At 38.4% G+C, this 144,179-nt stretch overlaps 1 protein-coding gene and 1 pseudogene across 1 annotated transcript; one reads left to right on the forward strand and one right to left on the reverse strand.

Annotated features, from left to right (window-relative positions):
• Positions 1–3,727: 3,727 nt before the first annotated feature.
• LOC149174133 (indole-3-acetic acid-amido synthetase GH3.5-like) lies at positions 3,728–92,778 on the forward strand (annotated as a pseudogene).
• An 8,060-nt stretch (positions 92,779–100,838) lies between these two features.
• On the reverse strand, positions 100,839–102,511 carry LOC149174134 (transcription factor WER-like). The gene is made up of 3 exons (XM_089422541.1): positions 102,376–102,511; positions 101,680–101,809; positions 100,839–101,600 (listed from the first exon to the last, which is right to left on the reverse strand). Exons 1-3 carry the CDS (start codon positions 102,509–102,511, stop codon positions 100,991–100,993), a joined length of 876 nt encoding a protein of 291 aa, XP_089278667.1. The 3' UTR covers positions 100,839–100,990.
• Between the last annotated feature and the right edge of the window lie 41,668 nt (positions 102,512–144,179).

Here is a 144,179-nt window from a genome sequence, read left to right on the forward strand (position 1 = left end):
GAACAATAATCCTTCCTGTAAATTATAGTCCAACCATGGGCTTGCATTCCTCAACACAAGATTTTGGCAGGATTCAAAGGCTTCCTTGAAATCTGTGTCAGTTTGGTACAAATCTTTCAAATGTTCGAATCCCAATACCTGTATGCTACTCTCCTGTAAGAGCAAGGCTCTTCTGCTCAAGGCATCCACCACTTTGTTGGCTTGTCCACCTATGTGTTTTAACAAGAAAGTGAAACTCTGCAAGTATTCTACCCATTTGGCGTGCTTATGGTTTAACTTATGCTACTGCATTACATATTGTAATGCCGAATTATCAGAAAATAAGACGAACTCATTGCCCAGCAGGTAGTGCCTCCAATGTTTTAAAGCTTGGACCACAGCATAAAATTCCTTGTCATACGAGGAATATTTCTGCCGGCTCTCGTTTAGTTTTTCACTAAAAAATGCCACTGGTCTGTCTTCCTGACTGAGCACGGAGCCAATAGCTGTTCCACTCGCGTCATACCGAACTTGAAAAAGTTTATTGAAATCGGGCAGCCTCAAGATTGGCCTCTCCGTGATCTTCCACTTCAAAAGCTGAAAACTGTCTTCTGCCATCTTGGTCCAACAAAAAGGCTGACTGGCCTTTTTGATGGTCTCTAACATTGGTGCGCAGATTTCACTGAAATTTCTAATAAATTTTCGATAAAAACTTGCCAATCCGTGGAAACTACGTACCTCAAATAAGCCCTTCGATGACGGCCAACTTATAATTGCTGCAATCTTCTCGAGGTTCATTTTCAATTCATTTTCTGCAACTACAAACCCCAGATAGACCAGCTCCTTCTGCAGGAAAGTGCATTTCTTTATTATCAGCAGTTTGTTCTGCTGTAACTTCTCTAACACCCTTCGAACATGTTGAAGATGTTCTCCTTTCGTTCTGCTGAAAATTAAGATATCATCAAGATAAACTATCACAAACTTGCCAATAAATTCCTTTAACATCTCATTCATCAATCTCATAAAGGTACTAGGAGCGTTGCTTAATCCAAATGGCATGACCAGCCATTCGTACAGCCCTTCATTAGTCTTGAAAGTTGTTTTCCACTCATCTCCTTCCCTAATCCTGATCTGATGATAACCACTCTTCAAATCAATCTTTGTAAAATAAGCTGCTCTGCTAAGACAATCCATCATGTCGTCCATCCTGGGTAAGGGAAATCTATATCGAATAGTAATTTTATTAATAGCCCGCGAATCTGTACACATTCGCCATTCTCCACCCTTCTTAGGTGCGAGTACTGTTGGTACTGCACAAGGGCTCAAACTTTCTCTGATCAGTCCCTTATCCAGCAACTCCTGCACTTGTTTACGAATTTCTTCATTGTCTTTCGGACTCATCCTATACGCTGCCTTGTTCGGCAAGCTTGCTCCAGGTATAAAATCAATATGATGGCTAATACTCCTCTTGGGAGGCAACTTATCTGGCAGATCGTCAACTACAATGTCTTGAAATTCTTTTAACAACTCCTGAATTTCTACAGGCAGTTCTAATTTTTCTATGTTTAGCAACATCGGTTTTGTCCTCCTTACAATCGCATAATTGACCTCATTTTCCTCAATCTGCTTCACAAAATGTTTTCCTCCAATTAACAATGTTTTTGTTCCACTCTGTTCTTCTGCATCCTCCTCTTTGATGGGTACAAGCGTATGTTTGATCCCATCTTTCACAAATTTATAACAATTTGTCTTCCCATCATGCATCACCTTCCGATCAAATTGCCACGGTCTCCCTAGCAGTATATGGCACACGTCCATTTGCATAATATCGCAGACCACCGTGTCTTGGTATTTGCCAATGTGGAATTCAACCTCACACTGTTCATCAACTAATAGCTGGTGGCCTTTCTGTAGCCACGACACCTTGTAAGGTGTGGGTTGCTTAAGCCGCTTCAATCCCAGCTTTTCCACCATTTCGGTGGCAACTAAATTGTCTGTACTCCCGCTGTCTATAATCAATTTACAGCACTTTCCATGTGATTTGCAAACTGTTCGAAACAATGCCTTTTGCTAGGTCTGTTCAACCATCTCTTTGGTTGGCTTCAACAGCACTTTGTTCAAAATTAGGGCCTCCCCTGTTTCTGCCACGTTTTCTATCTCCCGGGGCTGTGCTTCAGCTTCCTCAGGCTGCGCAAAAAATGCTCCCCTCTGGCCAGTGTGCTCAGCTTCCGGGCATTCGAAGGATCTGTGCCCCCACTTATGGCACCTGTAGCACTGGACATTAGTCCCCCTTCCGCGACCATTTCCTCTTCCCCGCTGATATGGCCGACCTCCTCTAGTGTTATCTCCCTTCTCTGCTACCCCTGAAGCTCTGGAACTGCTGCCTTCTTCGCTGTTAGTGGCAGTTCTCCCTCTGCCGTAGGACTATCCTCGTCCTCTGCCATTTCCTCTCCCTCTCCTATTGTTCTGTTTCCTGTTAATTTTCTCTTCAGCCTTTACAGCACTCTGAAAGGCCTCTTCTATACTTCGGGGAGAGAGAATACTTATCTCGTCCAATATTTCCAACCTTAAGCCATTCACATACCTCGCTATTTTTTCTGGAGTATCATCCATATAACCAGCACGTAAATTTACACGGTAAAACTCTTCTGTGTACTCCTTTACAGTCATACCTTTCTACCTTAAATTTTGCACTCGTCGATAAAGCTCAACCTGGTAGTCTTTAGGCAAAAATCTGCCCTTCAATTTTGCCACCATCCTTGGCCACTTTCTTATTGGCAACTTGTTCATTCATTTCCTGTCCGCTTGGACACTATCCCACCATAAGGCAGCGTGTCCTTTTAATTTAGTCGCAAAAAATCTAACTCTTTTGTCCTCACTGATTTCCTCATTTTCAAAATACTTGTCTAATTCACTTACCCAATCCAGCAAGACATCTGCGGACAGACTGCCATCATAGTTAGGGATCTCAGGTTTGGGTTTGCTGCTGGCTAACAATACCAATCGTAACAGTCTTAACTCTGGGGCTTCTTCCTCTGATCCATCTGTAACAGTTGCTGCCTCATCTTCACTATCATCCCCAAGTTCCAGGTCTCTTCGCCTACCTGCCTCTACTACTTCCAAGCGAGCTGTAAGGATTCTCAACTGTTCTCTCAATCCCTCGTCTGCTACTCTGCATGAACCTCTCCCACGTCCTCGTCTTTGTACTTCCATCGTCCTCTACTTCCTCAAAATGCTGCTCTAATACCACTTGATGGGGCGAGCCCACGTGGTCCCGTCGTCTATATGTTGATGTGTTATGTACTCACAATATATATAATAATGAAATTGATTTTGGATATAAGTGTCGTTTGATTTTTAATCTGCGCGGTATTTATTTGGGTTACGGTGTGTGTACCTTGATTTTCTGTCTATTGGACAACTGTCCCTCCTCGGGATTTTGCAAAACCCGCCTTGGTTTGGGGTTTTACACCATTCGCGCTCATTTATTTTTCATTGTTACCTCCGGTCTTTGGCTCTGCGAGCTCCTGGCGATTCCTTGCGACTTCTGTGTTTTCCGTTGTGAGTTTATGAGTTTTGTCTGCCTGGTCGACTGAGTGATGTGCTCCTGGTTGTGTTCGTGGTCTCGGTCGTTCTAGGACTCGGCCTGTATGCTATTGTTCACTCAGCGAAACCCTGGTAAGGTTTGCGTTATGGAATTTGTTTGCATTGTACATTCTCTGTCACTGTGTGTATGTATTCTGCCCTAATGTCTGCCTCTGTGCGTTTTTGTCAATTTCTGCCTGTAACTCACAAGGGTTTACAGATAGTCGAGAGCTGCAAGGTTCATGGTGACATTCGCTTCGGCTCTGGTTCGTTGGCTCCCAAATTCGACAGGGTTATGGTGGCATTCTCTGTTCGTTCCTCCGTCAGCTTTGCCTGGTAAGTTCCTGTTTCATGCTAGACTTTCCCTTCGCTGTTCTTCCTGAGTCTAATGGCCTGGCTCCTTTGTGAGCAGGAGGTTCGTCCGGGGTGAGAAATGCAGCTATGGCTTGCCTGTCAGGTAACGACACACTTTCCTTTTGTTCAATCTTTTCGTTCCAGTTCTCTGTTTTTTTGTGGGTGGAACCTAACCCTTGTTCTGTTTGTCTTTGTGCAGGTGGAGTCGTTCGTTGGTCTTGATGCCTGGACTTTCGGCTGCCCCGAACAGTATACGGGTAGAATCGTTCTGTTGTTGTAGTTTGCTTGTCTGGGTTTTCCGACTTGTAGGGTCTGTTTGTTTTTCGTTGGCCTTGTGCCGCTGTCTGTTCCCGGTTCCTTGGCTATTAGGATTGGTGGTAGATTTAGGAAATGAATTAGGACTCTATGCGGTTGGCTTCTGTTTGTAGTTGTGTCATTTCCCACGTCTACGAACTGGGTTGGTCTTGTAATTTTTTTTTGAGCAGAGAATGTGAATATATATATGGACTTTGGATGACTGTATTTGTAACCCTATGAATTTGTGCTGAAATAAATTTTGAATCGCTCTCGTAGTTTTTACATACCTGCTATGATTGTATATGCCTGAACGTTTTGGTTGTGCGGCTTGTACTGGTCGTTGTTACTCTTCGTCCGATTTAAATATCTTTTCATTCTGGTTCAGAACCTGTAGTGGTATATTAACAATGTTCACACCATAAAAAAATTACACAGCATTAAGTTACACAGCATTGAGGACGCTGTAGGATTGTATGTGCACTGAATAATGAATATATTCTTTTACTGTTAATTTCTTTTACACAGTCGAACCCGTATTGGGCTTGTTTTCCTCCTTTTGTAGCACTGTTCTCAAACAGTTGGATAACTGCTGTTAGTTTGTGTTGTCGGTTATAGTAGTTATTTCATATATGGAACTTCTTCATAACTAGCTAGCACATTTTCCTTTACATGCATTTACAACAGTAATATAACTGTTTGGAAACAAACGATTCTAACTAATTACTACTGTTCCTAATTAAAAGTCATTACATTATTCTTAGGCATTTTAAACAGAAAAGTAAAATAAAAACAAAAAATAAAAATAAAGACAGATATACTATCCATCCAGTGAGTTGTGTTCTCTGTCCTTTTCAGAAACCATGTCAACCTTCCTTTTGTCTTTGCCCTGTTAGCCAGATGCTCCTGCATCAAAGGAGCTCCTACCCCGCTTTAAGAATTTCTAATTCATAATGCATTTCTTGATATCAAAAATTAAATATTTTATCAGGTTCAACTTCTCTGAGATAAAATCCTCCACTACCAATAAAAATTGATCCTTAAAAGAACATTTTTTCCAAAGCTAAATAGGTAGCAGAAGCAAAGTTCAAATATCTCAGAAGCAACCTCTAGAAGAAGATGTTTCTCCCCATTGTTGCTTTCCTTATGAATGGTATTGCTTTCTTTCTTGTGACACTGCAACTTAACCAAATTGTCAGTATCTAGTGAAAATAGGAACTCATTGGTAGTCATAACTACATCGTTCCTTATCTCCTTTCGCACAATTCAAAAATTATACCACTAATGTGAATATATGAATATTGACCACAGGGTGAGTGCATGGAGTTGGGTTACACTTTTTTGCAAGAGAGGGCACATTTTAGGTGAAAAACAATAGCTCGATCAGCCATTTTAAGCGCTCAATCAAGCAATCTATGAGCCCTCTATCGTGTTGTTCTAGGGATTCAAGATACTAGCTTGATCGACAGTTAAAACAAAAACTCAATTGAGCTTCTGTGTAACTCGAGGTTATCTAGGAGCTTGATCGAGTTAATGGTTCGATCTCACCATGTTTTTTAAATTTATGGCCAGTGCAACCTGGGTGTGGAATTAAAAAAAGTGGCTTGATTGATTCCTAAAGCTCGATCAAGCTATGGGCTCGATCAATCCTTAAAGCTAGAACAAGCCTTAAAGCTAGATCTAGCCTTAAAGCTAAATCGATCCTTAAAGCTAGATCGAGCTATAGGCTAGATCAATCCTTAAAGCTAGATCGAGCCTCTATTTAACCATGTTAAGGGTTCGATTGAGGAATTCTTAAACTCTCGATCAAGTTATTTTAAATTTGATCTCAAGCACTTGATCAAGCGTTTTAAGCACTCGATTGAGCTGCTGAGGGGAAAAAGAACAAATTTAGCTCCCCTTCTGTAGATTTCTCTGCAACACCATTTTGTACCCTAGTGGATTGAGGGGCAGAATTTGTCCTTAAGTGGCAGAGTGAAAGAATCCTCTATCTAATGGCATATGAGTTTGACACTTTCAAATTCATATGATATTTTTCATCTAATTTCTTTTAAACATAATGCTTGAAATTTTTTTGGACGTTAAAAGGGGTGAATAAAAAATCAATAACATAAAATATGCACAACGAAAAAAATAAAAAATTACCACTATTTTCATTTACAAGTCCTCTTCAAAAAGGTACTCTTGGTTTTTCAATTTATTTAAACAGTTGAAATTTATTTTACATGAACACGTGTCTGCAAAATGCAATTGAAATATTACTTTGTCAACTTTGAAATATAATAAAAAAATATAATTTTGCATAAAAAAATAAAAATTTTAATATGAAAAATTTAGTTATTTCCATGTAGATCATGCTTATATATAATTTATGCTACATGAACACACACATACCTCGTAAGATGTGCAAAAATCTGCAAGGACAAGCATTTAATTTAATGGAAAATTAATAGATTATACGACACTAAAATTTTTGCAAAAGATATCATTAGGACGGCAACATAATTCTACACAAAATGTTATTTTACTCTAAATCAAAATTCACAATGCTTAAATGAATTTTGAGGGTTTCAATTTGATAAAAGAGGAAAATTTTGAAATATCACCACATTTGGCCCAAAAGTGTAACCCATCTTCATGCATTCACCCCACACATATCATTTTGTTGATTGCCCGATAAACATTGCATAAATACTAGGACAAGCACCATAATGATTTGTATATACCGTCAAATGCCAACTCCCAAGTAGTTGTTGAACCTTTGCAGATAACCTTTAAGGAGAGAGTTCACAAGTTGAAGCTGTGAGATAGTGATTTGTGAGTTATGCATATTGGTGAATGCATCAACAATATTTCATGCCTCATGTATAATGGTAATGTTTTCCTTTAAGTTAACTCTAAGAGATTCATGAGAAAACTTGAGGAGCAAAGACTGGTAAGGCAGTACCACAAAACCTATGTCTTTTCTCTGGAGTATCAGATATTTTTTTCCTATGTTGTACATCCGAAAAGTTGGTAACTCCAACAATTGTTGATCTTGTCAATGGCTTTTGTAGTCTTGATGTAGAAGTTACTAGACAAATAACAAACTTTTCTGCATTTCCTCCCTTATGTGGAAATAAGTTGTTAGTCCAATCCTTTGGCCGATCGCATCAACTCCCATGAAGGCAATATTGTTTTCCTTAGTTACTTTTTTTAATATAATACACTCCTGTAAAAGAATAGTAGCCAAATTAGCTACATGAACAATTATTGCAAGTCACTGCTTGGAATTAATTTTATCATATATATTAGATACGCAGATGAATCAAGAAAGAAGTTCATTGCATTTGGGCAATCTGGTAGCCCTACATCTGACCTCAAGATCATTTTGACCATTAGTTAAAACAAGAGTCTCAACAATCATATTTCGAAAGGGTATATGATTTCCATCTTCAACAAATCCTTTATCATGCAAATTTGGTTTTGGTGATGGAGTTATTGTGGAAGTAAGTCATGAAAATGAATCATTCATGGACTGCATTTGATGATGAATAAGAAATTTGAAAGGTCTTATCTAAGCAATGCAACAGGCATGACAATTAGAACCTTAGAAAAGAAAGGGGGCACCAAAAAATTTAGATATACAGGGTGAAATTTTTAAGTATATTGGTTGTAAGGGCTTCTTGTGCTGTGCAACAATCTTCCATTTATTTGTCTTAATCCTTACGTAATTATTGTACAAATAAATAGGGACCCTTAAAAAAAATTAAAACATAAGAATATAAGTTTAAATTAAATATTTTCTTAGGAATAAGTTTGATTTTCCCTTTTAATAAAACCTCACTAAAGCTTGAATGACCAAATAAGGCCACTTTAAAAGCAAGTCCGACCATATCGCAAATCGCAAATTCTTAAGAGTATATGTTTATCCATCGGGTCAAGACTTGAGATTGTGATAAAGGATAATCCCCGAGGAACCCAAACATATTCATTTTTTATAAAGGCTTAAAATATTGATGAGAATTCTTTAACGCAGAAACATCCCACACCGCAATTCATATATCTGAAAAGTGTCCTTCTCGCAGAACGTGATATCATCGGACCTAATGGAACATTAAACCATATCATTAAAATACAATTGCATCCAATGTATCACAAGAATGCCAACTAGCTCTGCCCATAACATTCCAAATGGTTTCGATAGCAATTAAGTTATTTATTAAAGGAAAGTGCCCAAGGAAATTATAAAGCTTAAATGAAAGTCCTTCTTAAATATAAAGCTAGGGCTTGCTATACTACCACATCATTTATCACAATTGAAATCGTTAAAAGATATTTGGGCATCATCTATTCTCTATTGTCCCGACATCGCCGATTGCAATATTACGTTAATGCGATTATCACAATCGCAAATCTCCCATCCTTAACACGCCGATACGGAGGTATTGCTATCGCATATCGACTCAAGACTTAAATAATGAACTTATTTTACCATCCGAGCAAATATTTCTATGCGATATATTAATGAGTAATAAATAAGACATGCGGAGCCATGATTTCAGTTAATTAATGGGTTTTAACGATATTAATGGTTTCATAGCAGAGAGAGATTCAGTGACCTGTTTAGATTGATTTGCATTAAAACCTCTATTTCTATCATTTCAAAAGCTTTATGTGTTTGCACACGTTTACGTTTAACTCCTATTTGCTCTTCATTTGCTCTGTATTCTCTGTATTGCAAGATTTCTCCTGAAAGAGAATTATGGGGAAAAATGACTAAATGTAAGAAGGGAAAGAAGTCTAGTGAGGCTGCTCAATCCTCTACGTCTTATGTCACTGAAAGGCTTCCATTATTTTTAGACACCAAATGCACCATTGATAGTGGGACCTCCTCATGGGAAGCTATGTACAATCTGCTAGAAAATGAGGGTCCAAAACTAATTCAAGCCAAAGCAACATCAGATGATACCACTTCTTCTGAGGCTTCTTATTTTGAAGCTACAAGTTCTTTCCTACATTGAATTGTTGCAAGACTGAATATTTTACCATACACTGACATGGTAAAATGGATTAAAGACAACACCAACGTTTCGAACCGTGCATTCCTGACTTCAAGAAAAGAAGTTATTAGTTCATTCATGGCAGAAGATCTGAAAAGAATGTATCATATACCAGGCCTACAGAAGGTATATGATAAATCCTTCCTTGAGCATTTCACAAAGGAGAATGAGGACTCATTAGATCCAAGTCAACAATGGAAGTCCAATTCTAGCAAGTTCAAACAAGAGAAAATAGGTATGTATCCTATATCATCTCTTATTGCTCCCTACTCTTGTGTCGCAGCTATGATGTGTAGACTATTTGGGCATGCCGATACCACCAAGTTTTATGTTGAGTGGGTTCCCCTATTAGATGCAGCAGTGAACTCTTTTGTAATTGATTGGGGAACCATTTTTTCTAATAACCTGGCTATGCAAATTTGGGAATATAGGAAAAAACGATTTGTCTCTACTCGAACAATCCCTCAATTTTTTATGAGTGCTTATATTATGGATGTAGTATTTTTCACCACCAGTTTTCCAACTATGGGGTGGAAATGGACTATTCAAGGCCCTAGCCCCATTCATATATGTCATAAGATTATGTGGAAGTCCAATTACCAAGCCCATTTTTACAAGATCTTCCAGGGAGTTATGTTACCCATCCACCAAGTGGTTTTTGATAAGAGTCCCCAAGGTTATCCAATGATGCCAAGATCGATATTTTTCTAGTAGATAGGTGGTTTGTGGAAGAGTTGTTTACCTATGTCAGGGTTTTCAAAAGCATAACACCCCCTCATTTCCTTCCCTGGTATGTATCAGATAAGCTTCTTGCCAGGGAAATTGCTTACCAAACTGTAGGGGATGGGATAACCAAAACCTTGAAAGAATCCAAAAAATCCCTTTGGCCTTCTTTTCCCCTCCAATGTGGTGTTTATGTGTTGCATGATTTTAGGCATGCTGCACTTGAAACCAAGCACATTTTATGTTTGAAGCTCGCTACAGTTCCCGGAGGGCAGTATGACCCCAATAAAGTTGTACAAAACTTCATTGCACCGGTTAAAATAAGGCAGTTCAGCCATGAAGAGGACGATTTTGATAATTTGTTTGAGTCATCTGAGCTCTTCTCACAAGTCCAACATCTGGCTACTTTGAGACTCAATCCACAAGATTTGGCATGTTTCCACCAATACAAGAAGAAAAGGTTACTAAAGATCCCTTTGGACCTACTAGAAATACCTAAGCCAAATACTAAAATAGAAAACATTTCAAGCCAGAGCTCAGAAAAGTGCTGAGAGAACGAATCAGAGCATGATTCAGAGAAAGCCTTAGAACACGATTTTGAGCATAACTCAGAAGAAAAATCAGAACAGGGGTCTAAACAGACATCAGAGTAGAGATCAGGCTAGAATTCAGAACAAGGTTTAGAGCATGACTCACAAAAAAGTTCGTAGAAAATCCCTGAGAAGAGTCATGTAAAGGACACTGAAAGGGAACCCGAGAAGGCCTCAGAAGAGAAAGAAGTGGAAGATATTTCCACTAAATAACACACAGAGGAGAACCCCTTAAAAAACCAACTAGATGAGGCATGGCAATAGTTTGACCGACAACTCAAAGGACCACAAGGGGAGGAGAATGTTGAAACAAAAAACATATTCAACGAACATCAAAATATTGGACAAAGCTCGCTTACTGACAGAGCTACTGACAAGAATGTTTCCATAGAAGAAATTGAAATCATCCCAGCCTTCCCCTCAACCAAAATTGTTCTCAGAGTAGAGGAGATTCCCCCTCTTGATGTCTTTTACAATCCAAAACATCGGGTTGTAGTAAAACGACAGAGGAAAAAAAAGAAAATAGATCAGACCTCGGTGATAACTCCCAACAATGAGCCAATGGATGTCGTTTGGAAGGATACTCCTATGGATCCTTAAGATAATTTGACCAAACTATCACAGTTTGCAGGTGCTTACGCATATGCTACTATTAATAAGATAGCAAAGGTCAAACAATTAATAAAGGACAAAGATGAGAGGATACATTAGTTGGAACAATAGTTGGCCGAAGAAAAGCAGGATATAGACCATCAGATGAAGGTACAAGTAGCACAACTACAACATCGCTTTGATCGGTTAAAGCTCCAATTTCAAGCAAAGACAAGTGCCAAAGATGCTCAAATACAACAATTGCGATTTCATGTGGAACAATTGAAAGACAATAATAAAGTTGAGCAGTTTGTAAAAGAAACACTTGAACTGAATTCTTTGTTATCCATGCAACAAACAACATTTTGTTAGAAGCTACCAGTCATCAATCAAGGAAAGTGATTCACTGATGAATCGAGTATCTGATATGAGGGTCACTTTCAATGAGATTGATGAAAAGATTTTAGGACACATTGCATGGTAGGACACCCCATAAGGAAGGATAGCAGATCTACCTAGGATAGAAGAGACTCACAAAGATATCCTTTTCATTGAATGGGATATATAGCTAAAACAGGCATAAAGGACAATGACAAGAGAAATTGATGCTGCAAGGAAGATCATTGAGACCATCAATGACAATTTATACAATGGCAGCTTGATACAAGAGTGCCCACAAGGGATTCTTCCCAATATCAAAGACTTAGAAGAAAAATGGTAAGAAACTTCTACAACAAAAGAAGAAGTCATTAAACAACTTACAAAACTAGACTGGGAAGTGTATTAGGGGTATTTGGTAAAGCCACACATTCAATGGTTAGTGCTACATTGTCTTGCTGACTCAACTATGCAGATGCTTCCTTCCCTCTCAGATGAAGTGTATACCATCCAAATGCGTACAAGGATGAAACAACCTCCTGAACTCAAGCCGATGATGGATATATATCATCTTAGACAACAAATGAAAGAGTAGACATCATCGCATGCTACAGCTAACCATTTCCATAATTTATCTTTTATGTAATTCTGTCACTTATTTCTAGGAGGTTTGTTTAAACCTCCTCAGAACTTCATGGATTGCCTATTTTTGTACTTATATTTTATTATAAAAACCCTTTCATGTCTTTTAAGAAAGGGTCCATAATTTTATAAAGGAACTCTTTATTAGCTTGCACTTTTGTACTTTAAAGTTTCTCTTGTTAGAATCCTTGGATCAGAGTCTAGAACTTTTGTTGGAGAAGGCTTACAGAAGCTTGCACTTTTGTACTTTTGCAAACCATCTTAATAAGACAGACTGGAATTGAGCTACTTATTTTATGAGCAGACTGATATGCATTGGGTAATTTTATCTTTGAGTATTTATCTGTTCATGAATTAACAACCATTTCTATATATTGTTTATCATATGTATCTTTTTCCATACAGTGATGTATCCATTCACTTTTGAACATACTAGGACTGTTATTTTTTTAATACATTGATGAGAAATTGGTCAAATGATATTTGATGTGATATATGCTTTATAAATTATTTTGATTAACTATTTAATCAAAATAATTACTTCAAAGGTTTTTCATTTCTGTTAATATATGTTTAATCTTCATTATCAAGTACTAAGGATCATCGTTTTAGATTGCACAAATATAAGTAAAAATTCCCGGGTAATATATATAGATAGGTTACATATATATATGTGTGTGTGTGTGTGTTGTGTTTTAAATTGAAAACCACCCCATCTATCACTTAGTTTTATCAATAAAACACCCTATCCATCCTATCACATTTTGATTGGGAAACTAGTCCCATTATATCCAGTTAACCCAAACGGAAAAGGGACGGTATTCAAGTCCCCGACCGGGTGGTTTTCCCCCATGTTGTTGCAGCGATTTTCGAGACTTCAACGGGGCTACAAGAGGAAAAAAGCATCAACAAGTACATATCACTACCATTAATTGCTAACAACTATTCAATTATGTTTCTATCAAGCATATTTATTTTTCCACAATAACATATTAAAACATTCTTTTTTATTGTCTTTTATATCAACTAGAATAGGAGAATTAGTAAGTGGGAAAAATCTCACCCACTCAACAAAGGGGGAAATTTTGTAGGTTGCTACTATAATCCCTAGCTTTTACACACAAAACCCATAATCATCTCCCATGGTTAGACATTATTCAAACTAAATTTGGTGACCTTAACACCATTAATCCCAGCTACTTAGTCTAGCCTTGAAGAGAAATAGATTAACACTTGAGTCAAATGAAATCTAGATAATATTGGCATCCTTCCTTCATTTCCTACAACCTCCTCTTAATTTGGATTTATTACTCACATGGATATTGAAGGCCATTTTTCTAATACTCTTCCCCAACAACAAAAACCAATTTATATGGATATTAGCTTTGATTGAGAATACATACAATTACAGGCAATATATATATATATATATATATATATATATATCTTTTTTACTTTTAATAATGACATAGACTCTATCTAAACTATATACACAAAACTAAATATTATAAACTTAGTAATAAAAAGTTAAGCATTGGTACACATATTTTCCCTTTCTGCTTGAGATTATGCATACAAATTTAAGTTTAAAAGGATTACAACAATTAAGAATACAAACTTCAGGCACGTATATGACCTAGTGGTGGTATGATATTCTCTTTATGCACATGTATATGACCTAGTGGAGGTATGGCATTCTCTTTATGCAAATGTTGTTGTTGTAGCTTTTCTTTATATAGCACATCTTTCCATGCATTTTGTAACACCCTCCTCCCACATCTACCCAAGTAACCAACCAACCGAGATAAACATGTGATGAGAGGCTACTATGATTGGATTCAATCTCCTATGTGACCTTAAGAGAGTGGAATCGATGGAAACACAACTTATAGACCTTCCACATCAGCTACAGAACTCTTAGGAACCATCCCAACCACTCAGGTAGTTAGTCCCTGGGTCCCACTGAATATTTTGACCACTTGACCTCTCAACGTTCCCATGGTATAGGTTGTCAACATCGAGTAGGCTCTAGACACTCTCACGACAAGGCATGCCAGCGTCCAGGGACTATTTTGCTCAGTGTTGTGCCAACTTTCTTGGTATTTGAGCCACTTTTTCAGGATCAGAGCCTAGGTCACTACCTAAAATTGAATGACACCTTCAGAACAATAATGTAACGGGGAAACAATGATGCAAAAGTAAATACTTGAACAAGCCCTTAACCAGACCCCTACCAGCCATGATAGGAATTTTGTCAAACATATCACAAATATGTAATCTATAGGTGTAAACAACATATTTAAGCATAGGAATCTCATACTTATTTGAGAATCGCTAAGAACCATTTTTCCCTCATACCATTTGCTATATTATCATCTATTAGTTCATAGATACCATTGTCCATTAATTTAGAAGTAAAAACATGATGAGATCCATACATAGCCATTGTCATAAAACACATACATAACCATCATAATAGCAACATAAATACCAATGAATTCACAACCATATGATACACATATAAACTAGTATAATACTCATAGAAATACAAGGAGAAATAACCTCACATTGATGATGAAAAATCAAAACCCGGGATGGGACTACCACATTCCACCCGACCATAGAATGGCTGAGCCAAATCTCTCTTCAATCATTCACCCTCGTGCCATATTCCAAGCAGGAATGTGGGACTAAAACCAAAAGAACCAACTAGGGCATCGCAAGGATAAACCACCTCACCCTTATCAATAGAAACTAGGCTTTACCATAATCCATTCTGGATCACTAGGCCAACACAATGAACATGTAATAACGTACCATGATCTCCACCAGATCACTAGGCCAAACAAGCACGGATGCCACCGGATTTCTCCACCTACACCGTGAGGAATTTTCTTGTCTCTTAGTCTCTCAAGCTTTACTGCAATCCATAGTCTGATCCAGTGATCACTAGGCCCTAAACCGAGACACCACCCTCTAGGCTTTACTATATATCCCACCATTCACTAGCAAGTATTCCTAGGCATAATCAAGGGAAACCACCTCTAGGATTTACTGTATATCCCGCCATTCACCGAAAAGGATTCCTAGGCCCACTAAGGCAACATAATCCTGGTTGTACCGCAACCCACAGTCTGGCACAGGGGTCGCTAGGCCAGTGGCTTTACCATGATCCACAGTCTGGTTCAGGGACCACTAGGCCATGTGATCTATCATTCAGAGATCCACCTCACTTAGCTTCGAATCCATCCAACAATCCAGCTCAACCAAACATGAGAACCCCATCACACCATGCTTATTCGGAAATGGTAAGGCTAGGCTAAAAACATTGTCACATCTAGCAAAACCCATGTCATAACATCAAAAAGAACCACATGCACTACCATGCATTCCAAATCTAGCAAGGAAAATACACATGAAAATCGATACCTGCAAAGAATATTTTGTAGCTTCTTGATCCATCTCTTCCTTTCTTGATCTTTGCTTCCTCTTTCCTTCTTTTCCTTTCTTGATCCAATGCCAAAGTTCTCTAATAAAACTCTAAGTGTCCAAGAGTGAGAGAGAGAGAGAATAATGAGAGAGCTCCAAAAATAAACTGACAAAACGTTACAAACTGATCCTCCTAAGACTTTTGATCCATGAGGCATCTATTTTCTTCATTTTTTATTATTTTCCTTCATTTTCCTCCTCACATGCAACATGTGACCTTTCACCTTCCTTTTCTACTAATTTCCATTATTTTCATAAATAAATGTGCCAAAAATGCCATTTTTCCTTTCCAAATCCTTAGCGATTGCCTTTGCCAATTTCCCTAGCCATAATAAACCAAATGAACACCCACACTAGGATGTTTTTCCAAAAATTCAACTTGGAATAAGTGTCCCATCAACCGTGGTTATTATTTTTCCTTTATTATCTTTTATTATATGGAAGTTTCACCAGGGATGTTACAGAACCCTCCCCCTTGGGGGACACTGTCCTCAGTGTTAAACCACACCTATACCTCAGCAAAACCACTGAAAAATAATCATACTGCTCATGGAACTTTATAACATAGCTCGATGGAGTGTTGACAACAATCACCCTGCTGAAAAAAAAAAAAAACAACATGACAACATAACAAAATGACAACATAATGACATGACATCCATACCGCTTATTGGAGCTTTATAACATAGCTCATGGTGGTATTTACATCCATATACATATGTACATATACCAAAACATCACCAAACATGTACCATAACATATACCAAAACTACTTTTCCTCAACATGTAAACAATGAAGGATACATAACTCGCATATGATCTGTCATCTCCCATGTAGATTCATCGGGCTTGAAGTGCTTCCACTACACTTTAACCTGCTCGATTGCTCAGTTCCAAAGCATGAGAACCTTTTTCTACAATATACATTAAGGCTTCGCCTGGAATTCTCCATCTGGTTCCGCTTGCAATATAGACCAGTCAATCACATGATCACCATCTTTAACATACTTCTTAAGTAATGGCACATTGGAAACATCATGGACTTTCACTATCGGAGGCAGTTCAAGTCGATAGGCTACTGGCCCAATTCTCTCAATAATACTAAAGGGTCCACAAAACCATAGTGCCAACTTGGAACATGCTCCAATTCATAAGGAGCTCTTCTTTGGTTTGATGTGTAAGTACACATGTTCCCCAAGCTAGAACTCCTTGAACAACCTGTTCCAATCTGCATAGCTCTTATGCCTATCCTTTTCTGCCTTTAGATTCTTCTTTATAACCTTCATCTCTTGTTCCATGTCCACCAACATATCTGGTCCAATCAACACCATGTTAATTGGATCACTCCAACTAATGGGAGTATTGCAACTCTTCCCATACAATGCCTCATACAAACTCATCTTCAAATATTCTTGATACCCATTGTTGTAAGCGAACTCTACCAGTGGGAGATACCAAGAGGCAAGATGACATATAACCAAGTAGTGATAGTTGTACAAGCCTTCTTGTACTTCACCTAGCTTTCGTCAAGAGTCATACATGGTTTCATGCAAGACTAACCTACGAACGAAACAAACGAACTAACAAACATCAAAGCAAAGAAAAAGCATAAGCGAAAGTGAAAGCAAATCAAGTAAGCAAAAAAGCAAGCAAACAAAGCATGTAAGCAAACAAGCATGCAAGAAAACAACTGAAAGAAAACACTACCCCTACTCCTACACTATTAGTGCATGGGCCTGATCATGTGAAGTGATATTTCCAATGCAGCCACTAGCGCATTGGTAGACCCATGTTGGTGAAGGCTTGGTCCGTGAGCAACCCAATTGTACAAACCAACAAGCAAGAAAGATATAACAATGAAGACAACCACACTTTGTGATTCAAAGTTCCCACGAGAGATAAGTGAGTGCATGTGCATGATGGGTAGTCCGCGGACTTATCATGGTGCTGTGTGATAGTATGTGCAACTTTGAAGCATAAGCACACTCTTGACTGTGCCATGTAAGCAAATGAAAGAAACAAAGATAACTTGCATCGCACACGAGTGCTTGCAATGTAAGACTCCTCCGATATATGAGCAATGGGATCGTGTAGTTCGAGTGGAGGACTTAAAATCTGAGTGTTAGATTGATCTTGAGTGCATACAGATGAGTGATGAGGAGCCTTGAGTGTTTGAAAAATTTCTTGATTGGAAGCGAAACCAACCTCACGACAGTGAGGGCCTGACATAACCATTAGCTTGGGTTGAAGTGCCTTGACGGTCTCTGGGGTTTCGACTTCATTGACAGATAGATCTTCGTAGACCAGTGATTTAGATGGATTAACAACAAGTGAATCAACATCATGATCAGATGATGAGGTGAAGAGATCATGACAACCAAGATCAGAAAATTTAGGATGTTGATCGACATCCTCATGGTTTGATGAATCACACAGAGGGGTAGATGAGGAGGAAGGGTGTTCACCCTCTGCGTTTTCGGAAAATGCAGATGAAAGATCGAGTGGATTTCCAATGAATGGTTGGTCCTCTCCGTTGGTTGATGATGGGCTAACATATGATGTGTCCTATGAAAGATCAACAATGGGTGCATCTGTGGATGAAGACACACATGAAAAATTATGGATGGCAGGTTCACCAACGATATTAGGAAAGAACAGAGGGGGCTCAGACAGAAGGGAGTCATCCTTCGCCAAGTGTTGATGCTCAAGCTCCCACTCATACTCTTCATGAATGACAACGCATGTTGGTTGTGCAACACCAACTCCTTCATTGGGTTGTTCCTCATTCACAACAAGTGAAGAGTCCTCGTAGAAAAGAATTCATATGAGGACTTGAAGGACTCACAACCAAAGTTGTGCAAAAATTGAGTGGAGTGATGTTGGGAGGGTGTGAAGGATGAACAAGTGTGTGAGCATGATCCTCAACATCACTGAGCAGTGGTGGAGCTGTTGAATAATAGGAAGGTAGATAGTCAGTTGAGATAGTGCCCGCTTCCACATGAGATTGCGCAGATCCATCAACGAAGAATGTTGAGCGAGGCTTGATCTCAAACTTTCTCTTGGGACATGCAGATTTCTTAAGGCAGTACTTGAACCGGTCCCAAAGATAAGCAAATTTCATCTAGCTCCTCGAAGCTTGAAACTACAAGTCATGGAAGCATTGCCAAAAACTAATAACGGATTCATGCAAAGCCCTCTGTTGCTGTAAAAATTTTTGGTCAAGATGGTCTGGATCAAAATGATAGAACGTGTCTTCAATAAGATCACATAAATGCTCAAATGGAGATTCGCGAAGTGTGTATGCAAGCAGCAAACCGGCCTGTTCGTCAGAAAAATCATCTTCCTCATAAATCATGGAAATAAAGTTATGTAAATTCTCAGGTCAGGCCACTTCGCCTTCACCACCATACCTGTGAGTGGAAAAGAGATCAAAAATCTTCCCCAAGATGGAGACATCTTCACGATTTGAAAAACACCTCGAGGGAAGAATAATGCAATACTCCATGAAATATATGAAAAGGTTCCAAATTGGATAAGAGGACACATCTTGTCATCAAGCCATCTTTCTAGCTCCATAAATGTTGACGGTGCTAGACCCTTCAACATGTCAAGGGGATCTCCTTGGTAAGAAGCCCCAATTAGACCTCATACCATTTGGTGTAGGAGTCCCAGTAGTGGGTCATAAGGTAATGCCTTGACCACGATGTTGGACAGAGGCAAGTAGGATAACTCTGTCAGTAGCAAGGGTGTCACTGATGCAGTGATTCAAGGAAGGTGCATGAGAGGTTCTAACACTTCGAAGGGATAAGAAGGTGAAGGTGAGTTCGAGGTTGAAAGGGATCAATCCCAACTCGGCTAGGAACACACAACACAAAAGGACATGCACAGCTTTCGGCGGAGCAGTCCACTCAGATGCGGAAGTCACATCATACAAGGTAAGATAACACGTACAACACTCACGGATCAGTCCAAGATGAGTGCGACGGTTGTTATAGAAAGGTTCAAGTGAAAGGTCTGTCTGATGTTTGGCAGAGAAGTCGATACGGACGATGACAACATTAACAACACATGCAACACGTTAACAAAAAGATTCATATAATTGCATGTGAATGAGTTCATACACAATAACGTAAGTTAAACAACACATATCATTAAAGGAACCGGAGCAGTCCAACTACAATAACAACATATGCATGAAAATGTGCTAACTCTTATTATATAAAGAAGTGTAAGTCCCAATCATACAATACATCCATGTAAACCTGCTAGCCCCAACAGTAGAACGTTACAGCCACATCCGCTTGCTCCTCCAAAGAGATGAACTAGCTCCGTGTAGTGGAGAAGCCAAGGTGCATTACAATACTGTCCAAGCCTTCTTCAAAATAGTCTTAGTAGAAGCTTCGCTGACCAAAATCCTATACAATGAGTTATGAGGGGCTATTTATAGCAAAGGGTGGGGTGACCCTTGACATTCCCCTTTGTGATAGTTCAACTACCCTCATTACTCTTCACCTACTCTATGACTGTTACATCCAACTGTTGACACTTGACTTACACTTGACATGAATCAACATTACAATGCACATGTACTCATGTGAGACAACATGGCTTGAGCAAGCCTTGCAAGACATCACTGGCACTCGTCCGCTATGGTGAGACCAACTCTTTGACATGCTTGTGATGGTAAAGCTGGTGAGTCGATGCCAAGCTTGGTTGTCTGTGATGGTGTGCATGCACCTCATGGTGACATCTTGCTGAAGCGAACTCTTGCTTCTGTTGCAACCGGTGCATTGGTTTGGCCACTTCATCCAACTCATCTGCTAACATGCACATGGTATTCTTGCGTGCAGATGAACCGACATCACATTGATGCATAGTGTTCATGTTGATCTTCAAGTATGTGTTCGTGGTCATGTGCATCAACTTGCTAAAGTACCTGTTCGGCTCCAGTTGGACTTGCTTCTTGTCTTTGCCTTGGTGAGTGTGTTGAATGGGTTGGATTGCATGTGTGCACACAATGACATGCATGCTGCTGAATCCCTTGCATGCGATCAACGACACTGCTCACTATGTATGCTCCGTGTTAGCTGCTAGGATGGATCTTTCACCTGTCTGGGTGGAGTTTCATTCGTGAGTGCACGTTCCACCCACTGCTATTCCTAATCTTGCTGCAATTCATTCGTCTGTCTGCGCAGCTTCATGTTCTTCCTGAGTTGCTGCTTCAGCACATGCAACTCCTTCTTTGTTATATATTCTGCCTTTGCACGATCTTCATGTCACACCGTCACTCCATAGCTGGAGTCTCCAAAGTTTCTTTCATCATCAATGGACCTGCTTGAGCTTGCAACCTTGTTCCCCCTCCGTGTTTTCAACAACCCTCCTCTTGCGTTCGTTGCATTTGGTATTCTGTCTTCAGCTATTGTTCATGATGTTGTTCATTTTGATGTTGTCACTTGATGTCCTTGTCTACGAACAACTTTATGTCTTCATGAGTAGGAAAGCTCATAGACACTTGATCGACTACATCCCCAAGCATGCTCTGAATGGTGTCCTCGTCTCTGCTCTCCTGGAAACCATTGTACCTATACTACTGAGAGGCAGATGAACACCTACGACACCTAGAGACATGGAAACACTCATAGCAAGCAATATGTCAGCCAAAAACCAAAATGAACGTGAGAAATGACTTTCAACATACCTGGGTGAATGATCATGAAGGTTGTGCAATTTCCGCCGGGAGGACGGGAGACCGACTGCCAAGACTACTCAAGGCACAATTTGGGCTACTAGGAGATTGGCTGACTGCCGGAACTGTGCAATGCATGGCGCAGTCTAGCTTCTGACTGCTGGGATTGCGCAATTCGTAATTCCAGCTTGGAAGGACTACTGACCTAGGGACATATCTGTGCAATTTCTTGGGCCAAGCAGCCACTGTCCTCCATCAATGTGCAAAACAGTCCTGGAGGCCAGTGCCGGGCAAGAATGCACAAATCTGGAGAGGAAGGTGAGCCTTCCTTTCCTAGATTGCCAATGCAGCCTTGGTGAAGGGAGAGCTCGAGCCATGGTTGGCCTGACTCGCCGATGGGTGACTAAAAGCAAGTAAGTCAGTGAATGCATGGAGACATTAAGTGATAGCAGAAGTGATTGACAGTGCATGAAAAACATGAATGAAAGACTCAGTAAACAGATCAACATGCATGTGGGTGAGGCAGTTCGCCGGTTGGGAAAATGTCCGTGCAAAATGGTTTCATGCATGCGTCAACAGTGAGATAGCAACGAAAACTAAAACAGAGCGAGGACAAGCTAGTATATATGTAAACGACAACAAGCGTTCAAGTAAATCAAGCAAACAATACTCTTACAAGCGAAAACAAAAAAAGTGATAGAAATGCAGCACAAGGCATGGGAAGCGGGCTTACCCCAAAACAGCTGAGTTGAATGTGCCGATTACTCCTAATTGTGGTGTGGGATGTCAGAGCTGCAAGGTTGATGTGAGTAATGAGCTCTGCAGCGTCCGGTTGATGAGTTTTGATAACACCAAGGTTGTGACATGCATGCCATGAATCTAGGTGAAGCGACACTTGGTGGGAGGTTTTGAAATTGCTCCTTGCATGTAACCTCCAACTGCTAAACATACATCCCTGAAATAAGGGATGCCTTTGCATGCTTCCTTGGGAGAAGAAGCCCATGTGTCAAAGTCTGTTTTGCTCAATCCTGGAGGGAACCAGTTAACTAAGCTGCACATGCAAGAGACTGCTCGATTGCTGGAGAAAAATATGCATTTTTGGCTGGGAGCTGGGTTGGCTACCTAGGAGATTTGCACAATTTCTAGGCAGAGCAGCTGACTGCTACCCAACTTTGCACAAATCCTGGGCTGAATAGTCTACTACTGGGAAAATTTGCACAAATCCTACTAGGAGGGTTGGCTGGAAGGATTGCGTAATCCTGGAGCCTAGCAGGCTGTTAGAGAGGATTGCGCAATTCCTGGAGGGAAGGTTGGTTGCCCTCTAGAAATGTGTAATTTTCAAGGGGAAACTCCTGAGCCTGCAACTGGACCAAGTCCGGGTGAGCAGCATGTGAGGGAAATGGATCAACTGTGATCGACAGGCTGCCTTTGTGCGAGGAAAACACTTGAAGCTTGAGTACTTGACGAAGCAAGACAAAGTGTTGTGTAAGGTTGGTAGGGAGGCTCCAAAACAGGCTAAGGAAAAATTTTGGAGGGTGGTTTTAGCCATTACAACAAATCCATTTGTTGGATATTCTACCCCATCTGTACAACCAGTGCAAGAATTGATCTAATGGATGAATACCTTGCTACAGGAACAAAGGTTTCCTCATAGCCAATTACCTCTACTTGAGAGAATCCTTTGGCCACAAATATGGCCTTATACTTCTCTATGATTTTGTTTTCTTCATGCTTAACCTTGAAGATCCATCTCAAACCCACAAATGATTTATCTATATTTCTTGGGACCACTTCCCAAACATTGTTCTCCATGATGGATTCATTTTCTTCCACCATTGCATCAATCCAAACTGGTTTCTCAACTGCTTCCTCAAAAGAGGATGGCTCAGTCTCTACAAGCTCAGTCATTAGAGCCATGTAGCCAATGTACCTCTCAGTGTAGAGGCATGATTAAGGTTGTGGAAATATACGCACAAGCATATTTCCGTAGACTGCTTTATCACAGGGACTAAATTCGATACCCATGTTGAATGTCACACTTTAAAGATGATCTGAGCATCCAACGGCTTCCGTAAATATTTTGAATCAGAGGCTCAAGCATCGGATGAAATTTCTGAAACTTTTGTTGAAAAGGCTTGGTCCCTTCCTTGATTGGAATCACATGCTGGATTATCTATGTGCCATAAGTTTTGAGATCATCATATGCTCACGTGAAAATATCCCGGTATTGATTAAAAATGCAGATGAAAGCTTGTCACTCCTGGGGTGTGCAACAAGTACCTAGATTGACATACTTCAGATCTTGTTTTGTACTGAGATTAATATGCTCATGCGGCAAAGTTTAACTGTGAGTCTTCATGTTCACTAGTCCCTTGAAGCAATTTTGCAAGTCATACAACTTTTTGAGTGACACCACACCTTTAGGCATGGGGTTTTCTTTGCTTGCTTATGTTGCATCCTGCAATGTTTTATCGTTCTTGTCCTCATCAATGGCGACCTCCTTAAATGCATTAGTGTTCGCCATAAAGTCCAGTATATGTTGGTTGTCATTGAAAATGTGAAATTTAGTGAGATTATCATGAATAGATGGCTTATAAATAATTTCAATAAAAAAGCCATTCCTTAGCAGTGACAACCTAGCAACAGAATTTTCTAATGTATTAGCAGTGGCATTACGAATCCTAAGAACATAAATAATGTTGAAAGCTTGGAATTGCAAAATTAAATGCCATACCTCTTGTTGATAACCTTTAAGATTAGGTGACACACAATGTATTGTATTATGTACCTGTCGTATGACAATTTCAGAGTCACCTATCACTTTGAGTACCTCAACTTTGAGGTCGATGGCTTTCTTCAAACCCAAGATGAGTGCTTCATATTCTGTGATATTGTTGGTGCACTCAAATTCCAAGCAACAAGAGATCAGATATTTTCTCTATTGCAGGTCTACTAAAACACAACTAGCTCCAGAGCCCTCCTACATTTTCGAACCATCAAAATATAAAGTCCAAAAACTAGAAATATTAGAGCTATGTCCTACACTAGTACTACCTATGTCTACTATACAAAGGTCATTATCACGAGTTGGATTTCTAGGAAGGAGTTACAACGGTTCATCTAGTGGGATTGGCGAAGGCTGAGCTAGATAGCATCCGTGATCGACCTCCAAAAAATAGTTTCTGAAAATGACTTCTACAAAGCCCATTAGTTCATTTTTCTCTTCAAGTTGTGTCACGATGCCCTTCATGTAGGGCTCACTATCAACTCGAATTTGATTATTTCTTCCCTTGTACGGAAGCCATAAGTGAGACCAGTTTTTCGTAAAGTACCCTTGAAGTTTTTTTGACCAATGTCTGCTTAACAGTAAACCATATGCTTCAGGAATGTCCGCAACCACAATATTGATACACTCATGAACTATGTGATCAGATGAAAGACAAATAAGAACATTCCTAAGTTCACCTATAGCCTGGACAAATGATTTGTCCCGCTGTATAATCTGTGCATCAGTCTTATCCCATTTTGCATTGGTTTTCTTAGCAACTGATAATGGCATCACATTCGCGGATTCACCAGAATCGACTAAACAATTGTGAACATTATAATTGAAAATTTCGAAAGTTAACAGAAAAGGCGGGCATAGAGTGTTATAATTTAAATTTATAGCATTTACAACAGATACAAGGATATCGCAAGAGTTATCAGGTGTTACCTACGATGCAAAACCCTCTTTACCTGCTAAAGTGTGCGATGAGAACACTTGGAGAATCATGTCATGTTGGCTCATTATCCTTGTGAGCTCGAAGAGTGAAATGTTCACACAAGCTCTTTTCATATCTTCCAGAATATTGTAATATGTGCTAACCATCGCAACAAGTTGTGTTAATGACTCAGGCAGTGTAGCTTTATCTGTACCATCAGGAGTGTTGGACTTGTTTTGTTGTTGTTGGAAGTGTTCGTTGAAGCAAGAGCACCTCTAGACTTGTTCTGTGAATTCTGAGTGGGATTTAAAGATGACAGAATTTTGCGTAACAACTGTTTCTTGATATCATGCTTAGAAACAAGTCCTTTTCTCCTTAGATTGTAATGGTCAGTTGACTTGTTAGGGGGAGCTTCACTCGTTGTTGGTTGGCCAACACTCTGTTTGTCAGTTTTGTATATAATATTGAACATGTTAACTGAATGTATAGCACTTAGATTGTCTTCAGTCGTGGCATGTTCACTTGCCTCTTCATTCTGCTCAGATTGTTCCTCTCTCAAAGAGTATCAATAGTGTTGGCCACCATAGTGTTCATATTATGATTCCACTACAGGCATGTATTCTCAAAATGTTTCTCTTGATGAAAAGTGTAGAAGTTATCCATGCCCAAACTTTTTATGTTGAACACTGCGTTGGAACTCTGAGCATATTTGGCCTATTGTGAGTTGTTTTTTCTTTTGAAGAACGGTGGCATATAATACTTTTTGTTGGTAATTCATGCCTCACTTGACCTTCTCTTCAATTATTAAAATTCATTCGTAAGTAACTTCAAAGACTTGGTCAAGCTTTCCATGTTGAAAGGGTCATTATCTTTTGTTCTATCGAAAGAGGCATGATTCTTCTTACCAACTTCCTTGGAGTCTTTAGAATCGTCATCATCTACGATGACTCCAATGGATTGAAAGTATTTTTCTACAATGAGAGCTTTTGCAAATTTCAAGGTCAATGTTTCTTCCGTATCTCTCCTCACGAAAATGGAAATGTTAGTTGACAAGGCAGATGTGTAATAATCTTTAGTGATATCATCGTGATCTTGCACATATGTGGGGAACTTATTTAACAATCACATGAATATTTGATTAAAATATTTGATTTGTTCTTTTTCCCCACTTTCAAATTCCCAATTTCTTTTAGCAACATGGAGGAAGTCTTATCACCAGCAAATTTCTCAAGAAACGACTTCTTAAATTCCCTCCAGTTTTAGATTGAATTGGTTGGAAGGCTATTATACCATACAAACACTCTACCTTCTAAGGTATATTGAAATATTCTGCAAGCGACATCGTCAAAACGTACCTCAAACATCTGTACATGCATGTAGAACTCATCTATATGATATTTGGATTTAGTCTTCTTGTCCAGATCGAACTTTGACAGAAGATTTTCTGGATGTTTGGGCATTTTATGAAGATTTTCTGGAAGAGTGAGTGGCCCTTGGGACATCGAATCCAAATCTACATCAACCATGTTTTTGTCTTCATCCTCCTCCTCTTCTTCTGAATCTGAAGAACCTTCTCCATCACCATTAGGATCTGTGGTGTGGTTAGGGTGCTCGTCATCGAAAATTGAAAATCTTCCTCTTCACTGTCTAGATTATCCTCAACAGGTAGAAGTTCCCCTTGATTCTTTGTCAGCTCTACCAACTATTCAAGGGTCGCAATGACCAAATCTTCGACCGACGAAACTAGTACGCCACTGGGGTTTTTTTTTATTTCTCTACATGATTATGAGGCAGAAGCACACTGACAAGGAGCAAATCAAGATCTTTTGCAAACTAATGAGTGACGAGTCATATAGTTCACAGTTGTTCATAGGTAACTTCAAAGGCTTGTCTTGGACTAGTCTGAACAATTTCTTCATTTTCAGGAGTGCTAGTGGGGGTGGTAGCAGGAATATTACAGCCTTATGCGGAGTTTTGTCTGTTAGGATGAAAAGAATTTTCAGCCATAAAAAGGTGGCTTCCCTCTAGTTGTAGCAGCTCCAACCACCCTCCAAAATTTTGGCTTGCACCAATTTCAGAGCCTCCCTTGGAGAGCTTCACTTGATGACTGAACACACTCGGGTTCACTCTGTGAGCTCGTGTGGGTCTTTACATTCGCCTTGCTTGTTTATTGCAATCAAGTCTCTGCATGTTGATGCCTAAGTCATCCTTGCGACCGTGTTTTGGTTATGCTCAAAGTCTTTGCTTCGTATGTGTTTGTTATGTTTGCCATGAAAGCATCTGTCACACTCACACACGGAGTCACATTCATTGTCACGCAAGTGTCGTCTTGATCATGAACTATCAATCACAAGTGTCGCACTTGTCGCTTCCACCGTCAATCAGTCATGTTAAACATGTGTGTCTAGATGGTTTGGTCATTTCGTCGTCAAGTAATTTGAGTGTGTGTTCGTATGATCACCTATGCATCTTTCTACTATTCACACACTTAGTCATTTTTGCTGAAGTTTTGATGACCAAACTCCTCACTAACAACCGGATCATCACCCTGCTTTCAACTTGATGGATTGTCAACCAGAGCAGCACAGAAGCACCAAGCTAGTTCTTTCAAGCTGCGTTGCCCACAAGCAACTCAAACATCACTCATGTTGGCCACCCGGACAGTCGACTGACTATTCATCTCAGAAATTGCACAGTGCTCATGAGAAGGCCTCCCACTTCCCATCAGTCAGCTCAACTCATAAATTGCGCAGAGATGATCAGGAGGCCAACCTCCCAGCCTTAAAGTAATTTTTCCAGCTAGCAGGTCCCAGCTGCAGACTACCTGTTCCCTCCAGGAATTACGTAGTTTCTACTGTGATTGACTGAGAAATAAACTAGAAGTTCCCTCTAGGAATTGAAAATATCTGTCTACCAGTGACCCCAGCAGCCAACTGGCAGTTCCCTCTGGGAATTGTGCAGATCTGGCTGCCAGTGACCCCAGCAACCAACTGGCAGTTTCCTTTGGGAATTACGCAGATCTGGCTGCTAGTGACCCCAGCATTCAACTGGTAGTTCCCTCTAGCAATTGCATAGATCTCATTGCCAGTGACCCCAGTAGCCAACTAGAAGTTCCCTCTGGGAATTCCACAGTTTTGGCTGCCAGTCTCCCCGGCAGTTCCCCAGAAAAAATTGCGCAATCCCTTCCTGCTGACCCTTCATGTAGCCCGACCCGTTCCTTTCGAAAATTGTGCAAATTTGGATGTCCAACCCCTGCTGACTGTGCATTCAAGAAAATGCGCAGAGCATGCCTGCCCTGCCTTCATGCAGCCCTGACTGTCCACCCCAAAATTTCTGCAATTTTGCCTCCCAGCTAAGCTAGACCTTGCAAATAGTCACTGTCGACTCAGAATGTCTGTCTCCATCCCTTAGTGACTCTTGCACATATTTCATCAACAGTTTCCTGAAGCCATCATCCCGCATCTCAACTCTGTTGTCTCTCCCTGTTATGAAACCAGCTCAAGAAAAGATAGAAAAGATAGATCAACGCCTTAGAATTCAGCCTCTTCGAGGGGGCAACCTCCTTTACATTACATAAATGAACAATTCTTTGATGATTCAAATGACAAAACCTCCTTTCTATATATAGGAGTCTAAGGAGTCACAATATAATCCAGCCGACCTAACAATAATAATATAAAGCCACAAAAATAACAATAGAGGGATTCTATGGGGCACAGTAATAATAATATGGGGGAAATAGGGGCACAACAATATTAATAAGGGGTATAACTACAATAGTAATGGGGTAATCACTAGTATTATAGGGACCCAACATGCCCCTCTCCTTCCAAAAAGTGTTGTCCTCAACGCTTGAGTAGTTTTGGATACTTCTGCATAAAATTCTCATCCTCCCATGTGGAATCTTCAGCAGATAAGTTCTTCCAATTGATAAGATACTCTGAAATTGATCGATTCGTAGTTGTCGAGTTCTTGTTTCTGTGACTGCTTCCGGTTCCAATATAATTTTTCCTTCCTCATCAAGTTCTGGCAATATTGTTTGAACTGGGAGGTTGTCGCCTATAACCTTCTTTAGACATCAAACATGGAAAACTGGGTGCAATCGAGAAGCTGCAAGAAGCTCCAATTTGTATGCCATAGTACCAATCTTTTGCAACACCTTGTACAGACCATAATAATTTGGTGATAATTTATTATCCTTCTTAGCTTGCTTGAGGGACATTTTCTTATATTGTTGTAGCCGTAGGAATACCCAATCACCTACATCAAAACTTCTTTCACTGCGACGTTGATCTGCCTGTTGTTTCATTCTATTCTATGCCAACACGAGGTTATCCTTTAAGAGTTGGAGGACTTGTTGTTGATGTTCGATGTGATGTTCCACTGCCTGAACCTTAGAATTTTCTCTTAAATATGATGTGATGGATGGTGGTTGATACCCATAAAGTGCCATAAATGGGGTCATTTTTGTTGTTGTATGGAAGGAAGTGTTATACCACCATTCAGCCAGAGGCAACCATTTGACCCATTGTGTCCATTTATCAGATACAAACCAACGAAGATATCCTTCCAAACATTTGTTTACTATCTCAGTTTGCCCATCATATTGAGGATGATAAGATGAGCTATGAGCTAATTGAGTACCAAGACAAGAAAATAATTTTGTCCAAAAATTTCCAGTGAAAATGGGATCTCTGTCACTTACAATAATCTTTGGGTTTCCATGTAGCTTTTGAATTGTTTCCATAAATGCAGTAGAAACTGTACTGGCTTTAAATGGATGTGATAATGCACAAAAGTGTGCATACTTGGTAAGTCTGTCAACTACCACCATGATGACACTCTTTCCCTTAGACTTGGGTAAACCTGTGATAAAATCCATTGAAACCTCCTCCCAACGTTGGATTGGAATGGATAAAGGTTGTAATAGACCCGGTGTCTTAATTGTTTCAACTTTATTTTGTTGGAAAACCAAACATTCCGCCACAAACTTTTGAATATCTGATTTAAGGCCATCCCAAAAAAATTCCTTCTTAACCCTGTGGTAAGTTTTTAAAAATCCTGAGTGCCCTCCTAAGGGAGAAGTGTGCAATTCCATAAGAATATTTTGTTTTAGCTGGGAATTCTTACAGAGGTATAAGCGATCTTTGTACCATAACGAATCATTTTTCCAGCTAAATGTATCAGACGTACTGGAATCTTGTTGTAACTTTCGAATAAGTGCCCACACTTCTTCGTCATTCTTCCATTCCTCCCTTGCTTCGTTTATCCAATCTGGTTGGATAATAGAAATGGCACACAACAATGCTTCCACATCCTCATCCTTTCTTGAGAGTGCATCTGCCACCACATTTTGCTTCCCTTTTTTGTAGATGATTTCAAAGTCATAACCCAACATCTTTGTGACCCACTTTTGTTGCTCTTCAGAGGATAATCTTTGTTCTAAAAAGTATTTAAGGCTATCATGATCCGTTTTTACCTTGAAGTGTCTTCCCATTAGGTAGGGTCACCATTTCTTAAGTGCATGGAGTATTGCCAACATTTCCTTCTCATAAATAGCTTTGCTTAAAAACTTTCCCTTGATTGGACGACTTTCAAAAGCAATGGGTCTTTCATCTTGCATTAGAACAGCACCAATTCCATTTCCTGAAGCATCACATTCCACAATAAAGGTTTTTGTGAAGTCCGGTGTAGCTAAGACCGGTGCTTGGCACATTGCCTCTTTAAGATGTTAAAAGGCCTTTGTTGCTTCCGGAGTCCATGAAAATGCATCTTTCTTCAATAATGTTGTTAGAGGTGCTGCTATTCTCCCATAATTCTTAACAAACTTGCGATAATACCCTGTCAACCCGAGAAATCCTCGCAGATGCTTTATGGATGTGGGGATTTTCCATTCCTTAATGGCTTTAATTTTTCTAGGGTCTACCTTAACTCCTTCATGAGATACAATATGACCCAGATATTCCACCTCCTGGACTCCAAAGAAACATTTGGATCTTTTTGCATATAATTGTTTCTCCTCCAATAGTTGTAGCACCCTGTCAACATGTTCAACATGATCTTTCCAAGACTTGTTGTAGATTAGTATATCATCAAAAAATACTAACACAAATTTTCTAAGGAATGGTTTGAAAATTGAATTCATCAAACCTTGAAATGTTGAAGGTGCATTGGTAAGGCCAAAAGGCATGACCAAAAATTCATAATGACCCTCATGAGTTCTAAATGTTGTTTTCAGAATGTCTTCATTCTTCATTCTGATTTGATGATATCCTGAACGAAGATCCAACTTGGTGAAGTAAATTGATCCATGCAATTCATCCAGTAATTCATCAATGACAGGAATGGAGAACTTATCTTTAATAGTGAGCTTGTTGAGCTCCCTATAATCCGGACACATGCGCCATGATCCATCCTTCTTGTGCACCAATACTACTGGAGTAGAGAAAGAACTTTGACTCGGTTGAATTATACCAGCCTCTAGCATTTCTGCAACCATATGTTCAATTTCACTCTTTTGGACATAGGGATATCTGTACGGCCTGATGTTTGGAGGAACACTTCCTGGAATCAGATGAATAGCATGATCATGATCACGCATAGGTGGGAGACCTTTGGGAGTCTCAAATACCTTGGAATGATTGTCCAGGACTTTTTGGAGATCTGGAGAAATAGATGATTTCGATGTGGAAACATCTAGCGAACATAATTGTGCAATTACACCTCTTTGCTCCTTTTTTAGAAGCTTTGTCATACCATTAGAGCTGATTATCTTTCCTGGTTTCCCTGCAATACCCCTTAATTCAACTTCCTTTCCTTCCGTAGAAAATTTGATGAAAATTTCTTGAAAATTAAAAGCTATTGTACCCAAGGATTGTAGCCATTGGACTCCTAGTACAACATCAGCCCCTCCCATTGGAATGGAAAGCATTGGGCTAGTCAATACATATTCTCCCATGGATAGCTTGATATTATGGCACTTTCCAGAGCAATTTATTGTTCCTCCATTTGCAATCATCACTTGACACTCTGGTGCTGGATATAGGAAGCAATTCAATTCTTTTGCTACCTTACAATGAATAAAATTGTGGGTGCTTCCTGAATCAATCAACACTATTACCTTTTTCTTCTTGATTTGTCCTTCTATCTTGATGGTTTGAGGAGTGGTAATTCCTACCAATGCATTACAAGATATGGTCGGATTTATTTGTTCTTCATCTAGGCTTTGTTCCTGGAGTATATCCTCTTCTTTTGACCTTTCTTTCTCTTTTTCTTCTTCTTCTTCACAATCTATGTAGAATAATTTCTTCTCAGCACACTTATGACCTTTAGTGTATTTGCTATCACAACTGTAACAAAGCCCTTTTGCTCTTTTTTCTTCCAATTTTTGTGGTGTCAACCTTATAGGTTGTGGAAGACTAGGGGCAACAACACTTCCATCTTTATAGTTGTGAGTGGTATGCTTCCTGGTTGCCATAATTTTGCTTTCCATTTTTCTTGCTAACCTGAATGCCTTCTCTAATGAATCAGGTTCCCAAAGGCGAACATCATGTTGGATATTATCCTTTAAAGACCCTATGAACAAATCAATCCTATGCTCCTCTGGAATATCTTTTACCCTTATGTTCAATTTTTGGAACTCCTCAATGTGCTCCATTATTGAACCCTTTTGTTTGAGACTTATCAATTGGCTAAAAAAAGTGTTGCTTTTTGTATCCTCATAATGTGCTATCAATTCTTCCGTAAAAATTGCCCAAGTGATAAATTGTTTACGAGAGCAAAGCCATTGATACCATACAAACTGATTTGGTTCCAAATATAAAGTTGCCATACGTACCTTTTGTGTGTTTTGCACATTATTGAGATCGAAGAATTGCTCCATCTGTAATATCCATGTGGCGGGATCCTTGCCATCAAACTTCCTCATATCGATTTTTGGAACATGGTGAGTCTTTGATCCAACATTAGAGTCTATGGAATCATGATTAACATTTCTTTTGTTCTCATCATGAGTTTCCTTTAGTACCCTTTCACCCTTAGTGACCATTTCTTGTAGCAACTTATTCATATTTATCTTCAATTCTTCCATCTTATCATCCATGCCATGAATTTTAGCATCCATGCCATTCACCTTAGCTTCCATGCCATCCATCTTAGCTTCTATGCCTTTCTTTAAACAATCCATCTTAGCTTCTACATCTTTCTTTAAACCATCCATCTTAGATTCTGTTGCTTTTTGTGCAAGTGACACTCATTGCACTTGTTCTTGTAATTTTGATATATCATATAGCATTTCTTCTTCTTCTTCATGAGTCATGCTAGAGCTTTCAGGTTCCTTACTAGGTGTTTGCATTTTCTTTCCTCGGGGCATCAGTTACCGATAATAATGCTCTATTATGCCCTTTGAATTCCTTCAAAATAAATTTTCAAACCAAGCTTAAGCAAAAATTTAAGAAAATCTACACACCTTTTTTCACTTTGTAGGAGCTCGATATTGCCTCTGATGTATCTCTGTACTTTTCAATCATCTAGTTCTGAATTTGTGACTTGCAGTAGCCCTCTGTGTCCTCTTTCCAATGCCACAAGTCTGACCCAAATTGGATTCTCCAAGGAAGAGTTATGCGAAATCTCCCACAGTGACTTGATTATAGACTAGTTCAGTAGAGCGAACTTGTACGACGTGCCACGCGTCACTGTTTCGACCTTTGGATCTAAAAAATGCATACAAGAAACTACAGTCCGTCCTCTTTCTGTACCTTCTTACAAAATTTCAATCCGATCCCCAGAGAGAAAGTTATGACGATTTTCCCCAGGTCACCTGTTTGGAATGTAATTCAGGAGTCTGCAAAATGACCAACTTCCTCAGATCATATCTCCGCAAATATAGCGCGAAAAGCTCTGAAATTGGGTTTTTTTTGCAACTTCTGAAACATCGCAGAAAAAAAGTTATAGCAAAAATGCCACGATGACTTGTTTGGAGCAGCGAAACCCTAGAATCCAAAGCTCTGATACCAAATGTTATGAAACCAGCTCAAGAAAAGATAGATCAACGCCTTAGAATTTAGCCTCTTCGAGGGGGAAACCTCCTTTACATTACATAAATGAACAATTCTTTGATGATTCAAATGAAAAAACCTCCTTTCTATATATAGGAGTCTAAGGAGTCACAATATAATCTAGCCGACCTAACAATAATAATATAAAGCCACAAAAATAACAATAGAGGGATTCTATGGGGCACAGTAATAATAATATGGGGGCAATAGGGGCACAAAATATTAATAAGGGGTATAACTACAATAGTAATGGGGTAATCACTAGTATTATAGGGACCCAACACTCCCGGTCACCCGCATTCGAATGATCATGTGTCATGATAGAGTATGAGGTTTTGGATTTGATGTCTTCTCGTCGTGAGTGACTGTAGGTATAGGTACGCCAAAAAAATAATTCAAGATGATGAATGGGATGAATGAAGGGAGCACATGCAGATGGACAAGTTCACAAATGGACAAACGAACGAAGCATGCGAAGCTAATGAACGAATGAAGCATGCGACGCAGATGAATGCGACGAACATGCACCTTCACGAGCAAGTGAGCCTGTCAAGCCTTCCAGTATGAAAGCAAGGAACGACATGCTTAAGCTTCATCAAATTAATGAAGGACCATCGAAGACTTCGCGCACTTCGCCATGTGGAGGTGAAGGAATGATACACCATGAAGACATCCATCACTCAGCAGCACTGTAGCTCGACATGCACTCCAATATCAACACGAATGTACCAGCATTGTCATGTCAAGTCAAGTCATGAGTCATGTTGCCCACATCTCCACTATGGGCTTATTGTCAATCAATGTGATTTAACATGGAAGTCCAAGAGACCCACTTGTTGAAAATAGAGTCATGTAAGTCGAAAAGTCATGGAAGTCGAACGGTCATGAGGGTAGTCGAATAGCCACAAGGGTCAGTTTCACCCTTGGCTATAAATACCCCCCCATTTGTACATGAAAGGAATTTTGACCTCAGCTCCTCCAACATAGCCAAGAGATTTTGTAATCCTTTTCTTTGAGGAGTAAGTAGTGGCTCCAACGCCCCGCTGACGGGGTTAGTGATGTATGATGTAAAGATGTGTCTTGGAACTTTCACTTAATTCAGAAGCCTGTCAATAGGCGAGCACATTTTCACACATGTATTATATTTGTTGTAAGACTGATATTTAACACTTGTAATGCATGTTGCTTTAACCATGTGTTCTACATCTGAACTGATTCATTTGTTGTAATGCATAATATATTAATGGAAATGTGTTGTATATGTTGTTAATGTCGTTCTGTCTGTGTCAACTGCTCTGTCGGATATCAGACAAACCTTTCACATGAACCTTGCTATAACAACCATTGCACTCGCCTCGGACTAATTCGTGAGTGTTGTACATGTTATCTTACCTTGTATGTTTTGACTGCCGCATTCGAATGGACTGCTCCGTCGAAAGTTGTGTATGTCCTTTGTGTTGTGTGTTCCTAGCTGAGTTGGGACTGATCCCTGTCAACATGGAACTCACCTTCACCTTTTCCCCCTCATAGTGAAAGAACCATTGACACAAGTACACTTAAACTCACTAGGCATGTGAACCTCACTTCTCGAAGACAAAGCAAACCACTCTCCTGTGCTGACAAGCAAGAGTTGAGGAAAATCCTTAAGACGATGGCAACCAGACCATCATACCGGATGGGACTCCCACACCAAATGGTGTGAGGTCTAGTTGGGACTTCATACTGGGGTGATCCCCTGAATGTTGGCGGGTCTAGCATTGTCAACACCTCCTTCTAGCACGAGAATGTTGACGGTGATGAATACTGGCAACATGTAAGGGGGTCTCCCCAATCAAAAGTCCCAATTAGACTTTTCATTGTTTGGCATGGGAACCCTTCTAGAAATAATGCTTGCCTGCCATATTCTTAAAGATATGCCTTGGCTTCAATGTTCAACCTGAGAGAGTAATACACAAGTAATTTCATATCAGCAGGTGAGTATTCCTTGTGGTTTTTAAGCTACAGAATGTATCAAGGTTATTCTATCAAAGGAAAAGATAAAAGTGAGCCTTTTAAAGACAAGTAAACATACTAATGTAGAAAAGACACACTAGCATGACATATAAATGAATCGTTGGACAACTAGCGAAATAGTTCACTTAGAAGCAACGACTATTAAAACACATACAACACACCTTCAACAAGATGAGTACCAAATCCACTGAAATAGTTCAATTTCCTTAGTACAGATGAAGAAAACATACATAACAAACATTCAAAAAATAGTCTTTCAATATTTAAGACACACGCATGAAAGTGTGTTGGCTCAGTGAGCTTCTAAATTAAGTAAAAGTTCCACGATACATCAAGACAGTGAACACCACTAGCCCCAATAGTGGAGTGTTAAGCAAATACTTTCTCCTCCAAAAGAACTATCTTCCTCTCTATCGCCTGGTAAGAGGAGCCAAGGTGAAAAGTACTTTACTTGGGAAACGAGGGTGTATATATAAAAAATGGGGTGATCCATCACTTCCCTTGTGACTGTTAGATTACCCTCATGATTGTTTGACTTCTCAGTGACCTTTAAACTTCCTACATGACTTTTCACATTACATAGATGACTCTTGGATTTCCACTTCACATTACATTACTCGAATATTGAGTTTACATAATCCACAAAATGATGTGGCACATTATTATTCATGACATGACATGACATGAAATTGCTGACATGGACTTCATGTTTACATGGTAGTGTCAAGACATTCTTTGTTGTTGCTTTCTTTGTGTCTTCTTGAAAGATGCACACGGTCTTCTTCTTCCTCCTTATGGCTTGAAGATAGGAGTCTTCAATGTAAAATTGATCGCCAACTATTATCGCAGTTGATGTCCCTTTGTATTCTATTGATTGATCAACTTGTTCTTGCAGCTTTGAAGGTGTCTTCTAGAAAGGTATCCTTATTCATTCCCTTCATCATCATCCTGTCATAACATGATAGAATACCTACAACTGGAATCCACTCATGACAAGACGACATTAGTCCAAAAAAAACCTTAGTCTAATATGATGCATAAAAATCCATTAACTAAGCTAAAACTAGGAGATGGGCTAGGAGTAAGGCTCATGGATTATGTAGATGTGCATCTCAGGATGTCAAGGTCAAGGACCAAGCCTTGAGACTGCGTAGTGTGCAGTTCAGGAAGGACAAGGCTTGTCATCTATGTAGTTGAGGGGCTGAAGAGGTCAAGTTGAGGGCTTAACGCTTAAGGTTTTCCACTGCGTAGTTTTGGAGGGACAAAGGCTGAGGGATTGCGCAATTACACAGTTCAAGGGCTCAAGGTTGAGGCTTGATGCTTGATTCTTGATATTGTGCAGTGCAGAGAGGAGGCTTGATGAGGGCAAGGACTGCGTAGTTTTGGAGCTCAAGGTTCGGGACTGAGCACTGTGACTACACAGTGCGCAGTTTTGGGAGGCAAGGACTGCACATTGTGTAGTTCCAAGATCCAAGTATGAGGCTTGAGGACTAAGAGTGCGCAATTCATAGTTAAATAGGGTTGGGCAATGCTAAGTTTCTCAGTCGAGAAATTCTCCAGATCTAACTAATTGTGGGATCAGTTAAACCAAAGTGAACAATGATAAGACTTGAGTATGATCACACACTTAGAATACTTTATGATACAACATAGATCACCTATAACACATGAACAACATACTTTCCTCAATGAGATGACATTGTGATGCCTTACCCCAAGTGCAACACCAAAGATACACTTTGCGACAACTGTGACAACACTTGTGCGACACTGCTTAAAACTTTGGAAATGTGTGTGATACATGTCTACATACTAAGAACAACCCATTAACACAAATACCATCCCTTGAAACAAACCAAAACCACATTTATGTGATGTGCGACACTTGCCTATACTAAAAGAAAACACTTTGATTTCCTTCAAAATGGAACAAGAATTCTTAGAGAAAACATGTGTGATGACTCTCAATTTTTGCGACAACAGTATGCAAAGACAAAGTAGGCTCTGAAATTGGATGTAAGCCAAAATTTTGGATGGTGTTGTAGCAGCGACAACACCAGGCAATAGTAAAACTTAATATCAACATAGAGAAGACATTGGATCATGGAGTTACACTTAGCACAGTTCTTAATAATTTGCCAACATATTTAGCATTTACATGTAACCGAATAAAGACTCAATAAATGATAACCTATGAATAGTGCTCCTGATAAGTGACTCAACCTCAAGTAAATTATGCCCACGATAATCAAGTTACATGCGAGAAAAAGCTTCATGCTCATCTATTGTGGGAGGAGAGACAATGGTTTAGAGAAGGAAAGAAAGCACAGATGGAATCCCCCAATGTTGTTGAATATTTACAAAGAATTCTTAATAAAGTGTAACAAAAATTACCAGTTGATCAATGACTATGAAGCAAACATCATTAGCTGACAAAGTATAATATTTAGAAAAACTAAAAGCATTGAATGCCAAGGAAAGGATAGATGTACGAGAATAGTTTATATTCGATTAACATCTCCGACTATTTGCAATCATTTATCAAACAACATTCCCTGAGACCCCAACACTAGCACCTACATTAGCGCAATCATCTTCATCGCGACCTAAATTCAATTTCTTTGAGCCAAGTTCTTCATGATGTGTTCTAGCCTCTGAACATCACTCTCGCACTCAGAAAATCAAAGTCAAAGGTTCTAATTGGTCCCCCAAGGAAAGGAAAAGAAGAGGAATTCACAATTTAAATCTGGTAGAATTATTTCAGGAAGCACCAGTCGACGAGGCAATCAGATTCACTTATCAACCAACCACCTATCTAGGAAAACATGAATTTATTTCTAAGCATTTATTTCTTTTCTTTATGATGTATCAAATTTTGTACAAATTTTGTAAGACTCCAAATCTCCCCTTCTTCGGGACAAAGAAGGCATTGAGGGTGGGGGAGATGTTAATGGAGGGGCAGTGGAGTTAGAATCCACATTATAAAGTCGATCAACTCTCTATTCAAGTCGACCATCTAAGTTGTATAGGTTGAGTCAATTTTGGCAGTGAAATTGTTGTAATTCTTCGAAAGAGTATATATATGACTTGTTTTGATTGGATTCTTAAGAGAATATAATATAGAGTATTGCTTTGTTGGTTCTTTGCTACATTGTTTCTCTTCTTCTATTCTTATGTTACATATGCTTATGTGAGTTCCTTTTGTCCTTTCTACTGGTAACCAATGTGCACTATCTGCTAGAATACAACAACAGATGTGGAGAAGAAGGTGGTAGAAATATATAGTGTTATATCATACGACCAAATTTTAGATGAAGCATTGAGCCCCATCTACTTAAGAACTCAAGATACAAATTTCTACAAGGTTGGAGAGACATTTTGGATGACCAAAATTATTGTATAATAAGCAATTCAAAGAGCCCTAGTTCTCCATGATGACACACTACATGCACTTAGAATTTTTGAAGGGAATTTTGAGTTGATGAGCATAGGAGTATATGGTATTGGTTTTTCAGTACCACCAACTACAAATGGAGATAAAGAGAAAAGTCAAAATAGACAATTAGGGTACTCCTGCCAATCCCATCATCCTAGAATAAGATGAGTAGCTCCTTGACCCAAATATTAATCATTTTTCACTTGCTTGCAAAAACTTTATGAGTCACAGGATTATATAACTTGTATGCCTTATACTTTGTGCCATATCCTACAAATATACATTTCAAGGCTTTGGGGTCTAACTTCTTTCTATCTACTTTTGGTATATGAGCATAAGCTTTAGATCCAAATATTATTAGATGACTAACTACTGGTTTGAGTCCAAACAATGCTTCAAAGGGGGTTTTGAAGCCTAGACATCTAGTAGGACTCCTATTCTTTAAATAAACAACAGTATTAATGGCTTCTGCCCAAAGACCATTTGATATACCTTTACCTTGAAGCATACTTCTCGCGCACTCCACAAGAGTTCTATTCTTGCATTCTGCTACTCCATTCTGCTTTGGAGTGTGTGGCACTATAAATTGCTACATAATCCCATGCTACTTTCAGAAGTTCATGAACTCTCCTAACCTGTATTCCCCCCTTGGTCCAAGCAGAGAATCTTTATCCTCTTTCTAGTTTGGTTCTCTATCATAGATTTTAATTCTTTAAAGTACCGAAAGGCTTGACTCTTTTTACTTAAAAAATACACCCATGAAAACCTAGTACAGTCATCTATAAACAACAGAAAATAATATGCACCTCCTAGGGACCTAGTTTGCATAGGTCCACAAATATCTGTATGCACTAGTTCTAGGATGTCTCTTTCCTTTCTGTTGACATGCAAAGGGAACTCTTCTCTATGCATTTTCCTTAATGCACATCCATCACATTCCAACTTGAAATTATGAAAAACAGGGAGTCCTTCGACCATACCTTTCTTCTAAAGTAAGATGAGGTCTTGCAAATTGAGATGTCCAAATCTCTGATGCCAGAGATTTTTGACTGTTGATCCAGCTGCAACCATTGCTTGTCATGGCATACTCTTTGCATCCAATCTGTACAAATTCCCCACACGCACTCTTGTTGCAACTGTTTCCATCTGGCTATCCTTAATGACACAACCATTCTTAAATAATTGCACCTGCATGTCCTGGTCTGTAATCATTGAGACAAAGATCAAGTTTTTCTTAATTCCTGGAACATATAATACATTTTTAAGATGTTTAATGTCACCACTAGGTAGCTTCATAGGAATATCTCCACATCCTTTGATCTCACACCCACTGTCATCTCCTAGATAAATTTTTGATCCACATGCAGATTCTTCAAGAAATTCAAAACAGTCCTTCTTACTGGTCATGTGTGAGGATGCGCCAGAGTCGACATACCATATGTCGTCCTCATCTCCCTTTGATGTTGAAATAGCACAATCGACTGTGAATAGTCGAAGATCATGGCTTTGCTCCTCCTCTTCTCCAGCAAAACAACCCTGATGTTTCCTCTGTTTGCCTTTTCTTTCATCCGCCTGCCTCTTATAACATTCTTTAATCTGATGACTAGGTTTCCCACAATAAAAACATCTCTTAACATAATTATCAGTCATACCTCTGAATAGTCTCTTTTGAAAAGAGCTGGCCCCCTTCTGCTGTTGCTGCGGTTGCTGGTGCTGATGTTGGTGCCGGTGCTGCTTTCCTCTGAACTGTCGCCTCTTCGCCATCAGAGCTAGGTCATTGCTCTGAGTTTTCAGATTCTGTCTTCGCTCCTCCTCCTGGAGCAGAATCGCTGTCAGCTCATCAAATGAAGGGGCTTTCTCCCTCGCTGACATTCCTGTGATGAATGTCTGGTATTCATCAGTCATTCTGTTCAATGTGAGTGTAACTAGATCTGAGTTGGACACCTTTTCTCCAATAGCTCCCAGTTTTTCTTTTAGATCCTTGACTCTGGCCATGAATCCACCAATGGACTCATTCTTGTCCATCTTCAATGCAAACAACTTTCCCTTAAGTGCCAAAACACGATTTGTATTCTAAGTCTCATACAGGCTCTTGATCGTTGTCCATATATCAGCGACTGACTTGGAATCTCTAATATGTGGGATAATATTGTCCTTAATGGACATCTTCAGTATAACTTTTTCTTTCGTTTCCCTTTTATCCCAGTCTTGTTCTTGGGTTGTTGTTCCATATTTCGGCTCATTTCCCTCAACGACCACCCATGCATTTACGCTCTCCAACAAAGTTTTCATTTTGAATTTCCAGTTGGAGAAATTCGTTCCATCGAGTTTGCCAGACTCGTGGAGGTATGATTCTATACTGTTTTTCATTTCGCCCAACTGAACACCCTAATCGGCCACCACCGGGCAAGTCCGATCTGCTACCACCAAACAGATCAGGAACTTCACTGTGCCACCACCGGGCAAAACCGATCTGCTACCACCGAACAGATCAACAAGTAAGCTCCAACATGCCACCACCGGGGAAAGGCGATCTGCTTCCACCGAACATATCAAGGAGCTACACTGCGCCACCACCAGGCAAAAAAAAACCGATTTTCTCCCACCGAGCAGATCACAGAGCTCTGATTCGCCACCACCAGGCAGGTCCGATCTGCTACCTCCGAGTGGATCACGGAACCCCAATTCGCCACCACCGGGTAGGTCCGATCCAAGTGGATCAAGGAACCTCAATTCGCCACCACTGGGCAAATCAAATCTATTGCCACTGAGCAGAAATCTCCATGTGCCACCACCGGGCAACTCCGATCTGCAAAAAATTGCAGATTTCCAGAGAGAAAGAGGTTGGCTCTATGGCGCTCTGAACAGCTACAAATCCGCGCCAATTGCAGAAAAGAAAAATTTACGGTGTCCACGGAAATTGGCGCGCTTAACAGCCACGGATCCATGCCAATTCAGTTATAATTTTGTTGGCGCGCTTATCAGCCCCAAACCCGCGCCAATGGGCGCTTCTGTTCTTTAAAAAATCGCGCCTTTCTGTTTTGTTCTGGATTGGCGCGACTGTCTTCAAAAAAACCGCGCCAATTGCTCAACCCTTTCTTCGGCTCAGAGATGATCAGTCATCTGAGACCCTTCGCTCCAGGTGTTACTGCAGTTCCACCTGATCACACAGACACATTTACATGCACTCCTACCACTACAGAAATGTAACTAATGATACATCCCTAAAAAAAAATGAGGCTATCTCTACCCTAAGCTCTGATACCAAGATAAAAATCACACTTTGAATTAAATGAAGGAGTTGCAGCTCACAGGTGTGTACGACACCTGGGAGACTGCACTCAAACAAAGCGGAGACTCCCACTCTCGTTCACTCTGCATTCCATCAAATGAATATTACAATATTAAATACATCACTGAAAAATAGGTAGTTGTAAACAACCTCCTAAACTCTAGGAACTAATCATAAACTAAGGAGATACGTTACAACCATATAACCATTTCTCCATTATTTTTAACTTAGGGATCACCAATACATTTACTATATATATATTGTTTCGTATCGTTTATGATCAAAGGAATTGGTAATTGGCTCTGGCAATGCTATTGGGTCAATTCCTATAATCGACTCAATGGTAATTTTTTATTTACACTCTCTATCCAATTACAGGTAAAGAGAAGGTTTTTAATTAGGCTAATACCGTTAAATAGAGTACATAACATTTCAAGTAAATAAAGAGATTTTAACCTAGAATCTCTTAGATTATAAGTATATAACATTTTAATTAGAGATTTTAACCTAGAATCTCTTAATATATGACATTTTTTAACCGGAAATCTCTTCATATCTAACCTTTCATTATCCAAACAATTGTCAATTAAATTAATCTAAAAAATTCATTCATTGTATATTATTATAATTGTTAGAATTAATGGAGAATAGGCTCTTATTGTTACGTAGTTGTGATTTTCTTTTTCTTAGTTGTTCAGTTCTTATTGTTCAGGGATATGATTTGTTGTCCCTAAAAAATTGTATCTATTTAATATTGGAGATTAATGTGAATCCTCTGTGGCCTTTTGTTTGAGGTAACTCCAGGTGATCCGCACCTATGAGCTCCTCTTATGTTGGTTTGTCATTTCATGTCTTCCCTATGCTACTCTTGACATGGTATCAGAGCTGCAGAGCTGTTAATCCTATATGCCGAGTGAAGGGAGTGACTAAGGTAAAATCATCGCGTAGTTTGAGTGGAAAAATGCGATAATCACATTATAGCACTTCACTCACAGTTCAGTTTGAAAATTTGGCGCGACGTCGGGACTCCGTCCTGAATATCTGTGAAGAGCTTCACGACTCCCTGGTGGATAAGGGCGTCGATCGTCGTAGAAACAAAAAAAAAGTTGTGTATATATTTTTTGCGGTTAGCTGCGTGTGCATGCCGCCGAGGATGAGTCGGTGGTGTTGTGGCTATTGGATGTCAAGGTAACATGAAGGAGGTCCAGATCGCGAAGCAAAACTGCTGAGGAGGTGAGGAGGCCAAGATTGCGGAAGAAGTCGGCTGCGTGTGGTTGCGTGTCAGACTGGTGAACACTGCCACAGAGGCCGCGTGGAGGAGTCGCCCGCCAAGGGATTATGTGAATCGCTGTTGGGCTGAGTGTTTGGCGTGGACGGTAGGATTCGAACTAGAGCGGGCCGACAGAATAAAGGAGGATGGACTTGCCCGGAAGCCGTAAGGAGGAGGCCGGTTTCTGTTCTTTGCTTGCCAACTATGAGGAGATTACCATCCTTGAAGCAGCATGAGAACCGCACAACAAAAATACAATCAAGGCCTGCACAATCTAAGGAAATTCGTGGAGTGCTGCTGCTGCCTCCGCGTGGAGGAGAATTGTGTGAGAAGGATTGTGTTTTTTTGGATTTGGTGTGGATCTGTGAACCTTCTAATTTGCTCCCTATCGCGGGAAGGGAAGAAACAACAATGAAATTCGGTGATATCTGAAGGCAGCGGATTCAGTGAGCATAAATTCTGTGGAGGCATGCAGAGGATATGAGATCCTGAATGTTCATTGCTGGTGAGAGGATGTGAGAACAAGATCCTAAATGTTTGTTGCTGGTGAACCTGCGTTGAATTAAAGTGATCTGCTGTTTTAATATATGTTGAGGTGGCCCCTTGCAACAAGAAAGTTTGAATAATTATCGCTCAGATAATTAAGTTTTTTTTTAATTAAAGTTTTTTTTCAAAGCTTTAATTAAAAATTTTGGAGTTCTTTTAATTGAAGGGTTCTCATTATTTGAAGGGATTATTATATGATATTAAGGGGGTGTTTAAAAAAAAATATGAATTTTTGTCAACATTTTTTTTTAAAAAGATCTGGGGTTTCTTTAAATTATTGAAGGTTTTATTCATTCAAGATGAATAATTAAATTGGAGAAGCTTATCTCAATGAGAGTAATAAGCTTGACGGTTCCAATTACACTAATTGGAAGTTTAAGCTCCAAACTTTGCTTGAGGGACAAAATGCCTATGGAATTGCCATGGGTGATGAGGTCAAGCTGACTACTGCAACTGGTGGATCGAATACAAAAATTCAAGACTAGGAGAAAAGGGAGATGAAGGCAAAGGTTCTCCTCAAGTTATCAGTCAAAGATTGCATCATCCCTCACATTCAGGAGTGCAAGACAATGAATGATATATGGACGATTCTCAAAGAAATGTACGAGATCAAGAACACCAGTCGAACTTTGTACCTGAGGAAAAATATTCTCTCCATCAAGATGGAGGAGAATGAGTCTGTTTCTTCATTCATATCCTGGATAAAGGAGGTTAAAGATAAACTAACTGATATCGGTCAGATTGTGGAAAATGATGATCTGGTGACAATTACCATGAACGGCATGATGAATGATTATTAGATGTTTATAACAAGATTGAATGCAATAGAAAAGCCTCCAGGCTTTGAAGAGCTTACCGGGATCTTGCTACAAGAAGAAGAAAGGAGGTTGTCCCTCAAACCTCAAAATCCAGATCTTGCATTGATGACCAAGTTCAAGCCGAAGGGGAAAGCAGTGGTTGATCACAAGAAGGGCAGCATATCACGAAAAAGGACACCACAAGGTATGACCTCGCATAAACATGACTCTGCTCCTAAATGTTTTTATTGTGGTAAGATAGGCCATATTGCTAAATTTTGCATAAGAAAAAGGCAGATGGGGAGAGGTACAAGCAGAGAAGACATGCAGGTCATCTGGATGATTCAGATCAGAACCAGGATGTCAGATTATTTATGGCTAAGACTACACTAGTCACTGAGGAGGATGAATCAGATATTTGGTTTGTAGATTCTGAAGCCTCCGCACATATGACAGGTAAAAAGAAATGGCTAAATTTTTTTAGAGAATCCAACACTGGAGTGAAAGTATACTTGGAGATAGTAGAGGGTACAAGATCAAGGGACATGGAGATGTCCTTGTCACTCTGCCTGATGGAAAGATCAGGAATATGTATGATGTGTGGTATGTTCCTGGTATTAAGAAGAACCTGATTTCTATATCAAAGATTACAGATCAGGATCTCAAGGTAGAATTCTTTAAATCTTACTTTATCATTAAAGACTTGTTGGACTAGATGAAGCCTATTGCTACAGGTATTCGTATAGGAGGACTCTACAAACTGGATGTGAAGAGTACACCACAACAAGCATTGATGTCATCGGATAAGTCTGCTGAAAATTTGTGGCATCAGCGACTTGGGCACATCAATTTCAGTGACCTTCTTCTGTTGTAGAACAAAGGTATGGTAGATGGTCTTCCTGTTTTGAAAAAGTTGCATATTGATTGTGAAGCATGTGCATTCGGTAAACAGCATAGAGATGAATTTCCTGTTGTTAAAGATAGGAAACAAAGGGATACACTCGAACTTGTACACATTGATTTATGTGGGCCTATGCAGACAAGATCGTTAGGTGGGGCCTACTATTTTCTAATCTTTGTTGATGATTGTACAAGATTCACATGGGTGTATTTTCTTAGACAGAAGAGTCATGCCTTTGAGTATTTCAAGCAGTTCAGGAACATGATCGAAAAGCAGACAAGAAAGTTCATCAGGTTTCTTCGATCAGATCAAGGAAGAGAATTCAAGAAAGGGGATTTCATCAAATATTGCAAAGAGCATGGGATACAGTAGTAGTTTACAACACCTTACACTCCTCAGCAAAATGGAGTAGCTGTAGAAATTTTGAATAATAAACACTTATTCATAGAGATTATCCCGATTATACACTATTGCGGAATACATGCACAATACATAATCTCCTCTATGTTGATCATCAATTTAGCAGCATCAAAAACAATGAAACATCAATCGCATGCACACATTAACACAGTATGTAATCCGGGGAAAGATTACAGCTGAAAACCCCACACTATCTGTATATTAATGATTGAAAACATGTAACAATACATAGTACAATACTCCTCTCAAGTATCCAGCACTATCTCCACCTGTTACACACAAAACTAGCTCAGATCCAAACAAGTAATAGGTTCAAATATTCTCCACTACTTTGCCTGCCTCCTCTGCACAATCCCCTGGTGAAAATCACGTGAGAACAAGCTACAATTGCCTTGATATTGGCCCACACTGTGCAATCTTCATTGGCATTACTCAATCCATGCATGTGCAAAATCTCATGCACAACTGATAGTCACAACTCACCCTTTCACTTACCTCTAACACCTATCTCCATTGAACTTTCCATGCACTGAGTTAAGTGATGTATTATTTAGTTGCTTTATGAGTTAATAATTAGTGAATTAATTAATATTTAATTCACACAACTCATCACTAGTGTATTCTTTAGTTAGACTAAATACAACTAGTTCAACTAAGTCAAACTGAACACAACTCCATCAATTCCACATCCAACTCCACAGAAGTCACATGCATGATTTCCAATTGAAGTCCTCCATGCAATAGCTCAACTAACACATAAGAAACTACGTGATTCCTTTTTTCAGCTACATGTGCCACATCCGTAGCTCGAACTGAAGTGCTCCAAGTGAATAACATAATGTTTAGAGTCCAAATATTACTAAGGGCTAATAATATTTGACTGTTTCTATTTTTAGCTTGGTAGTCTAAAAATAGACTCTGATCACTCCACCGTGAACCAAAAATAGAAGTCCATCTATTTTTCCCAACATGACCAATCATCCATAAACAACATCCTGCAACTCATAGACCATGATCCATGTTGGGCTAATTTATTGACTAAATTAACACAAGTATTTAATTATCAATCCGGGTTTGTAAAACTTGGAGGCAAATCCACTGTATATGGACATCAGATATAATCAAGTTTAGAAGATAAAATTTGAAGAATTAATGAATTACATATTACAAATATAAACCTATTTTAACAATTTCTACTTCATTTATGTAATATATGAGGGAAGAAGCTCCTAACTTAGGAGAACCAGGTTGTCCTTCCCTCCAATACTACTTTCATGAAGATAAATCTAAGAGCACTAATTAACAATGGCTTATGATGCAGAAGATGTAAAAGAAGAGGCTCCTAACTAAGGAGGTCCAGATTGTCCTTCTTCACAATCCTACTATATCACAATCACCATTGCTTCAACCCAGAAATGCAGAAATAACTTCAAATGAGAAATGGAGAATGAAATTCAGTTTTAGTTCAAGATCAAATAAAAGGATAATTTAACTTAAATTCCTTTGTGTCCCTTCATATGTAGATTAGAATTAAACCAATATTCATTCAGCAATCATCACACATCTAAATACATTTTAAACAAAAACTAGTCTATGAAAACTATGAAAATTGAACCAAGAAGTGTACTTAGCTTGGTGTGGGGGCCCTCCACCCTTGCCTTGCACACTTGAAGAAATCTCAGTTACAGCAACTTTAGTAAATCAACCAAGCATGAACAACAAATTGGAATGAAACAAGTTCTTCAAATTAGCTCCCAACTCCAATTATACAAAAGTTACATACAACTTCCATTTCCATTCCAAAAGCCATCAAAGTCTTGGCTTTAAATAGAGGTTTAATCAAACAAACTGATCTATATTATCTCTAACACTCATATCTACTCATATCCACCTATCTAAGTCGAATTAATCCAATTCATCCCAAGAAATATGGTCAATCCCATAAAATCTCAAAACTGCCCTATTTTCTAGGGATTTTCTGGTGACTAGTCATGTTTGACCAGCCTTGACCGGGCCTAATAAAGCTTGTTCTGGCCGAACCAAGTGGAGTTAGCTTAGTCCTAGTTCCCAAGCTTTCCATCCATGCATCAAACTTGAGCCCAAGTGTCCTGCAAACATTTCATCCACATAGATATTACGGGAATTTTTTATTTAGTCCAAAATTGCACTTGAAACTCAATTTTCATAAAAACTTCTAGAAATTGCAAAATTAAAATTAAACACCTGAATATGCATAAAATACATCAAAATGAGATGGATGTGATGGAAAATGGATGTAAAATATAAGGATCAAGTAGGTTTCCCTAAGCAAAAATAGACCAAAACTGAGGGCCAACAATCCATATGTCTAAAAATAGACTTTGCGCCAAAAATACCCCGCGGGCCCACTTAGTGACGGCAAATTATTTCCACTAAGCTCCATCATCTTGTTGCATTTTCAACACTCCCTCTCAACAAGATATGGATTATCTGCAACCCCTATCCTGCAACTCTGGAATGTTCTGCATGAAACACATTTGCCCAGTCCACTTGCTCCAACAACACTTGGAACAAAAACACTCCCAATTGACCACTCCGTTGGGCTAGGAACATACTCTGATGTTGAAGCTCTACCTGTTGCTAACAAGTGCTCCCTCTCTGACATCTGCGCTACTGCAACATCTCCATGCATCTCGCACCATTGCACACCTCTCTGTGCCACCTAGCACTGTGCAAAACACTTGTGCCTCTCGCATTGTTGCAGCCTGCTAGCTATGCGTTGTCCTGGGATTCCCTACACTGTCGCTCTCTCTTCTGCTCCATCCGCATCTATCTCTACCCAATCAATCAGTTCCTGCTACTCCACATCAGGGCTCCCGTAGCAAGGTCCCATCCAAGAGGTTGGGTGCCTCAAGGATCTTGCCCCTCCTCCTTGGGAGAATCAATCCACATCACCCCACCTCCTACTTGGAGGTATGGCTGCATGCGATCCCTTTGCCCACTTGGCTCGAAGTTTCCCCCTGCTGGAGGTCTCTGCATGAGTAGATGTCTCTACTCGATCTCCTCTCAACTTCCCTTGTTGTGGCCGCTCCACAACCTCCTGAAGCTGCTGCACCAATCGTGACTCCTCCACAATTGTCTGAGACTTCTTCTGGCTCTGCATGTTGAGAGGTAATATACGCTCCCTCTCAACCACCAAGTCTCCATTAGTTGCCTCGTTGCTCAAGGCTTTGCATGCATCTTGAACCTCAAGGGCATATAAGTTCTTGACCCGTGAACCAATCTACTTCACCTGTCTAGTGATGATGTGTCTAGGGAAAACCTTTCCCTTACTGAAGACTACATCACAGCCTCTGTCTTCCAGCATCATGATCAACACCAAGTTTCTCTTCAATCTTGGTACATACTTGACATCGGTCAAGGTAAGGCGAGCTCCATGCTCCCTCTGAAAAATAACCGTGCCTACACCTGAGACACTATACTTCTCATCATTACCCATCCCTATGAGTATCTGGAGATCTTTCTCCTCCAAAGTACTGAACAAACTCTTGTCACCGATCATGTGGAAAGAAGCTCCACTGTCAAGAAACCAACCACTTCCCACCATGGATGAAAGCATGCATGCGAAGAGTGTGAAATCCAACTTAAACTGTGAAGCAAGTGCCTCACCTTCATATCCTTCCCCGGATCCCTTCTTGGATTTCTTCTTTAGGAAATTAGTAGCATAATGGCCCAACTCATGACAACGAAAGCATCTCACCTTCGACTTGTCAACCTTCTTCCCATTATTGGAAGAACTAGATTTGGAAAGAGAACCCTTCTCCTTCCCCTTCTTCACCTTACTCGCTAAGGCACAGTTCTCCTCATCATGCATGGATGAAGAACTGTCTCTGGTGCTTCGTCTGATCTCCTCTTGCAAAAGATCCGACCAAAGTCTCTCCCATCCTGGCAATTTCTCTCGACCATTGACAGAGTCCTGATAGGAATGCCAGCTCTTCGGAAGACCAAGGAGAGCCAAGCTCATCAAGTCCTCATCATAAACAGTAACCCCCACACTTCCCAGCTCATCCCGACATTGGGTGAACTTCGTGAGATACTGGGGCATATGTCTACATTCTCACACTTAGATGTTTCTGAGTTTATCCTTGAGTGCCATTCCACCAGCTCAAAACTCAACTGCTTCTGATCTAAAATTTGTGAGAACAAAGTATTTCTTGTACAAAGATCGACTGTATGGGAATTCACCGGATATCTCACGTTCCAAAAGAAGGATGAATCCAGAGGCTACCTGGCCCAATTACAGACTCTGCCTGAAGAAATAAAATGTAAACACTTTCTGAATAATAGATCTAATGATCAATCCCGCTTTGATATCCTGTAGAACTTTTTCTACAAATCAACCAGCTCTGATACCATGTATAAACTTTTTCTACAAATCATCTAGCTCTAATACCATGTAGAAATTTTGAATAGTAAACACTTATTCACAGAGATTATACTGATTATACACTATTGCAGAATACATGCACAATACATAATCTCCTCTACGTTGATCATCAATTTAGCAGCATCAAAAACAATGAAACATCAATCGCATGCACACATTAACACAGTATGTAAACCGGGGAAAGCTTACAGCTGAAAAACCCATACTATCTGTATATTAATGATTGAGAACATGTAACAATACATAGTACAATACTCCTCTCAAGTATCCAACACTATCTCCACTTGTTACACACAAAACTAGCTTAGATCCGAACAAGTCACAGGTTCAAATCTTCTCCACTTCTTTGCATGCCTCCTCTGCAAAATACCCTGGTGAAAATCACGTGAGAACAAGCTACAATTGCCTTGATATTGGTCCACACTACGCAATCCTCATTGGCATTACTCAATCCATGCATGTGCAAAATATCATGCACAACTGATAGTCACAACTCACCCTTTCACTTACCTCTAACACATGTCTCCACTGAACTATCCATGCACTGAGTTAACTGATGTATTCTTCAGTTGCTTTATGAGTTAGTAATTAGTGAATTAATTAATATTTAATTCACACAACTCATCACTAGTGTATTCTTTAGTTAGACTAAATACAACTAGTTCAACTAAGTCAAACTGAACACAACTCCATCAACTCCACATCCAACTCCACAGAACTCACATGCATGAGTTCTAACTGAAGTCCTCCATGCAATAGCTCAACTAACACATAAGAAACCATGTGATTCCTTTTGTCAGCTGCATGTGCCACATCCGTAGCTCGAACTGAAGTGCTCCAAGAGAATAAGATAATGTTTAGAGTCTAAATATTACTAAGGGCTAATAATATTTGACTATTTCTATTTTTAGCCTGGCAGTCTAAAAATAGACTCTGATCACTCTGCTGTGAACCAAAAATTGAAGTCCATCTATTTTTCCCAACATGACCAATCATCCATAAACAACATCCTGCAACTCATAGACCATGATCCATATGTCTGAAAATAGACATAGTCTAAAAATAGACTTTGCGCCAAAAATACCCTGTGGGCCCACTTAGTGAAGGTGACTTCTTTCCACTAAGCTCCATCGTCTTGTTGCATTTTCAATAGTAGCTGAGAGGAAAAATAGAACACTAGTGGAGTGTGCTCGCAGTATGTTGAAAGGTAAGAATCTAACTAATGGTTTTTGGGCAGAAGCTGTCAATACTGGAAGAATAGGAGTCCCACTAAAAGTTTTGATTATAAAACTCCTTTTGAAGCATTGTTTGGCTTCAAGTCTGCAATAAGTCATCTTAGAGTATTTGGTTGTAAAGCTTTTGCTCATGTTCCCAAAGAAAACAGGAAGAATTTAGTTTCAAAGGCCATTAAATGTACCTTCATTGGATATTGTAGTGAGTATAAGGCTTACAAATTGTTTGATTATTCTACTCACAAGGTGTTTGTTAGTAGAGATGTAGTATTCCACGAACCATTTGATGATGGAAATCCTATTCAAGATAATGAAGAATGACATGTACCCTTACTTTCAGAAGAGGATGTTGAAACAGGGATAAGTCAGAAACAACAACAACAACAACAACAGTAGCAGGATAGAGAGGAGGAAATTGAGTTCAGTCCACAAAGAGAAGAACAAAGCAAAATAGTTGACACACCACCTATTAGGAGATCTAGCAAGCCGAAATAGTTACCAACTCGGTACAGGGATTGTGCGCTCATCACTGGTTATTAAACATTGCAGAACCTTCTAATTTTCATGAAGCTAGTAAGAGTTCTGAATGGAAGGAAGCAATGAAAGAGGACTATGAATCTATTATTAAGAATAATACTTGGGATCTAGTAAAGCTTCCTCATGGTAAACAACCCATAGGTTGCAAATGGTTATTTAAGTTGAAATTTAAAGCAGATGGGTCTATTGATAAGTATAAAGCAAGGTTGGTTGCAAAGGGGTATTCCCAGAAAGAAGGTATTGACTTTGAGGAAACATTTGCCCCTGTTGCAAAATTAAATACTATTAGAATGATTATTGCTTTAGCCACTAAGCATCATTGGAAAATACATCAATTATATGTTAAATCTGCTTTCTTAAATGGTGATTTAAAAGAAGAAGTATACTTAGTGCAACCTAAGGGGTTTGTTAAGAATGGAGAAGAGTATTTAGTCTGTAGACTAAAGAAAGCTTTATATGGTTTAAAACAGGCTCCTAGATCCTAGTACGACAAAATTAATTCATTTTTCCTCATGCTTGGTTATAAACAGAGCAAAAATGATCCTAATTTGTTTACTGTGTTTAATGATGAGGGGCAGATAGTGTTGATTTCTTTATATGTAGATGATCTGATCATGGTAGGAAGTGCAACAAACTCATTGAAGAAATCAAGTAGCAATTATCACAGAAATTTGAGATGAAGGACCTTGGAGAAAAGCATTACTGTTTGGGTCTAGAAGTTTGGAGAGATTCAAGCCAGACTTTCTTGTCCCAGGGTAAGTATGATAATGGTTTGTTGACTAAATTTAAAATGGATGAGTGCAAGGCTACATTTGTGCCTTTACAGCAGAACAACAAACTTCAGGTGAATGATGGTTCGAAATATGCAGATGCAACATTGTACAGACAGTTGGTTGGTAGTCTTATCTATTTGACTACAACGAGACTAAATCTAGCTTATGCAGTGAGTGTTTTGAGTCAGTTCATGACTCAACCTCATGAGAACCATTGGCTTGCAGCGAAAGGAGTACTGAGGTATCTGCAAGGAACTTCAGACTTTGGTATTTTGTATTCTGACTCATTTGATGTTAGCTTGACAGGTTATACAGACTCTGATTGGGCGGGAAATTTAGATGATAGAAGATCAATTACAGGTTACACCTTTAGCATTGGATCCAGGGTCATCTCTTGGTGTAGCAAGAAGCAACATACTGTAGCCTTATCCTCAGCAGAAGCATAATATCAAGCTATGTGTGGTGCAGCATGTGAGGTAGTTTGGTTGCACAGACTTCTCTAAGATGTAGGGGAAGAACAGACAGAAGCTACGGTTATCAATTGCAATAATCGAAGTTCCATCAAATTGGATTACAATCTTGTGTTTCATAAAAACACTAAGCACATAGACACTCAATTTCATTTTGTTAGGGAAAAGGTACAGTCCAAAGATATTTGTGTTGAATATTGTAATTATCGTGATAATATGGCTGATATATTTACTAAGCCTCTGGGAAGATTGAAGTTTGAGTTGTTTAGGGACATATTAGGTTTGTTTAAGAACCCTTTATCCATTAAGGGGGAGTGTTAGAATAATGGATAATAGGCTCTTATTGTTACGTAGTTATGATTTTCCTTTTCATAGTTATTCAGTTCTATTCTTGAGGGATATGATTTGCTGTCCCTAACAAATTGTATCTATTTAATATTGGAGATTAATGTGAAGCCTATGTGGTGTTTTGCTTGAGGTAGCTCTTGGTGATCCGCACCTGTGAGCTCCTCTTGTGTTGGTTTGTCATTTCATGTATTCCCTGTGCCACTCTTAACAATAATAACTAGGAAATTAACTACTCCCTTAAGACCCATGCACGCACTATATATTGTGTGTTATAATAGGTAAGAGATGATGATTTATTTCATTAGATCTACGATAATATAGATATACTATAAAATCCAAATTTATTAATATTTCTTACCTGCATTTTTGGCTAGAGCAGGCTAGCTTCCTTCATCATGAGCTTCTATAGATTGGATCAAGCGAAGATCTTAGTCTTCTGTCCAAGGGCCTTTATTTAGTCCATCTTTTGCATTATTATTACACGACTTGCTTCCCATTATGGCCAAGCTAGAACCAGGTGTGCTAGCATATGTCTACTTCTGCTGAATTCCAACATATGAATTCATAGTAGAAAATGGAGCCGAAATAAAGAAACAATTAAATGATATTAATGTTCAGTGTGCTCAGATCAATGAGCACTGTAAACGTACAAAAAATTGGAAAATAGTGATTTTCCACTGAATCTGACGAAGGATAGGTGAAATGGGATCCAATGCTCAGTATGAGAAATATTGATAAAAAATTAGACAATGCCAACTTGTCTGTCTCGTGTGGATCATCGAGTCAGGAAACAGTATTGGATCATAAAATTATGATGCGACAGAGCACGAATAGATTTATAAACCCCAAAAATTCTACCAGTCAAGTAATAGATTTCAGTCTTGATTCACTTGTTGGCGAAGTAGAACAGATCGGAAATCATACTTGTTGGCCAACCATCATAAATCGAAAATCATTGAACAGATTATGTGGAGCCGTAGTGTCAAAAGTATGTTATTTTGTAGAGACTTTTTCGTGTGATTTTCTTAATTGAGGAGGACACACCGTAGTTAGGACTATGTTAGGTTATTGTGGTGTTGTTAAATCGTATTCTATTAAGTTACTTTTGAGCTCTAAGTGAGAATTTATGATTTTACTTATGGTATTCATGTGGAATATAGTCTATTTTAAAAAAACGGACTTCAACTATGTCTTTAGGGACCACCACTTGGTATGGTTACCAGCAAGTGGAATTCAGGCAACTATGTCTTTAGAAACCATCACTTAGTATGGATGACCAATAGAATTTAAGCAATGATGTATTTAGACACCACCACTTATGTACGCAATGCTGCATTTACATATCATTTACACATCACCGCTTTTTTTTCAGCAGAAAAAAACATAACAGCTTTATTAATCAAGTGTATGATACAATAGATGGAATATATCAATCCTCTACAGCTTGCATACATAGCCATACAACTTGCAATAACAGGCAGTAAAATTCTCAATACCCTACAGATAGATATATCATATTCAAGCACAAAACCAAAAAAAAACCCTCACAAAACCAAAAAACAAAAACCTCGAACATCTATAAGCAGATAGGAAAAAGAAGGCCAAAATATATCCCAAATCAAAATTCAAAGGATCCTCCAGCACAGATAGATCCATCAATCAGCATTTCAAATGACAAATTGCCAAAACAAAGGAGTAGTTCACTTTTAGACATGGGATCAACCATCCTATTTTGTTCCCTATACACATGAACAAAGGAGATGTCATTGAAAGAAGGAATGATTTTCTTGATGTGCGTCATCCAATGGTGAAGGGGGGGATCTGGAGGGAATTTTTTCCCAACACCCACTCGATGATAGATTTCGAATCCTCAACGATCTTGATAGATCCAATCTCCAACCATTTCACACATTTAAGGAGCCCCCAAAGAGCCACAATTTCAACCCTGAAGTTTGTACCCTCCCCCCCATGCCAGTAAAAATAATATTCCACTTCAGGACTGAGTTTGATGAGTGCCCCACACCCAGAGTTGTCACCTTTCTCTGCACCATAAAAAACCCAATGGGAAAGAATCACCCAGATCTTTGTAGGAGGAAGCTCGCCTAGAGAGTCGAGGCATCCATGGACCAATCTCCGAAAAATATCCAATAATGTTAAGACATGTGGCAGCAATGAGAGGGACTTTATCCTAAAAAATAACAACATTTCGAGAGGTCCAAATGCCCCAGATCACATATAGTAGGATTCTCCTCAAGGAGCTGTGCCTGCTTGACCAATAATAGAGGCATGGATAGATAGACTTCCAAGTGGAATCCATTGTTAAACCTAATATCTCAGCAACGCGCCTCCAAACTTCTTTAGCAAAAGAGCATCCAAGAAATAAGTGGAGGCAATCCTCAACAACATTTCCCCATAATTGACATCTACCAGGACTAAAATAACCTATTTGCATCAAATTATCCCATGTGAGAATTCAGTTGAACAGATTCAACCAAGAGAATCATTTGAGCTTCATAGGGGCCTCCCACTTCCACATTGAAATAGTCCAATCCTCAAAGGGAGATGTCGTAGGAGAACCAGAGATATATAGGTAAAATTCTTTAAGTACTATCTTTCCGTTGAAATTCTTGCCACCCCAAGTAAGAGAGTCATCCCTGTTGGTGATTGAAATCCATACAATACTAAATTATATCTCTATGTTTCCAATTCAAGTTCCAAACCAGCCGGTAGACCCACATCCCACGAGTGGGGCCATATATGATCAAGAGATCCTTGAAGACCAATCATTTGTAAAACTGCTAGGAAACATATAACCCTTTGGTGTAGATATTAGATGATTTGTTGAGAAAGGGAGTGGTTCCCGGGAAATCCCTTAATGGAATCCAATCCAATGTGGATTTGTCTCCCATCTCCAACTTGCCATAGCAAGGTTCCACATAGCCCGGCTTTCGTCAATGTCATGCTCCTCCAAATGTATGATTGTCTGCTGATTTTTGGAGCCCCAGCTTCAACCCAATCTCTTAGTCTACGGAGTCTCAAATATTTTCCTTATAAAACCACCTGCCACATGCCATGAGAGTTAAAATGTAATATTCTGTTTTCTCGATATGGTGAAATAGATGGAATCTACCCATGGTATTCGTCCATGGTATTCCCCTTCATTTTTGAAGGGAAAATAATAATCCTAGGGATGAAAACCCCGTGGGTGTTATTTTGTCTGGTGGATCCATCAAAGGTCCACGATTGTGCTTCAATGCATTCCCGTGGGTGTTATTTTGCCTGGTAGATCCAAAGGTCCATGATTGTGCTTCAATGCATTTGTCTTCTCTTTGATAAGCAGTCGTGCGTGCCATTGTAGGGGCTTGAAATTTATTGTATGGCATGTACTATTTCTTCAGTTATTAATATAAATAAAGGCTGCATTTTCAGATTTGGTTTGTGTTCAACATTTTTAATGCAAAATTCTTAGAACATCAAGAATGTCCCAGATTTGTTAGCAAGTTTGGTGTTTCAGATATTATGTAAAAGCCTTCCATAGGTTTGTAGAAAAAAGTGCTAAGTTGAAGCACTTGGTGTCTCTCATGCCCCAACCACCCATCTCATAGGACTGAGAAAGTGTCTCTAGTTGGCTTAGGTGAAACTTAGTCCAAACCAAAGGAAGCATGCAATAATGACATCAATTTTCTTAATGACCGGCGGGGGATGAGGAACAAATGCATCCAGATTTCACCTGAAGCACAGCTTTGATCATAATGACTTTGTGGCCAATAAAAAGCCATTTGTAGTCCCACATACATAACTTACTTTTGACTTTAAGGATCAACCAGTCCCAATCCAATATTAGGTAGCTAATTGGATTGAGAAAACAACCCAAATACTTAAAACCGAAAGACATAAATGTTGATTTAACGCCAAAGAGGACCGCTATTTGTGAAATGTGTGGCAGAATTCTTCTCATCTAATATAATCTCTGATTTAGGTGGGTTAATAATCAGGCCTGACGCCCTCTCAAATGAAGAGAAAATTTAATAGAAAGATTCCCATTCATAAATCACCGCAACCCCACAACAGAGTACATAATCAACAAAACAGAGGTGTGTGGATGAATAAGTCGCTGATACCCTACACCAAGAAATAGGCCCTGTATCTTTTGCTTTTCTAATCTGTGTGCTGAGCGAATGCATGACAAAAATAAATAAAAAGGGAGAAAGTGCACACCCCTGCCTCAGACCCCTGGAGATTTTGAAAAAATCAGTAAAGAATCCATCGATTAAGACTGCCACCGAGGCTGAAATCACACAAGCCACCACCACTTGTCTAGATGTAAGCATAAACAAATCCTGTACGCAGTCTCATGGAAAACAAGCTGCATGTGCACGTGGAATCGGTGCAGACATATACGATTCGCAGTACGCAGTCGCACGGGAAAGAAGCTGCATGTGCACGTGGACGCTATTTTGAGAGAGCAGCCATTAGGAAGCTATGTTTTGTCACCGTGGTTCTTTCACCAAATGTTCATTTCCAACCTTCTAGTCTTTTCATTTTAATCTCGATGAAAAAAAAGAAGAAGAAGAGTTGTTGTGACTGTGAGTGGTTGAAGCAAAACGATCTCTGATTGTGAGAAAGCAATACCGTCTAATGATATCGCCACAATGATTTTGAGAAAGTAATATTGTCAAATCATATGGTCAGTCATTCCAACTTGTCAAACATTACTTACCATCCACGTTCTTAATTATCGCTGGAAATTTATTCCGTACAAAGTGTAATTGGATTGATATTGGAGTATATTTTTTAGAAGAAAAAAACGCTATTTTTTATATATTCAGATAATACATGTACTCAGAATCTCTATTTTCGTTGTGTTTCTTCTATTTCTGAGATTAGATTATATAAACAGTTATAATTTTGAAAATTTTAGAAATATAAAAAAATTGTAATTTTTAAAATTTTGATTAATTTTGAAAGATTAAGAAGGATTCAATGATGTAGTTTATGGAATTTAAACTTTTTATATTTTTATTTTATTTAGGTTAAATATAAAATTACTTTTTCATATAATTTTATTTATCATATTTTTTATAAAACTTTAGTCATAATATTATTATTATTAAATTAGATTATATTTTATATTTATACTAAATTTATATTATTATTTTTTTAAATAAATGAAAAAAGGGTTATTAATTTTGGGGTAAAAAGAATTTATCTTTACTAGTTTAGATACATTTTAATTCTAGATCTATAAGTATTTAGGGATCAAATCTCTTCTGGCTTTAAAATAGGTTTGCATATCAAGAGATTTGATCTCTCTTAGAGTCGAGGGGTTGGGTAGATCCAGAGTTAATATAGATCTGGATCGGTTTAATTTCCCCCTTTAAATATGCTATATATTCCACATGAATACCATGGATCATTTTTATTTTTATATGTTTATTTTTATTTTTTATTTATTTTGACAGAGTTAAAATGTTTACTTTACATTACATTAATCTTTTTATTTAATTTAATTTGTTTTTATTTTTATTTACTCTACATTACATGAAATTAAGTTACAACATTTCTACACACTCGCAGCCTCAAAGCAATCAATGGAATTTTGACACCATCAAAGTTGAAGTCTATATTCTTTAGCAAGGATTCAACATGGTCAATAACATTTAAATAAAAAAATTCATTGTGCTAAGCTTATGTAGCAATCATAAAGCACATGGTCTAGGACACTAATCTAAGAGACTCAAGTCTCCCTTCCATTATGGAAAGGACAAGGAAGTATTGCTTCTACTATGAAGTGGTGAACTAATATTATACTTTTTGAGAAACACTAAACTAAGACACCCATGTCTCTCTTCCATTTTGGAAAGGATAAGGTAGTATTACTTTGAAGTGATGAATTGGTGCCATATTTTTTTGAAGGTGGACTAAAATTCAATAGTTCCTAGCGGAGAAACTGGGAACATACAAGACCTAACCATCTTTGTTACATGCTTCTATTAACTCACATGGCATATAGCATGATCGATCTCTCCAATTTAGCCACAAAAAGGGACTAAGACCAAACCATTCCCATTACACACTTCTATCAACTCACACAATATATAATGAATGCTCAACATCAAATATCAAGTGTGGAGGTGGGATTATGGAATTCTCACTCCAAGAGAAATTCATTCTTATTCTTTACTTTCAAGGAAAGGGGTGCAATGTTTGGTTTGAATGAGCTCTAGCACTTTGGTTTAGTCTTTTCTCAGCACATGTGGTAAGGTCCATTGTCATTCCCATGTCAAAGGTATTATTCTTGTTGGCTCCCTGTATCAAATTTGACTTTGATTCTTATATTTTAGAAGTTGTTTGTGCATCCAAATTGAGTAATAGTACAAGCATGAATAAGTTTTAACTAGGTCAATTAGTATTATCTCAATTAATATTATCTCTCTGCTCAAAGTTCTCTTCCTTATAGTCTCTTAACTTATAACTTCGACATTCACACATAAAGCAAATGGATTTCAAGGAATTAAAGGAAACGTGCCTTGCTGTACAGAGGCATGAGGATGTGATCAATGATTTGAAATCTCAATTCAGATCCTTCCTTAACACCTTTAACAAACAAGAGTGCACCATGAATCTCAAGATTGAAATTAAATACAAAAAAGACACTTAAATACTTTGAAATTAGTTGTTTGGGAATTTAGTTGTCAAAAAATAGTTACTCCACTCAAATAATAGAATGAATAGTCAATGAACCCACAATGAATGCAATGGGCACTAGCATTGAAATTAGTGGTTTGGGAATTTAGTTGCCAAAAGGAATTACTTCAACAAAACAATAAAATGAATCATCAATGAACCTAAAATTAATTCAATTGGCACTAGCAATGAACACACAAGATGGATAAAAACACAATAGTCTTTATTATGTAACCAAATACATAAAAAATTGGCAATCAAGAAAAAACAACTCCTTAAACTCTTCTCAATCTATAATCTCTTATTAAATATATCATGTTTGATTTTGTCCAGAAAATATATAAATATTTCTTTCATTTCAACATTTTTCTTTCCTTTCATAAAATATATAAATATTTTATTTCCTTTCAACTCTTTTAACTTAAGGTTTAAATAAAGTTTATCTTATTTTTTTTATGGTTTTCTTAATTGATTATACTCGAAAAAAAAACATTTCCATCATGAGGACTATTTTTTATAATTTTGTAAGCCCTACTTCTCCTTAAATAACATATCTATAATGAATCATTTTAGTAATTTTTTAAATCTTGTCTTTAATTTTTCTCTTATTTAAATTTCCTCACATCTCTATCAATTTTATATTTTTATTAAATTCATATCAAATTCTTTTTCTTTTTCCTCAATATAAATTTCCCCACATCCATATTAATTTTATATTTTAATTAAATTCATATCAAATTCATCTTTCAAAAGAAAATTGTTATACAATTAACCTCAAATATGGTTAAACGTTATCCTTTTTATAGTTTAATCATTTATATATATGTTCAAATCATAAATGAAGTTCAGAACGAAGTGAGGAAGTTATACAATTAACTTCAAATATGGATCTATTTTATACCTTCATTGGGAATTTGGCAAACGTTATCCTTTTTATAGTTTAATCATTTATTTATTTATATTCAAATCATAAATCATAAATGAAGTTCAGAACGAATTGAGGAGGCTAAAATCTGTATAGTACTTCAATTTGCTGATATTTAAAACTGATATATATTGGATGTGATGTGTGATTGTGGATTGCAATAATGAAAATAAAGAATAAAATGTAGGAGCGTACTGGACGATGTAACGACCTTCAGGGAAGAAGTACAGTTCATGAGAAACACATATCCTTTTTAAAACATATCCTTTATTGAGGTTAAAGAAGCATTAACACATAATATTAATTAATGATTATGTCTATATTGATCTAGACCTGCAAGGCACTAATCATTAGGTACCTTACTGAAAGCGCATGGACGTTGGACGACTACGATCTACAGAACCAAGATTCTACAATGTCTGTTAATAAAACTTTGTCGAAAGAGTTGTAAAAGTTCAACTACAGACGCAACTTCGTGGAAAGAGTCGTAAAAGTTCAACTACAGATCCTGCACTACCTGTAAAAGTTTGTGGGAAAATTTGTAAAAGTTGATGCATGGGGTAAGCGGCCCTTTATCGCAATAATCACCCACAGTTGCTACTTTAGCTTTTGCCACCTTCACTTTAAATGTTTTCGTTGTCCTTGACATGTCCCCGCATGTACACTCGTCAAATATAACGGCAAGAGCTAACGGGCTTGCCATTGGGTATAATTGTTTGGTTATATGCGATAGCTGTTTAACACGTGCGCAGTGATAAATAAATAAAAAAAATAACGTGTGTGTTAAACAGCTATTGAGAACGCATATAACCGAACATTTAAGGCTCAATGGCAGACCCGTTAACTCTTACCATAACAAAGCTCTTGCCATAACAAATATACACGGGGTCTCTCTTTTTCATCAAAGATTTTATGCTTTTAAGATTTTCATCAAAGTAAATATGTTTTTAAAATTTTCATTACTTCCGTTTTTAATCAAAATATGAAATATTTAATGCTACCAATGCTTTAGAAGCTAAACACTTCACAAAACTACAGCTAGGTAATGACCGCATCGAGTCTACAGTTTGGTTCAAGTCTAAACCGCATCCAATCTCCATTTGGGTGTAAGTGTAAATTCATTTTAAGTTTAGTTTTAACTAGTTCCTTTTATTTTAAGGATGGTATTGTAATTTTTTTATTTTAAGGATGGTATTGTAACTTTAGAATGGTTAGAGTACAATTAATTCAAGAATTCTTAGAGTATAATGATATTTAATAAGGAGTATAATTATTATAACAATATATCTAATGTGAGTTTAATATATTATAATAATTGATAGAATATATTTTATAGTTAATTTTGTTATTTTATATGGATGTGTAGTTTGGGGTTGTAATGTTTTTAAAAAATTGTGGAAGAAGATATAATGGATCCAAAAGTGGTTTACAATTTATAATCTTAAGATTAAAGGAAATACTTCCTATCTTGTCCTCCAACTTGAAGCAAGCATTTCCCCCATTGAAAGCATGGCTATGACTAGGTATCTTATGCATAAGAAGAAGAAGTTAAACAACATGGAAGCAAAGAGGTTTCCTAAAATTGCTTCTAACTCTAGCCTAAACCCCCACTTTAAGCTCAAGCAATGATGGCATAAGGATCACAAGTCTTGGCTAGATCATTGGGGGTTAAGGGGGACGTCATTTTGTAGAATAAAGATAATATTAAAAATATTTTACTTCCAAATTTAAGGAGAAATTGTCGCGTGATAAAGAGTTATAAGGAAAAAATCAACCCCAATCTCAAAAATCAAAAGTATATATCTGCCTTGACTAATGTTAAGAAGAGAATGAACATTGGTAAAATAAGAATAAATTCTCATAAGCTTCATAGTGAAAATCAAAAGTATCTATCTGTCTTGACTAATGTTAAGAAGAGAATGAACATTGGTAAAATAAAAATAAATTCTCATAAGCTTCATAGTGAAATTGGGTATTGATCAATTCCCAAAACACCCTAAGATGAAATAGTTTGTCACTTTTGCAGTGCTAAAAGATTGAAGATGAAAAGCAGGTTATCTTATATTGTCTTAGTTCAGTATACTCACATTCAATCTGATTTTCAAAATATTTATCACACTACTAACCTTTTTGACGTTTTAAGTCAACAAAACTAAGGTGATCTTGGAACGCTTCTCTTAATGTTTTTTAGCATATAAATAAAATGTTAAAGAATTTTGAGTAATCTCTTACAAGGTTAGATAGACCATATTGGTCTTAATGGACATTAATTATCACTAGCATAGATCCTTCTTAAGCATGTATCTAGCATGCGCCAAGATGAATCAAATATATTCAAGTGCAAACCACTCTTAGAGTGCAAAATTTGAAAAAATATCTCTCTCTCTCGTTATGTACTTTATATAGCATTCAAAAATAAAATTTAAACAATGAATATATATATATATATAGATATATATATATATATATATTCATTGTTTAAATTTTATTTTTGAATGCTATATAAAGTACATACCTTAAACTTGTAAGTCAAATCTTTGTTGGATTTCAGGGAAAATTGGCAAATTTTTTACCTAAAAAGTAGTGAGACTACTTCAAAGGTTTTAACCATAAAGACTTAATTTTTCAAATGATATTTGATAAAAACTCAATATATTAACTAAATGACTCTTTAGGTGAGGTACCTGGAGAGTGTGAGAGCCTATATGTACTAGGTTCTCCTGATTGAATAGAAGTGTATTATGTGTAGTGCTTGGTCACTCTCCAGGTATCCCACTTGGAGAGCCATTTAATTAATAGAATATTCATTTTTTATCAATATTAAGCACAGATCTAGCTTGTGTCGAGAGGGTTCAAATCTCTTTAGGTGCAAACCTCTTTTAGAGTGCAAAATTTGAAAGAAAATTTCACCCCTCTTAATAGATCCTAATGAATATGTAGTGGCGCTCTCTCTCTCTCTATCCAAAATATCTTTGTTAGATTTCAGGAAAAATCAACAAAACATAAAATACCTAAAAAATATCAAAATATAAAAGAGTAATATTATTTCAAACATTGTAACCATAAACTTTTATTTTTTTCAATTGCTTTGTATGATATATACACTATTTTTTTAAACAATATATAATATATATGCATAGTTGACATAAAAATGTTTTACATAATATATGCCTATTTTTAATGTTATATAGAGTACATAACATCAACTTGTAAGTTCAAAAAATCTTTGTCAAATTAAAGGGAAATTTGATCTCTCTCTCTCTCTCTCTCTCTCTCTCTCTCTCTCTCTCTCTCTCTCTCTCTCTATATATATATATATATATATATATATATATATAACCAAAATGTTAAATAGTGAGACTACTTCAAATGTTTTAACCATAAAAAATTCATTTTTGGATTGTTTTATATGACATATGCATAATCTTTTTTAAACAGTACATAATATATACATAGTCGACATTAAATTATATTTATGGACTACATTGTCCACATTAAAAAAATTTTATGTTATTAACATATTTTTAAGTATACATCACTATTTTCCACCGATCGGGGTGCGTGCCTGAGCCAGGCGAGGATGCTGGTCAGACATGGTAGTTATGTTATGTAAGGGAAGGGTACCACCCACCGCCCCCCACACGTTCATGGTGATGGGTAAGGTGGCTCCCGCATGCTACCTGACAGAAGACATGGGAGAAGTGGTAGGCAGGACCAGGGCGGAGAAGGAGGTGAGGCGGTTAAGGCAGGATGGGTGATGCGACAAAGCAAGGTGGAATGGGATTATGAAAGAAGTCAGGACAAAGAGAGGAGTATAGTCGAGATTACAGGAGGAGGAAGGAGCGAGGGCGCAAGACTGTGGAGCTACCAACAACGACCTCTACGAACCGTTTATGGGTATGTTTGTTGGCCTTATAAGCCCATTACTATGGTTACTATGTTAATTCATGGCTGGGGGGTGCGGGAGATGACAGGGGAGGGAAATTGAGGGGAAGGCCGGGGAGACCAGCGTAAGCTAGGGGGATGGTGATCGCGTTTGGGCCAGAGGCTAGAGTCGAGAAAGAAAACTGGGGCTGGAACCTTGAGAAACCTCCTGTGAGTGAACGAGATAGTTGGTATACCAAAGAGGGTGGGGAGACTGCGACTAAGCATGCGCGATGGCCACGGGAAGAGAAGAGAAGAGAGGTAACTCTTCTTGGAAGAGATGTGAGGCAGCAACATTGGCTAGAGGGGCGAGGGAAGGCAATGCAAGTGGGAGTGACGGTAACCTAGCTTGATGGACTGGTGGTGAGAGCCGTAAGCATAAATTGGGTCTGCCACCGAGACATCACCCCTGTGAGTAGGCGAGAGTATTGGCATAACCAGGGGGGTGGTGAGACTATCACAAGGCATGTGAGAAAGGAAAACGAGAGGCAGAAGAGAGGCACAACCACATCAGGTAGAGGAGAGGCACTGCATCTTGGGGCAGAGGGGCACCTGGGCAGAGGCAATTGTGATGGGAAGCGTGAGGGGAGGGGAACCTGCATCAATCCGAAGAGGCATGAGACCACATCCCGAGAGCTAATGCATCTCGTGTGTGAATAGGCACGGAAAAGAGAAGAGATGGTCCGACTTGAAGGGGAGGGATTCGACTCAAGCAGCAGACCCGAGCACTTCGGAACCTAGGCATGGGAGGAAGCCTGTAGAATGCCTCATTAGCGAAGCGACAACAACTTATAGGGAAGGAATGGATGCAGGCATCCGTAATATTTTGGACGAATGGGAGGAGAAGATAAAACAGGAGAAGGACTTCGAAGAGGAAATGGAGAATTGGTGGGTTGTAATCTCGGATCCTGAGAGTACTAGGGGCAGACTCACCCAATTTAAATAGATGCTATATCTGTACTGGCTCATGAAGAGCCTCATGGGGAAGGAAATGGAGCAAATGTCAGTGGGGATGGCTATGACCCTCCAGGACATGCCAAATTACAAAAAAGACTTGCAAACAATCCAATTTCAGCTGTGTAAGTAGGACATCCGCCTTGATCGAATCCAAAGCCACATCCCTTGCATTATTGAGCTTGCTAACATGTCTGGAGACTTAGCCAAAGACCCGGCTCCGGTGGAGTCTTCCTCAGAAGAACAACATGATTAGTCAATTTCTTGGATGTTTTTTTGTTTCTTGCGGATAGCATTTACTTTTACTGATGCATGCTTATGATAGATAGACACATAGACTCTTATCATGATACTGATACATATATAGCTTGGTTAGATCGACTAAAACTATATTATTTTTGGATGGTTTATAACGAGGATAGGTGGCCAACAGACTTGGTTTCCCACTGGGCAAGTTGAGGCCACCTATCTCACATATGTGGTGTAAACTTGTGTTCTATAAATAGAAAAAGAAGGTCCCACCAAGGTTAACAAAAAAAAAGTATACGTCAATATTTTTGAAAAGTATAAGGTTTAAACATCTTTCACTTTACTTCTAATTAGTTTATCTACGTTTAAAGTTGATATGAAATTGTATTACATCATGTGGACATTGCAATATTTTATTTATGACTGCAAGTGAGTGAACTTTTTTACCACATTGGGTTGCAATATCAACAACAAATCAAGTGACCATAATGAGCTTGGGATTATTGATGTTTTATAATGATTTTAATTAAAACCCATGAGGTGTAGACCAATTGGTTTGCTTGGGGTTGAGTCCCCACCAGGTCATAGGTTCAAATCTCATGGGGAGTGGGAGGGATGGAAGCCACTTTTGGGAGAAAATAATTAAAACTTTCCCCACATTGGGTTGTAATATTAACAACAAATAGAATGACCATAATAAGGTTGGAAATATTGAAATTTATAATGTTTTAAAACAAAACAAACAAGTAACGATGATACACAATTTCTTGTATCTATATCTTATAAAGGACATCTTTTGTAATATTTTGAAATACATTTTGCTTATGAAATGGGGAAGTATAGAAAAATAATATGGAATTGTCTTTTACAATCCTGAAAAAGAGGATATATTATTAACATGTGAAAAATATAAAAATATTTATTTAAAGATGCATGAAAAATATAACTTTATTTTTAATTATAAATATAAATCAGAATATTTTTCCTCCTCTAAAAAATATAAAAGGAAATTATTTACTTTCAACATCTTTTCTCTTTGTCTTTGACTACAATAAACACATGCAAAGTACAAAATGAAACCGTCACATTCTCTCAACCTTTGAGATGTTCTCCATGTATGCTTCATTTATGCATCAACTAAGTCATAATCACGTAGTGAATTAGTTGACACAATTAACCAAATTAAATGTTATATTATTAATTTGATTAATTTGTGTTAGAAATAATATCCAATCTCTACATTTAATGTGTGCCAACGGAAATTTTTCCCTATCAAATTGAATTGAAATGAACATTTTAGACTCATAGGGGACATGTCTTTCTATTGTAAGATGTGTAATAAGTTTAAAATGTATGAAATTTTATAACTTGAATCTAATTTTTCTGGCTGATAATAAACATTGTTGTGAGTGGAGATTTTATAGTCATAAAACAATTCTAAGTTAGGTTAAGTGTTAGAAAAATCTATATATTTTGAGTAATTTATGTATGTTTTTTTTAACTTTTTAATGTTTTGTACATGGTATCAATGCTATATGGTGTGATTTTAATGTTATAGTTGTTGCTATAAGGTTTTGCCTAAAATGTTGTTAGTGGATATTGTGAATGAGACTATTTAATCCAAGAGATAAGTCCAATGAGAATGGTGATCAATCAAAGAGTAACCAATTATGAGTATATAAATATTGTTAGATCTGAGAATTTTGTGATCCATATTGTAGATAGAAGTCTTTCGGATTAATCACATCATTAGGATTTGGTCAACGTTTCGAACCAACTAATGTAGTTCATTTTCAAGACAAGGTGAGAGAAATCATAGAATCTTCATGAATAAATAGTAAAGATGCATCATTGCCCAAGGTTAGGTTGGAGACTAGTCAAACAAGTAAATAAACTTTTTGAAAAGTTAGATTTAATATTTAATATTTTTAAATTCATAAAAAAGGGGGTTTAATATTTTAAATTTATAAAATATTTGATATTCTAAAATTAGTTATAAAATAGATGTTAGGAGCACAGATTAAATTAATAAAGGGCGGGGGCGGGGGCGGAGGTGGTGGGGCGGTGGTTAAGAATTAATAGTTGTTATAATAATAATGTTAAAAATAGTTGTTATTTAATATTAAATAATAAATAAATTAATAAGATGGGTTAAGAATAAGTAATTAATAGTTGTTATAATAATAAAGTTATAAGATAAAAATAGTTGTTGTTTAATATTAAATAATAATTAGGTTATAATCACTAATGAAACGAATAAAGAGAGGTTAAGAGTAGGTTAATCACTTTAGTTATACATTGGATTTTGGGAATAATATATCATAAGGAATACTCATAAATTAACAACAAAGAATAAGCTATAAAACTAAATAAAAAGGGGTTCAAGGAGATTAAAAATAAAAAGTTTAGATCTAAATAATATCTATTGAAAAGTAAAGAGAGGAAATGTATTATGAGGAAATTAGGAGAATGATAATTGATTTTAATTAAGTTAAAAAGGGTCAAAAAAGGATAAAATTTTATGGGAAAAGAGGAACTTAGGAGCAGGAGGGTTTATTATAATTATATACATATATACCGAAAAAGAGAAAATATATATATATAAAGGAAAAAAGGGGGGTAAGAGGATCATAAGGAGAGGGCTGGAATCCAACTCTTACTTATCTTCCAACCATCATCTCTGTTGAGATTCCTAGCATGCCTTCAATCTCAATAGCCTCCCTAAGCTTCCTATGGTGGAAATGGTCAACCCTAACAATGACACTCGAATCCTCAATATAGACATGGTGCTTGGATTTCTCCGCATATTCGGCAAGAGCCAATGAGCGGGAACGATTGTGCCTTATGTTTGTAACGTGCTCATGGATCCTTTGGTTAATCGACCGACCTGTTTCTCCAATATATGGAGTACCGCAGGAACATGGAATCAGGTAAACGCCTTTCATGTCTTTCGGATCAATAGGGTATTTAACTGAACTAAGAGAATTTCTAATGGTCCTTAGAGGCTTGAACGAAGAGGAAACATTATTTCGTCTAAGGATATGGGCAATCCTATCTGTGGTCCCTTGAATAAATGGGAGATGAACCTTGGATATAGGATCAACACGAGCAGTTTTAACTCTAGATTCTTTACAGGCTCTTTGAAAGGCCTTGAGGCTCTGAGTTCTGTTGTACCTATTATTCTTAAAGACTTCAAGGAGATGAGACTTCTCTTGCTCAAGGTTGTTATCATCAGATATTCTCAGCGCACGGGTAACAAGGGTGCTGAGAACACCAAATTTCTGAGCGGGAAAATGATGAGAACTAGCATGAAGATATTGCTCCGTGTGAGTTTTTTTGCAAAAAACATTGTGAGAAATGGAACCATCATCCATTCTAGAGAGGAGAATGTCAAGGAAAGGAAGGCATCCATCCACCTCTACTTCCATCATGAACTTAATGGATTTAGATTGGGAGTTAAGGTGGTTTAGAAATAGATCCAACTTTTCACGACCATGAGGCCAAACGATGCAAGTGTCATCAACAAACCTCTTCCACTTCTTAGGGTGAAATTTGGCTGAGGCTAAGGCCTTGGTTTCAAAATACTCCATAAAAAAGGTTAGCAACAATAGGGGAAAGAGGGGAACCCATTGCAACACCGCAAGTTTGCTCATAGAATTCACCTTGGAAACTGAGAAAAGTCGAGGTGAGGCAGAGGCAAACTAATTTGGCAGTGTCCTGGTCAGTGATTCGAGTAATGACATCAATGGCCTCTTGAATGGGGATTTTGGTATAAAGGGAAACAACGTTGAAACTAAGAAGCAGATCCCCAGGAAATAAATTGTTAGGTTGAAACAAAAAAGAGTTTGGGTCAAAATCCTATGTTTAAATATGATTGAATGAGACTAAAATTTAGAGTTGTCAAAGAAGGGAAGAGAAATAAGGATTCTATTGTACCCATGAGTCAATATAAGAAGTCAAAGAGAAAGATGGCATGTCTAAGGAAACAATCGATTAATAGAGGTACCAAATACATTATTAGAAAAAATAGCAATGAAGAGGCGCACTTCATTGATAACATTATTGATAAGGTCAATGATGAAGTTGTCATGCTATTTTAATAGTTGTTATATGCATTAGGATTATCAAACACCATTAAAATATGATTGTGGGAAATATAGCTTCAATGACATGCCTCCAAGTTGGGTGTTAGAGGATGTATGCATTTGAGGTTTCATAAGGGTAGAGGTGTGCCCATTTTTTAACTTCGTGTATACTTAGTTGTAGACAAGGTGTTGGAAATAATCTCCAATATCCACATATCATTTGGTTTACTAATTGTTTATTGTGATTTAGCAAGTGTTGGTTGAAAAGGTGTGGGTTGTCATACTTAAATGAATAAATGTTGGAGGAAAATAGGATTGAGGTCTAATAAGGGAAAATTTGTGTCCCTTTATCAAGTGAGTTGATCATTAGTTTTTGGGAGCTGTTAGAATAACATCCAACATCCATATTTCTTGTGTCTAAACATGTGTTAATTGCAAAAGTGTGGAAATTGAAATGAACGTGTTAGTAGGCATAAGACAAGTGTTTATTAGTTATAATATATGTAATATGGGGGGAGAATTCATAGTGTGTTTAAGAGGAACACTAACTTGTATATATTTTAATTAAAAAATAATTATTCATCCAACCCTACTACTGAAAAGAGAGTGAAATAATTCTCATGACTCATAGCCTCAGCAACAATCAGCTTATAAAGAGTGAAACATACATAATTGCATATAAAAGAGCATGTAAGGAAGTAACTTAAACACATAAAAAGAAGTAGAAATCATAAAGAAACCATGAAATCAAAGTCACACAAATGATTTGATTATGGAGTTCACCCAATGTGGGTTATGTCTCCGGGCCTTGCTCAAAGTGGGGAATCATTCTTTCATTAAATGTAAGCAAAAATGAATTACGATCAACTTTACATAAATTACCCTTATACCTCCAATTTCTGTTATGGATGAAAAATGCAAAGCTCAGATGCAAAAACGAACATCACCATTGGATTCATGGCATAAAATCGAGTCAAATGACTATAAAATCGACCATATTCTGACAATGGAACTTCTAGACCCCAAAGGAATCTTCTCAGCATCAAAAGTTACCCCTCTTCAAGGTTCCGCTCTAGACTCCGCTCCATTCCTCCGCTGATGGGTCCAATGGAAAATGTGAAGGGTTCAAATGATAAGTGGGTGGGGACCTTCCAACAAGGGCTTAACAGCTTGTTGGTTGGTGGTGTAAAAATAAGGCATTGTCTGTTGGGAGGTCATGGGTTCCAAACCGCGACACTCCCATTTTGGTTCCTCCGTGTTACATTTGGCATGTAGTGAGGACTTTGTTGGTTCCACCGTTATGAATGGATATGAGGCCACACTTTTTGGTGGGTCGACCTACCGGGTCGGACAGGTACGAATCTCGCCGGCCTCATGGTTGGTATATATATATTCGTTAGTGGTTGCGGATAGACCGTGCTAATGCCATACTTGACTTACAGTTAGTCCATGCTGGTTGGAGGGGTTTTACCACCCACCAACTGGTCAGTTTTTTTTCAAACTTTAATATAATATATTTGTGGAGGGGTGGTGGGGTTGGTGGCCTGGCCCCTTATATTTTTTTTAATACCAACCTTATGAACAAAATATCAGATTTTTAGGGGTCATTAGGAAAATTAAAGAGGTGACAAATTCACCCTTTCCGACTGCCATTTTCCGTGCACTGTCCGTTCACCAAATTTCCGCCTCGTTAGTGACTGCAACTTGGCCTAGTTTGACCAAATCTTTGAACGGCTATATCTTGAGCATATGAACTTGGATTTGAGTGTCGTTCACACCGTTGGAATCGGGGCGATGAGAACTATGATCTAGTCCTAGTTTCACTTCCATATAATGACTTTGATTTTTGATATTTTTCAAGGCCACTTCTATTTCTAGAGCCACCTGGATCATTCCTCCCCATTAATGATTTTTTGGGATTCCAAAATCTTTATCAGTCAATTGGAAAGTGAGAGAATCACTCCCTCACTTTCTCCTTTTCAATCCATCGAGCCTTACTTGGATTAATTCCTTTGAAACCAATACGAAGGTACTCCACATCTCCCCATCGTAAACTCCTGTTCTTTCTGTCAAGAATGATGCCCTACAGTAGCTTGTCCAAGTATTCTGGTGCAAAGTCGTCCACTATAGGAACTTGTCCAACCTCTCTGGTGTCCATGATCAAAGGAGGCTCATAAATCTTCAAGTTTTCAACGTTCACCACTAATTACATCTGCATGTATGTTGAAAAATCGAGATGAAAAGCATTGTTTCCAGTCTTCTCTAATATGGTGAATGGGCCATATTGGATTGGTCTCAACTTATTTCCTTCCCCTTCCATTTTGTTTTTGCTGATGTGGAGCCACAATTTGTCTCCAACCTGGAATTGGTGATCGAATCAGTGATTGGCATGTCGAGCTTTGTATTGAGCTTGACTTTTCTCCAACTACTCATGCACTGCCTAGTGAATCATCTGAATTCGTTGAATGAACTTTAGCGCTTTGTCCCTATCATCATTCCCACTGGAATATTCATCTTTCCCAAAGACCATGTCTAAGGGATCCCTTGGAAAATAGCCAAGGCATGTCTTGAACATTGAGCTCTAAGTGGATGAATGCACAACCTAGTGTATGCATGTTGTACATAGTGAAGTTACTCATCCCACAACTTGGGATGCTTGCCACAATAGCCTTGAAGTAAGTGTATCACTATGTGGTTGACAACCTCTATTTGTCTATCAGTATGCAGATGAAATTCCATGCTCCTCTTCAACTTGGTGTCCATCATTCTCCACAAACTTGTCCAAAACTCTCCAAGAAAGTGAGAGTCTCGATCAAACACAATGGATGTGAGCAACCCAAAGTGGACCCATACAAATTGGAAGAAGAGATGAGAAGTCTGCCCTATAGTGACCTTCTTTTTACAAGGCATTAAGACACACATTTTTCTAAATCAATCCACAACATCATACAAATAGTCATGACCTCTCCTAGACAAAGGAAAACCACCTACAAAATCCATTGACACACTTTCCCATGGACGACTCGGAATAGGAGGTGGTGTGTAAAGCCCCAAATTTCTATTAGTGGGCTTACTAACTTAACACAACACAAATCCCCTTACATATCGAGTCACAATATTTTTCATGTGAGGCCAATAACACAACCTCTGCAAATGACACAAAGTTTTCCCTACACCAAAATTACCTAACACAAGAGAGGTATGTGCCTCTTTGATTACAAGTATTCTCTAATTGGTGGGGATACTGATCAGGAGCTCAGTACCAAGTGTCGTAAAATGGTCAAAAATGAAAGTGCTCAGAACTGATTGGAACCTGAATGACTGGAAAGTGCTCGTCCTCCCGATTCCGGCACTGCAAACGGTTCGAAAAACGGTCGCCGTATGAGGAAGTTATGGCAAAAAGAAGAATTTGTTAATAACATTGGAAATTTTAATTTTTGAAAAAAATTAAAAAAGGAATATTCCGCAGAATATTCCTTGGAATATTCCAGGGAATATTCTATTTTCACCCACCAATCAGAGACTGCCACGTGGCAGGCCCAAAGGGCACCACGTGGCCCCTAGATGACGTCAGCCAGCAATGTGCGCATAACACCACTGAAGGTACATTTGTTATGTATGTGGCAGAAGTTTTTATAACGTTTGATTTTGGTTTGGGCGGGAACCAAAGGGGGCTAGCCCCTCCCATACCATACGACCAGGTTCTGAAAACCAAGGGCTTAACCCAACCGCCAGCACTAACCGCCGGGCACGCAATCCGAGGAAACGATCACATGAACATTAAATGTAACTGCAGTCTTGGCGGAATTTTTGGCAGGAGTGCCAAATTTGGCGGACCCGCCATAATTGGCGGACTTATCTGGACCTCCACTACAGTTAGCTGGAGTTTTTCTAGGGACAGACTAGAGAAACATTAAATGGCCATAACTTTGGCTAGGAAAGTCCGTTTTGGACGAATTTGTTTTTGATTTTGGGTCTCTTCGACCTTCTGAAGCCATTGGCATAGGTTTCACAGCCATCTGAGGTCATTTTCAGGTGTTTTTGCTTCGTGGAAGTTCTAGGAGCCACTAGGGCCAAATCAGTTTGGGAGCTGCATTGGGAATTGTGCAGCCAGTGAATGTGGAACGAAGGTCATTCCTGAAGTTTTCCAGCCTTCTGAATCCATTTCTACAGCTTGTTTTGCCTTTTGAGGCATTCTTCTCACTGTTTAGCTTCAGGGAAGCTTTCAGGGCCACCAGGGCCATTTCAGTGCATGAGCTGTTTGGGGGCTATGTTCATCCGTTTTTGGTGATTCAAAAGCCTATGTCTGCTATTTTTGACCTTCTGAGTCTAATGGCAGAGGTTTTAGAACCAATTGAGGTCATATTCACCTCGAAATTCTCCATGCAAGTGTAAAGGGCCACCAGGGCCAATTGGGGAAAGTACTGTATAAGGTACAAAATTCACTATTTAGTGTTTGGGAAAGAGCATGTTTGGCTAATTCCTATCTTCTGTTTTTGTATTTACAGTCAGATCTGTCCTTTGAGACACCCATATTCTTGTATTAGCCTTTGTAGCAATTTTAATACAAGAGGACAAGCCTAGTTGGAGAGGCTTGGTCCAGCAGATGTAGCCCAGGAGGGGGTGAACTGCTTTATCATTTTGATGTCTTTATTTGCTGGAGATGGTATGCTAAAAAAAACTGATATAAAGTATTAAACAACAAATAAATATAACTTGCATACACACATAATCTCCTGTTCAGCTACAGAAAGTTGCTTGTCTCATTCCGTAAGACCTTAAACTTCAAGTATGTGTATGTCAAAGACTTCTAAGTGTTTACTTAGTTATTTCTTTAGGCAGAGCCTGTGGAGGGCTAGGTAACCTCTGGAACTCATCCTCTTTTTAGAGGTGACATGTCCGGTGAATGCCCCTACAGTCTATCTCTGTATAAGAAATAATAAGTTTATACATTTTTAGAGGTCATTTGGAGTGTCTAGCTCACAGTTGAAATTCTTGGAAATGGATACCTTGCACCCTTAAACAAGTACATTCCATTTTCAGATCAGATGGTATCAGAGCACTAGGTTGCTTGACTGACATCACTAGCTTGATTGTGTAGCTTGAAAGGTGTCTTAAGCAGTGTTTGAGATTGACTGCTTTATTATTCTGCAGACTACTTGTTGTTTGAGTTGTTGAAGCTCTTTTGTTCATTTTTACAATGACAACTTCCATAATTGAGTTCTCAAAATCGTCCTCCTTCACAAGATTCTTTGATGAAGGCTTGAAGCAAGAATTTTTCATCATGATGAATATGGTGAGAGAAATGTATGAGGATGAAAGAAAGAGCTCTAGACTTCAAGAGCAGTTGAATTCCATGAGGGAAGAGAATCAGTTGCTTTCTAACCAATTGCAGGAAATGGAAGGCCAAATTCATATTACAAACATGAAGCTGGAAAGGATGCATGAGTTGGAGACACAACTCCTTGTTTCCAAAGAAGCCTTAGCCAAGTATCAGCTTGAAGAAGAGGTAAACAATTCTAGTTTGTCTTCAAATTCGCATAAGAATGTTTATGTTGGTTCTTTTGAGAAACATACCAGAGGCATAGGGTCCAGGTTGATGTCCAAAATGGGATATGAAGGAAAAGGATTGGGCAAACATGCACAGGGTATAGTTGAGCCAATAATGGTTGAGGTAAGGCCTAAAAATTTGGGTCTTGGTTATGGACAATCTTATGGAGAATGTTCCAAAGTAGCCATGAAGGAAATTGAAACAGTTCCTAGAAGGAGTTTCATTTCAGGGTCTTTATCTCAAGGTTGTAAAGGTTGTATCCTTGATGAATGCAATAGTTTGAAACATACCTTGCAGGAAGAAGGTGTGCATAAGCATGCACTTGAACAAGAGAATTGTGAAAGCTCTAAAACCATTGAAGGGATTCATGGTGTTCCAAAAGGAGCTTCTTCTTCGGTTGATTCATCTCCTCATGAAGGTAATGAAGGTGAAAGGGAAAGGTATAAATCTAATTTCAATCATATTTCCTTTGATCATGTAAAGCATGGAAAATTTCCACACAAGCATTGGAAAAGAATTGCATGTTCTTTTTGTGGTTTGTTTAACCATAGTGTTTCTAGATGTTGGAAAAGAATGGCAACATGCAGGAAACTTTTGAAGGAAAGGAGGCAAGAAGCCAAAGTTCCAATGAACAATGCAAATCATGCTGTCAAGAAGATGAACATGTGTTGCACTTATTGCCATAAGCATGGACATACTGCTGAAAGGTGTTGGACTCTGAATCCAACAATGCTTCCACAAAAGTTAAAGAAATTGGAGCAAGAGTATGGCAAGAATGGGAAGGAAGTTTCCATCATTGATATGTGTCAGGATGATACACATGTTGATATCGATGTGCAGTTAAAGGAAGCGCCTTTGAAATGGATTGGTAAGAAGTGGTTAGAATTCTTATCCAATTAAAGTTGCATGTCTTTTGATTGAATGCATTTCTTGGTTAAGGGAATGCAAGTTGCAGGAAGGAAAAGCTGAGTATGAGACTCACTCTATTGCAGCGAAAGTTATATTCATTTCAGCTTTGAAAGTACATGTACATGTGATCGAGGATCTTGTACTTATGATTGTACTTAAGAGAAAGTTGAAGGATAAACTGCATGCATGAGAATGATATGCATGTGCACAGGGATCATGATGATTTCCTTGTTTTTTAAACATGTATGTGTGATTAACTTGAAGGGTTGATTACTTTGTTTTTAACCATGCATGTAATGTAATCTTGACTTGGAAAAAGTTAATTTGATCTCCAAGATTGTAAAGGGGAGAAATGATGAAGTGTTTCATCTTTGTAAGAGCCTTCTCATTTGGGAGGCAGTTCTTCTTCTGGAGCAGAGGTGCCATGGATGGGCATCATGACAGCGGCAAACACACATGTTTAGAGAAAGATTTCAGCTCATATATCAACAAGTTTCATTGCTGGTTTCTGAAAATTTTTAGTTTGTCTGGCGAACAAGGTTGGTTGGGATTCGACGAGTCCTTGGTTTATGCAGCAACATTCGCCATGACGACAGTTGATAAGGCAGGACATTTTGGCATCAGTATGCTGTTTTGGCTGAACGGAAGAGGATATTTCTGTTCCTCAAGTGCTGTACAGTTCAGTTCAGAGATTCAGTGAGCTTTTGGGGACCAAAAACCTTCTCATTTGGGAGGCGTGATCAGGAGCTCAGTACCAAGTGTCGTAAAATGGTAAAAAATGAAAGTACTCAGAACTAATTGAAACCTAAACGACTGGAAAGTGCTCGTCCTCCCGATTCCAGCGCCACAAACGGTTCGAAAAACGATCGCCGTATGAGGAAGTTATGGCAAAAAGAAGAATTTGTTAATAACATTGGAAATTTTAATTTTTGAAAAAAATTAAAAAAGGAATATTCCACAAAATATTCCTTAGAATATTCTAGGGAATATTCCATTTTCAACCACAAATCAGAGACTGCCACGTGGCAGGCCCGGAGGGAGCCACGTGGCCCCTAGATGACGTCAGCCAGCAATGTGCGCATATGTTTAAAGAAACTGGAGGTCCGGTGGTTTGAACCCGCAACCTTGTATGAGTTAACTTGACGGCTTACCAACACACCACCAAAGGTACATTTGTTATGTATGTGGCAGAAGTTTTTATAACGTTTGATTTTGGTTTGGGCGGGAACCAAAGGGGGCCATCCCCTCCCATGCCATACGACCAGGTGCTGAAAACCAAGGGCTTAACCCAACCGCCAAGCATTAACCGCCGGGCACGCAATCCGAGGAAATGGTCACATGAACATTAAATGTAACTGCAGTCTTGGCAGAATTTTTGGTAGGAGCGCCAAATTTGGCGGACCCGCCATAATCGGCGGACTTATCTAGACCTCCACTACAGTTAGCTGGAGTTTTTCTAGGGACAGACTGGAGAAACATTAAATGGCCATAACGTTGGCTAGGAAAGTCTGTTTTGGACGAATTTTTTTTTGATTTTGGGTCTCTTCGACCTTCTGAAGCCATTGGCATAGGTTTCACAGCCATCTGAGGTCATTTTCAGGTGTTTGTTCTTCGTGGAAGTTCCAGGAGCCACTAGGGCCAAATCAGTTTGGGAGCTGCATTGGGAATTGTGCAGCCAGTGAATGTGGAACGAAGGTCATTTCTGAAGTTTTCCAGCCTTCTAAATCCATTTCTGCAGCTCGTTTTTCCTTTTGAGGCATTCTTCTCACTGTTTAGCTTCAGGGAAGCTTTCAGGGCCACCAGGGCCATTTCAGTGCATGAGCTGTTTGGGGGCTATGTTCATCCGTTTTTGGTGATTCAAAAGCCTATGTCTGCTATTTTCGACCTTCTAAGTCTAATGGAAGAGGTTTCAGAACCAATTGAGGTCATATTCACCTCGAAATTCTCCATGCAAGTGTAAAGGGCCACCAGGACCAATTGGGGAAAGTACTGTATAAGGTACAAAATTCACTGTTTAGTGTTTGGGAAAGAGCATGTTTGGCTAATTCCTATCTTCTATTTCTATATTTACAGTCAGATCTGTCCTTTGAGACACCCATATTCTTGTATTAGCCTTTGTAGCAATTTTAATACAAGAGGACAAGCCTAGTTGGAGAGGCTTGGTCCAGCAGATGTAGCCCAGGAGGGGGTGAACTGCTTTATCATTTTGATGTCTTTATTTGCTGGAGATGGTATGCTAAAAAAAACTGATATAAAGTATTAAACAGCAAATGAATATAACTTTCATACACACATAATCTCCTGTTCAGCTATAGAAAGTTGCTTATCTCATTCCGCAAGACCTTAAACTTCAAGTATGTGTATGTCAAAGACTTCTAAGTGTTTACTTGGTTATTTCTTTAGGCAGAGCCTGTGGAGGGCCAGGTAGCCTCTGGAAATCATCCTCTTTTTAGAGGTGACATGTCCGGTGAATGCCCCTACAGTCTATCTCTGTATAAGAAATAATAAGTTTATACATTTTTAGAGGTCATTTGGAGTGTCTAGCTCACAGTTGAAATTCTTGGAAATGGATACCTTGCACCCTTAAACAAGTACATTCCATTTTCAGATCAGATACAAATTTTCAAAGGTGGTACAACGATTTTCCCTGCAAATGGTAATTATCCACCTGTGATCCATGAGTTAGATTTGCATAAATATCCTTAAAATCATCATCATCAACATATTGTTCAGCATAACTTTCAAAAGATAAAGAAGCATTTTGCAAAACTATAGATGCAGAAATAGGAGGGTGAGAAAGCATATTTGCCACTTTATTGTTGGTGCCCTTCTTGTATTTTATTACCAAGTGAAACTACTGGAGGAATCCTATCCATCTGAAATGACGTGCTTGTTGAAGCTTGGTCTACGACTAGAGGTACTGCAAAGGCTGGTGATCTATGTGAATGATGGTCTCCTTGCCAACCAAATAGTGCTTTCACTTCTTCACACTTTGAACCATTGTATACAACTCCTTTTCATATGTGGGATAGTTCACAACATCTTGGTAGAATGTCTCTGAATGGTAATATACAGTTTTCCTCTACTGCATCAATACTGCTCCCACGGTGTATTCACCGGCATCGGTATCGATCTCAAAAGCTTTCATGCTTAAAGAAGCACAATCCTTTACCTCCAACTTATAGAGATTCTTAAATCAAATCCCTATCTTCTTTACCTAGTCCCTGGCTATGTGTCGAAGGAACGCCTTTCCTTTGCTAAAGACCACATCATAGCCTCTATCCTCCAACATGACGATTGATACTAAGTTCTTCTTCAACCTAGGTAAATACATAACATCTCTCAAGGTGAGAGGAGCACCCTGCTCCCTCTGAAAAGTAACTGTGCCCAATCCAGTAGCACTATACCTCGTGTCGTCACCCATCTCGATATGCATCTGGAGATCCTTCTCCTCTAGGTCACTAAATAGCTCCTTGTCACCAGACATGTGGAATGAAGCTCCACTATCAAGGTACCATACACTACCCATAATTGGTGACACCATGCATGCAATGAGAGTAAATTCCAATTGGAATTGAGAGGCCAAAGCCTCACCACCTCTCCTCCTAAGGACTTCTTCTTGGACTTCTTGAGTGGACAGTTTGTAGCAAAATGTCCCATTTCATGACAATGAAAGCACTTAACTTTCGACATGTCTTTCTTCTTGACTCCATGAAAAGAATCTAATTTGGAATGGGACACCTTCCCTTCCCCTTCCTCGCCTTACCTGTTGTTATCTATGATAACACTTAGAAATAGTTTTTGAGTCAACTGGTCAAATTTGCTAGGGTTTTAAATTTTCTCAAAATAAAAGTTCACGTACAAAGTGTCATTTGGTCATCTTGTCATTATGTAGGGTCAATATGATTTTAAATAGGGTCAATCATAAAGGTTAAAATCCAAACTTCCATGTGTTCCAGGCTTATTTGTTCATGATTAGCATTTTGAAAATTTTGCAGAAATTCGTAGCAACTCCTGTTAGGGAAACCAAGAGTTTGCTATGAAAGTTCCTCACATTTCTGTAGTGGATCCATCACTTCGAACACTTGTCATGCTACAAAATTGTGATGCTGTGGTAACGATACTTTTTTTTTAAAACACGTTGTGGGTCAGAGTCACGGTGGGTCATGAATACATGTTGTTTTCTTTTATCCCTTAAACATTCACACCGTATAACTTCATTCCTACCTTGTTTTCTTTTCACTTTAGATTAGTTTTTTTGTCCATTAGTTGGTCTTGTTGTCTTTAAGAAAGAGTCCATTGTTGTCATATTTGGTCTAGTTGTCTTTAGGGTTATTTGTAGGGGAAAAGTAGCTCTCAAAGTTTTGAAGCTATGATAGCACATAAACAACAATATAAAGGAGGCCCAGTTGTGAGATATGAACCAATGGATATGAAACTACTGGTGGAGGACCCTGCCTTCACCCAAGCATTTTCCAATGTGGGTTGCCTTCATTTATGTTAGAGGCTGCAGGGTTACCATGGTCAAATTTCCAAAGACTTTGCTATCAATTTCTCAGGGACAATTCAAAGCATTAGAAACTCAAATTTAAATGATCAAAGCTTAGCTCTTAAAGAGAAATCTCAAGATTTTTGCTGTAGTAGATGGCACTCATTGAATATGGTAAACCCTCATTTTTGCCTATACTGTGTTTAACTAATAGTTTCAGCATTGTGCATAGTTGAATAGGATATTAGGAGTAACAAGGAAGCACAAGAAATCATGAAAAAAACAAAAACTCAGAAAGTTCACAGTTTCATAGCACCTCCCCATAGTTAAGCTAGATATTTGCTACAGAATTGCTGTAGCTTTTCATGGAGGAGAATGCAAGTAGAAATATCAGCTAAGGGTGTGTAAATGGCATGTATTTAGCTAATAAACATCAATGAAGACTTCATCACTATCAGAAAGGTCAAATAACTAGTAGAAAGGTGTTTTTTGAAATTTGCTACCAAAATTTGCTACAGAAATTCTCGAAATGACTGTTTTAGTAGTCAACTTCGAGCTCACTTTTTGGGAAAATGGAAAGGAATTTTGGAAATGTTAAGGAGGTTTTTTTTCAACACGAGCTCATCTACAAAATCCTCTGTTTGTTTTTACACCGACATCAGGATTTGGAAGAGATGTACTTATCTTTGAGGCCTATTTTATAGAATTTTTCCTGGCCATATTTGTTGTAGAAATTTTGAAATTTGACTTGATGGAGGTCTAGGTCAGAAAAGTCAACTAGGTCAGCACATCCATGTGGCAAGATCACATCAGAAGTCCAGCACACTCAGCGTTTGGTTGGATTCGATACGGTTCAACAACAAAATTTGTTGATCTCATAAATGATATGAGACTCCTATTTGTATTGAAATTGTGTAAAACAAAAAAATCCCTACAAAGGCTCAATGTTTTCTAAGTCAAATAGAATTAGGTCTCTTAGCTATGCATCAAGTCTATCCTAAGTGGTAGATTATTAAATAGAGACCTCACTTTATATATGTGTAATTTTTTCACTTTGAAGAGAGGTTGATCGAGAATGTGAGAAAGACCACTTTTGTATATTTTTTCAGTTAATAAAAAGTACAGTTGCAACAATACTATGTTTTTAACCTGAGATTTATTTTTGGTTTCAATTCCATCTCATCATGCTTTTATGTTGTTATCAGTTTTCATAGCTTATTTGATTACTTGGAATTCAATGCTATATTGCTCCAACTTCCTTCAATTTGTTGTGATTAACTGTAAATGTTCATATTAACATTAGTAAGCCAAAAATGCCTTAGCTTCCACAAAACATTTTTTGTCTGTAATTGAGTTTTTCTTTTGACTCCATGCCCATTGGTGATGATTATCACACTTTCTTTCACCTGCAAGAATCACACAAAAATCCAAAGTTAGCCATCTATAATTGAGTTTTATCTAGAACATCATATTATTTTATTTGAGAGATCCCTCTCATGCTAGAAGGGCTAAATTCTAGCTACAAGTGGTTTGAAATAGTTACTCTTTGTTGGAGGTTGACAGAGCCCAACCTATCTAGCCTAGTGATAACACCCTCTAAGGTACAGTTTTCCTCATCATCAGTCTTCAATGAGGAACCATCTATGGTGTTCCTTCTGATCTCCTCCTGCATCAAATCCGACCACAATCGTTCTCAATCTGGAAGCTTCTCCCTCCCATTGACAATGTCCTGATAGCTACTCCAACTCTTGGGAAGTCTTAGGAGAGCTAGGCTCACCATATCATCCTCGACAACAATTTTCCAACACTTCCAAGCTCATCATGAAAGTGACTGAACTTGGTCAAGTATTTTGGAATGGTCTTTCCTTTCTCCATCTTTATTTTTTGAAGTTTGTCTTTCAGTGCCAACTTCCTATGGCCACTGTTGTTCTGGAATAGGTTCGTCAATGCTTTCCACATAGCATATTGAGTTTCCTTCCCATGGAGACTCGAGACAATGTGGTCTCGAACTCCCTCAAGGATTATTTGCCTCGCCTTCGCCACACACTTCTTACATTCACCTAGATTATGTGCATGCGATGTTATTGGCTTAGGAATTTATTGATCAATGAATTCCTTGAGACCATTATCCTCCAGAACTGCCTCTATCTTGTCCTTCCAGGCTATATAATTTGAGCTACCTTCCAAGGCATACTCGAGCCTCAAACCATAGAAAGCCATTGTTGATCCTGAAGTATGTATTGCAAACTTGAATTTCACTTGTAACCCGAAACTAAAAACTTCGAATTCTCCTCTAGTATCCCGTCTTCAGCTCTCATACCATGATTTTCCTATAGATTCACAGCTTATGTAATGTACTAAAACACAAGATAAGAATCTACTCTACTCTTTAAACAAAAGAAACCAATAGATCTATGAAAACAATAATTGACAAGAGGAAGATAATCAAAGACACATAACACAATTTTTCTTTTGGGAAAGCCACTGCTCAAAACTCTGACTATCTATTGCATTAATCATAAATCTGAGTGATAATACAAGGCTTTTTCTCACTAGAACAATTCCTGCACAAGTATGATCAACTCTCTTCCTCACAAGCCCGCTATAGCCAACACTTATCCAATTTTTCTACTTGCCAAGCCCCTATTTCCTTACACAATTCCAGTGAGTATCAACCCATATTTAATTGGGAAATCCTTTCTCCATAACTACACAATCCAAAAATAGGTCCTTCTCTAATTTCATGCATGACCTGTACAAATCGGATCATCACACAACTGATAATACATTGTCCCGGCACTCTAGTCTCAACTGGGTCTTTCTCTAAACTAACATGCATGAGTTTCTCATGAGGGAATCTTCTGTTAGTTGGAGTAGCACTAAGGATGCACTAGTGCACCAACTCATTAGTAGACCTCTACTAGTTCCACAAATAGTTAGAACTAGTTTAACTATCTATAACTCATTCAAATTGAGTTGTTATCTAATTACAACTCAAATAAACTCATCCTGGACCCCTAAAATTTATGGAGAACATATACATGACTACAGAAATACTTCCAACTCGAAATTCCTAAGCTAATTAAGTTAATTAAACTTAATTACCTATTTACAAGTTGTTATGAGTATAGAATTCGATTTTAATTCAAAGTTTAATTCAAGGACAAATTAAACTGGAATTTCTTGTTACCATTTCTCAACATTGTGGAATCTTAGGATATATATTTAGTTTATAGAGTTATTGTACATTATAAGAGACCCTTCTTGGGCTTTCAGACCATGTAAAAAGGTTTTGTATCAAGTCAAAGATGAATTATGTGTCCTCCACATCATGTCGGCCTAAGGACCCCCATTCGACCCACTAGAAGCCTATATATTGAAGGAGGTCGAAGTCATTTGAAACCCTCACTCTCAAGCATGCTCAATATCTCAAGAAGAGCTAGAGAAGTGTGAATTATGTTGTCGGGAGGACGAAAGAAGTGTGAGTTTGAGGGAGTCTCTAGAGAAGAAGAAAATCGAACATTTGGTGCCTCTCTCTCCGTTTCATGGTCTGGGTTGGGAGATTGAAGTCTCCCAAGATTTCATTGTTGTAGTAAGTTGCATGTTGCCGGAAGCTATTGCCTAGCTGAAGTTGCTGGAAGGGGTCAAAGGTCTCGGAGGCTAACAAGGTGTGGAGGGAAAGTCTAGTCTTGTTCTAGGGTAAATAATCTCAAAGAAATTGAAAGGAAGAATTATCTTGACTGGGCTTTCCCCTCAAGGGGGGTTGTTTTCCTCGCATGTGCCTATATCTTGTGTCTCTTGTTTGTGATCTTCATATATGTATGATTGTTTGATGAAAGATAAGATAATAAAGAAGTAAAAGAAGCCAACACACTCACAAATAATTATTAAGAAAGGAGAACCAAACCCTAATATAATATCCTTGATTTTCCAACGCAATGTTCAGCACGAGAGAGTAATACACAGGTAATTTTGGATTAGAAAGTGAGTATGCCTTGTGTTTGTTCAGTTGCAGAATGTATTAAGGTTCTTCTACAGAAGGGGGAGAGAAAAGTGATCCTTTTAAAGACAATTAATAGTACTAATCTATAAAATACGCACGAGCATGACATATAAAAGGCCTAAATGAACGAGAAATAATATAAACAAGTGGGTCTCGCCTGTCCCGAAGCTGGGGAGGTCATCCGATGACCGGACCGGGCCAGACGGAGCTGGAAAACTAACGAAATAATTCACTTAGAAGCAACGATTGTAAAAACACATACAACACACCTTCAACAAGATAAGTATCAAAGCCACCAAAATATTTTAATTTCCTTAGTACATATGAAAAAAGAATACATCGCAAACATTCAAAGAATAGCCTTACAATATTTACGACATACGCATGAAAGTGTGTTGGCTCAGCGAACTTCTGAATTAAGTAAAAGTTACAAGATACATCAAGACAACGAACACCACTAGCCCCAATACTGGATCATTAGAGAAACCACTTTCTCCTCCAAAAGAACTATCTTCCTTTCTAATGCCTGGTAGGAGGAGCCAAGGTGAAAATTCCTTTACATGAGCAATGAGAGTGTATATATAACAAATAGGGTGATTTCTCACCTCCCTTGTGAATCTTGGATTTCCCTAATGATTATTTGAATTCTCAATGAACTTTTGACTTCCTACATGACTTTTCACATTATATATATGACTCTTGGACTTCCACTTTACATTACATTACTCCAATATTGAATTTACATAATTGAGAAAATGATGTGGCACATGATGATTCATGACATGACATTGATGACACTAACTTCATGTTAACATGGCAGTGTCAATCCACTCTTTGTTGTTTCTTTCTTTGTGTCTTCTTGAAAGATAAACATGGTCTTATTATTCCTCCTTATGGCTTGAAGATAGGAGTCTTCAATGTAAAATTGATCTCCAACTATTGTCGTAGTTGATGTCCCTTTGTCTTCTCTTGATTGGTCAACTTGTTCTTGCAGCTTCAAAAGTGTCTTCTAGCAAGGTCTCCTTCTTCATTCCATTCATCACCATCCTATCATAACATGATAGAATACACGCAACTGAAATCCACTCATGGCAAGACGACATTAGTTTCATAAAACCCCTAGTCTAATATGATTCATAACAATCCATTAACTCAGTTGAAACCAAGTGATAGGCTGGAAGTAAGGCTGAAGGATTGTGCAATTGTGTAGCTCAGGATGTCAGGGTCAAGGATTGAGCCTTGAGACTGCGCAGTGCAAAGTTCAGGAGGGTAAAGGCTTGTCATTTGAGCAGTTGAGGGGTTCAAGAGGTCAGGTTGAGGGATTGAGGCTTGAGGTTGCCCATTCCATAGTTCCGGAGGGACAGAGGCCGAGGGATTGCGTAGTTACACAATTCAAGGGCTCAAGGCTAAGGCTTGATGCTTGATACCTGAGATTGTGTAGTGTGTAGAAGAGACTGGCTAAGGGAAAGGACTGCATAGTTTTGGATCTCAAGGGTCAGGACTGAGCATTATGACTGTGCATTTTGCAGTTCTGGGAGGCAGGTATTGTGCATTTCTTAGTGCCAAGAGGCAAGGATGAGGCTTGAAGATTGAGATTGTGTAGTTCACAATTCAGGAAGGTTGGGTGATGTCAGATTGCTCGGTCGGGAAGTTCGTTGGATCCGACTAATTGTGGGATCAGTGAACCCGAATTGAATAGTGATAAGACTTGATTATGATCGCACACTTAGAATACTTGACGACATAACATAGATCACCTAGAACACATGAACATGATACTTTCCTAAATGCGATGACATTGTGACGTCTTACCTCAAGTGTGACATCGAAGATACACTTTGCGATGATGGTGACAACACGTGGATGTTCTTAAAACTTTGGAAATGAGTGTGATACATGTATACATACTGAGAATAACCCATTAACATAAAGACCATCCCTTTAAACAAACCAAAACCACATTTATGTGATGTGCGATGCTTGCCTATGCTAAAAGATGACACTTTGATGTTCTTCAAAAAGGAACAAGAATTCTTAGAGAAAACACGTGTGATGACTCTTAATGTTTGTGACGAAAGCATGCAAAGACAAAGTAGGCTCCAAAATTGGATGTAGGCCAAAATTTTGGAGGGTGTTGTAGCAGCGACAACACTAGGCAATAGTAAAACTTAATATCAACATTCCAACCAGATTTGATGATCCACTTGTTGCAATTTAAAAATTAGTCCATCAACTTGTCAACCATAATGATAAATTGAATGATCAAGCAAATGAGCTACAAGATAGGGTGACAGTTCAAGGAAATCAAGAATTGTATACTATAATTCAGAAGGCTCATGAAGAATTTTTCCAAGCAAAGAAAGAGATAGAGTAGAGATTGGATCATAGAGTTACACTTAGCATGGTTCTTATTAATCTACCAACATATTAATCATCTACATGTAACCAAATAAAGACTCAAGAAATTATAATTTATGAATTGTGCTCCTAACAAGTAACTCAACCTCAAGTAAAGTTTTCCCACGATAATCAAGTTACACAGGAGAAAAGGATTCATGCTCAGCTATTGCAGGAGGACAGACAATGGTTTAGACAAGGGAAGAAAGCACAAATAGAAGCCCCCAATGTTGTTAAATATTTGCAAGGAACTTTTAATAAAGTGCATCAATTGTAACAACAATTACTAGTTGATCAATGATTATAAGAAAACGTCATTAGCTAAAAAAGTATAGTATTTAGAAAAATTAAAAGCATTGAATGCGTAGTTAAGAATAGTTGTATGAGAATGGTCTATATTCGATTAATATCTCCAAGTTCTTGCACCAATCATTTATCAAACAACATTCCCTAAGACCCCAACCCTAGCGCCTGCATTAGTGCAATCATCTTCGTCATCTCCATTGTGACCTAAATTTAATTTCTTTGAGCCAAGTTCTCTAGGATGTCGTCTGGCCTCTGAACATCACTCTGAAACTCATGAAATTGAAGTCAAAGGTTATAATTGGTCACCCGAGGAAAGGCAAAGAAGAATAATTCGCAATTTAAATCTGGTAGAATTATTTCAAGAGGAACGAGTCGACCAGGCAGCTGGATCTGCTTATCAGCGAACCACCTATCCAGAAAAACTTTAATTTCTTTCTAAACATTTATTTATTTTCTTTATGATGTATCAAATTTTGTAAGACTCTAAATCTCCCCTTCTTCAAGACAAAGAAGGCATTGAGGGTGTGGGAGATGTTGGAGGGGTGGTCAAGTAAGAAATCCACATTGTAAAGTCGATCAAGTCTCTATTCAGGTCGATCATCTAAGACATATAGGTTGAGACGATTCTTATAGTTAAATTGTTGTAACTATTCGAAATAGTATATATATATATATATATATATAGAGAGAGAGAGAGAGAGATAGAGAGAGAGAGAGAGAGAGAGAGAGAGAGAGAGAGAGAGGGTGTGGGAGATGTTGGAGGGGTGGTCAAGTAAGAAATCCACATTGTAAAGTCGATCAAGTCTCTATTCAAGTCGATCATCTAAGACATATAGGTTGAGACGATTCTTATAGTTAAATTGTTGTAACTATTCGAAATAGTATATATATATATATATATCTATATATATATATATATATATATATATATATATATATAGAGAGAGAGAGAGAGAGAGAGAGAGAGAGAGAGAGAGCACAATATATGCGAAAACGTCATTAGCTGAAAACGTATAGTATTTAGAAAAATTAAAAGCATTGAATGCATAGTTAAGAATAGTTGTATGAGAATGGTCTATATTCGATCAACATCTCCAAGTTCTTGCACCAATCATTTATCAAACAACATTCCCTGAGACCCCAACCCTAGTGCTTGCATTAGCGCAATCATCTTCGTCATCTCTGTTGTGACCTAAATTTAATTTCTTTGAGCCAAGTTCTCTTGTTTTGATTTGCTTCTCAAGAGAATATAATATAAAGTACTTCCTTGTTGGTTCTTTTCTACTTTGTGTCTCTTCTTTTATTCTTATGTTGCATATTTTTATGTGAGTTCCTTTTGTCCTTTCCATCGGTAACCATTGTGCACTATTTGCTAGATTGCAACAACAGATGCAGAGAAGAAGGTGGTAGAAATATATAGTGTTATATCATAGGACCAAATTTTAGATGAATCATTGGGCCCCATCTACTCGAGAAATCAAGATACAAAGTTCTACAAGGTTGGAGAGACATTTTGGATGACCAAAATAATTGTAGCATAAGAAATTGAAAGATCCCTAGTTCTCCATGATGACACACTACATGCAATTAGAATTTTTGAAGGGAAATTTGAGTTGATGTGCAAAGGAGTACATGGTATTGTTTTTTTAGTACCACCCGCCACAAATGGAGATACAAAGCAAAGTCACAAAGAGACAATTAGGGTACTCCTGCCAATTCCATCATCTTAGAAGAGGATGAGTAGCTCCTTGACCCAAATATTAATCATTTTCCACTTTTTAGTGATGTTGAGAAGACTAGGATAGAGAAACAACCTCAACCAATAAGATGGTTGATCTTTGGTTTCTGTATAGTCACCCAACAGCTTGTTACATGTACTTTATATTCTGAATAATATAAATATATATATATACCCTATATTTTCCTTATAGTGTACATATATAGTTAGTTTTAGATTAAAAATATATTTAAAAATAACTTAATTTTAAAATTTTAAAACATATAATTTTAAAGAAACTTATTTAAAATTTAAAAATATATTAATATTAAAATTTAATATTAATTTTATTATAATATAATACTAAACCCCATATATCAGCTGATCCATAAGCAGATGAATTAGACTCAGACACTAGACTATGAGAACACAACTTTCAGATGTAGAATCTGCAAACAAACATGACATCTACAAAATATGTGCCCTGAAGGCAAGAAAGACACTCGCAAAAAGAAGAAGAATGGGAAGCAGCCCAAAGGATGGAATTTCCCTCCATTCCACTAGGAAGAGGAGGAAGATGAAGCAGAGGAGGAACCTATACAAACTAGGAACAACCAGACAACACAAGTCCCATAAAGCCTAGGGGTAATCCCTTAGGACCTTAATGAAATACAGGAAAACTAGGAACAAACAACAAATAATCCAGAAGATATGGAAACAAGTGGGTATAAACGTACCCATTCAAGAGACAACTCAGACTTAGACAAGGATAATGCAAGACCCTATCAACTTTCACTTGCCTCTTATAGGTCATCTCAAGGGGAATGGGGCATGGTGGAAAAAAAGAAGGGGAGAAAAGCCTAGCTTTTCTCCTTATTGTATATTAGTTTGTTTTTTTACGTATTTCTGCTTATCATCAATAATTGACTCGATGATACTTGGTTCTCATTAAAATGTAACATGTAATTTTGTTTTAACTAATAAAATGACGCCTTTTTCCTGGAAAAAAAAATACTAAACCCCATATACATATATATAATTTAATAAAATAAATATCATATATTTATGCGGTAAGGCGTTCCTCTCTGAAATCAACTCTCTTCTCTGCCCACCTTTCATCCTTGTATGCCATAGGATTATATGTTAGACGATTGCAAAAGTTTCAGCCTTTCGATCGAAATGGTTACAAAATGGTTATAAATTCGTTGCGGAAATGGTTTGTGAACTGGTCGGCATAACCAATTACGGCGTGGTATCTTGAATTCATCATTTCCAATACAAGCTTCCTTCTTTACTTACGATAAGGGCAAGAATACGATCTTGTCATCACCACATATGCAGGTATTGATTTTCAACAAAAGTTGTTTCTATAATGTGTGAAATAATGTTTAATTGATTAATCTGCATGCAGGTTTGTAGCTATAGAATGGGGGACGTGTTGCGGGTGACCGACTTTCACAACGTGGCACCTCAATTCCATTTTGTTTGCAGACAGAATGTTGTGCTGAGTATCCACATAGAAAAAATGGATGAAGCAGAGTTTCAAAGTTCGGTAGAGAAATGTGTTAAGCATCTCAATCCTTTCAACATCACATTGATGGACTATACAAGTTTCGCCGACATATCCACATCACCTGGTCACTACGTGTTATACTGGGAACTTCGCTACAACACCAAAGAAGTTGCAGGTGCAGTTCCTTCCACTGTTTTTGAATATTGTTGTCTCACCATAGAAGAATCCTTGAATTATGTCTATCGGCAAGGAAGAGGGGCTGATAAGTCCATCGGCTCCTTATAAATTAGAATAGTTGAAGAGGGAACGTTTGAAGAATTGATGGATCATGTTGTCCGCGAAAAGGCATCAATCAATCAATACAAAGCACCCCTGTGCGTGAAAAGCAGTTGTATGGTGGAGCTACTAAATTCCAGAGTCACCCATTCCTACTTCAGCCCGCGGTCGCCCATGTGGGCTCCCGGAAGTGCAGTGTCCCAATTAGTGGGTTCATGATTAATCAAGAAATGGGCGTAACATAAATTTATGTGAATTGAAATTATTGTGTTCGTTATGGTTGTGAATTAGACCACTAATAATAAATTGTTGCACATGGTTCTTGTGGGCGCTGTCCTCTGTCCTCAATTCATCATACCAATGCATAGCTGTAAGTATTGCAGAAATTTGTAGGTGGATAGTTTTATCTCAAAGGCATTGTGACAATATGTCCAACTGTCAACGTGCTACTCTCTGTGAAGGATATATTTTCCATGTTTTTTTAATAAGTTATTTTTCAATGACGTGAGTGCGGGAAAAGTTCAGTTTTCCTTCTCATCAATAAATATGTCTAAAATTGTTTGGAAGTATCAGGTTGTGCCTTTTGATATGCTCACCATCCATATTTTTAGTTTGAGATCGACCGTTGCTTGCTCCATATGATGTTACTTTTAAATGAAATGGTTTCACTTTGTGAATAATTAAGTGACTGGGGTGATAGATAATTCTTTATTATAAATAAATTAGGAGAGAGAATTTTCATTTATATTTGTGGAAATTTATAGAACGTTGGAATTATTAAGCTGATTCGGATAATTAATAACTTTTTTATTATAAACAATTTAGAAGAAAGAATTCGATCATAAAAGATTTGTAAGATTGAGTACAAAATTTAGGTTAATGGTTTTTTAAAACATTTTTGATATAAATGGCTTTTTCAAAGTAAAGATAAGAAATGAGGTACATAAATGGCTTTTTCAAAGTAAAGATAAGAAATGAAGTACGTGATTTAAATTTTCATATTGGATTATGTTTACATTTTCTTATGCAAAAAAAGAAATTGTGTTTTTCATTAGCAATTTTTCCTAATTTCTAAAGTATAAAATTTTCTATTAATATATTTTCATTTTCTTGTTTTGGTTAGTAAGAGATATATAATTTCTCTTTTATTGTATATTAGATTTATGTAAGTAATGTTTAAGTCTATCTAGTTGGAAATAATTAATTCCTACTTGTCTATGGTTGTAATTTCCTAATTGAGGAGTTTGTTCCTATATAATAGGAATAAGCTAGAATATAGTTTCTCCTAGTTTAGTGTGTGGTTGAGAGAATCTCTCAACCACACTACTGTACGTCTAAGATAACATTCCTATCTTGAGACTATTGATTGTATAAATATGTGTGTAATTTCCTCATTCAACAATTAATAGAATATATTTTGAGTGACTGCAATTTTATCTTGGTATCAGAGCTCAGGAGGGCCTGGCCCCTCTTGGGCTTGGCCCCTCCTGGGATGAGGGAAAATAATTGAGTGTATAATTTCATTATTTGTGTGTCCATCGAAAGCTATATGCGAACAGTTTGGAACCTGCGCTTTCGTTCTGGATCTGTCTTTGCGTGTGGGTTTTGTACTATTGTTTTAAAGATCTGCTGCAGTTACGAAGGTGCGGGCAGGAGTGGAATTCTTAGATCTGAGTAGGAAACAACCTCCAGGGTTTAATAATTGTTAGCATGGCTACGGCGAAGACGAGTTTGAAGAAGCCCGTGTTCATGAAGGTGAACGAGCTACAGCTGGGGACCACGGGGCATACGTTGGTCGTGAAAGTAGAGAGTTCGAATCTGGTTCATTTGAGAGCCTTGGTGGCTGGTTGATCTAAGAGCCTTGGTGGCTGGAGAGAGGCGTTGTCGACAGAGCCTTAGTTGCGAAGGAGCTACGAAGAAACTCGTTTTTTTTAAGGTAAGCCAGACCAGTGCAACATTCATGGCTTGTTTACATGCTGGTCAACATAGCATTGGTCAGGGGTCATCGCGGGATTTGTCCCTTAATTCTGTGATAATCAGACTTTCCTTACACGAATCATCAACAGCACAGGCCATCATCGCGGACCTGACCTTCTAATTGCACGTTGGTGCATTTCTGATCCCCAGTCGGTGTGTTGTTCTTTCGGTCGGTGTTGCTTTGATCCCGTGGCATTGCTGTTCAGATCACTAACACGCCTGTCGTTTTTTCTAAGCTTTGATTGGTGTGAGGATGCCGAGATCCTTTGGTGTGTCTTTGATAGCAGATTGCTTGCCCGATAATTCTTCTTGATTGATCCGTTCCAGAGATTGTTGACGCAGTTGTTGGCACAATTTTCTTTTTTTTTCCTGACATTGTTGGCAGAGATCCTTTGACATTGAGATTACCCTAATCGATTATCCTCAGATCCGAGTCTGCTCGATCTATGCATTGAGGTTGAGATCTCAATTCTGCTCTAATTTTACCAGTGTTGTGTTCGTTGAGGCCGAGATCTGATTGAGATCACTTGAAGTTGAGATCGCTCCAGAGATCACTTCATTGGTGCTTTTGGAGGCGATGCTTTGTGAGCGGAGGTGTATTGAAACCCGAGATTGCTTTGTATAGGCCGAGGTGCATTAAAGCAATCCTAATCTATTGGAGAGAGTTTGAAGCTGAGATCACTCCTTTGATGACTTTTGTTTTCGGTGTAGTAAGATCGCTGGTTGAGTCCGCTGCGAGCTTCCGATCTGTCCCAGCAATTGGAACATATTTTCTGACTCGATAGGCAGCGTAAGTGGCTTTCGATCCGTGTTGAAGATCAAGACTTGATCTGCCTGTATCGTTGCCATTTGGCGGAGTGCTGTCAAGGCTGATTGAAGCCGATTTGTGGCAGAAGCTTTGAAAATGGCTCCAGCCGTCGCAATTATAAATAATGGCAGGGTTTGCCGCGGAAACCCCAGAGCAGTGTGTGTGTTGAGCCGGGATTCAAGAAGCCTGTGGAAGGAGATTCTCAATGGACGAAGTGTCTGTGTCTCTGGTTGGAGGAATGCCTGGGCTGTGCCATCATCGGTGCCAGTTGTTTCTCGTGGTCGAATTGGTCGGAGTAACCTTACGGTGCCGCTGCTAACAGCCTCGCGAAGGATTTCAGCACCGTGGGATGTTTTTGGGAAGAAGGGCTCCTGCTTGGCTTGCAGCTGCGTACCTGATAATGGCAATCTGGGCATTGGGCTGCCTGGTTCTGACCAGGATCAGGAGTAGTTCGTTGGATGGTTCAGACAGGCATGGCCTTACATACAAGGCCACCGGGGGAGCACGTTCGTTGTCGTGATTTCAGGCGAGATCATGGCAACTCCTCACATAGACTGCATTCTTCAGGATATTTCTCTCCTCCATGGTTTAGGAATCAAGTTTGTGATTGTTCCAGGAACACATGTTCAGATTGATCAACTCCTGCAGGAGAGAGGAAACAAGGCCAAATATGTTGGGCGGTATCGAATTACAGATCCTGAATCTTTAGAAGCAGCAATGGAGGCAGCTGGTAGAATCCGTCTTACAATAGAGGCCAAACTTTCTCCAGGGCCATCGATTCCAAGTCTTCGGCGACATGGTGACAATGACCGCTGGCATGATGTTGGAGTAAGTGTTGCCAGTGGGAACTTTCTGGCGGCTAAGCGTAGAGGAGTAGTTGGTGGAATTGATTATATGGCCACTGGAGAGGTAAAAAGAATTGATGTTTCACGGATACGGGAGAGACTCGAAGCTAATTGTATTGTCATAGTGAGCTGCATACCTTTCAGAACTAGCGGCCGCAGTCTTCGTGTGCAGAGGTGGTGTACAGAGGGTTCATCTCTTGGATGATACCGTTGGTGGCGTTGCAGAGGAAAATGGCGGAGTTCGCCAGGGAGAGAAATTGGGATCAGTTCCACAGTCCCCGCAATCTTCTCTAGGCTCTTGTGGGAGAAGTGGATGTATCGGATATAATGGGTATTTCCATGGAGCGCGTGGAGGCGGCATACGATATGCAGATGAGCGTGCTGGCTTACTGGAAAGTTGTCACTCTCAGGATGGGCGATGGGATTCCTTTGTATCTCCAGTTCGTTTGTAAAACTCTGGTCATGGATCAGTTTAACTATGAGATCTTGACACAAGTGGGAGGTCCCAGATTTGGTGTCATGGATCAGTTGATGGGAAATAGGGCTGCGAGAGGGTTTCTGTTGCTGAGGAAAGAAACCTACCAGCAGCTGCACTGGCTCTCGTTTTTCGCCGGTGGCAGCTTGGCGCCCTGTGTGTGGCGTGAAGATTGTGGATCAGGCTGTGTATCATACTTGGGTAAATGTTTTTTGGTGAAGTATTTTTTGGAATTTAAATTGATATACATATTGAGATTCCGGACCTCAATATGAAGTTATTTTTGTTAGAATTCGCGACTCTAACGAATGACAGGTTCATGGAAGTTCCAAGAATTTATTTGACAAAGATGCCCAAGATGTGAACAATGAATAGATGAAGGAGCACCAACAACAGTTATGGTGGACAACAAAGTAGATTTTTTGTTTTAGTGTGGTTTGTGGAATAGACTCCCTAGCATATTATTGTAATAGTCATTGTATGTACCAGAAACTCCAAATGTTGAATGTAAGCCTTGTAAAGGCATTTGAAAGTTCGTGGTGATCTCAAAACCACTTTGTAATGGTTTGTGGTCAGCCTGAAACCATCTTTTGTCACTGTAATGTGACGGTTGGTGGTGAACCAGAAACCATCTATAGAGTCCTAGTGGCTACAGGATTTGCCCGGTGGTGGCATATTGAAGTTGGCGGATTTGCCCGGTGGTGGTAAATCGGACTTGCCCGGTGGTGGCATATTGAAGTTGGCGGATTTGCCCGGTGGTGGTAAATCGGACTTGCCCGGTGGTGGCATATTGAAGTTGGTGGATTTGCCCGGTGGTGGTAAATCGGACTTGCCCGGTGGTGGCAGATTGCCTTTGTGGCTGAATCGCCTATGTGGCTTGAGGTGCCTTTGTGGCTGTGTGTACACAGGAGCTTTGTGCTCGTAGGAGCAGGTGGACTGCAGTAACACCTGGCTCAGACTCAGATGATTTTTTCTGAGTAGAAGGGGATTGGCGTTTTTCGCGCTAACAGCAATGCCAGGAAGGCCAACTGGCGCGTATAGTTAAGGATCTCGCCAATTCACCTTCGAGGGGATCTGCGGGAAGCCTCAACTTCGTTTGACGGTCTGCAAGGGGTGCAGGATCGGAGAAGTTGCAGATCTATCCAGGAGAGGCGGATCAGATCAATTTTGATCAGATCAATTCTTCGGCTGTATTGGAAATGTCAAATTTGCAGATTGTGGATCTGTCCGAAGACGGAAAACTGTGTTTTTGGAGGTTTTGTACATGCAATTCGTGTGATGATGGTGGATTTGACTATCATGACAAGTAGTCATTAAGGGGGGTGGTTGGAAATAATTAATTCCTACTTGTCTATGATTGAGGAGTTTGTTCCTATATAATAGGAATAAGCTAGAATATAGTTTCTCCTAGTTTAGTGTGTGGTTGAGAGAATCTCTCAACCACACTACTGTACGTCTAAGATAGCATTCCTATCTTGAGACTATTGATTGTATAAATATGTGTGTAATTTCCTCATTCAACAATTAATAGAATATATTTTGAGTGACTGCAATTTTATCTTATCTCACCTTCATAGAACATTAATTTGGGAATGTAGGAGCTCTAAATCTTCTACAACAAAAGAAAACCACACAATATTCTCAAACAAAGAATGATATAACCATTGGAATTACCCATCCTCAGTATCTACTCTTTTATAGCATTTGTAAATGGACACCACATAACACAAGTATGCATGATCACATCTACTCCATATTTCTCAATTTGTAGCATATGGGTGAATAAGGGTGGCGATCTATATAGTGTCTTCGAGAACAATTATATATTCGACAACATTTATATGCTCTCTTCATAGTAGCATCGCATACAAGTTATGCCACTTCATGTTATCAATGGTTAGTTCATAAACCAAAGAAATTATCCTCTCTCATATGGAAACTTATCATATCTTGCTTATGAAGACACTCATCAGTGATCTGGGAAATATTTGTATTCTTACTTATATTCAATAGGAACTCTCATCCTCATGAGCATCATACACAATAGAATTGACTCATGCTTCAACACACTAAAACACTTCCCTGCATAATTATGAAACTCAAGTATTTCCACACACATGCATGCACACATACGAATACACATAATGTTAGGGATTCATGAGGACATTGTTATCCATAAGGGAATATATTGTTCATCCTTGACATTTTAAAAATATTAATCATCCATACAACAAAATGTAATCTACAACCATTGATACAAAACCAACACAATAATATAATCACACAAATAATCCACAAATATGTATAGGGATATAATTTTGAAACCTAAATTATTTCTATAATTTTTTGTAGAATATAAATTCAATGGCTTAAAGACTTCATATCAACTTAAAAAGATTGATGGTTTGTTAGGTCTGAGGCCATACCAACCTCAACCATTACCTTGCATCATTAATGAGATCTCCTTTCTTCTTCCTCAAGCCAACTTCTTTTATTTCTGCAAGCTACTCTTCTTTCCTTCTTAATGTTGTATTTATTGAACTTCAACAAATTGATCACCTTCCACTTGCAAATGGTCTTCTCATACGACTTTGATTACCAATCCTCATGCCCTTCTATTTTCAACTTCTTCCTTTTCATTTCCATCTCTTAGGAAATGAGGGCTTCCTTTTTGGGAAAAGGGATTTAAAATCCAAGGGAATTTCATACAAGGATCAATGGGGAAATCGACAACAAAGGATCCTCGATCAAAATTTGTCTTATCCTCCACCCATGGCATGAATCAATATCTTAGAAATAGGTTAGGGTCATTAGGGTATGGGATATAGGAGATGGCTTCCTATTAAACCCACAATTCCTAGCCTAAAACACATAATAATGGAAACACTAAAACGTTTTTGGTTCAAAATACAGGCATACATTAGTTTCCTTAAGGAAACTAGCGTATATGTGCACTTTTGTTTCATGAGAGTTGTGTATATACAAACTCAACTCATTTTTTTTAAAGATTTCTTTTGGGAAAAATGTATGCAATGGGGATAGGGATGATAAGATCAAGCCAATATGTATATCTTGCAATCAATGTGGGGAATGATACTATAATAGAGTCCCCATAACATGTGAGTTCAAAAGGGTATTTAATGGCCAAAAGACATTATATAAAATTGGAAAGATGTTATCAAGTTGGCTTAGGAGGAGTTCACCAGACAATGGACCAAAAAACACCCACAAAAAAAACCAACTTAGTACAACACATTTACCAAGGTGGGAAAACCCATGCTTAGAGATCGAGAAACATCATCATCAATCAAGTATATTGTTGATATATATATATATATATATATATATATATATATATATATATATATATATATGAAAAATGACAACCATGGCCATTAAGAGATTACACCATGGATCCAAGATAATAGGTCATAGCCATGAATAATGCATAGTTTAGCTATGTTTTAGTATATAAAGCAAGAGGATTTTTGGAGCAATAAACTGAAAATAAAAAATAAAAAAATAAATAAAATATATATATATATATATATATATATATATCCCTTATGACTTACGGCATTTCTTTTGCAACATCTCATGCAAATGCTAATTATAATAGATTTAAATTAAACATAAATACCCCATTCAAAATATATATACACCATTTAAATAAATTTTGATAATATAACTCCCATATTAATACCCAATATATCACTTCAAAACACATATAAGCATAGAAATAAGTTTTGATAATACAACTCCCATATTAAGAGCTTATGCCATTAGTATCCTATTTTCGTGTGATTTGCTTAACAAAATTAATACATGTAACAAGTTTATTATTAAACCAATGAAAAAATTTCCACATGCCCACTCACTCCAGCTCCATTTTCAATGTATTTTTTTCTTAAATTTATTTTATAATTAATTAATTATAATATTTTATGTGGACATAAAATGCAAAATTCATAAATTTATTTATTGTGATAAAAAATAGCATAAAGATTTTAACATATATTTAACAAATTCAATCAAATTGGATATTAGTATAATTTTTTTTTTGTATTTCACTTCAATGAAAACATAGATGCTGACTGGACGTTAATCACCATATATGATTAAATTCTGCACATCATATACAAGTAACTTCTGTACAACATTCAGAGCTCTCCACATCAACTCTGACTCAAACCAAAGATACAGGCTCTTAAAATCAGCTGAACACTAACAGTTTCCCACTTTCTGGTCTCACAAAACATCAATAGGTGATGAAACCCAAATATGTACTTGCCCAGTCATCCTTTGAATGCAGTGCCAGGATGCAGATCAATATGGATAGGGAATAAAATTGAAGAAATCTGCAAACTCATCCTCCAGAGTGTCTGTGGGGACAACTTCAGGGAAGGGCAAAGAACTGTGAGGGGTTGCATACATCTTCTGGTCAATGAAATCTTGACAGACATTTACAGTATCAAAGGTACAAGAATATGGATGGCCATTTTCCTCAGTATCAACATTAGAGTCGTCAATATGCAGGAAACTCGAATTGGTCCATGATGAAGGAAGGATAAAATTTAATTGCAACTGATTCCACAACTTCATCTCTGCCGATACGGTACCTGCATGTAAATAGGAGCTTGGATTTTGTTTCGTGGGACACATTGAGTTTTCGGATTCAATAGAATTGGAAGATGTCGATCCCTTGTTCAACTCTTGAGCAATAACTTCGTCTCTTTCACCCAACTGGTTGGCGTTGGTGTTTAATGTCTGTGTCAAATTGACAGCCGCTTCCTTAACATCTGGCTCTGTCGGTCTAACGAACTTCAATCTGCCAATGCCGCCATTGGCATGAGTTTTCTTGTTCAAACGAGTATTCCAGTAGTTCTTGATTTCGTTATCAGTTCTGCCCGGTATACGGCCCGCAATTAATGACCACCTGCCATTACAACGGTTCAAGATGGATAAAAAACACAACTGAAACAACATAATCTATTAGAAAATCGATATTTCCTTACCGGTTTCCCAGCAATTTATGGAGTCTTATTATAAGGTCTTCTTCATCCGGTGAAATGTTACCACGTTTGAGGTTTGGCCGAAGATAGTTCATCCAACGAAGCCTGCAACTCTTACCACAACGCTTCAGACCTGTATTTAGTCATGCGATTGATGTTCAGGGATCACCAATACATTTACTATGTATATTTTGTGTATTGTTTATGATTAGAGGAATTGGTTCTGTCAATGATATTGGGTCAATTTCTATAATTGATGTAATAGTAATTGTTTATTTATCTTTTTTAGGGAATTACAGGTAAAGAAGATTTTAAACTTCCTAAATAGAGAGATTTTAACCTGGAATTTTTTAATGCATAACATTTCAACTTCTTAAATAGAGAGATTTTAATTTAGAACCTTTTAATATAAATAAAAAGATTTTAATTTAGAATCTCCCCATACATACCATTTCAAATCTCTGAATACATATCATTTCAAGTAAATAAAAAAAATTTAATCCAAAATTTCTTAATACATAACACTTCATAATCAAAACAATAACCTATTAAATTGATAAAAAATTATTCACCTTATATTATTTATAATAACTAAGAAATTAGCTGCTCCCTGAAGAGTCATGCACTATATATTGTTTGTAATAATAAGAGAAGTAATATTGAGAGACTACAAAATGCAGATTTGTACAGAATTCTTACCTGCATTTTTGGCTAGAGCAGGCCAGCGTCCTTCACCATGAGCTTCTATAGATTGGATCAAGCGGAGATCTTCGTCTGCTGTCCAGGGGCCTTTATTTACTCCATCTTTTGCATTATAGCATGGCTTTCGTCCCATTATGGCCAAGCTAGAACCAGGTGTGCTAACATAGGTCTACTTCTGCTAAAGCCCAGCATATGAATTTATACTACAAGATGGAACTGAAATAAAATAACAACTAAATAATATTACACGCCTTTAAATAAATTAAATAAATTATTATTACACTGCTTGTGTCCCATAGGTGTGCTAACATATGTCAGGTTAATGTTCAGGTTGCCCAGATCAATGAGCACTGTAAACGTACAAAAAAAAATAGGAATATAGTGATTTTCCACTAAATCTAACAAAGGACAGGCGAAATGGGATCCAATGCTCAGTATGAGAAATATTGATCAGATTATAGAGAATATCAGGTTCAGGTTGTATCATCAGTTTAGGAAACAGGATTGGATCATGAAAATTACGTCATTTTGTAGAGACCTTTTTTGTGTGATTTTCTTACCTGAGGAGGACACAAGTAAATTTGTTGGGTGGTTCCTGTAAATTTGTTTGGGTTAAATTGAGTAGTTTTTGAAAAAGTATCTATAATTTTATCTATAATATTTATGTGAAATACCAAAATAAATTGGTATTTGTGACTAATAAATTATGATATTCATGTGAAATACCAAAATATGGTATTTGTGACTAATAAATTTCAGACAATTATGTGTTTCGATACAGCACTTGTACTAACAGTGAAATCACTTTTCTCCTTATAAACAAATCCTGTATGCAGTGAAAGGAAAACAAGCTTCATGTCCATATACGAATCGGTGTACGCAGTCGCACGGAAAAGAAGCTGCATTATTAGGAAGGTATATTATGTCACACCAGCCTTCTTTTCACCAAATGTTCATTTCCAACCTTCTGGTCGTTTTATTTTCATCTTGATGCCAAAGGAAGCGAGAAGAGTTGTTGTGAGTTGTTGAAGCAAAACGAACTCTGATTTTGAGAAAGAGATACCGTATAATCATGTCGCCACAATGATTTTGAGAAAGTAATATTGTCAAATCATATGGCCACACATTCCAACTTGTCAAACTTTATCATTTTATCATTTTTTTTTATAATTTTATCTTTTTTTTTTAATAAAACTTTAGTTATGATATGAAGTTGAATTATTATTATTTTTATCAAATTAAATTAAATTTTATATTTTTTTAGTAAATGAGAAAATGGTTATTGATTTTGGAGGAAAAGAATGAATCTTTGTCAATTTAGATATATTTAAACTCTGGATCTATCAAGCATCCGGGGATCAAATCTCTTCTTATTTTGAAAGAGGTTTATATATCAAGATATTTGATCCCTCTCAGAGCTAGGTAGATCCAAAGTTAATATGAATTTGGGTTGGTTTAATTTCCCCCTTTAAATATGCTATATGTTCCACATGAATACCATGGGTCAGGTCAATACCATGGATCATTTATTATTATTATTTTATTTTTTATTTTTTTGATAGAGTTAAGATGTTTACTTTACATTACATTAATCTTCTTATTTAATTTAATTTTTATTTTTATTTGTATTTTTATTTACACAACATTACATGACATTACGTCACAACATTTCTACATATTGGCACCTCAGCGAGCGCAATCAATGGAATTTTAACACCATCAAAGTTAAACTCTATATTCTTTAGCAAGGATTCCAAATGGCCAATAACATTCAAATAAAAAAATCTCATTGTGCTACTCTTATATAGCAATCATCAAGCACATGTTCTACGACACCAATCTAAGAGGCTCGAGTCTCCCTTCCATTCTGGAAATTACAAGGAAATATTGCTTCAACTATGAAGTGGTGAATTGATACCATACTTTTTGAGAAACACTAAACTAAGAAACTCATGTCTTCCTTCCATTTTGGAAAGGATGAGGTAGTATTGCTTCGGCTTTGAAGTGGTGAATTGGTGCCATATTTTTTGCGAACATAACATGAAAGTGGACTCAAAATCCAATACCTCCTAGAGGAAATATTGCTTCGACTATGAAGTGGTGAATTGATACCATACTTTTTGAGAAACACTAAACTAAGAAACTTATGTCTTTCTTCCATTTTGAAAAAAATGAGATAGTATTGTTTCAAATTTGAAGTGATGAATTGGTACCATATTTTTTGCGAACATAACATGAAGGTAGACTCAAAATCCAATACCGCACATGAAGGTAGACTCAAAATCCAATACCTCCTAGAGAAGAAACGGGAAACATTATATATTAATGATAGAGTGACTATTAACAAGACCTAACCATCCTTGTTACATGCTTATATTAAATCACATGGAATATAGCATGACAAGCCACACTTGTATTAGCTCACACGATATCTAATGAATGTTGAACATCAAATATCAAGCGTGAAGGTTGGATTATGGCATTGTCACTGCAAGAGAAATTCATTGTTATTCTTTCCTTTCGACACTTTTAACATAAACTTTAAATAAATTCTATCCTATTTTATATGGTTTTCTTAATTGATTATACTCAAAGAACATCTCCATGTGTGGGTGGCCATTTTTTATAATTTTGTATACCGTGAGTTCTCCTTAAATAACATCCCCATTACTCCATTAACGGTAGCCATTTTTTAATAATTTTTTAAGTCTTGGTTTCTTTTTTCAATATAAATTTCCACAGATCTATATTAATTTTATATTTTTATTAAATTCATATTAAATTCTTCTTTTTCCTACGTATAAATTTCCAACATCCATATTAATTTTATATTTTTATTAAATTCATATTAAATTCTTCTTTTTCCTACCTATAAATTTCCCACATCCATATTAATTTTATATTTTTATTAAATTCATATCTTCATCTTTGGAGAAAAAATTGTTATACATTTAACTTCAAATATGGTTCCAATTTTTACCTTCATTGAGAATTTGGCAAACGTGATCCTTTTTATAGTTTAATCATTTATATGTGTCCAGATCATAAATGAAGTTCAGAACGAATTGAGGAAGTTTACATCTGTATGCTAAACTGATAGACATTGGATGTCATGTGTGATTGTGGATTGCAATAATGAAAATAAAGAATAATGTAGGAGCGTACTAGACGTGGAGTACAGTTCATGAGAAACACATGATCGTAGATAATTCTATATCGAGGTTAATGATTAATGATCTAGACCTGCAAGGCAGTAATCATTATGTACCTTCAGCAGAGTTTGTGGATGAATCCATGATCCATGATCAAGGACGTTGGACGAATTCAATCTACAGAACCAGAAACAAAGAATGCCTTTTGTTTTAGTAGCACTATGCGGAAAGAGTTGTAAAAGTTCAACTATAGATTCAACTATATTTTATATGGATGTAAGGTTTGGGGTTGCAATGTTTCCAAAAAATTGTATAAGAAGATATAACATATTTAAAAGTGGTTTATAACTTACAATCTCAAGATTAAAGGAAATACTCCCTATCCTATCCTCCATCTTGAAGCAAGTATTGCAAGTATTTCCCCATTGAAAGCATGGCTATGACTAGGTATTTTATGCATAAGAAGAAGTTAAACAACATGGAAGCAAAGATATTTTCTAAAATTGCTTCTAACTCTAGCCTAAACCCTCACTTTAAGATTAAGCAATGATGGCATAAGGATCACAAGTCTTGGCTAGACCATTAGGGGTAAAGGAGGAGATCATTTTGCAGAATAAAGATAATAAAAATAAAAATTTACTTCCAAATTTACTGTCGAGTGATAAAGAGTTATAGGGAAAAAAGAACTAAGTAATTATAAGTAGATGATCAACCCCAATCTCAAAAATCAAAAGTATCTATTTGCCTTGACTAATGTTAAGAAGAGAATGAGCATTCCTAAAATAAGAACAAATTCTCATAAGCTTCATAGTGAAATTGGGCATAATGTTAAGAAGAGAATGAGCATTCCTAAAATAAGAACAAATTCTCATAAGCTTCATAGTGAAATTGGGCATTGGTCTATTCCCAAAACACCCTAAGATGAAAGAGTTTGTCACTTTTGTCACACTAAGAGATTGAAGATGAAAGGAAAATCACTTTCTTTTAGGTTGACTATTCATTATACTCACATTCCATCTTATTTTCAAAATATTTGTCACACTACTAACTTTCTTGATGTTTTAAGTCAACAAAACTATGGTGATCTTGGAACGGTTCTCTTAATGTTTTTTGAGCATATAGATCCATCTTAAGCACGAATCTAACATGCGCCAAGAGGGATCAAATATCTTGAATGTAAAATTTGCAATATATATATATATATATATATATATATAAGTTAAACTTGCCAGTCCAAAAAAATTTTGTTGGATTTCAAGGAAAATTGGCAAAAAAAATTGCCTAAAAATAGTGAGACTACTTCAAACGTTTTAACCATAAAAACAAATCTTTTTTGGATTGTTTTATATGACATATGCATAATCTTTTTTAAATAATACATGGTGCATTGAGACATTATATTCATGGACTACATTGTCTACATTAAAATGTGTGGAGAAAAACATTATATAAACAATGAAAAACTATTATAAAAAAACCTTTTTGTAATATTGTGAAATACATTTTGCTTATAAAATGGGGAAGTATATGTAAATAATATGGGATTATCTTTTATAATAGTAAAATAGAAGATATGTTCTTAATATTTAGGAAATAGAATAATATTTATGTGAAGATGCAATATGCATTTAAAAAATGTAATTTCATTTTTATTATGAATATAAATAGGATATTTTTCCTCTTCTCCATAGAATATCAAAAGAAATTATTTGCTTTGAACAATTTTTTTACTTTGAGTACAATAAACACATGCATATTACAAAATGAAACCGTCACATCATTTCAATGTTTGAGATTTTCTCCATGTATGCCTCATTTATGCACCTCGCTATAGTGTGGTTGGAAGATTACCGCCAGTGTAGGGGCATGGCAAGTGGATGTAAGGACCTGCAGTCCGGGTCACCTTCACCGTGCGAAGTGCGTGCGAGGAGCATGTGAAAAATGCAAAGTGAACAAGCCAAGAAATGAGTTTATAACGTGTTGGGCAAGTTGAGGGGGTGGTCCCACGAGTTGGGCGGGCCAACCCTCCTCATGGGCGAGACAACACATTGTGAACGAATCGGCTTGGGCATTGGGCGTAGGTCGGCCGGGTGACACAACCTGCCACCTGCTCGTATATATTGGTGGAGCGTTTGTGGAGACGAGCCATCATCAATCGATCATCATTCGATCAACACGAGTTTGATCAAAGGAGTTCTGCGGTGTGCGGATGAACTCGCACGACGAGCAGAACTCGGGTGAGAAACTCGTGCAGAAAAGTCCGGTGAGAAACTCGTGCAAGAAAGTCGGGTGAGAAACTTGTGTGGAAAACTCGGGCGAGGTCGTTCAGGCAAAACTCGGGCGAGGTCCTTCAGGCAGAACTCGGGGGAGGTCGATAGGCAGGCCGCACGAAGGCGCGCCCGCCGGGTCCTGTCATGCCCCTACACTGGCGGTAATCTTCCAACCGCACTATAGCGAGGTGCGGCACCACCGAACACTTTCTTTTCACCAATACTTATGTTCATGGACTACGCATAACATTCGTACTTAGTTTATTTTTCGTTACCAAGTATTATCTTTGTCCTTTATACAGATGAAAACCCATACATATTCATCATCAACAACAATTAACACATATACAATTACACAACAGTATAAAGGGAGGGGCAACTCCTTGCAATATGAGTCTGCCCGATATCAATATATATAATTTTCCACTCTTACGAAGTATAAGCTAAATCTTGGGAATCCCCAAATTTACACTTAACCAAATTTCCAACTTCGGAAAACTCGGTTTCCCAGCTCGTCGGCGCCTCTACACGGTCGCTGCATGACTCACCAACCCTTCATTCACCTCGTCGCACGTCTTCACCCGACTCGCTCTCCATTTGTTCAGCAAATGCCCAAATCATGCTATCCTGCCCGACCTCTGTTCAGTGGACCACACGCAGTCCCGCCTGCCCGACTCTCGTTCATGACCTTCGGTTCTAACCTTCATTTTGGTGTGCATGGCACGCCCTCGCCCGGTCACCTGTCCGCACGTCCACCCGCGCCTTCACATGACTCACTCGAGTCGCCTTCACACGACTCACCCGAGTCCGCCCGAATGCCTTCCCCCGAACACGTTCACCCAAACGACTTCACCCGAGTCACCACATGACTTCACCCAGGTCGCTCGGCGACTTCACCCGAACTCGCCTGAACGACTTCACCCAGGTCGCCACACGACTTCACCCGAGTCCACCCGAACGAGCTCACCCGGTTCGCCCGAACGACTTCACCTGGGTCACATGACAACTTCACCCGAGTCCGCCCGAACGACCTCACCTAGTTCGCCTGAACGACCTCACCCGAGTTTCTTGCCCAACGACCTCGCCTAAGTTTCTTGCCTGATGACCTCGTCCGAGTTCTGCTTGAACGACCTCGCCCAAGTTCTACCTGAACGACTTCGCCCAAGTTTTCTACATGAGTTTCTCACCCGACTTTCCTGCACGAGTTTCTCACCCGACTTTTCTGCACGAGTTTCTCACCCGAGTTCTGCTCGTCGTGCAAGCTCATCCACACACCGCAGAACTCCTTTGATCGAACTTGTGTTGATCGAATGATGATCGATTGATGATGGCTCATCTCCACAAACGCTCCACCAATATATATGGGCAAGTGGCGGGTTGTGTCACCCGGCCGACCTATGCCCAATGCCCAAGCCGACTTGTTCACAATGTGTTGTCTCACCCAAGAGGAGGGTCGGCCCACCCAACTCGTCGGACCGCCCCCTCAACTCGCCCAACACCTTATAAACTTGTTTCTTGGCTCGTTAACTTTGCATTTTTCACATGCTCCTCGCACGCACTTCGCACGGTGAAGGTGACCCAGACCGCAGGTCCTTACATCCTCCCCCACCTGAAGTCATTGTCGTCCTCGACAATATCTCATCCCGGCAACCATCTATCACCAAGATATCCATACCAAGGCATACACCCCACCGGTATGTCATACATCTGAAAATCATCTCAATCCATGATCATCAACCACCTCGTCACAATCTCCACATGCTGCTCTCCCGTGGAAGGCTGGCCCCTCCATCTAAAGCTACATGCTTCTTGCAACATATCGTGTCGACCTCATCATGTATCGTCATCGTGTGAACTGTTGCTATGATACTCCAACATAATGCTAACACATCTCTACACACTAGTACCCCTCATGACTCATTGACAGATTGGAGAAGGGCACACACTTGAGTTGCTTGGGTGAACTTCTCATGGCCGAGACCAGGAGCAAGTCTTGGTGGAACCTTTAGTGGGGGAGCTATGATGGAATGTGATGATGATATGGTTGGGTGACCGTGTTCACTAGACCGAATATTACAAGCTTGGATGGGGATGACCAATTGCTGTGATGGGTCTACTTAGTTGGACACATGGGCAACTTAGTCATGGACATCAGGTTGGAGACATGGAGCATGGCAGTCTTATGCAGGGACATTATGCAGAAGCACTTGTAGAGGTGTCACTTATGGGCATCCAATGAGGAGTGCCAAGGCAGGGATGTTGTGCAGGTAGATTTGTTGGTGGGACATGGAGATGTTTTATTTATGAGCCGATGGAGAGGTTGTGCACTTATGTACAACAAGGCCATGGACTTGGATGGACTTGTGAGCAGACTATGGAGCATTCCTACTACATGGAGAGCTGAGGCATCTTGCAGAGACCTTTGGGCCGAGACTTGTATGCTTGTTGGGATGTTGGTTGGAGATGATTCATGGAGCTCGCTCGAACGACTTCACCCGAGTCGCCCGATGACTTCACCCGAGTCCACTCGAACGACCTCACCCGAGTTTTCTGCCTGACGACCTCGCTCGAGTTTCTTGCCCGACGACCTCGCCCGAGTTCTGCCTGAACGACCTCGCTCGAGTTCTCTACATGAGTTTCTCACCCGAATTTTTTGCACGAGTTTCTCACCCGACTTTTCTGCACGAGTTTCTCACCCGAGTTTTCTGCCCGTCGTGCGGGCTCATCTGCACACCACAGAACTCCTTTGATCAAACTTCTGTTGATCCGATGATGATGGCTCATCTCCACAAACTCTCCACCAATATATACGGGTGGGTGGCGGGTTATGTCACCTGGTCGACCTACGCCCAATGCCCAAGTCGACTCGTTCAACATGTTGCCTTCGCTTGAGTGGAGGGTCAGCCCACCAAACTCGTGGGACTGTCCTCTCAACTCGCCCAACATCGTATAAACTCGTCTCTTGGTTGTTTCACTTCGCATTTCGCATGAGCTCCTCGCTCATCCTTCGCACGGTGAAGGTGACCTAGACCACAGGTCCTTACATCCTCCCCCACTTGAAGTCATTGTCGTCCTCAACAATATCTCGTCCCGGCAACCATCTGTCACCAAGATATCCATACCAAGGCATATACTCCATCGGTATGTCATACATCAGAAAATCATCTCAATCCATGATCATCAACCACCTTGTCACAATCTCCACATGCTGCTCCCCATCGTGGAAGGTTGGCCCCTCCATCTCAAGCTACATGCTTCCTGCAACATATCATGTCGACCTCATCATGTATCGTCATCATGTGAACTACTGCCATGATACTCCAACACAATGCTAACACATCTCTGCACACTACGCGTCCCCATGTTTTGAACTAGTTGGGTAGCTAATCCAACTATCACGCCCAAATCATAAGAATGTCCATCCATATGCCATCATCAATTGTTTCTCAGAATATCCTGTCACATCATCAACTCGATCAAGAATCCATCTCCATATAAGTGTAAGCCATGCCCAGGTCCATGAAGTAGTCCCCATCTCATTTGCAACATGCTATCCATGTGTTTGGTGTCAATGTGCTGCATGAAATCAGCCACATCTATCCCCACATCATCATCCATTTGCAAAACATCCATCTCCTCAAAGTGAAGAGATCATCTCATCAAACCCGACTCTCGATGTGCCACATCCAAGTCCATGAAGTAACCTCCATCATCTCTGTTATGTGCCATCCCTCAAGTCTACCATAGAAACAAGTATACATTTGTCTCATCTCCCATGTGTCAAAGTGGTTAAGCCTCGGCTCAACCCATGCCCAAGTGTTGCCACAAAGGCATCATCATCGTTGTAACTCCATCACTCCAAAGTGTCTCATATTGATCCTCCACATCAAGTCACTCTTCCAAGCCACACCCATACATGTACTTGAAAGTATGCACCCCATTCTGCATCAAAGTCTTTGACCTCAACTCCTCAATGCATCAGATCCTCCAAGTCCACCATATATGAAGTCCTCAAAAGTCACAACCTCATGTCATCATGAGCTCCTTGTGTCATCTCCAACCAACATCCAGCAAGCATACAAGTCTCGGCCCAAAGGTCTCTGCAATATGCCTTAGCTTTTCATGTAGTAGGAATGCTCCACATTCTGCTCACAACTCCATCCAAGTCCATGACCTTGTTGTACAAGATTGCACAACCTCTCCATCGGCTCATAAGTAAAACATCTCCATGTCACACCAGCAAATCTACCTGCACAACATCCTTGCCTTGGCACTCCTCATTATATGCCCATAAGTGACACCTCTACAAGTGCTCCTGCATCATGTCCCTGCATAAGACTGCCATGCTCCATATCTCCAACCTGATGTCCATGACTCAAGTTGCCCATGTAGTCCAACCCAATAGACCCATCACAACAATCGGCCACCCCCATCCAAGCCTGTAATCTTTGGTCTAGTGAACTCCGTCACCCAACCATATCATCATCACATGAGTCTCTCCATCATAGCTCCCCCACTAAAGGTTCCACCAAGACTTGCTCTTGGTCTCGGCCATGAGAAGTCCACCCAAGTATCATCGTACTCAAGTGTGTGCCCTCCTCCAATCTGTCCATGAGTCATGCCGGGCACTTAGCCAATTCTCCATGTGGCTAAAGCATGACCCATTCCTACGATCATCATGTTCCTCCCTTGTCACAGGCCTTTGTACCTTCTACCATAATGTCACAAACAACCCCAACAAGTCCTGCAACAGTCAACAATCCTTGCTTCTCCATACAAGATCTCATCGTAGACATCCATGGTAAGATGCTCCCTTGCATCGAAAAACTGATTTTGCTCTTCCCTACATACAATTCATCTACCAAATGCTCAAGTGAAACACACATATCAATACTTACTTCATCATCATGAGGCTCGTCCATGTGAGTATCCTCATCCATCCATGTCTGCAAACTGCATGATTCTGGCCCAACTTGATCAATCTCAAGTTCATCCTCCATCGTTGTCACATCTGCAATATCCTCAACTATCACGTCTTCCTCTTCCTTGTCAGCACAATCTGCAACTTCATCCTGCTCCATTGTCCAACCAAGTTGAAGAAGTTCGTCTTCAACATTCTTTTCCAAGACTTCAAGTTCCTTTTGAATCCGGGGATTCTCTTCTTTCATCCGCTTCAACCTGTATAAGGTAAGAAAGAGCTTCCCTTCGCATTCTTCCAAACCTGCCATGCTTTGTTGTTCAACTTGGCCCAAGCACAAGGCTTCACCTCTGCTAAACCTGCTTCACCATTCACCTGAATCACCCTGATATTCCACCTGTCACCTGCAAAACTTAAACTTCCTTCCAAGTCTTCGGTCTTCATAGAATCAGCTCCTTGATTCAGTTCACCAAGTTTCCTGCAAAACTTGGTCCAGCTCTGATACCACCTGTCACACCCCTACACTGGCAATAATCTTCCAACCGCACTATAGCGAGGTGCGGCACCACCGGACACTTTCTTTTCATCAATACTTATGTTCATGGACTACGCCTAACATTCGTACTTAGTTTATTTTTTCGTTACCAAGTATTATCTTTGTCCTTCATACAGATGAAAACCCATACATATTCATCATCAACAACATTATACAAGAGAAATGCACAACAGTATAAAGGGAGGGGCAACTCCCTGCAATATGAGTCTACCCGATATCAATATATATAATTTTCTACTTTTACAAAGTATAAACTAAATCTTGGGAAACCCCAAATTTACACTTAGCTAATTTCCAACTTCCGGCAAACTCGGTTGCCCAGCTCGTCGATGCTTCCACATAGTCGCTGCACGACTCACCAACCCTTCGTTCACCTCATCGCACGATCATGTCGTTTGCCCAACTTGGGCGCGCCTCGTCATAACCAAGTCGCCACACACGGGCGCCTCCGCACAAGTCACACCTCTGTTCACAACTCCAACACTTCACCGTTTCCACTGTTTCGTCGTGCACGGCGCACCCTACCCAGGTCGCCCATCTGCAAGATCCTTTGTTTCGGCATGCACGACGGGCCCTCGCCCGGCCGCCCGTCTGCACGACTTTCTCACCCGAGTCACCCGCCCGAGTTTCTCACCCGAGTTCGTCCGCCCGTGCCTTCACCCGAACTCGTTCACCCAAACGACTTCACCCGAGTCGCCACACGACTTCACCCAGGTCACCCATCGACTTCACCCAAACTCGCTCGAACGACTTCACCCGAGTCGTCTGACAACTTCAGTCGAGTTCACCCAAATGACCTCACCCAGTTCGCCCGAAATACCTCACCCGAGTTTTCTGCCCGACGACCTCGCTCGAGTTTCCTGCCCGACAACCTTGCTCGAGTTCTGCCTAAACGAACTTGCCTGAGAACTTTGCACGAGTTTCTCACTCGAGTTTTCTGCACGAGTTTCTCACCCGACTTTTCTGCACGAGTTTCTCACCTGAGTTTTCTGCACGAGCTTCTCACCCGAGTTTTCTGCCCGTCGTGCGGGCTCATCTGCACACCGCAGAACTCCTTTGATCGAACTTCTGTTGATCGGATGATGATGGCTTGTCTCCACAAACGCTCCACCAATATATACGGGCGGGTGGCGGGTTATGTCACTCGGCCGACCTACGCCCAACGCCCAAGCGGACTCGTTCAACATGTTGCCTTCGCCTGAGTGGAGGGTCGACATTATGACACAGGCTTGGCACTATGGCACAGGTATTTTCCTTGATGGCAACTCACTCGGCAAATCACTCAGATGACAGTTCAGGATCACAAGTTCTCAGAATAAAGGAAAAGGAGGTATACGTAGGTTCCCGTTGACAAAGCGGCGTATACACGCGGATTAACAGACCAAAAAGCGCATATGTGTATACACGCACTTTCATGCATAGAAAAGCGCGTACAGTTTTGAAAGCTTGGTTTTTGGTCCTTGGTATTCAGACCTATGTTTTTGGACCATGGTATCTCGTCTGAAGTGTTGAACTCAGGGATTTGGACCCAGGTATTGGTTCTAAGTGGTTTTGGACCATAGTATTGAGTAAAGCCTAAGACTATAAAAGGGGAAAGAGATCATTAGGCAAAGGCACTCAATTATTGGATATCTTATGAAGAACAAGATCTAGAATACTGGTCATTGGGTTATGGTGCATAGCTGGATTTGAATCAAGGAGGAACTTGAGCGCTAGGAGAAGGATGAGTTTTATTGATGGGTCAAGATCTTAAGGCTTGAAGAGAAGTATCTTTGTGTGATTTTGATCTGTTATATTTGGCACATGACTTGATCTATAAATCTGATGATCTGGGTATAACTGATGTCTGATTAATTGAAAAGGGTAAATTATCTTTTATAGATTTGTATGCAGGTTCAGCATATCAAAGGCGCATATACACGCTAGTTCGGTAATTGAAAATGGCGTATATGCAGGTTTGCCTTAATCTGGCAGCGTATGCATGCAGGTTATACATATTGAAGTAGTGTACATCTCATAAAATTTATTTTAGCTACTTCTGTTTATTGTTGCAGTGTTCTGGGTTCAGGATTGGTTTTTGGGTACTGTTACTATATTTTGGTTACAACAATCAGAGAAGTGATTGATTGATTTAGTTTTTGGTTGGTGCAAAGGAGATTGGTTGATGTAGATATATTTGATGTTTGATTGATGTTATTAATGGATCCAGCCTAAAAATTTATGAAACGTGGTCCCTAGAAGAGAAGATAAGGTTGTAGCCTTCTGTAGGTCAGCACCTATGTACTAGTATATCAACTAGTACAAGAGCTAAGGGGGTAGTAGCTCCCTTCCAGAAGAAACTGGAGAACAAGAGAAGGTTGTAGCCTTCTGTAGGTAGAAGCCTGCGTACTGGTATAAGTCTGCACCAGTACAGAAATATTGTAAAAAGAAGTTTCTTATTAAAAGAAGATACAAACGAATTGCAGCAGGTGGTTTTCACCCACATTGGGTTTCCACCTTATATCTTGTGTTCATGTGTGTGATTAACTGTACTGTTTACTACACTTGATTATTGTTTTATGGTTATGATACACAGATTAACATAAGCTAACTAAATTAGAAGTCTGCAAGATATACGCGATTTTCTCAAAACACAGTTGCGTATATACGTAGGTTTAATTAACAAAATTAGCGTATATCAATTTGTTTATGGAAATGGAAAATTTTTAAATTGCTAATACTAATTCACCCCACCCCCCTCTCAGTATTATTTCCAACAATTGGTATCAGAGTAGGTCCTTCAGAGGAAGCTTGATCACTTGAAGGAAGATCTATCATCATGAGCAACTATGAAAAGGAGGCATCTATCAGGCCACCAATCTTTGATGGGAGCAACTTCGTCTATTGGAAGGTAAGAATCACAGCCTATCTTCAATCTCTTGGTACAGAAGTTTGGGATATCGTGGAAGGAGGATACACATTTCCATCAGCGACTCCTATAGATACGGCTAGTAAAAAGCAGTATGAAACAAATGAAAAGGCTAGCAATACTTTATTGGGGAGTCTATCTCAATCAGAATTTGTCAAGGTGATGCAGCTCAAAACCGCCAAAGAAATATGGGACAAGATCGTTCTGAGCTATGAAGGAGACGATCAGGTAAAACGTGCAAAACTACAATCTCTCAAAATTCAATATGAAACTATCAGAATGCAGAATGATGAAAGTGTGGCTAATTATTTCTTACGTATAGATGAGATTGTGATGTAGGAGCATCTGGCTGACAGGGCAAAGACAACAGTGAAGGTGATATGGTCTCTGAAGGGGACGAAGGAGTTAATTCACTGAATGGATAGCGTACTTGTTTTTTTTATTATTTCCTTCTTTTATTTAGTTGCCTAAGTTGATGTAGTAAATTGTAATTAGAAATAGTAGGAATTAGTTAGAGTCATTGTTTCTAGACAGTTAATTTACTGTTATAAAAACATGAAAAGAAAATATGCTAGACGACCAAGAAAAGTTCCGTATGAGGAATAACTGATGTAACCAATTGAACATAACTAACAACAGTTAGTGACAGTTTGAGAACTCTGATATTAAAAAGAGGGACAAAGCACAATGTAAGGGTTCAACTGACAAAGAAATAAAAAAGGAGAAAATATAAATTTTCTGTGCATATTCATCCCTATAGCGTCCCAAACACTGTGTATAATAATTCGTGTAAAATTACTTTTTGGAGATTGTTGTTATACCACTACAGGTTATAAAACGGAAGAGGAGATAACCGAAACCAGAGGAGAAGTGACAATGCCCAGATCACAGGCGGACTCAACCAAACAAACAGACATAAAATCACTTATGTGAACAAACGATACGAAGTCGGAAATTGCAAGTCCAGATAAGCAAACAAATTCTGTAAACACTAGGTATGTGAATTTATAAATATAGTCCAAATCAGTTCTAGAGTTGAATTCATAGAAAACATAAATACAGTCATCCCATTCTTTGCTCATTTACATTCTGTTCGAAACAAAGGAACGAACCCAGTTCATAAATATATGACTCATACTTATAACAAGTGGAAGACAAACCCCATAGTCCTCAACTCATTACCATAACCCAATGACAGTGACAAACTACAGAAGAATCAAATACAGACGACGGCTCAGAGGCCAAAGATATACCGACCCTACAGTTGTAACACTAAAGCCAAGCGAAAACAACTAACGAACAGAACGACACTACCCGTGGTCAATTGGAACGACCGAGTTTCCATGCACTAAAACCCTCGGGTGGCTCTACCTGCAAAGAGAAACGACAAATGAAATGAGTTCTTGTGAAATGGAACAAAGGGGAATCGAAAGTTGAATAAAACAATCAATACATATCTGGTTACCTGACGGAGGCAAGCCATAATTGCAACCACTCCTCCAGGTTTTTCCCTGCTCACGAGGAGCCGAAGACGTTAGACAACTGAGAAAAAAGGAGCACATATATCCAGCATAGAACAGGGGACTTACCCAGATAAATTGGTGGAGGAACCGAAGGAATTCGCCACCTTAGTTCTGCCAGGCTCGTAGAGGAATTGAACTTGGAGCTAGAGAAACATTACCAGGAACAACGCAACCAACAACCGACTGTAAGACTCATGGAAAGCATAGATAACGAACCGAGACAAGGATGCACGGAGACGGAGACATACCAAGTTGGATACCAAGCATACCATAATAGTCAGCATTCGAGAAGGAGACCACGAAGGGAGCAAACCTTACCAGGGTTTCAAACCTTTCCGAACGAATGGAAAAATTTCCAGGTCGAGTCCCGAACCAGTAAAGCAAGACAGCAAAAACGAAACCAACATTGAAGCCGCGAAGACCGCCGAGAGCACACAGCACAAACGACCGAGAGAATAACGAATGAACCGAATGAGTGTAAAGGTGGTGAAAGCCTATACCAAGGCGAGCTCGTGGAATCCCAAGGAGGGACAGATGTCCAACACACAAAAACCATCGTACTAATCACCATAAACCTCATTTAATTCAACGCAGTTAAACAATTTGCATATATCAAAAAAATCTATGTTAAACACTATTATCTGTTTGTACACCCATCAAGTGGAACGCGTTGATGGCGAGATCACGTGGGCTGGCCCCATCAAGTGGTATCAGAGCAGGAGGTTGAAAAAAAAGGGAGATGGAGGTTCAAAGACAAGGACGTGGGAGAGGTGTGCGCAGAGTAGCAGATGAGGGCTTGAGGGAAGAATTGAGGGCCCTTACTGCTCGCTTGGAAGCAGTGGAGGCAGGAAGGAGAAGAGACCCAGAACTTGGGGATGACAGTGAAGAGGAGGCAGTAACTGCTACGGATGGATCAGAATAAGAAGCCCCAGAGTTAAGACTGTTGAGATTGGTACTGTTAGCCAGCAGCAAACCCAAACCTGAGATCCCTAACTATGATGGCAGTCTATCCGCAGATGTTCTGTTGGATTAGGTAAGTGAGTTAGATTAGTATTTTGAAAACGAAGAGATCAGTGAGGACAAAAGAGTCAGATTTGCTACAACCAAGTTAAAAGGACACGCTGCTTTATGGTGGGATAGTGTCCAAGTGGACAGGAAGAGGATGAACAAGCTACCGATAAGGAAGTGGCCAAGGATGGTGGCAAAACTGAAAGGCAAATTTTTGCCTAAATACTATCAAGTTGAGCTTTATCGACGGGTGCAAAATTTAAGACAGAAAGGTATGACCGTAAAGGAATACACAGAGGAGTTTTATTGTGTAAACTTGCAGGCTGGTTATACTGATGATACTCCAGAGAAGATAGCGAGATACGTGAATGGCTTGAGGCTGGAAATACTAGATGAGATCAATATTCTCTCTCCACGGAATATAAAAGAAGCCTTTCAGAGTGCTGTAAAGGCTGAAGAGAAGATTAACAGGAAACAGAATAACAGGAGAGAACGAGGAAATAGCAGAGGATGAGGACAGTCTTACGGTAGAGGGAGAACTACCACTAACAGCGAAGAAGGCAGCAGCTCCAGAGCTTCAGGGCCAGCAGAGAAGGGAGATAGCACTAGAGGAGGTCGGCCATATAAGCGGGGAAGAGGAAATGGTCGCGGAAGGGGGACTAATGTCCAGTGCTACAGGTGCCATAAGAGGGGGCACAGATCCTTCGAATGCCCGGAAGCCGAGCACGCTGGCCAGAGGGGAGCATTTGTTGCGCAGCTTGAGGAAGCTGAAGCATAGCCCCGGGAGGTAGAAAATGTGGCAGAAACAGGAGAGGCTTTAGTTTTAAACAAAGTATTGTTGAAGCCAGCCAAGGAGACGGCTGAGCAGACCCAATGGAAGGCACTGTTCCGAACAGTTTGCAAATCACATGGAAAGTGTTGTAAATTGATCATAGACAGTGGAAGTACAGATAATTTAGTTGCCACCGAGATGGTGGAAAAGCTGGGATTGAAGCGACTTAAGCATCCCACACCTTACAAGGTGTCGTGGCTACAGAAAGGCCACCAACTATTAGTTGATGAACAATGCGAGGTTGAATTTCACATTGGCAAATACCAGGACAAGGTTGTTTGCGATATCATGCCGATGGATGTGTGCCATATACTGCTAGGGAGACCGTGGCAGTATGATCAGAAGGTGACGCACAATGGGAAGATGAATTGTTACAAATTTGTGAAAGATGGAGTCAAGCATACGCTTGTACCCATCAAAGAGGAGGATACAACAGAAGCAAGTGGAACAAAAGAATTGTTAATGGGAGGAAAACAGTTTGTTAAGCAGATCGAGGAAAACGAGGTGAATTATGCGATTGTAAGGAGGACTAAGACAGTGTTGCTGAACACAGAAAAGTCAGAATTGCCTACAAAGATTCAGGAGCTGTTAGAAGAATTTAAGGACATTGTAGTCGACGACTTACCAGATAAGTTGCCTCCCAAGAGGAGCATTAGCCATCATATCGATTTCATACCTGGAGCAAGCCTACCAAACAAGGCAACATATAGAATGAGCCCGAAAGATAATGAAGAGATTCATAAACAGGTGCAAGAGTTGCTGGATAAGGGACTGATCAGAGAAAGTTTGAGCCCTTGTGCGATACCAACAGTACTCGCACCCAAGAAGGGTGGAGAATGGTGGATGTGTACGGACTCACGAGCTATCAATAAAATCACTATTCGGTACAGATTTCCCCTACCCAGAATGGATGACATGATGGATTGTCTTAGCGGGGCAGCTTATTTCACGAAAATTGATTTGAAGAGTGGATATCATCAAATCAGGATTAGAGAAGGAGATGAGTGGAAGACAGCCTTCAAGACCAATGAAGGGTTGTACGAGTGGCTAGTCATGCCATTCGGATTGAGCAACACTCCTAGTACTTTTATGAGATTGATGAATGAGATGTTAAAAGAATTTATTGGTAAGTTTGCGATAGTTTATCTTGACAATATTTTGATTTTCAGCAGAACAAAGGGAGAACATCTTCAACATGTTCGAAGGGTGCTAGATAAGTTACAGCATAACAAACTGCTGATAAAATTTAAAAAATGTACTTTCCTGCAGAAGGAACTGGTCTATTTGGGGTTTGTAATTGCGGAAAATGAATTGAAGATGGACCCAGAAAAGATTACGACAATCATGAATTGGCCGTCACTAAAGAGCTTATTTGAGCTACGTAGTTTTCACAGATTGGCAAGTTTTTATCGGAAGTTTATTAGGAACTTCAGTGAAATCTGCGCGCCAATGCTAGACACCATCAAAAAGGCTAGTCAGCCTTTTTGTTGGACCAAAGCAGCAAAGGATAGCTTTCAGCTTTTGAAGCGGAAGATTATAGAGAGGCCAATCTTAAGGCTACCTGACTTTAACAAACTTTTTCAGGTTCGATGTGATGCAAGTGGGACAGCTATTGGCGCTATACTCAGTCGGGAAGATAGACCGGTGGCATTCTTTAGTGAGAAACTGAACGAAAGCAGGCAGAAATACTCCTCATATGACAAGGAATTTTATGCCATGGTCCAAGCTTTAAAGCATTGGAGACACTACCTGCTGGGCAACGAGTTTGTATTATTTTCTGATAATTCAGCGCTACAGTATGTGATGCAGCAGCACAAATTAAACCATACGCACGCCAAATGGGTAGAATACTTGCAGAGTTTCACTTTAATGTTAAAACACATTAGCAGGCAAGCCAATAAAGTGGTAGATGCCTTGAGGAGGAGAGCTTTGCTCTTACAGGAAAGTAGAATACAGGTGATGGGATTCGAACATCTAAAGGATTTGTACCAGACCGACACAGACTTCAAAGAAGCCTTTGAAGCCTGCCAAAATCCCGTGTTGAGGAATACAAGTCCATGGTTGGACTACAATTTGCAGGAAGGACTATTGTTCAGAGGTGGACAGTTATGTATCCCGGACTGTTCGATGAGGGAAAATATTGTACGGGAGAAACATAGTGGTGGTCTAGCCGGTCATTTTGGCATAGACAAAACTTTGGAGCAGCTCGGACACTTTTATCACTGGCCCAGAATGCGCAGGGATGTACAACGATATGTGAACAGGTGTAAAGTCTGCCAACTGGCGAAAGGACATAGTCAGAATACTGGACTTTACACGCCACTACCTGTTCCGAGCAGGCCATGGGACTCAGTCAGCATTGACTTTGTCTTGGGACTGCCTAGAACGCAGTGGGGGTATGACTCAGTGATGGTGGTGGTAGACAGATTTTCAAAAATGGCGCATTTTATCCCTTGCCGAAAAAGTAGTGATGCCACGTATGTAGCTCACCTATTTTTCACGAAGGTTGTTAGATTACACGGCCTACCCAGATCTATCGTTTCTGACAGGGATGTAAAATTCACAGGACACTTTTGGCGCACCCTGTGGAAAAAGTTGGGCACGCAATTGAATTTCAGCTCTGCGTATCATCCGCAGACTGATGGACAAACGGAAGTGGTGAACAGGAGTTTGGGGAATTTATTACGGAGTCTGACTAGGGAAAATTCACGGTTATGGGATTGTGCTCTCGCTCAAGCAGAATTCGCTTATAACGATTCACCAAATCGTAGCACCGGAAACAACCCATTCCAAATCTTGTACGACATGCATCCTCGGGGAATACATGAACTGCGAGATTTGGGAAAATTGGAGCGGAGAAGCGCGGATGGAGAAGATTTTGCCGAAGTAATGAGCGAACTACATGAATAGGTAAAATTAAAATTGTAGGACAGCGTGCAGAAATATAAGCAGTAAGCAGATTCAAGGCGGAGAGAAGTACAATTTAATGTTGGAGACGAGGTCCTCGCACACTTGCGCAAAGAACGATTTCCTAAGGGTGCATATAATAAATTAAAATTTAAAAAAATTGGTCCCTGCAAGATCTTGCGTAAATTCTCAGCCAACGCCTACGAAATTCAGCTGCCACCTGATATAGGCATATCACCTATTTTCAATGTGGCAGACCTGTTCCCATATACTGCCCAAGCAGAGGAAGACAGTGTGGTACGGCCAGAACGGGACACCCAAGTTGGAGACAGTTCTTGGATGAGGCATATGCCTTCGGCTCAATCCCATGAGATTGAAGGGATTCTCGGTACCCAGATAGCCAAGAAGACACGTAGGAAGGAATATCTACAATATCTCGTCAAGTGGAGAGACCGTCCAATGGAGGACAGTTCGTGGCTCAACGCGGCGCAGATACAAAAGGTTGGCTATTCGGTGGAGGAGCTCATGGAACGGAGCCATGATTTTATTTAACCCTGGGAGCCTGATGCAGGAGCATCTGGCTGACAGGGCAAAGACAACAGTGAAGGTGATATGGTCTCTGAAGGGGACGAAGGAGTTAATTCACTAAATGGATAACGTACTTGTTTTTTTTATTATTTCCTTCTTTTATTTATTTGCCTAAGTTGATGTAGTAAATTGTAATTAGGAACAGAAGGAATTAGTTAGAGTCATTGTTTCCAGACAGTTAATTTACTGTGATAAAAACATGAAAAGAAAATATGCTAGACGACCAAGAAAAGTTCCGTATGAGGAATAACTGATGTAACCAATTGAACATAACTAATAGCAATTAGTGACAGTTTGAGAACACTGATATTAAAAAGAGGGACAAAGCACAATGTAAGGGTTCGACTGACAAAGAAATAAAAAAGGAGAAAAATATAAATTTTCTGTGCACATTCATCCCTACAGCATCCCAAACATTGTGTATAATAATTTGTTTAAAATTACTTCGTGGAGATTGTTGTTATACCACTATAGGTTATAAAACGAAAGAGGAGATAACTGAAACCAGAGGAGAAGTGATAGCGCCCAGATCACAGGCGGACTCAACCAAACAATCAGACATAAAATCATTTATGTGAACAAACGATACGAAGTCGGAAATTGCAAGTCTAGATAAGCAAACAAATTCTGTAAACACCAGGTATGCGAATTTATAAATATAGTCCAAGTCAGTTCCAGAGTTGAATTCATAGAAAACATAAATACAGTCATCCCATTCTTTGCTCATTTACATTCTATTCGAAACAAAGGAACGAACCTAGTTCATAAATATATGACTCATACTTATAACAAGCGGAAGCCAAACCCCATAGTCCTCAACTCATTACCATAACCCAACGATAGTGACAAACTACAGAAGAATCAAATACAAACAGCGGCTCGGAGGCCAAATATATACCGACGCTATAGTTGTAACACTAAAGCCAAGCAAAAACAACTAACGAACAGAACGACACTACCCGTGGTCAATTGGAACGGCCGAGTTTCCATGCGCTGAAACCCTCGGTGGCTCTACCTGCAAAGAGAAACGACAAATGAAATGAGTTCTTGTGAAATGGAACAAAGGGGAATCGAAAGTTGAAGAAAACAATCAATACATATCTGGTTACCTGACGGAGGCAAGCCATAATTACAACCACTCCTCCAGGTTTTTCCCTACTCACGAGGAGTCAAAGACGTTAGAAAAATGAGAAAAAAGGAGCACGTATATCCAGCATAGAACAGGGGACTTACCTAGATAAGTTAGCGGAGGAACCGAAGGAATTTGCCACCTCACTTCTGCCGGGCTCGTAGAGGAATTGAACTCGGAGCTGGAGAAACATTACCAGGAACAACGCAACCAACAACCGACTGTAAGACTCGTGGAAAGCACAGATAACAAACCGAGACAAGGACGCACAGAGACGGAGACATACCAAGTTGGATACCAAGCATACCATAACAGTCGACATTCGAGAAGGAGACCTTGAAGGGAGTAAACCTCACCAGGGTTTCAAACCTTGCCGGACGAATGGAAAATTTTCTAGGTCGAGTCCCGAACCAGTAAAGCAAGACAACAAAAACGAAACCCACATTGAAGCCACGAAGACCGCCTAGAGCACACAGCACAAACGACTGATAGAATAACGAATGAACCGAATGAGCGCGAAGGTGGTGAAACCCTATACCAAGGCGGGCTTGTGGAATCCCAAGGAGGGACAGATGTCCAACACAGAAAAACCATCGTACTAATCACCATAACCCTCATTTAATTCAACGCGGTTAAACAATTTGCATATATCAAAAAAATCTCTGTTAAACATTATTATCTGTTTGTACACCCATCAAGTGGAACGTGTTGATGGCGGGATCACGTGGGTTGGCCCCATCAGATTGTTAATTGCATGAAAAACTTGGGTGAAGAGATAAAATAAGTCACTTTGGTTGAAAAGGTTCTAAGATCTTTGTCTTCTAAGTTTGAATCAAAAGTTTCTTCCATAGAAGAAAATCATAATCTGCAGAGTATTACCATGTCACAGTTGCACGGAATCCTAACTGCTTTCGAACTGAGAAAAGGGGGTCCATCAAACATGAGAGAAGCCTCATTCAAAGCTTCAGGAAAAGGAGAATACAATGAAAGAGGACATACGTCAAAAGGAGAGGAAGAATCAAACTTTGTCAAGAACCTTCAACGGGGTTCTGGAAGATTTAGAGGTAAGCTACCTTTCAAATGCTTTGCTTGTGGAAGAGTCGGTCACTATGCAGCCAAATGTCCTCATAAAGATAAGCTTGATAAAGGTAAGGAACCGGTTAAATGGAATAGAAAACAGAGCATAAGTAAGAAGAGCTATTATACACATGAAGACAACGATGGACTTTCAAATAGTGATGAAGATGAACATGGTAATGATTATAGACTTTTGATGGCTTTTGAAGATGATGATTTCTTGGATGCTATAGATGAAGATGATCTCTATGAAGAAATTCCTAAACTTAAAAGTTGTTTAGAAGAAAAGAGTATGATTATAGATACTCTGACATTCCAACTTGCTGAAAGGGAAAAACACAATGAAAAGTTAGAATGTGAAATTGTGGGACTTAGAAAAGATATTGAGAAAACAAAAGCTCTTAATCTTAGATTTGCTAAAGGATCTGAAACTTTAGATGAGATTATCAAAGTACATCGTTCTCCTCTAATAAAGATAGGTCTTGGATATACTAAAGAAGCATCTCAAGCATAGAAACCATCCACCTCCAAAAGTTATCTTGATGCAACAAGGAGAAGTGAATAGGTTGACAATCGACAACAAAGGTGTAAAGTGGATCACCAGGTAAATTAGGGTCAATATACTTCAAGGATGAACAGAAGCTACAACCAACCGCATGTAAATCATTCCCAATTTGCTTCAAGAATGAATGTCAATGGAAACTACAATCACATGGTCAGTAGATTTAATAATCGCAGGAATTTCTTTAATGGCCAATGTTTCTCATGTCATAACTTTGGACACAAAGCTGCTCAATGTGTTGCCTACAAAACCATCATGACTAGAGAAACACATAATCAAAGGAGTATGACTGGGATCATGAAGAGGACCTACAATAATTTTTCTGCTCTTGAAAATGAAATAGAATGCTCTATTTGTAACAACTTCGGTCATGAAGATTCTGAATGTAGGAGTAAGTTTCGACAAACATCTCAGAAGGAGAAAGCTTCATAGGTCCCAAAACATGGAGAAAGAAAGAACCGAAAACAAAAAGATGTGGTATAGCCCTATATGCAGAAGGACAGTAAAATCAGTGGTAAATCGACAGTGGATGCTCGAAACATATGACAGGTGATAAAGAAAAACTTTAGTCATATAGTGCCTTAGAAAAGGAAAGGAAGGTCTCATTTGGAAATGACACCCCTGCACTCATAAAAGGTAAAGGCTCTGTTCTTTTAAAAGAAAAGGTCAAAGCTGGAAATGTTACGTATGTTGATGGCTTAAAGAATAATGTATTGAGTGTTAGTCAAATGTGTGATCAAGGAAATGAGGTAGTATTTCAATCAAATGGATGTATTGTTCGTGAGCTTGATACAGGAGAAATAGTGATCAAAGGCATAAGAACTCCAAATAATTTATACATACTCAAGGGACGATAGAAACAATGCTATCTAAGCAAAAATGATGAACAATGGCTATGGCATAGAAGACTGGGGTATCTGAGCTTCCCTCAGATAAGGAAAGCATGCAAATATCAAGCTGTTCGCTATCTTCCTGACATCAGAATACCATACAATACAATATGCAAATCATGTTAGTTTGGTAAGCAAACCAGAACACATTTCCCTGAAAAGGAAGGATCAGCTAGTAAGCCACTTGAACTTGTCCATACTGATTTATGTGGTCCATCAAGGAAAAAGTCAACTCGAGGAGAAGAATACTTTATATTGTTCATTGACGACTTTTCCAGGATGTGTTGGATAGGACTTCTAAAGCATAAAGACAAAGCTTTCGAAAAGTTCAAAGCTTTCAAAGCCTTGGTTGAAAATGAATCAGATCGCAAAATCAAATATCTCAGGTCTAATCGAGGAGGGGAATTTACCTCAGATGAATTTTTCGACTTTTGTGAAGAACATGGAATAAGAAGGGAATTCTCTACTGCAAGGACTCCTCAGCAAAATGGAGTGGTAGAAAGGATTAACAGAACGGTTCAACAAATGGCTCGTGCTATGCTTGATGAGTTTGGAACTCCTGCAACGTTATGGGGTGAAGCTGCATTTGCTGCTGTTACTATTCTCAACAAAACAAACGTCTGGGTAAACAACACTCAAACTCCTCATGAACTTTGGTATGGTAAGACCCCGACTGTAAAATAATTCAAAGTTTTTGGAAGCAAATGTTACATCAAAAGGATTGATGAAAAGCTTGGCAAGTTTGAACCTAGAGCAGATGAAGGCATTCTCCTTTGTTACTCTTCCCGAAGTAAAGGATATAAGTGTTACAATAAAAGACTTGGTAAAATTGTTGAAAGCATTGAGGTGGTGATTGATGAAGCAGGCAACAAACCAAAATAGATAAAAACCAAAGACTTTGAAGATGATGAGGACTATCCTTCAACATCAAATCAGTCCAATGCTGAAGAAGAAACTTATGAGGCAACAAAAGAACAGATAAGGGTAGAAGAAAAGACTCCATCCAGGTACGTCCAGAAGAACCATCCAAAGACTCAAATTTTGGGGCAGAAAGAGGCAGGTGTACAAACAAGAAGAACTATTACAGAAGCTTCAAGCTATCTAGCATTTCTCTCCTCTGTCGAACCACGAAACATAAGTGAAGCATGCAAAGATGAATGCTGGGTCAAGGCCATGAATGAAGAACTTGAGCAGATTGAAAAGAATAACACTTGGGAGTTGGTTCCTAGACCAAATGATAAGAATGTCATAGGGACAAAATGGATATTCAAAAACAAGCTGCTTGAAAATGGAGATGTTATTAGAAACAAGGCCAGACTTGTTTGTAAAGGGTATGCTCAACAAGAAGGTATAGACTTTGAAGAAAATTTTGCACCAGTTGCCAGACTTGAAGCCATAAGAATGTTCCTTGCTCTTTCTAGCTTTCAGAAGTTCAAGGTATATCAAATGGATGTGAAATTTGCCTTTCTAAATGGAGACTTAGAAGAAGAAGTGTATATTGAGCAACCAGATGGATTTATCCCTGGAAATGATCCAAAACTTGTATGCAGACTCAAAAAGGCTCTCTATGGTCTTAAACAGGCTCCAAGGGCTTGGTATTATTGTCTGGAAAAATACCTCCATCAACAAGTTTTTTCAAAAGGATCAGCAGATAGCAATCTATATATAAAAATTGACAATGATAAATTGCTAATACTTGTTGTGTATGTTGATGATATCATATTTGGTAGCAATGAAAAAGACATGAGTCAAAACTTTGCCTTGGTGATGTAGAAAGAATTTGAAATGTCCCTGCTTGGTGAGCTCACATATTTTCTTGGTTTACAAGTCCAACAAAAAAAGACGATATCTTTCTATCACAAACCAAGTACCTCAAGCAGATCTTGAAGAAATATGGCATGGAAGATTCGAAACCAGTATGTACCCCTATGGTAACAGGATGCAACCTTAGCACAAATGATGAATCAGTAGCAGTACATCAACCAACCTATAGATCCATGATTGGTAGTCTACTCTATCTAATAGGTACCTGACCAAACATCATGCATGCCGTGGGAATAGTTGGAAGATTTCAGGCAAATCCAAAGGAAGCTCATCTTCAAGAAGTTAAAAGAATTTTCAAATACCTTCAAGGAACTCAAAACTATGGCTTATGGTATCCTATAGAGACAAATCTCACACTTCATGCATATACAGATGTAGATTGGGTAGGAAGCGTGGATGACAGAAAAAGTACTAGTGGTGGTGCATTATTTATGGGTTCCAGATTAGTGTCTTGGTTCAGCAAGAAACAAAGTTCAACTGCATTATCTAAAGCTGAAGCAAAATATGTGGCTGCTGCATCTTGCTCACACAACTCCTTTGGATGATGCAAACATTGCAAGACATTCAAATCACTTGTACTCTACCTATCTCCATTTTATGTGATAATACAAGTGCAATCAGTATTTCAAAGAATCCTGTCATGCATTCCAAGACCAAGCACATACCTATCAAATATCACTTTCTTCAGGAACAAGTGCTTGAAAAAAAGGTCAAATTGGAGTATGTTCCCTCTAAGGAACAGGTTGCTGATATATTCACCAATCCACTACCAAGAGAGACATTTGAATACCTCAGACAGAAGATGGGAGTAGTTGATACATCATCTTGCTGTTGACACTTATCTATTTCAGAGAACAGTGGTTGTACGCGAGTTTCATGAAGCGTATCCGCGTACATACGCAGGTTTCTGTGGATACAATCGCGTATATGTTGATTTGAAGAATATCAGTGGGCCAGACTCAGGATGAAAAGTGTTTGATGTGGGTATGTCATCTGGCATAGGTTCAAGGGGAACATATACTTCTAATAGTGCATTGTTGGCATTGCCTTAGAAGATCTTGGTACAATTTCACGATTGTTTTTGATTCAGGTGGAATAGGTGCAGAGGGAGATCATGGTTGTTGGTCTGGATGGTGATTGACAAATGCTACTCATGATAGTTACTGATGACTATCATTGTCTTGTCTTAGTTATTTAGTCTCTATGTCATGTATTTCTTTATCAAGGTCATCTAACGACCTATCTTGTTTCCCCACTATGCCTGGGATGGATGATGTAATATTCTTGTTTTATCATGTATAAGCTTTTGGTGTATCCCCAATTGGTTGGGTGGATGAGTCAATATTGGTATATCCCCACTTGGTTGGGAGATGGATGTTTGTATGAGTCTTTGGTGATAGGAAGGTCATTTATGATATAAAGAGTCATGTTCTTCTTGTAGAACATCTCGTTGCAGACCTTGCTTACAGTCAGGGGGAGCATGAACAATCCACTTCAGCAGAACAGAGATTTCAGCATGTTAGGGGGAGCATAGCCCTTTGCCCTTGATGACAAAGGGGGAGAGTGACTTGGGGTTGCCATCAAGTTCAAAGGGGGAGATTGTTGGCATTATGACACAAGCTTGGCACTATGGCACAGGTATTGTCCTTGATGGCAACTCACTCGGCAAATCACTCAGATGACAGTTCAGGATCACAGGTTCTCAGAATAAAGGAAAAGGAGGTATATGCAGGTTCCTATTGACAAAGCTGCATATACACGTGGATTAAAAGACCAAAAGGCGTGTATGCATATATACGCACTTTCATGCACATAAAAGCGTGTACAATTTTGAAAGCTTGGTTTTTGGTCCTTGGTATTTGGACCTATGGTTTTGGACCATGGTATCTCGTCCGAAGTGTTGAACCCAGGTATTTGGACCCAAGTATTGGTTCTAAGTGGTTTTGGACCATGGTATTGAGTAAAGCCTAAGACTATAAAAGGGGAAGGAGATCATTAGGCAAAGGCACTCAAGTATTGGATATCTTAAGAAGAACAAGATCTAGAATACTGGTCATTGGGTTATGGTGCATAGCTGGATCTGAATCAAGGAGGAACCTGAGCGCTAGGAGAAGGATGAGTTTTATTGATGGGTCAAGATCTTAAGGCTTGAAGAGAAGTATCTTTGTGTGATTTTGATCTGTTATATTTGGCGCATGACTTGATTTATAAATCTGATGATCTGGGTATAACTGATGTCTGATTAATTGAAAAGGGTAAATTATCTTTTATAGATTTTTACGCAGGTTCAGCATATCAAAGGCGCGTATACACGCTGGTTCGGTAATTGAAAACGACGTATACGCAGGTTTGCCTTAATCTGGCAGCATATGCACGCAGGTTATACATATTGAAGTAGCATACATCTCATAAAATTTGTTTTAGCTACTTTTGTTTATTGCTGCAGTGTTCTGGGTTCAGGATTGGTTTCTGGTTAGTGTTATTGTATTCTGGTTACAGCATTCACAGAAGTGATTCATTGATTTAGTTTTTGGTTGGTGCAAAGGAGATTGGTTGATGCAAATATATTTGATGTTTGATTGATGTTATTAATGGATCGAGTCTGAAAATTTATGAAATGTGGTCCCTGGAAGAGAAGAGAAGGTTGTAGCCTTCTGTAGGTCAGCACCTATGTACTAGTACATCAACTAGTACAAGAGCTAAGGGGGTAGTAGCTCCCTTCCAGAAGAAGCCTGCGTACTGGTATAAGTCTGCACCAGTACAAAAATATTGTAAAAAGAAGTTTCTTATTAAAAGAAGATAGAGACGAATTGCATCAGGTGGTTTTCACCCACATTGGGTTTCCACCTTATATCTTGTGTTCATGTGTGTGATTGCCTGTACTGTTTACTGCACTTGATTACTGTTTTATTGTTCTGATACACAGATTAAGATCAGCTAACTAAATTAGAAGTCTGAAAGATATACACGGTTTTCTCAAAACACAGTTGCGTATATACACGAGTTTAATTAACAGAATTAACATATATCAATTTGTTTATGGAAATGGAAAATTGTTAAATTGCTAATACTGATTCACACCCCCCCTCAGTATTATTTCCAACACATTATGCAAACAATGAAAAAATATTATAAAAAAACCTTTTTGTAATATTGTGAAATATATTTTGCTTATAAAATGGAGAAGTATTTGTAAATAATATGGGATTATCTTTTATAATAGTAAAATAGAAGATATGTTCTTAATATGTAGGAAATAGAATAATATTTATGTGAAGATGCAATATGCATTTAAAAAATGTAATTTCATTTTTATTATGAATATAAATAGGATATTTTTCCTCTTCTCCATAGAATATCAAAAGAAATTATTTACTTTCAACAATTTTTTAATTTGAGTACAATAAACACATGCATATTACAAAATGAAACCGTCACATCATTTCAATGTTTGAGATTTTCTCCATGTATGCCTCATTTATGCATCAACTAAGCGATAATCACAATTAGTGAAAATGTCGTAAGGCATAAAATTCCAGAGGAATCCCGTCATATAAAAAATGATTGAAGATAAAAATTAATAAACAAAATGTCATTCATAGTTAAAAGATTAAAAAAAAAATCACTTACATTATGTCAAATTGATAGATTCTATAACATTTCCAACACAGATTTCCTTTTAATATTCAAAGATGGTCTTTATTTATGTTTCCTTAACTCCAATTTTTACTTTTAAGTATTTCTTAAAAATGATTGAAGATAAAAAATAATAAACAAAATGTCATTCATAGTTAAAAGATAAAAAAAAATCACTTACATTATGTCAAATTGATAGATTCTATAACATTTCCAACATAGATTTCCTTTTAATATTCAAAGATGGTCTTTATTTATGTTTCCTCAACTCCAATTTTTACTTTTAAGTATTTCTTAGATTTTCTGCCGTTGATAACCACCATTAACACAACGTCTTTGAGGAATGTTTGTTGATCCGAGTATTAGTCTAAATTCTGAAAAACTTTAAAATGCGTTCAGTGGCCTGGCATTGCAAGAAAGGGTGAGGAGATTGCTCAAGATAAAGAACAACACCATAGATCTGAAGTAACTCATTCCTCATCTTGAATCGTTCCTAAACGTCTTTGAGGAATGTTTGTTGATCCGAGTATTAGTCTAAATTCTGAAAAACTTTATAATGCGTTCAGTGGCCTGGCATTGCAAGAAAGGGTGAGGAGATTGCTCAAGATAAAGAACAACACCATAGATCTGAAGTAACTCATTCCTCATCTTGAATCGTTCCTAGTAAAAATACAAGGACATAACTCTTACAATAATTCCAACTTCCTAGTCGCATTTCCCTTCTCAAACCCACTACCATTAAAGATGGACAAGATTTCATTTGTAGATGACATAAACAGGATTAGGGTAGCATGGGTAGGGGATCTCACTAAGACTGTTCATATCCACCTCTGACCAACCAAGGGATCTCACTAAGACTCTTCATATCCACCTCTAACCAACCAATAGAAATAGGGATCCAAACCTTCAACAAATGCATTTTGACATTGTATGTAAAAGAAGAAAAAGTTAATTTTACAAATAAGACACCAATAACTATATTCCAAGAGCGACATTAACCTTTCAAATCCGCAAATCCAGTATAGGGAGTGGGGTGAAAAGCTTTGATACTATGAAATAGTACAACCTAAAATACTTAGTCGGAAAGAAAATACCAAATAGTAGTTTTATAATGGATAAAAGAAACTAAAATTTCATAAATAAACAATAAACTTATCAATTGAATGTAACTCAAGTAGTAAGAAGAGTTATTATTCTCTTAATCTAAGTTCAATTCCACATATGAAATACTAGAATACATCTTATTAATAACCTCTTATCTTATTATTTAAAAATCCCTAAAAACCCAAAACACTATATCCTTTTATAAAATATAAAAAATATTAAAATTAAAGAACAAATAAACAATAAATCTCTCGTTGATTAAATAGTGAAAAAAGTCCCTTATATAGTGAAAAAGTCCATTATTATTCTACTGGTTAGAAAACAACAATACAATTTTGGTGTGTCGCATGCACCAGCACTCCTAACTACCATGTGAGTTACCTATACTCTTATATAAAGAATCGTTTTTAATAAAACGTATTAAAGAAATCTACAAATACATTAGCACATGCACCATGTGTGAAAAGGAAGTTCTCTTGGTTATATCTTATCTTGTTATAACCATTTTGGTCTGTCACTTAAAGTGTAGCAGCACTCCTAATTGAAGTGTACGTTAGATATCCTCTTATATCAATAAGAGTTCTTAACAAAATGTATTAAAGAAATCTACGAAAACTTTAGAATTTGCACCATGTGTAACAACGAACTTTACTAGTTATAACCACTTTCCATGCAGCACTTAGACACTCTCATGTATTTGGTCCCCTTTACAAAAGTATTAAAGGTGAAATGCTGATATTTTATACTAGTGATGCGGTTAATAATTTGTTGGAAAAGAAACATTTGGCTCTTGGGCAGTTTTTCGACGGCCTTCTTTAGCGCACTCTACAAAAGCGGCACCACCTCCTGTGGATGCTCTATTTCGATTAATAAACCCGCAGCAAAACTAAAAACCCTGCATAAAGAGTATAAATTTTAAGTTACGGTTTGCACGATAGAGTGGGGTTTAACACGATAGAGGGGGGTTTAACGTAAAAGCCCTCAACATTGCTTAACGACTCTAAAAATATCCATTTGCTCGCTCTGTCATTGAGGATTAAATTCCCTTGGTCCACCAGAAGCCCTCCTCGAGAATATCCTTGAAGCATTCAGTGGTGTCGTAAAGAAGATTGTAAACCAGCAGAATGTGGGTTTGACCACAGCAAGCTGGTTCAGAGTTCTACCGAGAGCGGGCATGGCTTTCACATCGTAGAGCAGGTCAGAATTCAAAATGAAGTCCGCTATCGGTGAAAGAGGCGAGAAATCATCCCCACTTCATTGTGGCTCGTTCTTGTATCCAGCTTCATCGGTATTTCTTGCAGCACCTATTTGCCATCAGGCTGCAGAGGTTCAGTGGCTGTTAATCCTGTTAATCTCAAAATAAGTGGCGCGCCAGGCCCGAGAACAAGGGCTTGAATCAAAGTCGACCATTGCAAGCCATGCATAAAATTCATGTCTATTACAGTGCCAGGCTTTAACAATGCTCTGCTTTGCGGTAAATAAAGGCGATAAGGGAAAAGCTAGTAGAAAACCTTGTTAGGAATCGTAACAGACTAACTATTTTCAATCCGACGGTAACGCTCTTTCAATCCTCTAACACTAAAATCAATGGCTCATGACGATACAGTGGAAATCAATGGCTCATGACGGTACAGATGGCCTGGGAGGGTGTTCTTCCCACAGGGAAACACCTTACGGCATAAAAATAATATCCAATCTCTTCATGTGATGTGTGTCAATGGAAAATTTTCCTTATCAAATGGAAATGTTTATGTTAGACTCATAGGGGACGTTTCTCTTCATCGTAAGATATAATATCGAGAGAGAATCTATCATATGTTTAAAATGTATGAAACATTATAACTTGAATCTAATTTCTCTAGTTGATAATAGATATGAACATGTTAGACTCACAGGGACATTTCTCTTCATTGTATGAATAATATGGAGAGAGAATCTATAATATGTTATAATATGTTAAAATGTATGGAACATTATAACTTAAATTTTTATTTTTTTAATTTAATTTCTCTCCTTGATAATAAATATTGTTGTGAGAGGAGGTTTTATAGTTATAGAAATAATTTTAAGTTATGACTGGTGTTAGAACATTTTTTTTTTTTTAATTTAACTTTTCTCTTTGATAATAAACATGGTTGTGAGAGGAGATTTTATAGTTATAGAAATAATTTCAAGTTATGTCAGGTGTCAAGGTGTCAGAATAATCTATATATTTTAAGTAATTTATATATGTTTTTTCAATCTTTTTAATATTTTGCACATGGTATTAATGCTTTTTCAACCTTGATCTCCTATTGGAGAGGGGTTAGATCATGAAACTTACTAAAATGAAGCATTTTATTGTAATAGCACTACAAAGTTTTTTTTGTTTTTGTTTTTTTGTGTTTTTTTGTTTTTTGTTTTTTTGTTTTTTTTGTTTTTTGTTTTTTTGTTTTTTTTTGTTTTTTTAAATAATCCAGTAGGACAATCAATTTTATTACACAATAGTTTGAGATTCTAACATTGAATTATATGGTGTGATTTTAATGTTATAGTTGTTGCTACAAGGTTTTGTTTAAAATGTTGTTGTTGGATATTGTGAATGAGATTATTCAATCCAAGAGAGAAGTCCAATGAGAATGGTGATCAATAAAAAAGTAACCAATTATGAGTATACAAATATTATTGAATAAATTGTTAGGCTGAAAAAGAAAAAAAAGAGTCTGGATCAAAGTCCCATGTCTAAATATGCTTGAATGAGACTAAAATTAGAGTTGTCAAAGTAGGGAAGAGCAATAAGTATTCTATATACCCATGAGTTAATAGAATAAGAAGTCAAAGAGAAAGATGGCATGTCTAAGGAAACAATGGATTGATAGAGGTACAAAATACATTATTAGAAAAATAGCAGTGAAGAAGCACACTTCATTGATAACACTATTGATAAGGTCAATGATGAAGTTGTCGCTCAGACATATTGCAGTCGCTCAGACATGCTAAATATGTATTTATCAAAACAGTAAGATAAAATATGATGGAAGATCAGCAAATTCAGGTGCATAAGCAATTGACTCCTGCAAAGATTAGCACAAGAAATGGAAGCTCAACATAGAGTGAGGACTAGGGCCAGTAAAGTGAAATCAAGAAGCAAAAGGATTAAGTCTTGGAATCAATTTGACTTCTAATTCACCCATTGTGACCCTCACACCAATTGTAGAAAAAATGAGAGTCAAGATAAAATCTTGCTCAAGTAAAATAATACATGGGAAGTCTTAATGGAACATATGAGGTCAGATGACGTAATAAAGGAAATGATAGAGAAAATCAATCTAGAAACACATGACACTTTAACTTCGGCAACAACCCATCAACAAGTTCCACCAATATAGTCGACTACACCCGACACTTTTGTTTCGGAGATAAAGAGAGAATCAACAGACATACCTAGTAAAACATCCAACCTGAGGCACGCTTCTGATAAACAAATATTTAAATCTTTGGAAAAAATTGTAAGAGCGGATAAGAAAATATTGAAAAAATAGAAAATGGACTATAACAGGTTTCAACAAAGATAGCAACAAGAAAGGGAGATCTGGTTGGAATATCAGAACAAGGCAATAGTAAAATGTAATATCAACATTCCAACCAGAGTTGATGATCCACTTGTTGCAATTTAAAAATTAGTCCATCAATTGGTCAACCACAATGAGAAATTGAATGCTCAAGGAAATGAGCTACAAGACAGGGTGACAGTTCAAGGAAATCAAGAATTATCTATTATAATTCAAAAGGATCATCAAGGTTTTTTCCAAGCAAAGCAAGAGATAGAGCAGACATTGGATCATGGAGCTACACTTAGCACAGTTCTTAATAATTGGCCAACATATTTAACATCTAAATGTAATCAAATAAAGACTCAATAAATGTTAATCTATGAACTGTGCTCCTGAAAAGTGACTCATCCTGGAGCAAAGTTTGCCCACGATAATCAAGTTACACGGGACAAAAAGCTTCATGCTTAGCTATACGGGAGTAGAGACAATGGTTTAGAGAAAGGAAGAAAGAGTTGATAGAAGCCCCCAATGTTGTTGAATATTTGTAGGGAAATATTAATACAGTGCAGTAATTGGAACAATAATTACCAACTAGTCAATGATTATCAAGGAAACAACATTAGCTGACAGAGTATAGTGTTTAACAAAATTAAAAGCATTGAATGCCCAGACAAGGATAGTTGTATGAGAATAGTCTATATTCAATCAACATGTCCAAGTGCTTACACCAATAATTTATTAAATAACATTCCTTGAGAACCCAACACTAGCACCTGCATTAGTGAAACTATCTTCATCATCTCCACCGTGACCTAAATTCAATTTCTTTGAGCCAAGTTCTTCAGGAAGTGGTCTGGCCTCTGAACAACACTTTGACACTCAGGAAATCGAATTCGAAGGTTCTAACTGGTCACCTAAGGAAAGGCAAAGAAGAGGAATTCATAATTTAAATTTGGTAAAATTATTTTAGGAAGCACTAGTCAACCAAGCAGCCGAATCTATTGATCAGCCAACCACCTATCCAGCCAAAACTTTAATTTCTTTCTAAGCATTTATTTTCTTTTCTTTATGATGTATCAAATTTTGTATAAATTTTGTAAGATTCCAAATCTCGCCTTCTTCGGGACAAAGAATCTAAGTCGTATAGGTTGAGTCGATTCTGACAGCTAAACTGTTGTAATTGTTTGTAAGACTATATATATCAAAATATATGCATCAATGTACTGGTTTTGATTGGCTTCTCAAGAGAATATTATATAAAGTATTGCTTTGTTGGTTCTCTGGTACTTTGTGTCTCTTCTTCTATTCTTATGTTGTCTATGTTTATGTGAGTTCTTTTTTTCCTTTCTATTGGTAACCAATGCACACTATCTGCTAGATAAGAAAAATAGATGTGGAGAAGAAGGTGGTAGAAATATATAGTGTTATATCATACAACCAAATTTTAGATGAAGCACTGGGCCCCATCTACTCAATAACACAAGATACAAAGTTCTACAAGGTTGGAGAGAAATTTTGGATGAGGAAAATTATTGTAGCATAAGCAATTGAAAGAGTAGTAGTTCTCCATGATGACACACTACATGCACTTAGAATTTTTTAAGGGAAATTTGAGTTGATGTTCAAAAGAGTATATGGTATTGGTTTTTCAATACCGCCAACCACAAATGGAGATAAAGAGGAAAGTCACAAAGAGACACTTAGGGTACTCCTGCCAATCCCATCATCCTAGAAGAGGATGAGTAGCTCCTTCACCCAAATATTAATCATTTTGCACTTGATAATGATGTTGAGAAGACTATGATATAGAAACAACCTCAACCAATAGATGCCTAAGAATTTGGTTAGGGCTCAATTTACTTTTTTTATTATTTATATAAAAACTACAATAAATATAGGCTTATAGCAAGATCTTTGAAATTATTTTAGGACCCTTTTTTGAGGGATCTTTTTTCCTTTTCCATGAGACCAATTCTAGATGGACATAGTGGTGAAACTTAAAGATGGTGGATGTTTAGTTTCCCTGTAGGGTAGTCACTCAACAACTTGTTACATGTACTCTATATTCTCTCTATATTGTGAATATACATCTACCCTATATCTTGTTTATAGTGTGTCTATATAGTTAGTTTTCGATAATAATAAAAAATCCATTAAAAACTTAAAATAACTTAATTAAAATATAGAGTGGATTTTTTAATATATATATATCTATATATATATATATATATATATATATATATATATATATATATATATATATATATATATATATATGTATGTATGTATATGTATACATATATATATTTATATGTATATATATACATATATAAATATATATATGTATACATATACATACATATATATATATATATATATATATATATATATATATATATATACATACATACATACATACATACATACATACATACATATATATATATATATACATATATTAACTTTATTATAATATAATAGCATATTTTGTTATTGAGGAATGGCGAGGGCTCTTGAAATATTCTGCCGCACTGACGCAACTTCTTCGCTCGGAGGCCTCGGAACCTATGGTGGTCACAGAAAGAGATATTGATCCCTCTGTGATCAAATTAGAGATGGTTATGCAACCTCTGCCATTCAGCTGTAAATTCGAAACTATCATCTACCATAGGTCGATTGGCTCATATTCTGACAAGGAATGATCCCTTTTGATCCAGATTGGAACTTTATCCACGGATCAAGCCACATCCTACCAGATCTGACCATCTAGATGATAGATCCACCCTCCCTCTGACCAGAATTGGAAGTATCTCCTAGAACCAACAATACACAATATTGATTTGTTGACACTGAGACAATTTGCAACGGAGGGACCAAGGAGAAGCTAGACAATGTTTGTCTGGACCATTTTTATTGTGATTCGGGACACTTAACATCTGATCGTTTTCCTATTTGAGAGATCGACCCTATTTGAGGATGGATATGGCTTTTTCCGAGGATTTGTTGGTTCACACGAGGATGACCCAGTTTTTTTTGTGATACGGCATCAAAATGCAGATCTGATGCTCACTATAATCATTTGGCCTCCACTTTTGTCAAATTGTACACAACGAGGGTTCTTTGTAGTAGATCGGCTCCCACAAAGGTTACATCTGAATCATTTTTATCAGATTCGAGTATTGTCACAGCTTGATGCCAGGAAAGGAAAAGTGGAGGTCCATGCCAAAGCAAGAACATAGACAAATGATCTGGACAACACTCCTTTTGTACAATTTGACACAATACTGAGCATTGCAAGGATCCAAAAAATGATGATTGGCCCATACTCACAGAACGCGTAGTCAAGGGGCCTTATCAAATATTTATAAAAATCCCGACAGGCAAATCCACAATACTCTGGATTCAACCCTCCGAAAAGGTCATGCACTTGAAGTTGAAGCTTATGAATAAACTGGGATATACTTACCAACACCAAAACCTAATCTTTGGGGGTTGATCTCTACAGGATGAATGAAGTCTATATGAATACAATATTCTCCCATCTAAGACCATCATTCTCAATTTGAGACTTAGAGGGGGAGTAGCAAGATCAAGTAAATCCAAAGGAACAGGAGGTGTGACTGGTTCTAAGCTTCCCGAAGGAACATAATCAAATCAGGAACATAAAAAAGCTGGTCTCTCATTCAAAAACATTCTCCAAAGGAAATCAACACCTACAACAAGCTTATCTCAAATGCCTAACTCCCCCAATCCTGATATCGTGGAGCAAGCATCATATGTCCCAGAACTGAACATAGAACTGCCATAAACAAATGATTTCTGCACAACCTATGAAGCACAAGCCCTCATCTGTAGATTTAATAGTTTTTGGCCAAAACCAATGAACCTGTTTCACTATATCTTCACATAATGGACAACAAATTGTGAGATTCACCTATGCTCCAAAGGTTTCTTCATTGTAAATGTTGCACCGTCAGAAGAATGAGACATTATCTTACAGGAAGGTTGATGTAAGAGCATGAGACATTATCTTACTAGATTCTGTATAATCTTTTGTTATCGCATTTAAATCTTCACTCACTGTGTATTAAATAGTCTGGATATGTTTTACGAAATATAACTTACAGACATGCTAAACTTGACGGAAGTGAAAATTCTTCGCGGAACGAAGAAAATCCCGACAAAATTCGTGAGAACCCCAGGAGAATATCTTAACCATCCAATTGATAGGAAACAGATCTAACGGTGATCGCGTGCTAACAAGCGCAGACGTTAATTCCAAAAACGGACGCGATAAATTATAAAACTGAGTTAATACCTCAGTTAATCGTGACCGTCCACTTGAAGGAGTCAGATCCGACGGTGATCGCGTCGAAAAATGCACGGGAGTTAATATAAATTTCGGACGCGATATTTTATCGACTGTGGTTTAATCTAGTTGAATTCTGGATCAATCACAGCCATTCATTAAGAAGGGACGAGATCCGATGGATATCGCTCCAGAATATGCACGCGGGTTAACTTAAATTTCGGACCTGAGAAGGCTATGAACTGTAGTTTTATTTACTTTTGGTTCCATGGGAAAAGTGAAGGTTTGCCATATTTCGGGTAAATTTAACAATTCTGTTGTTTTAGCAGAATATCTAAAATTAGAGGTTGATGATTGATACTCCAAAGGAAACCCAAGAAGAAGTCTCGCCTGGTTTTGAACGATTATCCTTAACACCTGCAACCAACCCACCATTATTGGTATCAGAGCAGCTTATTGACACTGAGCAGGATCTCAAGGATCAGAAAAATAAATCCAACATGGCTTTTAGAGTTGGAGGAAGACGTGGTGGTGGTCGAAGAAGAGGAAGACTAGTTGCAAATGCTGAAGTGTTGGAAGCTATGCAACAGTGCAAGCTAGATTGGAAGCAGTGGAAATGGGAAATCAAGGAGATGCAGATGATGGAGATATTAGTGAGCCTGAAGTTGAAGCTGCAAAAGAAGAGGAACCTGCATAAGTTACTCCTGAAATGAGATTCTTTAAATTAGTGTTGAGATCCACATCTAAACGCAGACTTGAGGGTACAGTTTATACAAGAGGTTTAAACCCCGAGGAGTTGATAGACTGGATTAATAGGATGGATAAATTATTTGATTATGAAGAAATGGAAGAAGGAAAGAGAGTGGAATTTTCTGTCACAAAATTGAAAGGACATGCAACGCTTTGGTGGGATGGAGTGCAGGCAGAAAGAAAAAGACTTGGTAAGAAGCCAATTAAAAATTGGAACATGATGGTGGCAAAGTTGAGAGGTAAGTTTTTGCGAAGTGATTATCAATGGACATTATTTAGACAGATGCAAAATCTTAGATAGAGGTCTTCGACAATGAAATAATATAAGAGGAATTTTACAAAGTGAGCATAAGAGCTAGACAAATTCAAGATACAGATGAGAAGGTTGCAAGATATATAAATGGTCTCATAATGGAGATCCAAGATGAGATAATTTTGATGTCTACTAAAATAGTAGAAGAGGTTTATCAGATGGTATTGAAGGCTGAAGAAAAAATCATGAGGAAGCAATCTGACAGAAGTAGAGATACTTTCTAAGGAAGGGGAAGTCAAGGTGGTAGAGGAATATCTACAACACCTAGAGATGGAGCTAGCAGCAACTCGAGTCAGCATAAAACCACAGAAGGTGATGCAAGTGGCAGAAGGAGTTTTTTCAGAGGAAGAGGAGGCAGAGGCAGAGGAAGAGAAATCAGATGTTACAGATTTAATAAGCTAGGACACAGAGCCTATGGGTGCCCAAAAAATGTAGGGAAAAATCAGAGAAATGTAATTGTTACTTAGACTGAAGAGGAAGCAGAAAAGGTGCCAGAAGAAGAAAATGTACCAGAGAAAGGGGAATCTTTGGTAGTTAACAAAGTTTTGTTAAAGCCAGCAAAGGAAGTTGTTGAACCAGCACAGAGAAAGACTTTGTTCAGGACTGTGTGCAAGGTTCAAGGAAAATGATGTCAAATGATAATTGATAGTGGCAGTACTGATAATTTGGTCTCTACAAAAGTGGTGGAGAAGTTGAAATTAAAGACAAAGAAACATCCAACACCTTACAAGGTGTCATGGCTTCAAAAAGGACATCAGTTGTTAGTGAATGAATAGTGTGAAGTGGAGTTGTAGTTGGGAAAATACAAAGACAAACTTCTGTGTGATGTGATTCCTATGGATGTGTGTCACATATTGTTCAAAAGACCTTGGTAGTATGACAGAGGAGCTATGCATGATGGGAAAAGGAACACATAAAAATTTGGTAAAGATGGTATTAATCATACATTGTTGCCTATGGAAGAAGAGGATGCATCAAGAAAATCTGATCCAAAGACTCTATTGCTGAGTGGAAAAGAATACTTGCAGTAGATTGAAGAGGATGAGGTAAATTTTGCATTGATTTGCAAACCCAAGGTAATAATGACTTCCACTAAAATTTCTAATTTGCCAATTGAAATTCAAGAGATGCTAGAGAATTATTGTGATATCATTGTAGATGATTTTCCTAATGAGTTACCACCCATTAGAAAAATTAGTCATCATATAGATTTGATTATAGGGGCAAATTTACCAAATAAAGCAGCTTACAGGATGACTCCCACAAAAAATGAAGAAATCAGAAAACAGGTTCAGGAACTGTTAGATAAAGGACTGATTAGAGAGAGTTTGAGTCCTTGTGCAGTGCCAACAGTGTTGAGTCCCAAGAAAGATGGAAGCTGGAGAATGTGCACTAATTCAAGAGTCATCAACAAAATAACAATCAGTACAGATTTCCTTTACCTAGAATTGAAGATTTGATGGATTGTTTAAGTGGAGCAAGATATTTTAGAAAGCTGGATTTAAAAAGTGGTTATCATCAAATAAGGATTAGAGAAGGAGATGAATAGAAAACTTCTTTTAAAACAAATGAAAGACTATATGAATGGATGGTAATGCCTTTTGGGTTATCAAATGTGTTGTTGGGAAAAGTATCTATTCAGAACACCCCTATCCCACTCTAAGGTGTGATAGTGCCTTAGCAACAAACAAGGAAAACTACTTGAGTATTCTTCTTTATGAGATGTAAATGAGGAGAAAGGATGTAACTAACCTGTGTCTTTCGCTAGTTTGTTGATCCAATCGCTCCTCTCTTCAATAGCTCCCAGCTCCCTGCTCACTTACTGGCCCAGCTTCACCGAATTCCTGCAAGATCACAAGAGAGAGAAACTACACGAAGATATAGATAAACATTCATAAAAAGCTCAGGATCAGATTAAGCTAAACATGCAAATATAACAAAACATCATTGATACACAGCATGTAGGAGAAACTCAAATAATTTTATTGATATGATAAGAAAGTCCAAGAGGA

The sequence above is a fragment of the Pinus tabuliformis genome, chromosome 4_1 (genome assembly GCF_031772625.1).
Source record: "Pinus tabuliformis cultivar Carrire ecotype Pingquan chromosome 4_1, CPIR1, whole genome shotgun sequence".
Classification (NCBI taxonomy): domain Eukaryota; kingdom Viridiplantae; phylum Streptophyta; class Pinopsida; order Pinales; family Pinaceae; genus Pinus; species Pinus tabuliformis.

Excerpts from the sequence above, each read along its gene's own strand:
- LOC149174134 (XM_089422541.1), bottom strand. The coding sequence starts at position 102,511 with ATGGGACGAAAGCCATGCTATAATGCAAAAGATGGAGTAAATAAAGGC. Across the intron at positions 101,810-102,375 it reads TGCTCTAGCCAAAAATGCAG|GTCTGAAGCGTTGTGGTAAG; the intron begins GTAAGAATTCTG and ends GACTAAATACAG. Across the intron at positions 101,601-101,679 it reads CATAAATTGCTGGGAAACCG|GTGGTCATTAATTGCGGGCC; the intron begins GTAAGGAAATAT and ends TTGTAATGGCAG.